The sequence below is a fragment of the Acinonyx jubatus genome, chromosome B4 (genome assembly GCF_027475565.1).
Source record: "Acinonyx jubatus isolate Ajub_Pintada_27869175 chromosome B4, VMU_Ajub_asm_v1.0, whole genome shotgun sequence".
Taxonomy (NCBI): domain Eukaryota; kingdom Metazoa; phylum Chordata; class Mammalia; order Carnivora; family Felidae; genus Acinonyx; species Acinonyx jubatus.
Genome location: NC_069387.1, coordinates 64,125,390 through 64,269,568, shown reverse-complemented (window position 1 = coordinate 64,269,568; position 144,179 = coordinate 64,125,390). Strand labels below are relative to the sequence as shown.

The window sequence follows — 144,179 nt, the reverse complement described above, 5'->3', positions numbered from 1 at the left end:
AAGGGAAATAAATTAGCAAAGAAGAAAGGAAGGGAGAGAGAGACTGTGTGGGGTCTGGCTCACACAGGCTCTCAAATGATCATGTCCCTGATATGTGCACTAAAAGAAATCCTTTCATCCAAGGAATTATATGAACTCTGAACTTTCTCACAGGGCTTTAAAAATGTGAAATACTTCGGGGCGCCTGGGTGGCTCAGTCGGTTGGGCGTCCGAGTTCGGCTCAGGTCATGATCTCGCAGTCCGTGAGTTCGAGCCCCGCGTCGGGCTCTGTGCTGACAGCTCAGAGCCTGGAGCCTGCTTCCGATTCTGTGTTTCCCTCTCTCTCTGACCTTCCCCCATTCATGCTCTCTCTCTGTCTCAAAAATGAATAAACGTTAAAAAAAAATTTTTTTAAAAAATGTGAAATACTTCATGGAGCCTGAGGGGCTCAGTCAGCTAAGGTCATGATCTCATGGTTTGTGGGTTCAAGCCTCCTATCAGGGATCCTGTCCCTCTTTCTCTGCCCCCTCCCACTTCTCATTCTCTTTCTCTCTCACACACACAAAATAAATAAATAAACTTAAAAAAATAAAAATAAAAACGTGAAATACTTCTAAATCATAAACAGTGAAAAATTTAAAACAATGTTTTTTCTACAATTAGTGTCCACATCATGTTTGCATTTCCCTTTCTGTGTCAGTCTATTTAGTCAGCTTCCCATGACAGTTTCATCTCTAGGAAGAAAAGAGACACTAGGAAGCAACTATTACACAAAGGATGAAGAAAACTCATTCAGAAAATACCTGAAGTTAAGGTATTTAACAGGCCGTAAGATCAGAGCCTGACCCACCTTATACAGACGGAAAAAAATAAGTTCTCTGTATCAGGCCATATTCATATCTCTTACCTCCCCCCAGCCTACATACATCAATATTAGACCAATTTCAGTCCTTGGACATTTGATAGAATTGAGGATGGGCATTAGCCATGGTCTAATACAGGGCCAACCCCTAACATAGAAATAAGAAATTAATGCAGTGTAATATGATAGCATCAAATGAGCATATTGGGGGGCTCTTGCTTCATGATTCTGAATCCTCTAATATTTTTCTTAGAAATATGGCAATGAGGGAGTAAAGTTGAAACATATTTTTCATTGAATAAACAATCATTCTTTTTCATAAGAATAAGAATTTGATCCTGAATTCAATAAATTATATTAATTCTGACCTTTTCTGCCTTCTTAAACACACGCAACTAATTTGACTAAAAGCTCACTTGGCAATCTTCTTTTGACTTCTGGAGGTTGAATTCCCTCAGTTAGCTCTGGTGAAGACACCAAAACTATAGTTCTTTAGTTCATTTAGGGTCCGTTATACAGTTGTTCTCACTTATCCACAGGGATATCGATATGTTCCAAGACTTCCAGTGGACACCTAAACTATGAATCGTACCAGACCCTGTGTATATTATGTGTTTTTCCTATACACACATAGCTAATGATGAAGTTTAATTTACAAATTAGGCACAGTAAGAGATTAGCAACAACAGCTAATAATAAAACGGAACATTTAGAACAATATACTATAATAAAAGTTATGTGAATGTGGTTTCTCTCTCAGAATATCACCCTTTTTGTGATGATGTGAGTTGATAAAATGTCTCAGTGATGAGATTAAGTGAGGTGAATGATAGAGTGTTAGGCTACTATTGACTTTCTGATGTGTCCTCAGAAGGAGGATCACCTGCTTCCAGACACCAGTGGACCACCAGTAACTGAAGCTGGGGAAAGGGAAACCTTGGATCGGGGGCGGGTCGGTGGGTGGGGATGTCTAGTGTACTTGCTATTCTCACACCTGTGTGTCCTGAAAAGTTTACCCCTTTCCAGACTTTCATTTGTAACCCTGACAAGGCTGAGAGAAGCCTTCTGGAAGTGTTGGCCATTCTGACTAATTATAGAGACCCATATTCCCACTTGACATTGCTCATGGGGATGCCTACTAGGACTAAGTTCTTTGTGTACCTTACAAAATAGTGATTTACCTCCCTCTTGTTAGAGAATGTTTGCCAAGCACGTTTCTGTAAGGTTACTGACCTTTTGGCTCATTCATTCAAAAATTATGCATGTGCACGAAGTTTAGTTCTGAGAAGAGGACCCTCACGCAGCCCACTAGGTTCTTAGAAACCATACTGCACAATGGCCAGTATCTGCAAGGCATGCCCTTACCTCTGTCTGAGCTCTTAACAAAGGGTTTTATAATCACACTCATAAGACTTTGGGGTTCATCTTTATGTGGATAGCATGCTCTCCTGATAGCACTCAATTAATCATTGTCCTGATGCCTTTCTTACTTTTAGAATTTTCTGTTAGAAGAGACTGGGAATAAAACATAATTTTATTTTCTAACCCAGCAAGTCCTGGCTCCTTTAAATTATCTTTAAATTCCTTGTAATGAGTAAACAATTACTTTGTTACATCATCTCTCTCCATCTGTATTATATGATTATCAACTAAAAGAAACCAGTTGACATGTTTGACATTATGTCTGGAATTTTTTTTAGCCAGATCCATTAATTGAGCAGGTGAACTTCCTATTTTTCATGTTACTTCAGGTGAGAGGTTTCCTATATTTTCTACCACAATGTAATAAAGAATGTCTAAGATATCTCCTTTGCTCACATATTAGGCACCTGGGCCAGGGTGTAGGGAACAGCAGAGGCTAGATGAACATCTGGTCCTCTCTTCATATCTTTTCCACATGGAAGTCTGGGCTTCCCCATAGCACAGTAGTCTCAGATAGACTTATTGTGTGGTAGCTGTCTTCCCCAGAGAGACTATTCCAAGAGATGGTAATTGGAAGCTACCATTTTCTTAAGGCTTGGGTCTAGAAACTACCATGGAATCATTTCCAGATATTCTACTTGTCAAAATAGAGAGCCTGTCCAGACTAAATAGGAGAGAAAATAGATCTCTCAAAGGTACAAGTGTCAAAGAATTTTTAGCTATCTATAATCTACAATATTTAATCTATGACCTCCCCTCTCCATTTCACTGAGTTTTAGAGGTCTGTATCCATCCATGTAATTGGCAGCTCCCCATGGACATTTCAAAAGCATCTGACCATATCAAAAACCAAAACGTCTGATGTTTCCAAAAGCAGTAAAGGGCTCTGTCACTTACCAAAACCCTGAAGGTCACCTTTGACACTTCTCCCACAAACTTTATGTAATGCATCACCAAGTCCTGATGATTTTACCTCATAAATATCACTATTTGCTATTTTAATCTATTAAGCATATATTTTACAGTTCAAATTTCTTGAGAATAATTTATCATTCAGCTATAAAAAGAACAGTAAAAAATTAAAATCACCCCTCTCAGAACTGCCTATTTCTTGTTTACAAATCTTAAGCCAGCAAGGACCTACACATCTCTTCCCCTCCACTTTAATTAAAAGCTGCATAATTTTAATTAATGTCTTACAAACCATATGAATAAAAAAATTGTGGGAGGAAGAAAAGATGGTGTTTTTCTATAAAAGAATAAATTACCACTTGTCATCTTTGGGACAATGAAAGCATACTCTGTAATACAGTTTACAGAAATCTTTAAGATATAGGACTGCCAATTTCAGAAAGCTGAAATTGTACCACTGAACTTATGTAATTTTAAGGCATGACCTCAATTTTAGTCTTCATTTAGATGATTTTGTTTTTCTATTATACTGTTATGCAGCTCAATGTTTTTTTCATTGGTCTTGGGAATGCACTGAATTAGACTTACTTCTGGCACTGGAGAGGACATTAACCATCCAACAGTTCAACATTAATCTCCCTTCCTTCTGCCAATATATTTCTTACCAGGTTGAGGTCTAGTTTTTGATCCCTGGCCTACACTTTTCTTCTACGATGGATATACTGCCTTCTAACTCTTAGGGAGCAAGGGTATCTCAACTCCTATTAGGTTTGTCAAATCCCTAATATACCTGTCCACAAAATGGAATTTTCTTAGTTTAAAGGAAATTAATATTAAACGTGTGTGTGTGTATTTAGCTTATTACATAACAAAATCTCTTTATTTCTTTAAACTTATTTAAATTTATCTTTATATTTAAACTTATGTTTAAATTTTATTTTTTTAATTTATAAGTTTATTAAACATTATACCTTCAGTTTAATTTTTTCATTTTGTTTAAATTTATGAAATATTATGCTTTCATCACAAAAATAACAATAACTGCTATTAAATGATTACTTTGTGTCTAGAACTCACAGAATATTGCAATATCTTCATTATGCTATCATTTTTACAAATGGAAATACTTAGTCTTTAAACAACTTTCACAAGTCACATAGTAAATGGTGATCTTGGAATGGCCATTACAAGGAGTGCTTTTCATCATAAAACACAGAGTCCCACAAAATTACAGGGCATTGTGTGTCTGTCCTAGCAAATCTCACCATCTGCCATGTACTTAAATTATTAGAACACATGCTTTTCTTTCCAATGTATTTTGGATTTTGGAGTCGAGGACTCCCTACTGTATACATTTTTCACATTGGGAAGTGATTAGCCTCCCTATTCCTCATTTCTCATGTATGTAAAATGAGGGGGTTGAGCTAGAAGTTCTCTGTGGTCTCTTTAGGTGCTAGTATTCTGTTATTTCTGTGACTGTGAGCTCCTTGAAAGGAAGTATTTACTAATCTTATATTATCTACGATACATAGTTGAGTGCATTGCACCTAGTAGCTACTCCACAAATGTCTACTGAGTGCAATGAGTAGATTTTAGAATGTCTAAATAATTAGCATTTAAAGTTAGAAATCCACTTATAAATACATGCATTCATCTTTTTCATTCCTTACTTACTTGAACAATGCAGTCTATTAGGCACATTATTATAAAAAGATAAAGCATTACCTCTACCCTCAAAGAGTTTCCACTTAAAATAATAGGCTTTGATCCTTTTTACAAATAACTGATATGGAGTTCATAAAAGAATCAGAAGCTAGTCTTAATGAGAATGAGTCAGCAGACCTAAAAAGAAATTTTAAAATGCTTCTTGTTGTCTTTTCCATCTCATGTTGGCTTGATTTTCTTCTGTGTTGCTCAATGCTTTGAAGACAACTCAGAGTTTATCAGCTCTAGGCAAATTTTCAGCTGTGTATTGAATTGGGGAACAAGAAGGAAATGCTAGAAATGAGAAGACATGAATTTTTCTTTTCCTAGGCACATTTTCTTTTAAAGATATTGACACGGCTATCTGTGTAGGGAAAATTATAAAAATGGTAAAGATTTATTTTCTATAAGCCTGGGATATAGCCTCACTGTAGGAATAACCTTGGTTTATTTCTAATATAACTCAACTTACAGACCAGGTTAAAAATTTTAAAGCAACAACAGCAATTGCTGAGTTGAATGTTACTGTACTTCAATTACTTCTACAATTTTTTTTATCACCAAGTTTAGTAAACAAAGGACCTAACTAGTGCTATTATTGACTTATCACTGATTTTTGTTCTGATACTTAAGATTTTCATGCCTTAGTTTTGTTACTTATAAAGTGAAAAAATAGATGTCATTTTATTGCACAAGGATATAGCAAAAGCACTTAAACTATCCTGTACTAAATAAAATATCTGAGCAAACAGGAAAGTGTACATAAATAACTGGTAAAAATTATTCAGACCTAATGTTACTTGAAAATATGACTTATTTGAGGGAGGAAAATTGTAACTCCACTCAGCTAATTCTAGAAGGGCCAAAAGTGCCAGGATATCATTTTGTCTGACCCAAGAATTTCCGATGCAATTGAATTTTAAGAATAGCTTTCATTCCATGAGGCCAGCATTACCCTAAGATCAAAACCAGAGAAAGTTATTATAATAAAAGAAAGTACAGATCAATATCTCATGAATATAGATGCAAAAATCTTCAACAAGTTATTAGCAGAATGAATCCAACAATGTATAAAAAGAATTATATACCACAACTAAGTGGGATTTATACTAGGTGTACAAGACTGGTTCAACATTCAAAAGTCAATAACTGTTGTTCATCACATTAACAGACTAAAAAAAAAAAATTACACATTATCATATCAACAGATGCACAAAAAGTACTTGACAAATTCCAACACCTATTCATGATAAAAACTCATAGGAAACTAGCAATAAAGACAAACTTTCTCAATTTGATAAAGACTATCCACAAAAAAATCCTACAGCTAACTGGTGAGAAATCATACTGGTGAGAAATGTAGTTTTCCTACTAACATCAGAGACAAAAAAAAAAGATGTCCCCTCTCATCACTGGCTTTCAACATTGTACTGGAAGTCCTTGTTAATTGCCATAAAGCCAGAAAAGGAAATAAAAGGCATGTAGATTGAGAAGAAAAACATAAAACTGCCTTTGTTTACAAGTGACATGATTACCTATGTAACAAATCTCAAAGAATCAACCAAAAAACTCCTGGAATTAATAAGCAATTAGAACAAGCTTGCAAGATACAAGTTTTATTTACAAGAATAAACTGTTTTCCTATATACTAATAATGAATAAGCAGACTTAGAAATTAAGAACACAATACCCTTTACATTAGCATGCGAAAAAATGAAATACTATGGAATAAATCTAAAAACACGTATACTAAACTATATATATATGTACAAAACTCAAATGAATTAAAGAACTAAATAAATGGAGAAAAGTCCATGGCCATTGATAGAAAAGCTCAATATTGTCAACACATCAATTCTTCCTCACTTGATTTATAGATCCAATGCAATCACAATCAAAATCCCAGCAAGTTCTTTTGTGGATATCAACAAACTGATTCTAAAGTTTATATGAAGAGGCAAAAGATCTAGAACAGCTAGCACAATATTGAAGGAGAAAAAAAAAACTTGGCATTACTTCTTTACTTTAAGACTTAAAATGAATCTACAGTAATAGAGACAAAAGAGACCAAGAGCCCAGATATTTTTATATGTATATATATAATATATAATTATATATAACATATGTATACATACATACATATAAAATAGAAAATAGATATTATATATAGTCAACTAATACATATTACATAATACATATGTATATATATACAACTAATATACATTACATAATATATATATATATATATATATATATATATATACACACACACACACACACACACACATATAGTCAACTAATCTTTGAGAAAGGAGCAAAGTCAATACAATGGAGCAAAGGCAATCTCTTCAACAAATGGTGCTGAATTAACTGGACATCCACAGGCAAAAAAATAAATCTGGACACAGACCTCACACCTATTACAAAAATTAACTCAAAATGGATCATAGAGTGTAAAATACACTATAAAACTCCTAGAATATAACATAAAAGAAAACCTACATGACTTTGGATTCAGTGATGTCCTTTTAGGTACAACAACAAAAACATAATCCATGAAAGAAATAATTAATAAGATGAACTTCTTTAAAATTAAAAACTTCTGCTCTGTGGAAGAGAGTATCAAGAGAATTATAAAACAAGCCATAGGCTGAAAGAAAATATTTTCAAATGATATATCTGATAAAGGCTATTACCCAAAATATATAGCTCTTAAAACTCAACAATAAGAAAACAAACAACCCAATTTAAAAAATGGGCCAAAGGCCTTACAAGACATCTCACCAAAGAAGATACACAGATGGAAAATAAGCAAATGAAACGATACTCCACATCACATGTTATCAGAAAAATGAAATGATGAGATACCTGTTAGACACCTATTAGAATGGCCAAAATCCAGAACACTAACAACATCAAATGCTGGTGAGGATGTGGACCAGCAGGAAATCTCATACATCGCAGGTGAAAATGCAAAATCCTACAGCTATTTTTGAAGACAGTATGGTGGTTTCTTATAAAACTAAACATATTCTAACCAGTCTAGCAGTTGCTCTCCTTGGAATTTACCCAAAGAAGCTGAAATTTTACATCCACTCAAAAACTTGCACACAGATGTTTTATCAGTTATATTCTTAATTGCCCAAACTTGGTAGCAATTCAAATGTTCTTTAATAGGTGAAAGGATTAACAAACTGGGGTGCATCCAAACAACAGAACTAAAAATAAATGAGCTATCAAACCATGAAAAGACATGAGGAACATTCAAGAAAGAAGCCCTACATACTGTATGATTACTCTCATATGACATTCTGGAGAAGACAAATAAAAGATCAGTGGTTGGGAGGGCAGTGAATAGGCAGAGCACAGAGGACTTTTAGAGCAATGAAATCTATTTGTTCAAACCCACAGATTATACAAAGTCAAGAGTGAATCTTAAGGTAAACTAAAGACTCTGAGTGATGATGACGTACAAATGTAGGTGCATTCTTGGCAAAAAAAGGTGCCATTCTGGTGAGTGATGTTAGTAGTAATAGTGAAGACTATGCATGTGTGGGGGCAGGGGACATATGGGAAATCTCTGAATCTCTTAATTTTGTTGTAGACCTAAAATTACTCTAAATAAGTAAAATCATTTTTAAAAAAAGAACATCTTTGACTCTTTATTTCCATGGTATCTCAATGTGCCAAAAAAAAAAAATCCAGTCTTATCAGATTATGATTGTAATTTTTTTTTCTATTCTGTAATTGTTATTTATTTGGGGCTGGTATTGGCTAGTATCTTTAAAACTGTTTTTAAGTCTCTGCTCTGGCTATTCTATTTGCTCTCCAGAGAGCAATTTGTTCCCATGGAGTAAAGTAAGAACTGTGTGAGCAGCTTGGCTTAATATTATGTTTTGCTCTATTTTGATCATAGTACATCCATTAAGCAAAGCAAAAATGACATTTAAAACTTGTTGCCATATACATTTTCCTGCTGTACAATTTGCATAAATTAGATTTTTTTAATACAGAAGTTTCTCTGCTTGAGTTTTAAATATGTAAAGAACTTTGATTTAATTAAATGTGTGACTCATCATTCTGAATTTATAAATGCCCACTTTTTCAAACAACAAGAACATTAAAGATGTTCTTTCTCCACTGAAGGACAATAAACTATAAAATGCACACTGATGTTACAACATAAATAAAAATTCATTTCATCAGTGGAATCCGGAGAATGGATAGAAAATTATACTGAAATTTCTATTATAAATTATTGTTTTTCAAGATCACTAATTCTTACCTCCCCTGCAGACCAATACAAAAATTAAATAAAATAATGATAGTTTTCTTTCACTTAAAATATGTTCATTATAAAGAGAAGAAATTTACAGTAATTATTCAGTATTCTTTAGTTGTCTTTTTTTATAATCACCCACTTTGTCTTAATCTGAAGCTGAAGTCTTCAAAATAACTTTAGTCTCAAATTTATAATACTACACAACCATTACAACTGCCTTACTAAAAACAAAAAGACTAGTTTCTTTATTGAATACTCATAAAAGCTTGTTATTTGAGCCATTAGAAGTCTTGCTATCTCTACTAAGTGAGATGAAATAAAGGAGCTTTATCTTTATCATCTGGCTTATGGCAGAAACAAAGCTAGAACACTCCCATATCATACATATTTTAATGAACTTGTACAGAACAAAAAAGAGCGTCAATTTCTGAGCCCTGACAAATCCATTTATTATGTGTAGAGACAGAAAGATTTAGTTTATTAAAGAGCTGTTAAATTTTTTATCATAGCTGGATACCTAATCCATATAAATGAGCAAGCTACATTGTCACCAAATTATAATAGGTTACTTGCATTGTGTTTTGAAAGAACAAAGTAGTCATTTTGAAAATTGTAATAGAAACAGAAGTTTCCACAAATTCATTATAGTGTAAAATACTGTCTTAAAAAATGTTGATAAGTTTATCAATTACTCATGTCTAATCATCTTATGTAAAACACAGGACATGTTTAAAGCTGTTTTCCATGCCTTGAGTACTTCTTTGCATTAGAATTTTGGTTGTTTTTCCATGATGTGCTCCAGTGCCCTCTTCTGAAAGCTAAGATGAAGTTGCTATTTATTTAATAGATGATGGTAAAATTTACTCAAAACATTATAAATTATAACTTTTATATGAAGTTGATTATTCCAAGGTGTTGTTGTATGGGTAATAACACAAATAATGCTGGTGATTTAAGGAATTTTATTAGGAAGGAAGTAGATGGGGTGCCTAATGGCTCAGTGGGTTAAGCAACTGACTCTTGATTTCAGCTCAGGTCATGATCTCACAGTTTGTGAGTTTGAGCCGCGTGTGGGGCTCTGCACTAATGGTGCAGAGCCTGCTTGAGATTCTCTCTCTCTCCCTCTCTCTCTGCCCCTCCTCTGCACTCTCTCTCTTTCTCTCTCTCTCTCTCCTTCTCTCTCTCAAAATTAATAAATAAATAATTTTTTTAAAAAAAGGAGTGGCATTCATCATATAAGAAGCAACTGTAACTATTTAATACAGATGTCTTAATTATTTTATTATCTTTCTCTCCATAGGAATTTGGTCTCTTGTGATTCTATGTTTTGTTACTTATTTGCACAAACTTCTCAACTATATACATTCATCATAAAATGCAAAACTAGAAATTACCTTTAAATTATCTTGCTTACAGAGAGGTGTCCTCTCAAGCTGTTATAGTTTTAGAGCTTATTCTGTGAATCCATTAGTTTATTTCTTTTGTACTTATTTTAATTTTTCTAGCTTTTTTTAAACTTTGGAGTATTTTTATGCATAATTTTCAGGTGTACAACATTACAATTTGCTACCTGTATACACTACAAAGTGATCACACCCAAACATCTATTACCATCTATCACCCTACAACTGATGCCCTTTTTTCTCACCTCCCAATCCTTTTCCCATCTGGTGGCCACTAATCTGTTCTCGGTATCTGTGAATTAATTTTGTTTTGTTTTTGTTTTTGTTTCTTTGCTTTTGTAGAGATAAGTGAAATCATATGTTATTGGTCTTTATCTTTATGAATTATTTCATTTAACATAGTACCCTCAAAGTCCATCCATGCTGTTGAAAAGGTCAACATTTCATTCCTTTTTATGGCCAAGTAATATTGTATTGTATACAATAATAAGTATACCAGAACTTCTTTATCTATGCATCCATTGATGGATATTTAGGTTATTTCCATATGTTGGCTAGTGTAACTAATGCAATAAACATAAGGGTGAATGTATCCTTTCAAATTAGTGTTTTTGTTTTCTTTAGATAAATACTCAGAAGTGGAACTGCTGAATCATATAGTAGCTCTTAAATTAAAATTTATGAAGAGTCTCCATACTGTTTCCCACAGTGAGTGCACCAATTTGCAACCCCACCAACAATATACAAAGATTCCCTTTTCTTCACATCCTCATCATCACTTGTTATTTCTTATTTTTTTTAAGGTTTATTTATTTATTATTGAGAGAGGCAGAGACAATGTGAGTGGGGGAGAGGGGCAGAGAGAGAAAGGGAGAGACAGAATCCCAAGCAGGCCCATCGCTGCCAGCCCAGAGCCCACAGCAAGGCTTGAACTCAAGAGACGAGATCATGACCTGAGCTGAAACCAAGAGTTGAACACTCAACTGACTGAGCCACCCTGGCACCCTCATTTCTTGTCTTTTTGATAATAGCCATTCTAATAGGTATGAGATGATATTTTGATTTGCATTTCCGTAAGAGTTAGTGATACTGAACATCTTTTCATGTGCCATTTGGTCCTCTGTATTTCTTCTTTGGAAAAAAATATCTATTCAGATCCTCTGCTCATTTTTTATTAGGTTGTTTGTTTTTTGTTATATAAGTTCTTTACATGTTTTGGATATTACCCCTTAATGGGCACATGATTTGCAAATATCTTCCCGCATTGAGTAGTTTGCCTTTTCATTTTGATGATGGTGCCTTTGTTGTGCAGAAGGTTTTTAGTTTGGTATTGTCCCATTTGTTTATTTTTTGCTTTTGTTTCCCTTGCCTTTGGAATCTGATCCACAAAAATACCACTAAGACTGATGTCGAGGAGCTTACTGCCTATGTTTTCTTTTAGAAATTTTATAGTTTCAGGTATTACATTCAAATCTTTTAATCCACTTTGAGTTAATTTTTGTGTTTGGTGTAACACAGTGGTCTAGTTTCATTCTTTTGCATGTGGCTGATCAGTTTTCCCAAAACTATTTATTAAAGAGGCTGCCCTTTCTTTATTGTATGTTCTTGGCTCCTTTGCCATCCATATATGCGGGGGTTTATTTCTGGGATCTCAATTCTGTTCCGTTGATCTGTGTGTCTTTTTTTGTGCCAGTACCATACTGTGTTGATTACTATAGCTATGTAGTATACTTTGAAGTCAGGAAGTGTGATACCTTCAGCTTTGTTCTTCTTTCTCAAGATGCTTTGGCTATTTGGGATTTTTTGTGGTTCCATACAAATTTTAGAATTATTTCTAGTTTAGTGAAAAACGCTGTTTGTGTTTTGATAGAGGTTTCATTGAATCTGTAGATTGCTTTAGGTAGTATGGGCATTTTAACATTAATTTTCCAATCCATGAGCACTGAATATCCTTTTATTTATTTTTGTCTTCTTCAATTTCTTTCACAAGTGTTGTAGTTTTCAGTGTGCAATTCTTTTACTTCCTTGGTTAAATTTGTTCCTAGGTATTCTATCAGATGAAATTGCAAATAGGATTGTTTTCTTAATTTCTCTTTCTGATAGTTTGTTATTAGTGGATAGAAACACCACAGATTTTGTATTCTGCGGCATTACTAAATTCATTTATTAGCTCTAACAATTTTTTGGTGGAATTTTTAGGATTTTTCTATATTTGGTATCAGGTCGTCTGCAAAAAGTGACAGTGTTATGTGTTATAAATTATTTTTAATCCACTGCTTTTTCAAATAGTTTATACTAAGTATTTTTACTTTAGCACTTATTTAAAACTCTGTTGTCTCAACTAGAAAATAGACATGACATGTGTGTTGTATTTAGTTCTGCACCTAACTTGAAAATGTCTCCAGTATCTTATACTACAAAGCAAAGATAGAGTTCATGAACATACACCACAGAGGACTCTTCAAGGCAAAAGTGAGATAAAAGTTAAATCCTCTCACAAGTTATAACATAATACTACAGTATGATGGATACTATAATCTGCTTCCCTTAAAAGAGGTAATTCTATATTGTTTTGGATAGCTATCACGGACACCAATTGTTGTTTTCAGGAAGATTACATTTGTACTGGACACTTAAAGCAAGGAGAGCAGAAAAATGTACTGATCACATTTGAACAATACAGTTATTTTCTACATGAATCCTAAATAGCCATGCATAGAGAAATGGTAAAATAGTTGTCATTGAAACTTCCCATATAAAAGGTATCAAACTTATTCTGATCTATTTAATATAACATCTGAATGTAATCTCTAAGTTGGAATATTTAAAACATCATCAAATTATTTCCCTGAATGCTAGCATTGAAAACAGTATTCCTAATTGCAGTCCATCTCTTAAACAACCTCTTACTGTTCTTTTTAAAGCAGAATAATAAACAATAATATATTCAATTTTTATTAATAAGGTAAATACCATAGTAAGCAGTACTAAATTTTAGCAGTTACATTCAGGTTTCAAAGCAAAGTTTCCCCTTCTGAATTTCATCTACTTCCACAGACATAGATATAAAGAGGGAGGGAGGGAGGGAGGGGGAGAGAGAGAAAGAGAGAGAGAGAGATGATATAGATATAGATAGGATATAGATGATCAAGATAAGATGGAGATAGAGAAATAGAGATGAGAGAGAATGAGAAAGAGACAGAGGCTGGAAAAAAAATTCCCCATAATTCTAATTTCATAATCCAAGGGCAAATGCTACTACATTCCAATTTCTCATTTAATCTATGACTATTACAGCCATATCATTAAAATAGTTAACAAAAAGTTTAGATGCAGTTGGGTCCAGCCCAGAAAATGGAAAACATCTACATAGTTCCACAAAATAATTTTAATATAGAAAAATGGTTACATAAACTTTGGAGTGTCGAAAGAACACAAGAGGGATGCTTAAATAACTCAGAGATAATAACTGTAGCAATCAGCTCTGACCCTAAAACTGGTGGCATAAAAGAATAGATTGGAGTTCAGAGGTGAGGCTTTGTGAATTAGGTGCTCAGATTTTTGATGGAGAGAAGGGTCTTGGGTGCTATTAGTACCTTAAGAACTTGAAAGAGAGTTCTCAGACTTCTGAAGGAGAGGTAGTGGCACCACTAAGCTTTTGCTGATATCTTTAAGGGGATACAAAAGAGTGATTCTAGAAGTGCCTGAAAGAGGCTGAAAACAGGGGCCAACTGTCCCTGCTGGGAGTGAATGCTGCTCTTCAGGTGTCAGTGAAGGAAGATTAAAGCAGGAGGAAATACCTTCTACCTGACTACTATCCTTTGGCATAATCATTCTTAGTCTTAGCTTCTCATGAGAATCATTTATTCTTTTTTTTTTTTAATGTTTATTTATTTTTGAGAGACAGAGCAAGACAAAGCATGAGCAGGGAGCAGCAGAGAGAAAGGAAAACACAGAATCCGAAGCAGGCTCCAGGCTCTGAGCTGTCAGCACAGAGCCCAATGTGGGGCTTGAACCCACAAACACAAGATCATGCCCAGAGCTGAAGTCAGACACTTAACCAACTGAGCCACCCAGGCATCCCAAGAATCATTTAATCTTAAAAAGCCCGATACCCAGTCCTCACCTGCAAATAAAGAAATCTGAAATTGTGGACATGGAAGTTAGGCACTGATAGTCCTCAAACTTTCCCAGGTGATTCGAATACACAGCCAAGGTTAAGAAGCACTGCCCTAGTGCCTCTTATTGGCAGCAGCCTTCTGGCAAATGAGTCTGGGTAATAGTTTGCAGTCCCTGCTCCAGAACCACAGGAAAGAGAATATAAATGTAAATTTGGAGCAGAGAGACAATAGTTAACCAATCAGTAACAAGGCGACCATTTTTTTCCTGGCAAATAAACACAGATAATTTACATAAATAGTAATAAAGGAAAACTTTCATAATGTGTAGCAACATGTTTAACATATTGTACAGGATCTGTCATAATGACTCAATTTAAAACTCATATAATCCTCAGACTAGAGTATTTGGAAATACATTTTATGACATACTGACTCAAACCTACACTTTTAAATTAGAGAAATCCAGGAAAAGTACTTAAGATGTAATAAACATGACTATAATATCTTAATTATCTTAGTTTCCATCACATATCTCTAAAATTAAATAATCTGTCATACAAGTCAACTTTTAAAAATCTAAAATATTGGCACTTTTCAGAACAGAAGAAGCCATAGATCAATGGCTCAAACAATAATAGTACAGAAATAACCAAAATAATAATTATTATAATATTGATCTTTAAAAGTTTCAAAAATGACATTATCATTTCCCAAAATATTTTGGGGTACTAAACAAGTAACCCCTCCAAGTCCTTGTATATAAATGAATAATATTGCCATTAGGAACACATGCTCCAAATTCCACACACACTGAATTAAAAATAGGCAAAAAGATACAATGACACCCACAAGATTAGTTGAATGTATTGGTAAATCTTAAGAAGTAATGCATCATTCTAAGTGGAGTTTGGTCAACCCGGATTCTAGATAATTAGTCAGCAAAGTACTTAGAGTTGGTACTTGCAAATGTCTTAAATTACTATAAAACTATTTGATCTCACTGACTTCATTGCCTAGACCCCGGAAATTTAGTCTATTAAACATAAACTCTTATTTGTAGCTTCCATTGTTTGGAGCCTATGAGAATCCCCTAAAAGAAAATCCTACCAATAGTTTAGCTTCCCATGTAGTTTTTCTGGTATAAAGAATATACTGCTCAAGATGATTCACTGGGAATTATTTGTGTCATTGTAAATTAAAATAAATAAATTGGCATTCTACATTACACACTAAAAAGTCATGATTTTGGTGATAGTGAATCATTGAGCCGCTCAGGACCAAGATTCTAGGCTTGAAAGACCATCCCTTGGAGATTCCTGAACCTGCTGACAGACTCTGCATTTAAACACCTTTACTGATAAAGTTAATTATTTTTAGCTTTGATTAATAGTTGTTTAAGCTTTATGCAGGTGTCCTAACATAGTATGTCATTTTCTTATCTCCTTAGTATATTATAAATGACAAGAGGTCAGATACTCTCCTGTACAAATCTGTAACATAGATGGAATTACAGAACAAGAAGAGATTTCCCAAGTCAAAGTCTCTCTTTTATGAAGTGGTAATCTCTCTGATGTCATATATTGTGGTAAAACTTGAATGCAGGTGTTTAATTCCACTGGCCATTTATCATAGTGAATATATCTTTTACCAGACGATACATAAATTCTTGTTGAGAAAATGAGAGAAATGATTAAAAGATATCAGTGAAATAATGAATGAATAAGATAAATATTTTAAATTCACACAAATATAGAAATTCAGTTCCCATAGCGATAAAATTTAACAAGCTCCCGCACATTATCATTCATGACCCTGTTAGCAATTATTGTTTAATCATATATCAACTTACTTTATAATACATAGCATAGATTATTCAATCTGAATACCAAGGTAATCTTAACAATTTCAGATAAGACAATATTTCTTGAGCTTGATATAAAATATGAGACTGGAATTCTGTTATCTTTTCAACTGCCTGTCTCCTTGTTAGCCTGAGAAAGTTAAGGACAATAGAAATAATGCTATTTCCATTCAAAATACATTACACACTTATTCTTTGATGCATATTAAAATAATAATGTTATTATTGTAATTTTAAAATTTTGGTATAGGCATAGGTGTTTAAAACTTTAGGTCCTCTTTTGAAGGGGAACCACTATAACAATATTCAGCTAAAAAACATCTTACTGGAACACAATAGAAAATAACAATTCACAAAATTTCAGCCCAAGTTTTACATTTCATTGCAAGATACTTGGCAAGATATGTTACTGAATGAAATATTTTCTGTCCCCTTTTTACATATAATGGGTGCTCAATATACCTTAAATTTAAAAAGATAATGTTAATTCTTCCAGGTTTTTCTTATTAAAAATATGTATTTTATTTTTTATAAAGTAGGTTATATTTTACACAAAAAGATAGTAATTTAATAAGTGCTATTCTAATGGAATGAATAATTTAAAATGGTGAGAGATAATCCATACTTGTTATTAGTGATGAGCTAGTTTTTTTAGATCAATCCTCTCATAAAAAAACAAAATACTTCATAAAATATCATCAAAACTCCTTTAAAAATTAATGAGGAAACAGAAGAATAAAGAACCATCAGATGAACATTAAGAAAAATTAAGACCCTAAGGAAAATTGGTATTGCAGAATACCAAAACTTAGATTGATGAAGATCTTTTTCTCTTTCTTTCAGTGCTATATCATTGGAATAACTAACATGTTGTGAAAATTCAGAGAAAACTGAGATTCATTGCTATGGGTAGAGGGCAGGAAATTGCAAAATATTGTAACAGGTGGCTTTTATGTGGGTCTTCAAGTATAGGCAAATCTTGAAAACTATTATGTTGGGTTTATATAACACATAATCATAGAAAAATTACCAAATGTTGATCAGCAAAGAGACTTAGTCCCATAAAATATTTGCTAATCCTACTACTTAGAAAAAAAACATTTTTTCTAGTTTTATTGAGAAATAATAATGTATAACAGTGTATTAGCTTAAAGCATACACATAATTATTTCATAGATGTACATATGGTGAAATTATCACCATAATAAGTTTAGTTAACGACCACCACACATAGTTACAAATTTTATTTTTTGTGATAAGAACGTTTAAGATTTACTCTCTTAGCAACTTTCAAATATATAATACAGTATTATCAAGGATAGTCATCATACTGTATATTGCATCTTAAGAACTTATTTATCGGGGCGCCTGGGTGGCTCAGTCGGTTAAGCATCCGGCTTCGGCTCAGGTAACCATCTCGCAGTCCGTGAGTTCGAGCCCCGCATCAGGCTCTGGGCTGATGGCTCAGAGCCTGGAGCCTGTTTCTGATTCTGTGTCTCCCTCTCTCTCTGCCCGTTCCCCGTTCATGCTCTGTCTCTCTCTGTCTCAAAAATAAATAAAACGTTAAAAAAAAAAAAAAGAACGTATTTATCTTATAACTGGAAGTTTGCACGCTTTGACCATCTTCAGCCATTTCTTCTACTGACCACCCCCACCCCAAATCTGGCAAAAATCAATTTGTTCTCTGTATTCACGGGTTTGGATTTCTTTTTTTGGTTCAACATATATGTCAGCTGATACAATATTTGACTTCTTCTGTTTGACTATTTTACTTAGCATAATGCTGTCAAGGTTCATCCTTTTGTCACATATGGCAGGATTTCCTTGTTTTTGATGGTTATATATAAAATATTTTTTTTGTCCATTCTTCAATCAGTAGACACTTAGGTTGTTTTCATGTCTTGGCTATTGTAAATAATACTGCAATGAACATGGGGATATCATTTAGAGATAGTGATATTGTTCTTCCAAATATATAACTAGAAGTTAAATTGCTGATTCATATGGTAGTTCTATTTTTAATTTTTGAGGACTCTCCATACTATTTTCCATAGTAACTGCACCAATTTAAATTCCAACCAACAGTGCACAAATATTCCCTACTGACTACATCATCGCCAACACTTGTTATCTGTTATCTTTTTGATAATAGCCATTCTAACAGGTTGAGGTCATATCTCATTGTGCTTTTCACTTGCTTTTCTCTGATAATTAAACGAAGTTGAGCACCTTTTCATGTACCTGTTGTTTATTTGTATGTCTTCTTTGGGAAACTGTCTATTCAGGTCCTCTGCCATTTTCTATTCAGATTGCTTTTTGCTATTGAATGTATGAGTTCTTTATATATTTTAGATACTAGTTACTTACCAAATATATGATTTGAAAATATTTCCTCCCACACATAGGTTGCGTTGTCACTTTGTTGATGGTCTTTGCTGTGCAGGAACTTTTTAGTATAATGTAGTCATACCATTTATTTTTGCTTTCGTTGCTTTTGCTTTGGCCATCAAATCCAAAAAAATTCATTAACAAAACTTATGTCCAGGAGTTTACTCTCTCTGTTTTCTTCTGGGATTTTTATGGTTTCAGGTGTTATGTTAAAGTCTTTAGTCCATTTCGAGTTGATTTTTGCTAGTGGCTTAAGATAAAGATCCAATTTCATTCTTTTGCACGTGGCTGATCAGTTTTCCCAACACTATTTATTGAAGAGACTATCCTTTCCTCATTGTGTATTCTTGGCTCGTTTGTTGTAAATTAGTTGACATAAATGCATGGTCTCATTTCTGGGCTCTTTATTTTGTCCCATTAATGTATGTATCTATTTTTATGTCAATATTATACAGTTTGGTTACTAAGAACTGTAAAAAGCTTTGTAATATCGTTTGAAATCAGAAAGTGTAATATTTCCAGCTTTGCTCTCCTTTCTCAAGGTTACTTTGGTTATTTGGGGACTTTTCTGGTTCCACAAAAATATTAGGATTGTTTTTTTTTCTATTTCTGTGAAAAATGCCATTGAAATTTTAATAGGCATTGTATTGACTCTCTAGATTGTTTTGGGTGGTATGGACATTTTAACATTATTAATTCTTCCAATCATAAACATGGAATGTTTTTCCATTTATGATTATCTTCTTTAATTTATTTCATCAGCGTCATAGTTTTCAGAGTACAGGTCCATCACCTACATGACTAAATCCATTCCTAGGTATTTTATTCTTTTCAATGTGATTGTGAATAGGATTGTTTTCTTAATTTCTCTTTCTTATACTCCATTGTTATAGAAATATATAAAAAAAGAAAGAAATGCAATTGATGTTTGTACATTAATTTTGTATTCTGCAATTTTACTGAATTCATTTTTTAGTTCCAATTTTTTTTTCATTTATGGAGCCTTCAGGGTCATATCATCTGCAAATAGAGATAGTTTTCTTATTCCTTTCTGATTTTGATGGCTTTTCCTTCTTTTTCTTGCCAATTGCTATGGCTAGGATTTCCACTATTATGTTGAATAAAAGTAGTAAGAATGGGCATCCTTGCCTTGTTCCTAATCTTAGAGGAAAAGCTTTCATCATTTTACTTTTGAGAATGATGTTAGTTGTGGATTTATTATAAATGGCTTTTATTATGTTGAGGTACTTTTCCTCTATACTGTTTTGTGAGAGTTTTTATTGTGCATGGATGTTGAATTTTATCAAATGCTTTTTCTGCACCTTAAAATGAACATGTGATTTTTATCCTTCATTTTGTTGATGTGGTGTATCACACTGATTGATTTGTAAGTGATGAATTATTCTTGCATACCTGGAATAAATCTCACAGCATATAATCCTTTTAATGCATTGTTGAATTTGGCTTCCTAATATCTTTTTGAAGATTTTTGCATCTATGCTCATCAGGGATATTGGTCTGCAGATATGTTTTGTTTTGTTTTTTTTATTTTTTTCTTACAATGTCTTTGTCTGGTTTTAGTACCAGTGTAACAGTGGTCTAGTAAAATGAATTTGGAAAAAATCAAAAGACAAATCAAAAATATCTTGAGATGAATGAAAATGAAAATACAAACACCAAAACTTACAAAATGCAGCAAAAGCAGTTCTAACAGGGAAGTTTATAGTGATAAACACTTATACTAAGAAAAAAAAAAGTTCAAATTAAAAAAAACTAACTTTACACATCAAGGAGTTAGAAGAAGAAGAACAAATGAAGATCAAAGCTAGTAGAAAGGGGGAAATAATAAAAATCATAGTGAAAATAAATGAAATAGAGACTAAAAAGACAACAGAAAAAAAACAATGAAACTAAGAGCTAATTTTTTAAAAAGATAAACAAAATTGACAAACCTTTAAAAGCTAGACTTACCAAGAAAAAGAAAAGAGGACTCAAACACATAAATTAGAAATGACAGAGGAGACATTACAACTGAAAACACACAAATAAAAGAAATCATGAGACTACTATGAACAAGTACAGTACCAACAAATTGGACAACCTATAAGAAATAAAAAATTCCTAAAAGCATACAACCTATCAAGACTAAATCATGAAGAAATAGAAAATCTGATCAGATCAATTACCAGTAAGGAGATTGAATTAGTAATCAAAAACCTCATAACAAAGAATGTCCAGGAACAGATGGCTTTACTGGTAAATTCTACCACATCTAGGAAATAATTAACACCAACTAATCTTCAACTCTGAGTAAGATTATCTGATAAGGCAAGATCAAGAATAGATTCTTCAACCTCAAGAAAAGGTGGGCTTTAGTGTTGGTGACCTCATGGAACAAAAGACATAATTCAAAGTCCTTGCCTATGCCAGGAAAGGTGCTATTGCTTCCCAATTGGTTGAGCTTTTACACTCCATATTACGAAGCCAGAGTCCCTCATTGAATAGCCTAGCATACTGCACAACTTTATCAGTTTGCACGGCTCCTGAGTGCAAGAGACAGAAAAAAATCTGCATATTTGCTACCATTCTATTCTCTCTGAGCTTCTGCAAGTGAACACTGTTCTAGGCCTAATACGTGTGCCGCATTGATACTTGTCATATTTAATAAACATGTGACTCTGCTCGAAATTATGCAGTCCTCTCCCAAAATCTCCTGGGGTTGAAGAGAAGAATGTAAATTCTGATTTCAATTCTTATTATAAAGCTACAAATCAAGGTAAAGGGATAGATCAACAAAACACAATTGATATACAACAAAGTTTGAGTACATACAAAACGAAAGATGATATATGGATAGAAAACAAACACATGTAATAATGCTAACATTATTAGACATTAGGGAAAGTCAAATTAAAATCACAATGAGATACCACTACAAATCTATTAAAATAGTTAAAATGATACAGATGGTGAAAACCTGGAACTTTCATAAATTGTGATGATAATGCAAAATGGTATAGTCAAATGGAAGCATTTGGCAATATCCTATAAAGTTAAGCATATCATTACAATATGATCTTACAATACCATACTTAGGTATTTATACAAGTATAATGAAATTTATGTACATGTTAAGAACCGTATATGAATGTTTATAGCTTTTATATTCATAATTGCCAAAAATTATGAACACCTCAAATGTACCTTGACTAGTGAATGGTTAAACAAACTGTGTACCTCATTCAATGTAATACTAATCAGCAATAAAAATGAATAAACCATATACAACATCATGGATGGGTCACAAATGCATTAAGATAGGCAAAAGAGGACAAACTCAAAAGACCTACATACTATCATTCCAGAAAAGACAAAACTATAGGAACAGAAAACAGATTAGTGTTTTCCAGAGGCTGGAACTGAGAAAGGAACTGACTATAAAGTGACAAGAGGGAATTCTTGGGAGTGTTGGCAATGTTTCATATCTTAATATTGGTGGTGGTAACATGGCAGTATATGTTTATGAAAAGTCATAGAATTCCACACAAAAAAGGATGAATTTTACAATATAGTGATTATACCTCAAGAAAAATAAAGCCATAAGAGTTTGCCAACATAACCAATTTTCCACTGAAGGACTGACCAAAAGAAATTCTTAAAGGTTTACTTTAGGCAGAAACAAAGGGCTGATAGAAGAATCTGAGCTGCAAAAAAAAAACTGATGTAGAAAGTTATATAACTACAATTAAATGAACATTGACTGTATAAAACAATATATTTTGTGGGATTAAAGATATCTAATGAAGATGTATCCCAACAATAATAAAACATTTGAGAGGAGTTAGTGGAATAGTCAACATGATCTTCTCAGGGGAGGGTAAGGGAGAAAGTTTAGATTTTAACAAGTATTATGTTTTAATTTCTATTATACTTAAGAATAACAAGAAAACATGTAACTTGAAAACTTATTAAAGGATTAAAATGACAAGAAAAAAATTATACAATCTGTTCAAAAGGGGAAAAAAATAAAAAACAATCCATAGAAGTAGAGGTTTTACTTTTAGCAAAATATACGATAACACAAACCATTGTTCCTACTGTAGCAAAAAAACTAAAGAAATGGCGGGGCGTGGGGGGGGGGGCAGGTAAGAAAAAAACAAAACTTAATGACTAGAATTTAGTAGCTATACCCTTCACTGTAGAGCAGAGAACTGATGTTCCTGCAAGCTGAATTACTCCACTGAATCAAGGAATTACTAGCCAGAGTTTTTAATGACAGTGTGAGTCGATGGGATGAACTGGAACTTGTAGAAACTGAAAATACACAGCCAATTCCACCATCCCACTGATTCTCCCCAATAGTACTTTTACTAAGAGTGTGGGAAAAGTTGAGTGGAAACAAAGCATTAAATGGTTATAACAAGTAAATATTAATTTCCTGATTTTATATGGATGCATTGTGTTTATAGGGGAATATCCTTTTATAGAAAATACATACTAAAGTATTGGGGCATGGTAGGGCATCATGTGGGCAACATATTCTATAATGTCTTTCTGAAGTTCATCATTTTGTTCTTACCATTTTTTTAAGCTTTATATTGTATCAAAATAAAATTTAATATTTTTAATTCATTGGATGAGTTAAGAGCTGAATGACAACCAGAAAGCTGTAAGGTAGCTCAATAGAAATTATGCAAAAGGAAATACAAAGAGGAAAAAAGAATGAAAACTCAGAACACCAGAGATCAATAGAACAATATAGAATAGTGTGATAGAGAGACCCAGAAGGAAAAAAAAAATGACAGAGAATAAAATAGAAGAAATATCAGAAGAAATAATGACTGAATATTTTCCAAAATTAATGAAAGATATCAAGCTCCAAACCTTCAAGAAATTCAGCAAATCTGCTACGGGATTAAAAAACACACATGTAGTCATCATCATAAAACTGCTGCTAAGCCAAAGATAAAGTGAAACAAGAAAAGACCTTACATTAAGAAAAGCAAAATTAAGATTAACAGTAAAAATAGTGGAAGGCAAAAGACAAGATAACAGCATCATGAAAGTACTTGGGGGGGGGGGTGCGGGGAATGCCCAAGCCTAAATTCAATATCCAATTAAAAATATAATTTAGAAATAAAGTGAAAAAACATAATGATGGTGATATGTCAAAGGGACATAGGAACCAAATGAAATAGTACCCTTTGGCCAAAGCTAGAATAATTTTAGCAAAAAAAAAAATGTTTGGGTTATAACCAGAGTATAAAATAAGTCCCCATGATCCAGACTGATATAAATAAAAGATTAAATAGGCAAACAGAAGAGAAAAGACAAATCTTCCATATGGAAGCATTCTCCCATAAAGAAGATTCCAAATAATTCGGAAAATAGAAAATACTGTGACTTTGGTGAGGTAAGATAAAACTCCCTAATCCTTCATGTTCCTATGCAGCTTTCACCCTAATAGAAAACTTACAAGAGGGAGGTTTTAAGAATGAACTTTGATTATTGGAGTTATTTCTGGAGATATAGTTCACACACACCCTCTCCCCCACTGCCATTCTAAATCTTCCTCCCCTTAATTATTATGTTAGCGGTTTTAGTTGACTTATCCGGAAGTATAAAGCAAGCCTTCATTCCTGCAGGGTCTGAACCCTTGTAATCACATGCTTCTCTGGTCTAGTTGTTACATGTGTTTGGTCACAATATCAGTGGGCCAAGATAGTACCAAAAGGCACTCAAGTAGATCATGCAAGTAAATGCACATGGATTCCTCCCTGCCCACATTGTATAAAAACAATCCTACCAACCTCTGTTGATCAATTACTCAAATCAGAATGGTGCCTCTTCTTGTCTGCTGCTCAATAGATATTAAAAGTACAAAGTTCCCTGGGAAGCCATAGCTTGTGGCTAAATGGTTACTTGCTCTTTCTGGGCAGTGTCCTCTTTAGGAACCAGTACGTTCAACCCTCAAGAGCCCAGAGTTGCAAGGATGAAAAACAAAAGGGGTCTGACCACTCTTATCTTTGAGAGTGTTGTTAAGTGGGGCCAGTCTTCCACCCCTTGTTTTATAGCCCTATTTATTGACACCATAGGATCATATTAGAAGCCTCTGATTCAATTCATGTACCACCTTCTAAAGGATAGCATCCCATTCTCTAAGAGTGTTGCCTTCAGGTGGTCCTTTAAGTGTGCCTTTAAAAGGCTTTTCCAGAATTCTATGAGGTCTGCTACTTCTGAATAGTATGGTATGCGATAATGACCAATGGAGCCCATGGTCATGGATCCACTCTTATACCTCCTTCAGTATGAAGTGGGTCCCCTGGTGTACTCTATGGGATTACATACTCATAGATTAAGCATTCCATACACCCTGGCTAACAGTGTTGGCTAAGTGTTGTGTAAGAAGAGGAAAAGTCATACCTGGCCTATGCATCTATCTGCTCACTGCTATGCAAACTGCTCACCTTTCTAAGATAGAAGGGTTCCATATAGCCAATTTGCTCCAAGTGCTTGGTTCAACTTCTCAAGGTATAGTGCTCTATCAAAGGCAGCCCTCAGGTTGAACATTTAGGGGTTGATTGGCCTTGGCAAATGAGAACCTATGCTGTTGAATTCATACATAATCCCTACCTTTTCCACTGTGGCCCCTATGTTCATGTGCCCATAATGCCAGATACAGGGTAACTTGCAGTAAATAATAGCTAAATTCAACAAACTCCATCATTCTGTCTACTGGTTCATTAAGTATCTCTCCTAGAAGATGTATACCTTATTAGAACGATATTCAGAAAATTAATTTATAAGTTAGATTTAGCTTATAAAAGAAATATCATAATTTTTGAATAGAGAAGTTACTTAAGTGTACATTAAATTTAATAACCTTACAGACAGAATTTTATATTATTTTTATTTTTTACAGTATCATAATCTTGTAAAAACAGGCAATACATGTATGATTCACAGGTTCATTATAGCTACATTCTGGAAAAAAGCATATTCTCTAAACTTACCTAAGATTTGCAAAATGTTTTGGGTTATTCAGTTAGTCTTATGCAGGGTATTAAAAGCAAAGATGAATGTGATAGTTATAGGCAGTATTCAATACTGATGAGATACAGACACATGCCTCATCTTGGCTAGCTTTGCTACTTATCCTGTGGTCACTCACTTTAATACCAGTATTGTTCTATTTAATAAGTGATTTTGGAATCTGCTAAGAAGATTAAAGCAAAAGTGGCTAAGGATATGGTCTTATATCCAAATATTTATTTTGTTTATTAAAAAATTATACCTATCTGGCCAATTAATACACACAGATACATAAATCAAAGTGTGGCCAAATGCTTTTGGGAATGCTACCATTCAGAGTTTTTTCATTAAGAAACAGTATCTATAAAAGGTGATCACTTTGTTTTTGTTTGAATTGTGATTAAAACATATTGTATACAAACACACACACACATATATATATAACTTGAAATTTATCATTTTAACCATTTTAAGTAGATAACTTTATTTTTCATTAACACTCTTTGTGTGATTTTTAAAATATGCAAAGAAATATATGAAATAATGTAATAAATTACATGAACTCATTAAATTATCTTAAAATAAAAAGGATTACAAAAAAATTGAAGGCTTGTATATTCTACTCTGATCTCATATTTTCTCCTCAATATATATGGAACTTAATTTTTCTCATAACCTTATATTACTTTATGATTTTACTACAATGCAAATATACTTAAGAATTTATTGTAATGTTTGACTGAATGTTACTATTACATAAATTATATCATTGTATGTCATCTTCAACTTGCTTTTTTTTTTTACTCTCTATATATTAGTGATACGGTTCATTCCTCTGCAGTGTATTTTAATATTCAGTTAACCATATTGCAACATATTTGTTTTGCTCATCTGGTAGGTATTTATTTTATTTCCATTTGTTGAGATTACAAACACTGATGCTTTAAACATTCTTAAAAATATCGATTTGAATAGTACAAGAGTCTGTGGTATATGTCAAAGACAGTTCTTCCCATGTCAAAGGGTATGTGAGCCTTCAAATTTATTAGTCTTTTCCAAATTTAGAGTTCAAATTTATACCAGGAGTGTATAAAAATTTTTTGTTGCTCCACGTTTTCACTAACACTTATATTGACAGACTTTTTAAACTACAGCTAACCTAATGAGTCTGAAATGTGAATTATTGTGGTTTAAATTTGCACTTCTCTGATTAGGATGGTGTAGGTCATTTTTTCATATTTTATGGCAATTTATGTATTTTCTTTAGTGACATATCTGTTTAATAGTTATATTTTAATATTTTAATATTGTAATATTATATATAATGTATGAAAATATTTGTCATATTTTTGTGTTGAAAACAATTTGCTTTCCAGTATAGTTATTTGTCTACTTCTTAACAATGTCTTTTGATGAATGTGGGGGTTTTTAATTTTTATTTTAGCGATACCGAGAGAGCATGAGTGGGTGAGAGGGGCAGAGAGAGAGAGAGAGTGAGAGAGAGAGAGAGAGAGAGAGAGAGAGAGAGAGAGAGAGAGAATCTTAAGCAGGCTCCATACTCAGCACAGAGACCAACACGGGGCTCAGTCCCATGACCCTGAAATCATGACCTGAGCCAAAATCAAGAGTATGACACCCAAATGACTGAGCCATCCAGGTACCCCAATGAATCTGTTTTTTAATCTAATAAAATTTATCAAATATTTATTTAAGGTTTTGTGCCTTTGTGTGATGTCCTTTCCCCATTCCAAGGCCAGGAAGATAATTTCTTATATTTTCTTACACAAGTCAAAAAGCTCTGTCACATTTAAACTTTAATCCATTAAGCACTGACTTATTTAATGTTTATTTATTTTTGAGAGAGAGAGAAAGAATGGGAATGGGGAGGGGGGAACAGAGGATCTGCAGTGGGCTCTGTTCTGACAGCAGAGAGCCCAATGCAGGGCTCAGACTCACAATGAGGTCATGACCTGAGATGAAGTCAGATGCTTAACCAACTGAGCCATCCAGGCATCCCAAGCACTGATTTTTTTTCACAAATAGTATCCCAGTGCTATTTATAGTAATATTCAACTTTTTTGTACCATGTGCAATGCTACCTCTGTTACATATTACATTTCCACATCTTCATAGGTCTTTTTCCAAGCTATCCTGTGTTATTGGATCATCTGTAACTGTATGAATAACACTCCTATATGTTTAAAACAAGTCTGAAATCTGTGGAACAAACACACACACACTTGAATGAATTTTACATGAAATTGGTTAAATTTTTAGTTCCTTTCGGGCAAATTTGATATTTTAATGGGCTCCAAGTCCACAAACATGGTATGTTCTTACATTTAATTAAGTCTCCTTGATTATCTTCATTTTAAGATTAACTCATTAAATGTTTTACAAATTTTGGGGGCGCCTGGGTGGCTCAGTTGGTTAAGCGTCTGACTTCGGCTCAGGTCATGATCTCATGGTCTGTGAGTTCGAGCCCCGCGTTGGGCTCTGTGCTGACAGCTCAGAGCCTGGAGCCTGCTTCGGATTCTGTGTCTCCCTCTCTCTCTCTGCCCCTTCCCTGCTCATGGTCTGTCTCTCTCTGTCTCAAAAATAAATAAAAACATAAAAAAAAATAAAAAATAAATGTTTTACAAATTTTGTTAGGGTTATTCCTAAATATATTTTCCATTCTTATTATTAATGGTATACTTAAAATTATACATTTTTGGTTCTTTACCTGTTTTATGTAGCAATGCCATGAATCTTTTACACTGTTTCTATAATAATAAAAATAGCTAACATTTATATAAAACCAACCACATGAAGGCACAATTTTAGATTCTTTACTCAAATTAAATCATTTAAGTCTTAGTAACATTTATATAATTATTATCTACCTTTTTTAAAAAGTAAGCTCTATGCCCAACATGAAGCTTGAACTCATGACCCCAAAATCAAGAATTGCATGCACTACTGACTGAGCCAGCCAGGTGCCCTTATCTACTTTTTTTTTTTATTATTACAAAACTAACACGGAGAATTTAAATAATCTTCCCAAAACCACGATTACACTTGTGTTCTTTCACTCAGAATAAGTAATTTCAGTGAACTCCTTATTGACTCTAATAATTTGTTAGTCTCTTCTGGGTTTTCTTCCAGACAATTATATTATATATTCATAACATATTTTTCTTTTGCTCTTCATACCTTCTGTTTGTATTTTCTTATCTTACGATATTGCCTAGCACCTCTACTACAAGGTTAAATAAAAGTGGGGAGTGCAGACTTCTTTGTCTCATTTTAAATGTAAGTTTTAATTTTTCCATGAAAATTCATTTCTATTCCTAGTTTGCTAAAATTCTGTTTTTAATCATTACGTTTTATTGATTTTTTTTGTTTATTCAAAAAGTATTTTTAGAGACAAATTAAAATGGAAATATGTTTCAAACTACATAGAATGCAGCAAAAGTGATTTTAAGAAGGAAGTTCATAACATTCCAGGTGTACCTCAAGAAACAAGAAAAATATCAAATAAACTATTCAACTACACACCTAAATGAAGTAGGAAAAACAACAATAAACAAAGCCCAGAGTTAGCAGAAAGAGTAAGATCAGAACAGAACTAAACAAAATAGAGATGAAAAATAGAAAGGATCAATGAAACTAAGGGTGGGTTCTTTGAAAAAATAAACAAAATTGACAAATTTTTAGCTAGACTCACCAAGAAAAGGAAGGGGAAGGGCTGAAATAAATAAAATTAAAAATGAAGGAGATGTTACAACTGATATCACAGATATACAAAGGATCATAAGAGACTACTAGGAACAATTACACACCAACAAACTGGACAAGCAAGAAATGGACAAATTCCCAGAAAAAGAAACCTTCCAAGATTAAATCCCGAAAAAATAAGAAATTTGAATAGATCGATCAATTAATAGTAAGGAGACTGAATCCTCCAAAATCTTCCAACAAAGAAATTTCAGGATCAAATGGCTTCACTGGTGAATTCTACATATATAGAAATTCACATATATAGAATTCAAACATATAAAGAAAAATTAATTCCTATCCTTCTCAAACTCTTCCAAAAAACTGAAGAGAAGGAAATGCTTCCAAACTCATTTTACAAGGCCAGCATTACCCTGATACCAAAACCAGGCAAGAAATACCTAGAAATAAATTTTACCAAGGAGGTGAAAGACCTGTACATTGAAAACCGTAAGACACTGACAAAAGAAATTGAAGAAGAAACAAATAAATCAAACAATATTCCATGCTTATGAAGTGGAGGAATTAATAATTCTGTAATTTCCATATTACTCAAAACAATATACAGATTCAATGCAATCCCTATCAAAATGTCAATGGCATTTTTCACAGAAAAAGATTGAACAATCCTAAAATGTGTATGAAATCACAAAAGACCCTGAATAGCCAAAGCAATCTTAAGAAAGAAAAAAATCCTAAGACACCATGATCCCTTATTTCTAACTATATTACAAAGCTCTAGTAATCAAAATAGTATACTACTGGCACAGAAACAGCCACATAGATCAATAGAACAGAGAGCCCATAAAGAAACCCATACATATATATTCAATTAATTTGTGACAAAGGAGGCAAGAGTGTACACTGAGGAAAGGTTATTCTCTTCCTTGGGAAAAATTGGTAGTATTTGGAAAACTGGAAAGCCACATGCTATATCACTATCTTACACCATAAACAAAAACTAACTCAAAATGAATTAGATTGAATCTAAGACCATAAAATTCCTAGAATAAAACAGGGGGTCAGGTCCTTGACATCAGCCTCGGCAATGATTTTTTTTATTCCAAAAGCAAAAGCAACCAAAATAAAAACAAACAAGTAGGAACACATCTAATTGACAAACTTCTATACAGAAAAGGAAACCATCAACAAAATGAAAAAGTCACCTACTGAATGAGAAAAAAATATGGCAAATCACATATAAGTGGCTAATGTCCAAAATACATTTAAAAAACTCACACAACTCAATAGCAAAAGAAAAAATCTGATTAAAAACTGAAAAGAAGCTGAATAAACATTTTTGCAAAGAAAATATACAGAAAGTCAATCAGGCACATGAAAAATGGCTCAACATCACTTATCATGAGATGATGCCTTTCTCTCCTGTCCTGCAACTCTCATTGTGCACATGTTGGCATGTTAATGGTATCCCACAGTCTCTTATGCTCTGTTCAATTTTTCTTAATTCTTTTCTTTTTCTACAAGCAGATTGGATAATTTCATTTGACCTATCTTCAAATTCACTTCTTCTACCTTTCTTCTATCTGTTCTTATCTGTTATTGACCCCACTAGTGAATTTTTATTTCAGCTATTGTATTTTTTCAACTCCAGAATTTCTGATTCTTTTTTTAATATAATTTCTATGTCTTTATTGATATTCTTTATTGGTGAGACATCATTATCCTGATTTCATTTAGTTCTTTTCCCATGTTTTTCAGCTTTCTTAGCAAATTTAAGACAGTTGGTTTAAAGTATTTGTCTAATAAATGCAATGTCCATGCTTCCTCTGGGACGATTTCTGTTATTTTTTTCTGATGATGTGCCATATGTTCTTTTTTCTTTGCAAACTTAAAAAAAAGCACGTTTGGTTGAAAAAAATGGGCATTTAAATATTATCATGTACAAAGAACGAATTTAATTTAAAAAGATAATCCATAGGTCATTGCAGATTGGCTCTGGGTTGGGGGCACTCTTTTAACACTTGGCCAAGCATTTGCAACTCTGTCGTAGGCTTCACTTCCCACATGTGCTGAAACTAAAAAGAAGCCAGCAGTCAGTCTGTGGTCTTTTTAAAGCATGCATCCTACCCTGGACATATGTATGGCTTTCTAATTTCCCTGGTATATTGAGCAAAACCCTTAGTCCTTAAAGATTCTCACTCCCCAAATTTTTCTATAGCTTTCCGTGTTCCTTATTTTTTGCCCACATGACAGCAGCTTATTCATTTGACTTCCAACTTTTCCAGGGAGCATCTGTGTAGTCATTCTATCTATTTGCCCCTGAAAAAGTTCCAAGTTAGTAAAAACAAAGGAGGGTTATGCAGGTCCTTCAGGGAACCCACAGACAGGACAAAACAGACAAACATAATCCTTTGGGTATAATGTTTGCTCTGCTTCTTCAAGGATGAAATACCTACACTGAGAATGTGAACTGCCATTTTTTCCAATGTTTATTTATTTTGAAAGAAAGAAAGAGATCACGCAAGTAGAGGAGGGACAGAGAGAGAATCCCACATAGGCTCTGCTTTGTCAGCACAGAGCCCACTGCTGGGCTCAAACTCAAAAACTGCAAGTTCATGACTGAGCCAAAATCAAGAGTCAGATGTTTAACCAACTGAGCCACCCAGGCATCCTGCTGCCATTTTGAAGACTGCCACTGCTGTAGGGAGGAAAGTAAGTTAAAATACAAAAATTTATCCCACCTTAAGTGTCCCTTCTGGTTAAGCATTAACTGGATTGCTATAAATCTTTGTCTTCCAGAATTCTGATAGGGTTAAATCTCTACCAAAGTTTTTCAAATAGCATTTCTTCCTTTACTAGTAAAAATTACACTGCTTTTTTTCTTTAATCTATTAATGTGGGAATTACATTGCTATATTGTTTTTCCTAACGTTAAACCATTCTTGAATTACTAAGATACATTCAATTTGGACCTGTCGAGTTTCCATTTTTACTTACTGCTGATTTGCTTATATATTCTTTTGCATAATGGGACCTATGTGAATGATTAATTGTGGACTACAATTCTTAATTCTCATGCTCTTTGTATAATAGTTGTGTAGTAAGGTAATACTGGGCTTGTAAAATAAATATGAGAGAGCTTCTACTTTTTAAATTCTGTGGAATTTATAGAAATTTTTGGATTACATGGTGTATTTTGAGTTTCTGGATTTTTAGATCTTCCTTTAACAATATTAAACTTTCTTAATCAGGCCGTTAATGAAAAGGCAATCTACTAAGAAGGAGAAGGTGTTTTAAGTTAAGTGTGATCCTTTCAAGATTCGTTTTTTAGCATTGCTAGGAAGGGTGAAAATAGCTGCCTTTAGTGCTGGGCCAGTTTATCACTACTATAAAAATTTGACCCTATGAAGGCCAAGGTTCAAAATGCACCTTCAGACAGAAACATAGGGTATTTTGCAGGGCCCATCTCTTGTTTCCCTTCTTTCAGGAAGAATGGTCTTTTGATGCCTATTGCCCAATATCTGAAAACAGTTATTTCATATATTTTGTGTGATTTTCTAGTTTTTCCTTTTTTTCCAATAGGAAGACAAATCTAGTAGCAGTTACTCCAACATGCCAGAAGTAGAAATTCTCTGTTTCACTGCATTTTTATTCTTCTATTTTCTTCTTTCTTCTATTCACTGTATTTGTTGTGCTTTCTGTTTTTCTTTTGGTAGATACCCATCTTATAGGTTTTGAGTAATTTTTCCTATTTTTCATATGCATTTGAGATTAAGTATTTCCTTTGTTGTACTATTTTGGCTACATACAAGCATTTCAATAAGTGGTATTTTCAATATACTTTTTGTTTTGCCAATACACAACAGAAACTATTTTTTAAGTATTTTTTTTTAATTTCCAGTTAGTTAACATACAGTATAATATTAGCTTCAGGTGTACAATATTAAATGGTTTGACACTTCCATACAATACCTGGTGTTCATCACAAGTGCACTCCTTAATCCCCTTCACCTATTTAACCCATCCCCCAACCACCACCCCTCTGGTAACCATAAGTTTGTTCCCTATAGTTAAGAGACTGTTTCTTGGCTTGCCTCTCTCTTCCCCCCACCCCATGTTCTCTTGTTGTTTTTTAAATTCCACATATGAGTGAAATCATATGATATTTGTCTTTCTCTGACTTATTTCACTTATTTAGCATTGTTGCAAATGGCAAGATTTCCTTCTTTTTGAGGCTGAGTAATATTCCATTGTATATGTACACCACATCTTTATCCATTCATCAACCAATGGACAAATCCAATAATCCATTTAAAAAATCATTCACCATGATGAAGTGGGATTTATTCCTGGGTTTCAGGTGTGGTTCAATATCTGCAAATCAATCAATGTGATACACCACATTAATAAAAGAAAGGGAAAGAACCATATGATCATTTCAATATTCTTCTGAATATGTTATCATGTGCATTAGAAATTCTTCTTTGCAATGTAAGGCATTTGGATATATATTATCTTTAACATCGGAAGTTTCAATTAACTGAATTATAGTTGAATTACATCTGTATGGTTACCAGTTTTTGAAAATTTGAGGCTTCATTTATGGCATATTAATCATTCAATTTGGTAAATATTTCATGAATACTTAAGAAGCATATGAGCTGTTCAGATTTTAATTACATTATATCTACTTTATCAAGCTTATTAATTTTGTTCCATATCCTTATTAATGTGTGCTTGTTTCATCAATTAGGTATGTTGAAATCTCACATGATGATGGTTAATTAGCACACCAATGTTCATAGTCATTTGAATTTTTTCTCATATAACCTGAGATTATGCTATTATAATCTTAATGTTCAGAAGTAAATTATATTCAGGGAGGCCTGAACCTGTTGAAATTATAGTTTGACCTTTCCTTAACAGTCTTTGCTATAAAACATATTTTATATTGGCATAGCGATACAAATATAATTTTAGTGTTTAAAAACACCAAATATTAAGTAGTACTAACTTATTCTCACCTATTCACCAGTTCAAGCCTTGTATAAAGCCTGATTAGGGGAGACTATGACTATGTTTTATTTAAGAGTAGAAAAGAGATTATTTTCCCACTATAAATATTATATCCTCAAATGCCAGACTCTTGTATCCTCCATCTTGGTACTGAACCAAAGAATATTTATCAGGCACTGACACAAATGTATACACATAGAGTAAGACACGCATAAAAACACCATTAAAAATATCTCAAAAAAGCAAAAAAGGATCTATTTGTATTTCAGTTAAATATCAGAAAATATGTCACATTTGTGGTCAAATATTCAGTAGATTTGTATGTATTTGGTTATATTCAATAGTACCCATGATCTGTTGATTACCTGCCATACATCAGACATTAAACTATGCATTATACACAGATGACCTCAGTAAGTGTGTACACTTCGGTAGGTTATTTGGTTTTATCTCTGCCCCAATTTCCTCATCTTTAAAAGAACACAGTAATATCAATTTGTTTTCTGAGTTGCTTTTTGGTATTATAAATTTATTAGAAATACCCTTTTCAGTGAGTTTCCCTGAGGAGAAGAGAAGCCTGTGTAAGTTAAAACAAACAAACCCTAATCCTGTAATACTATACTAAAGGCATGTGAATGGATAGGGGAAAAAGCAAGCCTTCAATAGGTAGCTTTTCTTCTTTAAAAAAAAAAAAAAACAGTGCACACACGTACACAAACATACACACACACACACAGAACTAACAATTTTATCTTTAAAAGTGTTTCCAAGTAATGAGCACACTGATAAAAGGGCAATTTAATAACAACAGTAACTGATGGGCTTCTAGCCAGAATTTTATTGATCTACTTGCCTACAAAAGTAAATCTCCCTTCACACTACTCATCTGTTTATGTTTTATTACAGTACTTATAAAATTTTTCTCTTTTCTAAATGTTTTTATATATCGATAATTAAATGTTCTTTACTTGGTTTTCAGATTTAAAATATCCATGCAACTCATAAGAGCACTTTATATTAGAAATAGAACATAGCCCCTATTAAATAAAAAATTATTACACTTACTGTTTTTCATTTTCTGTATCTTATGATTGTGCAAAGTATAGCCTTTGTCTGAGTTTCACTTTTAATTAGCTTTGTATATTTTTCAGACTCATCAATGAAGAAAGAAAGAGCAATCATACCACTGGTAAGAGCCAGCATATATAGCACACCAGGCTTGAAATTAGTGGTGACAAAGATAATTAACAGATAATGTCAATGCAATGAAGTGTTGTCACAAGATAATGGCCTCCTGCTGCTATATAAATGTTGAAGTGGAACCAATTTTTCAAAAACAAATGTCAAAGTTGAGACAGGAATTTTTATCTCATAAAATAATAACCTTTAAACAATGTTGTATTGCAATAATTTATTTTGGATACATTATACCTTGCTCTAAAAATGCTAGAAAAAGTAATTATTTTATAATAGGGATGCTATAATTGTGTCCTGACAGTTATTTGTTATTATATTCAATGTTATGGTTTTTCAAAATCTGGCATTTTGATTTTTAACAATTTAGAAGTGTTTATTTCAGTGTATTTCCCAGCACAACTAGTTACTTCTTACACAGTTAGCCTATATAAGCTTTACTTGAAAAAAATGATTTACACCTGAGGGTCTAAGTAAAAAAATAATGTACTAATTTATTATCAATAAGCATGTTGTACTGATAATGTTTTTAAATTCACTGTTACATTTTTATTTAATACCTTCAGTTGAATATTATAGTTTAATATGCCTATTTTTTAACTAACCTACATTTTTTTCTAAGGAATATATCTTTCCAGTTCTCATATGATTGGAAGTAATATCCAACGTCAAATGACAACTAAGTAATCATGTATGAATTATTATATGACTCATGAATTAATATCGGAAGCTATTGCCAAACTCAGAGAACTCTGTGTAAATTATTTGATCTAAACTTATTTTGTTAAAATAATTTTGTGCCAATTAACAATTTATTTTTTCTCAGCTGAAAACCCTTTTTAATAACTTCCTCTCATGCAATAGTGAAAACAATAATGTAACCTTGTAAACCCTTTTTTTTGCCAGTTGGCACATGTTAGGCTTTGTTGGTGCAGAGTGCTGCAGGGACCCAGCAGGAGTAAGGGTCTTTTCTTGGTTTCAGAATGCTCCTCTTGGTAAACTCCTGCAGTGCACAACCGCCAACAGCACTTCTTGGGCAGTGTCCCCCAGCAGGCAGTTTTCCAATTCACATCCTTGCAGGAGGATTACCACTAAGTTCCATGGCCCAGGACCCTCAGAGAACATTTTCACCATTGTATGAGCTACTGCTACACCCTCTCCAACAAAGTAAAGGGCTCAGCCTTGGGAAGAAGGTTCTTCCATATTTGTTCCTTCTTTCAGGGCTGTCTCGGCCAAAAAGGTAGGGGCTCCTCCTTATGTCTGCTCTTCTATTCTTCAGAGTTCTCCTTTCCTATTAGTAGGTAGTCCATTATAATTCTTTATATTAAACCTTGCTAAAATTACTATATAGTTTCTATCTTTTTGACTGGACCCTAACTAGCACAACTTTCAGTTTTATCCCATCATTTAAAAAAAAAAAAAGAATGTACCAGAATGTAGTGGATTTTTTATTTTCTTATTGAGGTACAATTTATTTAATACAAAATCAACCATTTAAAAATATGTCATTCAGTGCATTTAATACATTCTCAATGTTGCTCAAACACCACATACCTCTTATCTAGTTCCAAGATATTTTTATCACCCCAAAAGAAAACCTTTTCTCATTAAGTGGTCACTCTCCATTTTCCCTTTGCCTCCTTCCTAGAAATCACCAATCTGCTTTCTGTTGTTATGTAAGTTTACCTATGTTGATTATTTCATATAAAGGGAATATACGTGACCTTTTGTGTCTAGCTTCATTCACATAATGTTTTCAAGCTTCAGCCACATAGAGACATGTATCAGTCCTTCATTCCTTTTCAAGGTAACATTTCATTCTATGTATACACATTTGCTTATCCATACATTTATTGAAAGACATTTGAGTTAGTTGTACCTTTTAGTTATTATAAATAGTGCTGCTATGAATGTTAATATGCAAGAATTGGTATGAGTCTGTTTTTAATTCTTTGCGATATATACCTACAAGTATAAATATTAACCATACAGTAATCCTCTATTTAAACTTTTTGACGAATCACCAAACTGTTTTCCATTGTGGCTGCACCATTTTATATTCCCACCAGCAATGTACAATGGTTTCAGTTTCTCCACATTTTTGCCATTTGCTATTTTTCATTTATTTTTAAATTTTTTCATGTTTATTTATTTTTGAGAGAGAGAGACAGAGACAGAGCATGAGCGGGGGAGGGGTAGAGAGTGAAGGAGACAAAGAATCCAAAGTAGGCCAGGCTCTGAGTTATCAGCACAGAGTCCAACACAGGACTCAGACTCAGGAACCTTGACATAATGACCTGAACTGAAGTCAGACCCAGGCACCAAGTTTTTTTATTTTTATTTTTTTAAGTTATAGCCACCTTAATGGGTGTAAAAGAGTATCTTGTGGCTCCAATTTGGATTTCTCTAATGATGTTGATCATCTTTTGTGTTTCTTGGCCATTATATATCTGCTCTGGAGAAATCTCTATTCAAGTCTTTTGCTCATTTTTAAGTTGGTTGGAAGATTTCTTTTTATATTCTGGATAATAGACTTTTATCAGATAAATGATTTACAAATATTTTCTCCTATTATGTAGGTTTTCTTCTTACTTTCTTGATAATGTCCTTTGATGCACACAAGTTTTAAATTTTTATGTAGTCCAGTTTATCTAGTTTTTCTTGTGCTGCTCATGCTTCAGTGTCATATTAAAGAATACATTGTCATATCCAATGTCATGATTTTTCCTTATGTTTTCTTGTAAGAGTCTTATAGCTTTAGCTTTTATATTTACATAACTGACCCAGTTTGAGTTAACTTTTTGTGCACTGTGTGAAGTCAGCATTAACTTCATTCTTTTGTATGTGGATAACCAGTTGTGCCAGCACCATTTGTTGAAAAGACTACTTCCTCATTGAATGGATTTGCCATCCTTGTCAAAAATCAGTTGCACACAGGGGAGCCTGGTTAGCTCAGTTGGTACAGTCTGCAACTGTTGATATCAGGCACATGAGTTCAAGCCTCACGTTGGGCATAGAGCTTACTTTAAAAAATCAATTGCACACAAATGTATGGGTTTAATTCAGGACTTCCAATTGTATTCCATCTATCTGTCTATTCTAATACTGGTACCACACTGTTTTGATTAACTGCAGCTGTATACTAAGTTTTGAAATCAGAAAGTGTGAGCTCCAATTTTTTTCCTTTTTCATTATTGTTTGGGCTAGTCAGAACTCTTTGCAATTCCAGATGAATTTGAGAACTGGCATTTCTAAATTCTGCAAAAAAAGATGTCAGAGTTTTTCTAGGGATTGCCTTCAATCTGTAGATCACTTTGGGTAATACTTCATAATACTTCATAATAACGTCTTCCAACCCGTGAACCCAGAGTGCCTTTCCTTTTATTTAGGTGTTCCATAATTTCTTTCAGCAACATTTTATAATTGTTGTTATATAAGTCTCTTACCTCATTGGTTAACTTTTTGTGTAGATATTTTATTCTTTGGGTAATAATTAAAAATAGGATCATTTTCATAAATTTCTTTTCAGATTAATTGCTCTTGTATGGAAACACAACTGATTTTGTGTGTTGGTATGTTCCCCTGCAATTTTGCTAAATTCATTTGCCAATTCTATTAGTTATGGGGGATTTTCTATATATAGGATTATGTCATCTATAAATAGAGATAGTTTTACCTCTTTTCTAATTTGGATTCCTTTTATTTATTTTTGACTATTTGTCCTGACATGAACATCCGGTACAATGTTGAGTTGCAGTATTGAAAGCAGACATACTGGTCTTATTTCTGATCTTAGGGGGAAAGCTTTCAGACTGTCACCACTGAATATGATGTCAGTTATAGGCTTTTCACAAATGCCTTTTATTATGTTCAGGAAGTTACCTTCTAATCTTAGTTTACTGAGTGTTTTTACTATAGAAGGGTGTTGAATTTTGTCATATGCTTTCTCTGAACCAACTGAGATAATCATGTTTTTTTTTTTTCTTTTTGTTCTATTAATGTGGTTTTTCATTTTGATTTTCTCATGTTGAACCACCCTTGCATTCCTGGGATTAACTCCACTTGGTCATAATGTATTGTCCTTTTTCACGTGCTTTTGGATTTGCTTTACTAGTATTCTGTTGGTGTTTTTGTATATTTATTCATAAGGGATATTAATCTGTGGTTTTCTCTTCTTGTGGTGTCTTTGGCTTTGATAATAAGGTAATGCTGGCCACATAGGGTATGAAATATTCCTCTCTCTTCTAGTTTTTGGAAGCAGTTGAGAAGGGTTGGTATTAACTCCTCTTTAAACGTTTGGCAGAATTCACCAGTAAAGGCATCTGGTCCTGGCAAATTTTTTTTTTTTTTTTTTTTTTTTTTTTTTTGCAGGGAGGTTTTGACTATTGATTGAATCACTTGATATTTGTCCTGGATCTGTTCAGATTTGTTACTGCCTTCTCAGTCAGCTTTGATAATTTGTATGTTTCTGGGAATTTGTCAATTTCATCTTGTCTAATTTGTTGATGTACAGTTGTTTATAGTATTCTTATAATCCTTTTAATTTCTGTAAGGTCAGTAGTAATGTCCACTCTTTCATTTTTGATTTTAGTTACTTGCAGCTTCTCTGTTGTTTTTTTTCCCCTGTAATCGATCTAGCTAAAGTTTTGTCAACCTTGTTAATCTTTTTCAAAGAACTTATTTTGTGTTTCATTGATTCTATTGTTTTTTTTTTCTGTTTTGTTGACTTCAACTTTAATTTTTGTCCTTTCCATTTAATTTGCTCTTCTTTTTCTAATTCCTTATGGTGTAAAATTGGGTTAAAGATTTGAGATTTTTATTCTTTTTCAATGTACTTATTTAAATGTATAAATTTTCTACAGAACACAGCTTTCACTGAATGCTATAAGCTTTTGTATACTGTGTTTTTGCTTTCATTCATCTTTAATTATTTTCTAGTTTTTCTCATGATTTTTTCTTTGACTAATAGTGAAGAGTGTGTTTCCAGATATTTACAAATTTTCTAGTTTTTCTTCTATTATTGGTTTCTAGTTTCATTCCACATGGTCAGAGAAGATACTTTACATGATTTCAATCTTTTAAATGTATTAAAACTTGTTTGGTAGCCTTTTATATCATGTTTCCTAGACAATGTTCTTCTACATTTGAGAAGAATGTGTATTCTGATGTTTTTAGATAAAGTGTTCTATATATGTCTGTTAAGGCTAGTTGTTTTATAGTGCTGTTTAAGTCCTCAACTTTCTTATTATTCTCCCATCCAACTGTTCTATCCATTACTAAAACAGGGATTTTGAAATTTCCAATAATTATTGTACAACTCTCTATCTATTTTTCCCTTCAATTCTGCCAGTGTTTGCTGCATATATTTTAAGGCTCTGTTGTTTGGATATGTTTATAAATTTTATATCGTCTTTATTGATGTTGATGTAAACTTTCCTTTTCATAATAGCTACCTCGGCTCTCTTGTTCCCATTTGCATCCTTTTTTCCCATCCCTTCACTGTGAACTTATTTGTATCTTTGAAGCTAAAGTGAGTTTCCTGCATCGTGTGTTCGTATTTATTTATTTAGAGATTGTTTTCATTTATTTTTTTAATTTTATTTTTTTAATTTATATCCAAATTAGTTAGCATATAGTGCAACAATGATTTCAGGAATAGATTCCTTAATGACCCTTACCCATTTAGCCCATCCGCCCTCCCACAACCCCTCCAGTAACCCTCTGTTTGTTCTCCATATTTATGAGTCTCTTATGCTTTGTCCCCCTCCCTATTTTTATATTATTTTGTTTCCCTTATCTTATGTTCATCTGTTTTGTCTCTTAAAGTCCTCATATGAGTGAAGTCATATGATATTTGTGTTTCTCTGACTGACTGATTTCACTTAGCCTAATACCCTCCAGTTCCATCGGTGTAGTTGCAAATGGCAAGATTTCATTCTTTTTGATTGCTGAGTAATACTCCATTGTGTGTGTGTGTGTGTGTGTGTGTGTGTGTGTGTGTGTATATATACCACATTTTCTTTATCCATTCATCCATCAATGGACATTTGGGCTCTTTCCATACTTTGGCTATTGTTGATAGTGCTGCTATAAACATTGGGGTGCATGTGTCCCTTCGAAACAGTACACCTGTATCCCTTGGATAAGTACCTAGTAGTGCAATTTCTGGGTCATAGGGTAGTTCTATTTTTAGTGTATTGAGGAACCTCCATACTGTTTTCCAGAATGGCTGCACCAGCTTGCATTCCCACCAGCAATGCAAAAGAAATCCTCTTTCTCCGCATCCTCGCCAACATCTGTTTTTGCCTGAGTTGTTAAGGTGAGCCATTCTGACAGGGGTGAGGTGGTATCTCATTGTGGTTTTGATTTGCGTTTCCCTGATGATGAGTGATGTTGAGCATTTTTTCATGTGTCGGTTGGCCATCTGGATGTCTTCTTTGGAGAAATGTCTATTCATGTCTTCTGCCCATTTCTTCACTGGATTATTTGTTTTTTGGGTGTTGAGTTTGATAAGTTCTTTATAGATTTTGGATACTAACCCTTTATCTGATATGTCGTTTGCAAATATCTTCTCCCATTCTGTCGGTTGCCTTTTAGTTTTTTTAGATCTATTCTGTCAATGTCTATCTTGAATTGGTGAGTTTAATCCATTTAAAGTGATTACTGATTAGAACTTCTCTATTTTGAAATATGTTTTCTGTATGTCTTAACTTTTATTGTTTTACAATTTATCTAATACTGTTTTTTTCTGTTTGATGATTTCTGGTGTATCATTTTGATTTCGTCCTCATTTTCTTTTCTGTATACTTTTAGTAATTTTCTTAATGTTTTCCTTGGGAATTACTATTAGCAACATAAATTAGAAGAGTCTACTCTGAATTGATACTAACTTAGCTTCAATAGCATTCACAAACTCTGTTTCTTAGTTCCACGCCCCCTTTATGTTATTACTGTCAAAAGTTACATCTTTGTACATTGTGTGTCTCTGCTAATGATTATAATGATTGTTTTATGCATTTACCTTTCAAATCATATATGAAAGAAAGAGGTGTTACAAACTAAGAATACCATAATACCTACTTTATATTAACCTGTGTACTTACTTTTACTGGAGCACTTTATTTCTGTGTATGCCTTTAAGTTATTTTCTACTATCTTTTCATTTCACCATAAAGGACTCCCTTTGACATTACTTGTAGGGCAAGTCTACAGCTTTTGTTCCTCTATTAATACTTTTTTTTTCCTTTTAGTAACTTAGATATGTCATCCACTATCTGCTGGTCTGTATGATTTCTAATGGTAATTCAGTTATTAATCTTATTCAGGATCACTTGTAGATGATGAGTCATGTCTCTCTTGCTGCTTACAAGATTCTTTGTTTTTGATTTTTTATAGTTTTATTTTAATTTGTCTCACTGTTAACCTCTGAGTTCATTCTATTGAAGTTTGATGAACTTGTTGGATTTGTAGATTCACTTCTTTCATCAAATTTGTGAGGTTTTCAGCCATTGTTTCTTTATACATTCTAACTCTCTCTTTTCCTGGGGCTCCCAAAATGCTGTGCCAATACACTTGATAGTGCCCAAAAGATTCCTTAGGCCCTGTTCATTTTACTTTTTTTTTCTCTTTTATTCCTCAGAGTGGATAATTTCAATTGTCCTATATTTGAGTTTAATGATTTTTTCTTCTGCCTACTGAAATATATTATTTTTTCCCTTTAGTGAATCTTTTATTTCAGATATTGTAATTTCTTCAGCTCCAAAATTTCTATCTGATCTCTTTCTTATAATTTGTATGTCCTTATTGATATTATCTATATCATGAGACATCAGCCTCCGGGGTTCATTTAATTCTTTAATGGCTTCTTTTAGCTCTTTGAGAAAATTAAGACAGTTGACTTAAAGTACTGTCTTATAAGTCCAATGTCTAGGCTTGTTCAGTTATGGTTTTTGTCCCCCCCTCCCCTTTATTCCAGGAAGGCCATACTCTCCTATTTCTTTGTTTGCTTTTAATTTTGTTTGCTGAAAAGTTGACATTTTGCATATTCTAATGTGTGAACTCCAGAAATCAGATTTTTCTCCTTTCTGCCTCCCCCCGCCCCAAAGGTTTGCTGTTGTTGCTTGTTGGGGGCTACACCTATCCATTCACTTAATGACTTTTCCAAACTATTTTAACAAAAATTGTTTTCTTTGTTGTATGTAGCCACTCATTCTCTGTTCCATTATCTCAAGACTTAGCCAGTGACCTGACAGAGATTTCTTTAAATGCTTAAATTTAGCATCATTTTTCTTCATCAAGCACTTCCCCTGGTTGCTGTAAATTTTTCATAAGTTTCTAGATTTCTAAAAAGTTTATTCTGTTTTTGCCAACTTAATGAGTTTCAGTGGAGTGAGCTCCCTACTCTTTTCCATACTGTCACTTTTATTAAAGCATATTTTTAAATGTTTTACCCAAAAAATGACAAACTATTAAGATAGAATTCATGAATTACAAATGGAAATGACTATCATACTTGAATTTATAACTTATTTATGAACATATTCCCTAGAGGACCTAGATAATTGACAAGCTTTGTTAAATCTTTGAATTCTATAATGTAAATCAAGTTATTTTTCTATGCTTACCCTATTAACAGTAGCCATTATGTTTCTGAAGATCTTTTTAGTAGAATTTAAAAGTAGTAACATTTCTTGAGCAGGTGTATTTTAAAGAGATCTTATTCCAAGTATTGTTGTACATATTATCAGAATTCAAGGATACAGTATTACATAACATTTAAAAAATTATAACTATATAAAAATTGCAAAAAATTGCAAGAATATTTTAAAGGAGGTTACCATTTTCTATGATTTTAATATAATGATGAATATAAAATTTTACCTGGTATGATCAAGACCAAATATCTTAAAATTGGGGGCTGTAAGTGATTGTAAACACCTAAATTCTACCCTAAAGAATCATACTGCATCCCAGATATGAGAAATCCACCTAAGGAATAATAATGTCACACTGCTAAGACTAATATACAGATTTTTTTTCCCTCTACACTTCATTTGACTTCAAATGAGAAATAAGCTCAAGAAGAGAACTCATTTTATAATAAATTTTTAACATCTTAATTCCATTTTAGTTTATACCGCTATTCAATTATTAATTAGAAAATTGCACATATATAGCAAACACAATTTTGTCCATTTACCAACATTCACATCACAAATTTAAAAAAAGAGAGACATGTTTGAATGTATTATACACAAAAAAATAAAAAGGCAATGCAAAAATAATTATATACATGTATAAAATGAGAATATTAGAATGGGTGTATTCTTGAATTTTATTCTGCACAGCTGATTTGTCAATGCCCTTCCAAAATTCAGCTAATGAAAAATAAGCCACTTGTATTTGTTCTCAAACACTGTTTGCTTGTTTTTTCCCCTCCAAGAAAGCAAGTAAACAAATTAACTCAAGGAAAAAAAATCTAGATACTAACACATTTGTGTGTGTGTGTGTGTGTGTGTGTGTGTGTGTGTGTATAATGAAAAGTCAATTTAAAAAATAAAAATATATCACCAAACCAGAACTGATATATGCCAGGGCTTTACAAAGTCCTGAAGCAAAGCAATCCTTTAAGAATCAAAGAAAATATTCCTGTCAGCCTGGAAGAGTAGAGTTATATAGAAAGTCCAAAATTAAATTGTTGGCAAAGTGAACCTAATAAAACTGAATAGGAATGTATGTGTAGGGACACTTGAGGGTGACTTAACTGGTTAAGCCTCCAACTTCAGTTTAGGTCATAATCTCACAGTTTGTGGGTTTGAGTCATGCATCAGGCTTTCTGCTGTCAGCACGGGAGTCCACTTCAGATCCTCTGTCCCCCCTTTCTCTTTGCCCCTCGCTGCTCCCATGTGCTCGCTCTCTCTTAAAAATAAATAAACATTAAGAAAAAAGGAATGTGTGTGTAGAATGAGAAGTTGGGCACATAAAGTGGGAGCAGGGTAGAAAATCAGTTGACTTAGTTAAAAGATGCAAATTTTAAAGCTTCTCTTTTGTGACTTCTATATTTTTCAACACTGGCCATGGATCAAAGCCACCTGTAGCACTTTGTAAAAATTCAGGTTTCTGGAATCCCCCTCTGAGAATTTTATTCATGAGTCTGTGGTATAATCAAGGCATAAGTATTTTAGGAAGCCCTGCAGGGAACTCTGATGAATACCCAGAGGTGCATATTGCTAATTCATCCTCTATATGTTTAATGAAAAAATATATATTTAATAGCTTTACTTTTATATATCTGTGCCCATTTTATTAGGCAAAATTCTAGTCTCTATTCTTTGAGACTCCATAATGGTAATATATGCATGAATTTAAATAAATTTATTTTGTGGGCTACTTAAATTTTATTCAATGATCAAATAAAAACTAGGAACTGGTAGATATTTTATAGCCCTACAGAAGAGTAATTGCATCCCTTCAAGCCCTAAAATTCAGTAACTACTCAATGTAAACTACCAAGTTTGCCCTAACCTCAGAGTCTTTGCCTAGAAAGTCAAATAAAACCTAATGTATATTTAATTCATTTCCTATTGTGTCTGACATGTAAGCAGAAATGTCTGTGTCCTGGGGTGCCCAGGTGGCTCAGTTGGTTGGGTGTCCGACTTCAGCTTAGCTCATGATCTCGTGGTTCTTGAGTTTGAGCCCTGCCTCAGGCTCTGTGCTGAGGGCTCAGAGCCTGGAGCCTGCTTTGGATTCTGTATTTGTCTCTCTCTGTCTCTGTCTGTCTGTCTCTCTCTGTCTCAAAAATAAATAAACATTAAAAAAAAAACTAAAAAAACGAAATGTCTATGTCCCCTCTCATGGCCTGTTATGACCACTTAGTACAATGTCATCACAAGCACCAGGATTTTTGCTTCTTCTTATAACAAATAAGATTATAAATGTGATGGAAAAATTGAGTTTTGATTCTGTTAACAGCTTGAGTGTAGCCACTGTGGATAGTATAGGGCGACCTTAATTCTAGGTCTGAAAGGATAGTAGGGTGATAGTGAAGCCAGTCTCTCTTAGTACATTGTGACAGTAAGTCTTAGGCTTTCCCACCCAAGAACAGATTTCCAAGGAGATGTTACAAGTATCTATCGCTCTTAGAAGACTGAACTTTTGTTCATGGAGTGGCAACTTCACAGATTTTAGCATCTGAATAAACTACATTTAAATTCTAGCCCCACTAGGTCCTAGCTGGGTAAGCATTTGGAGTATTCAATGGCAATATTTTGCATTTCTACAGCCACTGAGTGCCAAGGGCTATCAGGGTTCCCTTTACTTCTCAAGACACAGTCATTAATGCCTTCAAATCTAATGAGATTACAGAATCAATTCCAGAACACCCAGAACCAATTTTAAAAATTCACCCTAAAATTCTCTTTTTCTAGAACCACTCTTGGTACCAAAATCTGTATTAATCAGGATTCCAACAGACAAATCGTACTTGTAAGATAGATAGGTAGGTAGATAGATAGATGATGATAGATAGATAGATAAATTAAGAAGGGGGAAGACAAAAAGATTTGTTTCAAAGAATTAGCTTACATAATTGTGGGGACTAGCAAGTCTAAATTAATTAATTAAATTAAATACAAAATAAATAATTTAATTTAAACCTGAGTACTACAGCCTAGTCATGTTGACATGTAAAACTAACCATAAGAGAATCCTCTCCTTGGAAATGACAATAGCAACTTCTGGGTAAACCATAAATCAACCCGAATGTCTTCATGAAGCTCATATCTTCCTTACAACGTAATATTATGTAATTTGTTGCACATAATTATCATTCTGTTGAAATCATCTTTTATGTTACATCTATGTGTAATTAATATTTGTATCTTTGTTTCCATAGTTATATTTTATAAAAAAAAAAAAAACCTTGGGAAAATGTCATCAGCAGGCATATCGAAATTTCAATAAGGATAGGCACAGAGTCATAGTAATTTTTGTCACTTTCCAAAATACTCTTCAATGAAATTCTGATGTAAAATTATAGGAAAATATGCTTCTACAAGTTCTTACATTATGTTAAGATTCATCCTAAATGTGCGGCGCCTGGGTGGCGCAGTCGGTTGAGCCCCCGACTTCAGCCAGGTCACGATCTCGCGGTCCATGAGTTCGAGCCCCGCGTCAGGCTCTGGGCTGATGGTTCAGAGCCTGGAGCCTGTTTCCGATTCTGTGTCTCCCTCTCTCTCTGCCCCTCCCCCGTTCATGCTCTGTCTCTCTCTGTCCCAAAAATAAATAAACGTTGAAAAAAAATTTTTTTAAAGATTCATCCTAAATATAAGAAGTATATTCCATCTCTTTAGTGACACCTTGTGCCATGCTACAATTCTTCACATAGAATCCTACTTCTACATAATAATACACTAACTATAACATCCAGTAGTAATTTCATTTAAACATTTTCAAACATAGAGCATGGTCTTCAATTTCAATAAGCATGTATTAAAAAAATGGTTAACTCTGTGAATGCAGATTTATTCTTTTTGATACCTACAGTATCACCAGATCCTGAGATATTACCTGGCATAGAGAAGATTCACAATTAATTTTTCAGTTTTTTAAATATAACAGCTGTATGAGAAATAATTCATACACCATAATATTCACCCTTTTAAAGGTGATAATTCAGTGTTTTTGAGTATAATCACATAGTTGTGCAAATGTCACCACTAAATAATTTTAGAACATTTTTAATCACACCAAAAAGAAACCCCATATCCATTAACAATCCTTTCCCATTCCCTCATTTTTGTCTCTTACAAGATTCTGAGAGTTAGTAATCTACCTTCTGTCTCTATGGATTTGTGTACTCTGAACCTTTCATATAAATGGAATCATACAATATGTGGCTTTTTGTGACTAGCTTCTTTCACTTAGCGTAATATTACAAAGTTCATCCATAGTGTGTTATGTTCCAATAATTCATTCATTTTTATTGCCCAATATATTCCAGTAAAAGGATATACCACATGAGTTTATCCATTTATGAGTTGATAGATGTTACCAGTTTTTGGCTATTAGGAATAATGATGCTATGAATATTAACGTACAAATTTTTGTGGGTGAACATGTTTTCAGTTGTTTTGGGTTGATTCCTAGGAGTGGAATTTCTGGTCATATTGGTAAACCCTATGTTGAACATTTTGAGAAACTTCCAAACTGTTTTCCAAAATTGCTGTACCATTTACATTCCTTACTTATTTTGTTCATTGCTGTATCTCCAGCACTTAAGATTGCCTAGCAGGTCTCATACCTATATATATTGAATGAACGAATGAACATAGTTTTCCTACTTATTCACAAGTTCTCACTATAACAAATTAGTGCCAATCACTTATTTAAAAGAAGTTGTAAAGAGGCATTCCTAATCTCATTGTTATTAGTTAAAGCAGAAGGGAATCTCAGGTAGTTACCTACAACTCAGGAGCATATTGTCTCAAGGATTAATCCTCCTGAACATTATTTTTCTCAAGAATAAAGGAATTACACATTCAAAGTAATTTATAGATATATAACATGATGTATTCATAATTAAAACAGCAAATCAGCTCAGTTGGTTGGTATATATGCCAATAAAACCAAGTTGATAAGTTTGAACCCCATAAACGGTGGTTTTCTATTTGTTTAGGTACTGGCCACATATTGCATTCCTTTCCCTTGACAACTTAACATTGCCAAAGAATAAGTTGAATGCAACTACATCAGCAGAAAACATTAGCTTTATTAAAAAGGTGCTTTCAGTTTGTTGACAGTTTTAAGAGACCTATCTGTAATCACACAAGAGTCAGGTGTAAGTATTCAATATTCAAGGATAATATATACCCTGTGTACTGTGGATACTTAAGTTGAAACAAATCAGAAGTATGTTCTTATTTTAAATTCCTAGTAAGTTCATTGTGTGCCCTCATTTTGCTATTAACTGTACAAGGAGTTATGCATGTAGATCCATGAAGCATAGACTCCTTAATTATTAGACATTGATGTGTTGCTGTATTTTGAACACCAGGCTGGCACTTGTTTCAATTTGAAACAATCAGCATACTTAAATATTAAAATCACTTAAATATAAAGTACAATTTATTTTCTTAAGTAATGTCAAGTAATGTACAAGCTCACATGAAGAAATAAGTTTCATTTAATATTTTCATGATGTTACTTTCATCTAATTTAAATATGATTAGGACATTTATCTAAATTTATCTTGAGGTAGTGTAATGAATATAGTGAAATGCAGTTCAAAGCAAAGCATTTAAGGAAGATACGCATGGATGTTCTTATGATCAAGATGGAAAATGTGGACTCTATGAAAGTTTACAGGAGACTACAGGCTACCATTTATCGAATTCCTATAAAATACTCAGCATTGGGATCTCAGCTTTACATACATTATCTTATTTAATCTTTACACCATAAATAAAGTGTTCTAATCCTCAGTTTATAGAGAATAATTCTGAGGTCTTAGAAGTGTTATTGCTTAAGAATGCTAAAGGAAGAAGCTGGGATTTAAGCCTATGATGTCTCCAGAGCCCAAACTCTTAACTACTAAACTATATACTTTCTTCCAAAAACTGTAATCTTAAGCCCCTTTGTACAAAACTTCAGATTTATCCTAAATAATAATATTATTGTTATATAAATCTTTTTTACATTACAATAGTAATATATAGTTGTTAAAAATTTACATAATACATATAAGCTAAAGAATGAAAATAAGGGGCACTCAGTTGGTTGAGCATTCAACTATTGATTTCACCTCAGTCACAATCTTGTGGTCATGAGATAGAGCCCCATGTCGGGCTCCATGCTAAGTGAGGAGCTTACTTAAGATTCATTTTCTCTCTCCCTCCCTCTCTCCCTCTCTCTCTCTCTCTCTCTCTCTCTCTCTCTCTCTCTCTCCCTCCTTCCCCCAGAGCCCCCTCTCTTTCAAAAAAAAAATGCATGAAAATAATCCAATTGTATCTGTGTTCAAAGTCCAACTATAGAGAACAGAATCCTTTGTGCCAGTGTAAACCAAAAGAAATTTTACTCTTAAATGGATTACAGAATTATTGTAAAGTGTGCAGAAACAAATTCTAGGTTGTGCTTTCAGAAATGAATCCTACTGCCATACCGTAGGTAACTATGGTCACTACTAATTCTTCAAGAGTAGTAGTCATTATGCAAAATCATGGTGTCCCTGCCAGGACTAGGTACTGCTCCACAATCTTGGTACCTGCTGTACTACACAACAGCAAAATAGATGTCCCAAGAAAAGCTTCTTAGCAATCACATTACAAGTAGCCCAACAGTGGGACCCTTGATGATGCTGCAGCAAAAAAATCAAATGCTTCTCTGACTCTACTTAGAAAATGCCAAGAGTAGTAGAACTATAACTTCTGCCTCACCTACAACTTTGAGATATCCTGCAATGACATGGTCTTCATGGACATTAATAAGATACAGAACCCAAGCTACATTGGAGTTTAAGAAATGGAATTTCTAACTTTCTTGTCTTTACAAAGAAAGCCTCTGAGGCTTGGAAGGTTGGAAGAGATGTTGGGTGCCAGCCATCATAACCACTAAGCCTAACACTGGATGTAACCACTGTGAGCATTTTGTTACTTTTTCTTACTATTTATAAATCAATAAATTTGTACCTACTTCTCTATAATCTGATTTTTTTTAATTGAATACCTGAATGGTGTTCAATTTTATGGATATACACAGTTAATCTAATAAAAGCTCCATTTTGAAAATGTAGATTGTTATAACAATGTAACGTGTTTTAATATTACAATGTTACAGTGTTTCAGTAAGTATTTTTGTGGCTACCAGCGCCTGAGTGGCTTAGTTGGTTAAGAATCTGACTTGAGGGGCGCCTGGGTGGCTCAGTCGGTTGAGTGTCCGACTTCAGCTCAGGTCACGATCTCACCGACCGTGAGTTCCAGCCCCGCGTCGGGCTTTGGGCTGATGGCTCAGAGCCTGGAGCCTGCTTCCGGTTCTGTGTCTCCCTCTCTCTCTGCCCCTCCCCCGTTCATGCTCTGTCTCTCTCTGTCTCAAAAATAAATAAACGTTAAAAAAAAATTAAAAAAAAAAGAATCTGACTCTTGATTTCACCTCAGGTCATGATCTCATGGTTGGTGAGATTGAGCCCCGCATCAGGCTCTGAACTGATGGCACGGAGCCTGTTTGGGATTCTCTTTCTCTCTCCTCTCTCTCTGCTTCTTCCCTCCACTTGTGCTTTCTCTCTCTGTCTCAAATAAATATTCAGAAATATTTTTGTGGCTGACTCAACACATTTATGATATCTTCCTTAAGATACACTGTTAGAAGGGAATTTCTAAATAAAGTATACAAAACATTGTAATGCTGTTAAATAATTTAGAGAAATATAGTATCAATTTGTTTTCTTACCAGCAATGTACACAATTACCCAGTTTCCTCCAAAATCTTGCCTACACTGGACCTTATAATTTTTTATAAAGATTGTCATATTGTTAAGCTTTGCAGTTATTTGACTATTAATAAAGTTATTTTACATGTTAATTTGTCATATGTGTAGTTTTTTAAATTCATATTTCCTACTTCATTAAAATTAAACTTTTGTTTTAACTGATTTATAAGAGATCTTTTTCTATTGAGATGTCATTATTATGGTTATTAGCCTTTTTCTTGCATATATACCACACACAATTTCCTCAGTTCAATTTTTATGGTGTTTTCTCAGTATACTTTTGCCCTGTATGTTATGGTCTCAATTTTTATAGTTCAATTTTGAATTATAAAATTCTCTAACAGAAATTTTCATTTTTCATTGTTTTTTGAATTTTAAATATTTAAAATCAAATTAGGTCCATTGTGACAAATCAGCATTTTTACAAAATATAACAGCTTTGGTGTTATATGGAGATCTAATTCCCATACCAGAATAGTCATACTTTAAAGAATAGAATTCAGTGGGTTTTAGTGTATTCATAGAATCATGCAAACACTACCACTATATAATTTTTAAACAATTTCAAGTGAAAATGGAGAAATCCCATCTCTGTTAGCAGCCACTCTCCATTCTCTAGTTGTCTCCACCCACCCACACCCTAGAAACCACTAATCTACTTTTTATTCTATGTCTACATTGAAATATTGAATATTGAAAGTCTATATTCTAGACTTTCATGTGAGTGGTTATCATATATGTTCTCTTTCATGACAGGGTTCTTTAGCACAATCTTTTTAGGGCTCATACATGCTATAGAATGTATCAATAATGCATTCCTTTCTACTGCCAAATAATATTCCACTGTATAGATATACCACCTTTATCAATTAATGGACATTACCATTTTCTGGCTACTAGAAATAATGCTGCTTAAACAGCAGAGTACAAGTTTTTGTGTGAACATTTGTTTTTAATTCTCTTGAGTAGATACTGAGTAGTGAATTAGTAGATACTTAATAGGAAGTTCCAAACTGTTTTCCCAAGTGACTGCACACATTATATTCCTACCAGAAATGTATGAGAGTTCTTATTACTCCATTCTCTCCAATGCACATTTGTCTTTTTGGTAATAATTATCTTACTTAATTTGAAGTGGTATATTATTGTGCTTTTAATTTTCATTTCCCTAATGGCTAATGATGCTGTGCATCTTTTCATAGGCTTATTGACAATTTGTATATCTTCTCTGGAGAAATATTTATTCAAATCCTTTGCCTATTTTTTAATTGGGTTCTCTTTTTATTGTTGACTTGTAAGAGTTCTTTATATTCTCTGGATAAAAATCCCTTTATATACGTTGTACAATATTTTCAAACATGTCGGCTGCCTTTCACTCTGATAATTTCCTTTGAAGCACAAGTTTTAATTTTCATTAAGTTCACTTTACCTATTTTTTTTTTCATTTGTTGATTGAGCTTTTGGTGTCATTTAAAAAAAAATCATTGTCAGGGCGCCTGGGTGGCTCAGTTGGTTAAGCGTCCAACTTCAGCTCAGGTCATGATCTCATGGTTTGTGGGTTCAAGCCTCATGTTGGGTTCTGTGTTGACAGCTCAGAGCCTGGAGCCTGCTTCAGATTCTGTGTCTCCCTCTCTCTCTGCCTCTACCCGGCTCACACTCAGTCTCTCTTTCTCTCTCTCAAAACAAACAAACAAACAAACAAAAAACCATTGTCTAACCTAAGGACACAAAAATTTACTCCTACATTTTCTTCTAAAAAGAAGAATATATATTTAGGCCTATGATCCACTATGAGTTAATTATTGTGTATGATGTGTGAAAGAGGTCCAACTTCATTCTTTCATATGTGGATACCACTTATCCCAGCCCATTTATGGAAAAGACTATTCTTTCCTTTTTGGGGCTTTCAGTTCTATTCCATTAATCTATACAAGCATCTCATTGTCTGAATTGCTATAGAGCTTTTAGTTAATTTTGAAAATTGGAAGTGTGGGTCCCCTAATTTTCTTCTTTTTCAAGATTCTTGTGGTTATTCTGAGTGTATTACATTTCTATATAAATTTGAAGATCACTCCATCAATTTTGCAAAAAAAGCAGCTGCGATTTTTATATGGATAACGTTAAATCTGTAGGTCAAATCTTGTGACTCATAAACACAGGATATTTTTCATTTATTAAAGTCTTTAAATTCTTGAATAGCAATGTTTTGTAATTTTCAGGGGTCAAGGTTTATACTTCTTTTGTTAACTTTATTCTTAAATATTTTATTTTCTTGATGCTATTATAAATGAAACTGTTTATTTAGAGTGTTCATTGCTAGTGGATAGCAACACAATCTTTTAAGCTATTGGTCTTGTATCCTGCAACTGTGAAGAATTCATTTATTAGCTGTGATAGTTTTGATATGGGTTCCTTGCGATTTTCTATATTTAAGATCATGCCCTCTGCAAATAGATATGGTTTTATTTCTCCCTTTTCAATCTGGATGACTTTTACTTCATTTTCTTGCCTAATTCCCCTGGCTAGAACCTCTAGTACAATACTGAATAACATATGTCAAGAGTGGATATCCTTATCATTTCCTGATCTCAGGAGGAAAGCATTCAGACTTTCACCCTTAGCTGGGGTTTTTCATAGAGCTTTTTATCACCTTTTGGCAGTCCTCTTCTATCCCTAGTTTGTTGAATGTTTTTATCATGGAAGAATCTTGGATCTAATGTTTTTAAGTCGACATTAAACAGCCGGCATTCAACATTGATAAATAAAACATTTAATCAAATTACACAACTACAATTTAGGTTTAAAAAATGGCATTATCCTAAAGTTTTCTGGTTTTCCTGGTAGCATGTGAATTGATTTTGAAGTCAGTTCAAAAAAAGAAGTAATCCCAAAATATTGTGAGTAAATGTAACATTATGAAAATTAGTGATAATCCTATAAAAACAACTATTCAGAAAAACAGTATACTCCTTATTTTGTAAGCAGATTCCATGTTCTAGGACTTATTCTTTAATGTTTACAGCCAAGAATGGTACAAATGCTTCTGCAGAAAACTTATTCCACAAGTTAAAATTGAAATATTATGAGAATAATCATCATCAGAAAGTTGTTTCTAATATTCAGCCAAAGTTGTCTTCCTGGAATTTACCCCATTTACCCTAGTTCTGCTTCCAAGAGTAGACCTACAATAACTTTATCATTTCTTCAGCTGGGAAAAGTGTATTTAACATTAGGACAATTGGTTCTAGTGTACCAGATTAGAATTGCTTTTTTTCTGGGTAAGCTTTCTTCCAAGAATATGTCTTGGAATAAAAAAAAATTGCTAAAAACTTACAAACCATTAATTTTATCATTTATAAATTGCATGAGTATTTGTTCAATGAATGAATAAATTGTCGTCATGGTGATTTACAAAACATTGAATCACTATATTCTCCCTCTGGAATTTCCCCAATAACAAATAATGTTTCAACTTTCTGGAGCTTAGGAATTGGCAGAGCACATTCTAAGTGACTATTTCAAACTCATCAGTCACATAAACCTACTTATAGGCTTTTGTACAGTTTCATTCAGTCCCTAAAAACTAAATTATTTCATTGATATTCTGCCCATCATTGTGCTCAGTTCTGGGGATGTAGTGGTTGAAAAAGTCAGAGAGATCTAGTTCTCATGGAGTGTGTACTCTACTGAGTGGAAGATAGATTATGAAAAAATAAGCAAGATAATTTCAGAGAGGGGCTATTGCTACAGAGATGATAGAAAAATATGATTTGTAACAACTGGAACCTCCTCAATGCATAGAAATTGGAGGAGAATATTGTCTAAGGAGGACTTTTAGGGGGTTAATGATGTGCTTGTGAGGTAAAACATCACTTATCTCTTAAGAAAGGTGCACTTCTTAAGGCTTTTGTGGGTCTCCTTGTTTTACTTATGAATGAGATGTCAAATTAAGAAAAGCCTTGACAAGGCTTGTTTACATATCAAATAATACGAATCCAAAGGATGATGATGATAACCTGTATTTGCATAGTGTTAGATGGCTTTTCTAGTATTTTCACTTTCCTTGCCTCTATTGTGCCTCAGGACAAACCTTTGATGAAAGTAAAACACAGTATTATTCTAAGGTTTAAAAAGAAAAACTAAGTTCAAAGAGATTGAGTAAACTATATATCACACAGCTGGCAAATGATGGAATTTAGACTAGAACTAAGGTTTTCTACCTAATGGAACTAATACTCTGAATTTTTGTTATTTTAGATTGGTTATTTTGAATTGATCAGGTATAATTATTGGGGAAATTACTTCTGGTGTAAATTTTTAGGAATACTTCTTGATTTCAAACAGGCCACCAGAACAATGATTCCCAGTATGTGATCCTGGGGACAAGCAGCATTGTTGCATGGGAACTTATGGAAATGCAAATTCTCAGACTCCCATCTCAAACCTCAAATTGGAAACTCTGAGAGTGGGGCCCAACTATTTGTGGTTTAGCAAACCTCCCAGGTGATTCCGATACATGCTATGGTTTGAGATTACTAAATTAAAAGGTAAGAAATGGTTATCCCCAAGGCACCTGGGTAGGCTCAGTTGGTTGAGTGTCCGACTTCCACTCAGGTCATGATCTCACAGTTGGTGGGTTCAAGCCAGGCAGTTGGGCTCTGTGCTGACAGCTGAGAGTCTGGAGCCTGTTTCACATTCTGTGTCTCCCTCTCTCTCTGCCCCTCCCCAACTTGTGTTCTGTCTGTCTCAAAAACAATTTAGCAAACAAAAAACAGTCTATCCCCATATTCTTGTGGTTTTTGTTTTTTTTAATTGACAATACAGTAAAACTTTGGTTTGCAGGCATTATTCATTCTGGAAACATGATTGTGATCCAAAGCACTTCCATATCAAAGCAAATTTCCCCATAAGAAATAATGGAACCTCAGATAATTTGTTCCACAACCCAAAAATATTCATACAAAATGATTATAATACTGTAATACAAAATAAAGAAAACACAAAATATAAAGAAATGTAAACAAATTAACTTGCACTTATCTTTGAAAACTTTCATGGCTGGTCAGGAGACAAGAGAAAGGAGGGTTATTGTGTAGGATGACTTTCACTATCACTAACAGAATCACTGCTATCTATTGGCTTAATGAAATCTCTTTCTTTTCATGAAATTTTATCAAGGAACCTATCCAATAACTTAGAATGAAGCAAAGCATTCTTAAGCTTACTCTTGAATGGAAAAGCAAACGACTGTCCATAGGAGCTTTGAAGTGACAAAAAATACACTAGTGCCAGTGTGGGCACCTTCCAAAGTTCTGAAAAATCACTGATTTCTGCCAAACACCACGGCCGAGATGGGGCATCCAAGCATGGGAGACAATCACCCACAATCCCACAGCAAGAGAGACAGAGAGAAAGACAGAGAGAGAGAAGAACCATAGGCTCAGTTGTGATCATGTGATGTTTGGCATCACGTACTACTCGTATTGTAAGGCATCACTCATTTATCAAGTTAAAATTTATTACAAATGTTTGCTTGTCTTGTGGAACATTCATAGAACAAATTACTCGCAATCCAGGGTTTTACTGTAAATATGTTTAAACTTTAACTTCATTTATACACATAGATAAAATTATTGTCTAGATAAAAATATGACGGTTTAATTTCATGATTTTTAGTGAAACCTGAAAAATTTCACACAAAATAGTAGCAAGAATTTGTAACATCTATTTTTGTAAGCAAGAGATCAAAAAATTATATTGTATATATTTCTGGTAGGAATGTGACTTCATACATCAGAATTCTCTTCCTTGGGAATCTAGATCAAATAAATAAAATCCTCGGTATGTAAGTAAATATTACAAGGTTTACTGCAACATGTAGTATATACTACTCTGTACAGAGTACAGGTCTCTGTACAGAGATCCACTGTAGTAAATAACTAGAAGTAAAGTGAATTCCTATCAGTTGGGAAATAGTTGAATAAATTATGGTATATATTGAATAATTTATAGCCATTTAAAATAATTAGTTAAGGCTACCCAAGTGAACTAGAGAGACTGTCATTACAGTTGGGTAAAAACTGCACCTTTTTGGAAAATAGACAATGACAGAATAGCACCTATGTATACACATGTCCATCCATGCGCTTATTTAATTATATGAGAGAGAAGAAGAATATGACAAAATGCATTGTAAGTTCTTAAATGGCATAACTATTGGCACAGGGACTGATTGCTAATGTGAAGTAGATAAAGGTCATAATTTTATAATTATATGCTTTTATCAGTTAGAGAGCTGTCTGGCCAAATAGCCCTTTAATCACATTCTGCCTACCTTACAACCATGTCATGAGGATAGATAAGCAGCAGCATACTACAATAGTGAAGAACCTAAATTCTGCAACCTTAAGGCCTTAGTCCAAATCGGGCTTTACTACCAACAGCTATATAGCCTAAGAAAGGCTACTTAACCTCTCTGTGGCTCTTTTTTTCTTTCAAGTTTATTTATTTATCTTAGAGAGAAAGAGAGAGAGTGCAAGTAGGGGAAGGGCAATGAGAGAGGGAGAGAGAGAATCTCAAGCAGGCTCTGTACTGTGAGCACAGAGCCCAATGCAAAGCTCAAGCCCACAAACCTCGAGATCATGACCTAAGCCGGAATCAAGAGTCGGACACTTAACCAACTGAGACACCCAGGCACCCCTATGGCTCAGTTTTCTTACCTACTAAATGAGAACATAATTGTACCTATCTCATAAGTTTGTTGTAGGATTTAATAAGTTAATGTATCTACAAAGCTTAGTACTATACCTATCACTGTTCTAAATGAATTAACCTAAGAGTTACTGTAACAATCAGCTTACAAAGTATTTAGTTTTATACAAGTTACACATCACACAAAAACTATCACTGTAATTATTAAACCATATATGTAATACATATAACAGACCTGTACAAAGTAGGTATTCAAGAGTTACTGTTTGTCCCTAAGGTACAAATGACCATCTTCTTCCTTCTCAAAGGACTACTACCACTCTTCCTTCTCTTCCCTCTTCTCCCAACTTCCTTGGAAATGGAAATTTATCAGTTTCTACTATACCCTGGTATTTCTTCAACAAGTAAATAAAGGCTTTTATTTCTGTTAACTAGAGAGAAAGAGGGTTAACAAAAGACATACATTAATTTATTCAGCAAATGTTACTGAGTGACTATTACTGCTGACAGAGTGAAGGCTCTTGGAAAGGGCAGTGATGAGGGAGGACAGGTTCTCTACCTACCAATTTATATCAAATTAATTATTTAAATTATGTTATGTGCCACAAAGAAGAAATAGAGAATGAAAAGAAAGCACAAGTCAATGAATTCAGAAATGAACCAAAAAACTAGGCAGAGGCCAGGCCACATAGAGCTTTATAGGTCACATTCAAGGTATTCAATGTATCTAAAGCACAAGGGGAAGGCACTGGAAGGGACACAAATCAGAATTGCCTTTTTATACAGTTACACATGATGGAGACGCCTGGGTAGCTCAGTCAGTTAAGTGTCAGACTCTTGATTGCAGCTCAGGTAATAATCTCACAGTTTGTGGGATTGAATCCCGTGCTGGGCTCTGTGCTGATGGCATGGAACCTGCTTGGGATTCTCTCTGTCCCTCTCTCTCTGCCCTTCCTCTCTCTCTCTTTCTCTCAACATAAAAACAAAAAAGATTGAAGACAAACAGTTACACATGACGGATTGAAAATGTACATGTTTCCTGCCATTCCTGAAAAGACACTGAAATGATAATAAAGCAATAAAAAGCTAGAAGTGTAAAAGGACAGACGGAATAGAAAAGGACACAGGAGATGACGCAAGGACAGAAGATGTCAAACAGTTCACCAGATGGAAGCAGTGAAGGAGTAGTAACTGCCTTACTGAGCAGAGGGAGCTGAGACCTCCAGAGGCAGATAGCAATGAGGAGCTGGCTTCTCACCTCACAGAGTCTCAGAAAAACTCAGAAACGGAGTTATCTTGTACTGATTCCACAGAAGATGGCATTAGGGAGAAAGGCTAAAAAAGGAGGACTGTCACACTTTTTTTTTTTAATGTTTATTTATTTATTTTTGATGGAGAGAGACACAGAGAGAGACAGAGAGAGAGGCAGAGACAGAGAGAGAAAGAGAGAGAACAAGCAGGGGAGGGGCAGAGAGAGAGGGAGACACAGAATCCGAAGCAGGCTCCAGGCTCTGAGCTGTCAGCACAGAGTCCGATGTGGGGCTCAAACCCACGAACCATGAGATCATGACCTGAGCCGAGGTCAGATGCTTAATGAACTGAGCAACCCAGGTACCCTAGGAGTGTCACTCTTAAGATGTCTCAAGGCTCACGTCTCTATCCACACAACTCCTGTGGTCTGGTGATTACCCTTCCCCAAACTTGCAAATAGTTTTCCCCTGGAGATAGCAAAGGAAAGTCTCCAGACCTAAGGCACCAGAAGTATAAGAAGACAGAACCATGAGAGGCCCCAGATTGGAAAATAAAAGCAGGCTGGGGCACCTGGGTGGCTCAGTTAGCTAAGGGTCCAACTTTGGCTCAGGTCATGATCTCACAGTCTGTGAGTTTGAGCCCCACATCAGGCTCTGTGCTGACAGCTGCAGAGCCTGGAGCCTGTTTCGGATTCTGTGTCTCCCTCTCTCTCTACCCTTCCCACATTCACACTCTGTTTCTCTCTCAAAAATAAATAAACATTAAAAATTTTAAAAAAAGAAAAGAAAAGTAGGTAGCCTTTAAATATTGCCCCACATCCCTAGTAAAAGATTAGATAGCCCTCTCTGATATTTGGGGGGTGCTCCAATTCAAAATAACTTGAATCACCCTGCAGTGAACACCCTGTTTTTAAACCTTACTAATATACCTAGAGCTTCAACTCCATATCTTACTGGTATTTATATCTGATTATTTGGATGAGCAAACATCTGAGAAATCTTACAACATGAGAAATGACAACAACAAAACAAGTTATTCAGAGAAAAAAGATACAAGACAGAAGCACAGGTGGGGGAGTTAAAAAAGATATAATACAGTCAGAAAAATAAGAACAGATTATAGTATGCATGAAATAAGAAATAAGAACAACTACTAAGCAAAAACCTATGCATATCTTAAAACTACAACAGTTGAAATTGTGATTTGATAGAAGGCTCAGAAGAGAAAGCCTAGGAAATCTCCCAAAAATTAGAGCACAAGGAGTAGGAGGTGGTAGAGATGCAAAACTGAAGAGAAATGAAAATTAGAGATTCAATCTTGGCGGCCAAAAATTCAACATAAAAGAGTTCCAGAGAGGGACTACACAGAAAAACAGAAGGAAGAAAAGAAATAAATCAATACAATTTCTCAAAATTGCAGGATTCAAAAGTGAGTCTGTTTGAAGTGCTGAGTGAGTATCCATCAGGATGAATGAACAAAAGTGAGCACAGCCGATAGAGAAGACACCAAACCTTCCAGAGAGAGATGAATCAGGCTAATCAAAGGATCTGGAGTCAGAACAGAAATAGACTTCTCAGTAGCAATATGCATCCATGCAAATGAGAAGTTTGGGGTCATCTTTCCAGTTGAGAGTGAGTGGTGATGCCACTCTTCAACTTAAGGAATACAGGAGCAGGCCCAAGTATGTACAGGCGATGAGAATTGGGCTCATAGGAATCTGAGCTGTAGAACACAGAAAAGTAAGGTAGGGGAGCTTTAAGTAAGTTACTCATCTCTCATCGTCATTCAGACTGAGCTCAGCTGTTCTGAGATTTCCTCATTTACCCACCTTCTTAGTGCCTGTCACGGAGATCAAGTAGTATTTGAAATTCTAGTCACAGGAATGATTCCCAGATTCCCCTTACTTTAGGGAGATCTCTACCTGAGAAGATAACTCCCTCCCCTCCATATTTTGAAAGAGCCATAGGGAGGGGGAGAAGAAAGAAATGGAAAAGGATTGAATAAGCAGGGAAATCACAGTATTGACCCTTCAGAATTACCCCTGAAAGAGGATGGCTTAGCTTATACGGATGGGAGCGCTGGGGGCCTGTTCACCTCTACACCAATTCCTCCTTGTCTTAATGCAGGGATCATTCAGAAGGAAGCTGTGTCAGAGACCTGCCTGTATTTTTGGACTATTAATGCCTCATATATCACTTAGTATAGCAACTGGTGCTTAGTAAAATCAATCTCACCTGCTCTCCCCTCCTTTACTGGTTCAGCAACTCCTTCGGAGTGTGGGTGGGGAAGTAAATGCAAATCTCTATTGCTTGGTTTACTTGATGGGTAGGCTCTTGTTAGTTCAAATAGTTGGCAAAAAATTTTTAAAGATTGTGAATTGAAATTCTTGTCATCTCATCCTTCAGCATTGAAAATAATGACCTTGAAAGCAGTTTCTACATTCCCCACACCTCTTACAGGAGCTGTTAATAAGTGACAAGAAAAACTGGTTTGATTCATCTGCTAATGAGCTGTAGAGATGGTCTAAAGATCAAAGAAAAAAAGCAAAACCTTAGGAGATTTAGATGAAAGCAAAAATATTTCAGACAAATAAATTCAGAAAAATGAACATACAGGTGAACTGCTTATTGTGGAAACACGGGGAAGAGTAAGCAAGAGGCCAGGAACAGGATAAACAAATACGGGGAAAGTTATTTTCAGAATCTGTTTACCTAATAATATTGAGCACTGAAATCAAACAGAAGAGGGTCATGAGAGAGATCTGCATTACTCCACTTAAGCAATTAGAATCTAGGTAGTATAGAGCTAAATTACTCATTTGGACGCCCACATAACAGTTTGCTCATACAGTAAATATGAAAGCACAGCATTGCATTGCAGGTTGTTCTACAGGAGGGTGCCTAGACTGTGGAGGACTGGGAGGCAAGGACAGCTGGAAAGGGCCTTATTAAAGTGTGTTTACATTGCTCCAAACATACAGTAGATATTCAATATGTTTTGACAGTGAAATTATTTTGAAATAATCAATTTTATCTAAAAACCATCCAAAGCAATGTGCATAAAAACAAAAAGCAAATGAAACCTTCAGATTTTAGTTTGTCTTGATTCACGATAAAAATACTCCTAGTTACACCAATTGTCCTATGAATCAGGTCAAAATGATTCAACTAATGAATGCTTATCTACTGTGATTCTATGCCGAGTATTTATAGTAAGTTTACCACAGTGTCCTTACACAGGAAATCATTTATCATAAACTGTCTATATAAATATGCCCACAACGTCAGGATATTCCACTTCGAAAATAAAGGATCCTCATCTAATAAAGGTTAAATCAATCTTCAGGTTATAAGCGAGTATCAAACTCTGCCCCAAAACAATTTAAAAACAATGAAACCCATTTATAGTAAATGTGAACCCATTTACTATAACTGTGTGGCCCATACTTATTAACACTATTTTGTAGTTGAAGCTCCATGAGTAAGCCCGTTTGCCTTAGAGAAGTGTTGCAACAGAAGAGTCCCAAGGCTTCATTTTACAGATGGAAAGAAGGATCTAAAAGCAATTTCTTCAAGGTTAAGCACAGGTGTGTGTGACAGATATGAATTTAACCCTTCTCCCCTTTAAACCCAGGTCTTGTTGTTGTTGTTTTCAGTATTCCAGTGCAGAAGTGATAAGACAAGTTGTGCATTCTTAACTGCCAATTACGGATTAATCGACAGTGAATATTAATACAAATAAGATTTCGTTTTGTGAAATACGTAAGAGAATTAGAAAACAAAGTCAAAGGCAATAAATTAAAATCTGCCTACTCATAGTATTTATGCATCAAGAAAAACTGAATTGGATAGATAGGAAATGTATCTTACGGTGAATTTCAGTAATAGCGATAAAAAGAACTCTGGAATTAAATTTTGTCTCTAAACCATCATCGTTAGAAATCATTTTAAACGTGCTTTCCAGGCACACTTCTCTTTCTCTGTAGACGTCTGACTTGATTATTCGCCTATTCATTTTTAAAATTTAACTTTTTCAGTTTATCTTCAGTTGTAACGACTTTTCAGAAAAGTAAAACTAGACAGACCACGGAGAGCCACACACATGCAGTAAAGTTGGAGAGACAGGAAGCTGAGGGGCGGACGGAGGCTGGGAAAAAAGTACGGAGAAAACGAAGATTTCTCTATCCACCGCCCCGCTGCATCGTGCACCTGCAGCCCAAGCTGGGGTCCCGGCAGGGACGAGGAGTCGCGCCTCTTGCAAAGCCACCTCGGGCCCCTGACTGAGCGCGAAGGGGGCGCTGCGGGTGCCTCAACCGGTCGGCCGGCCCGCGCCGGGCTGCGATTGGACGCGCCGCCGCCAGCCACCAGCCCAAACACTAAAGCGCTGGGAGGAGGCGGGGGGAGTTCTAGCGAGTCGAGGGCTTTGGCTTTTTCACGTCTCCCCAACCCCCTACCCTTCCTCTCCGCACTCCATGCCGGGTCTCTCTCTCCAGCTCGCCGCGTCTGGCTGGCTCCCACCGCAGGAGACTTGGCGCAAACCTAACCGCCGCCGCCTCGCGCGCTTCCAGCCCCAGCCTCTCCGCCTTCCCCTGCGCCCCCCTCTCGCGCCATGGGGCCAACCTGCGGCTCCTAAGAGTTGCCGCTGGGAGCAGCGCGCTCTCCCGCCCATTTCCCCACGAGCGGGCGATGGCTTAGGGCGCCAGAGGGGCCAGCCCAGAGGTACCGGGAAGGGGAAATTCGGCCGGCCGACTGGGGAAAAAGAGGCCAACCATGAGTTTCCACAAGGAGGACGGAGTGAGCAGCCTGTGCCAGAAGGCGCTGCACATCGTCACCGAGCTGTGCTTCGCGGGCCAGGTGGAGTGGGAAAAGTGCTCGGGCATCTTCCCCCGGGACAGGGGCAGCCAGGGCGGAAGCAGCACAGGTAACCGGGGAGGGCCCCCTCGTGTCCGCGCGCTCCGCCGGGACCCCGCGCGGCGCCAGGGCGCCTGTGGGACGCCGCGCCTTCCTACCTTGCTCCTCTTTCCGCTCAGCTCCCGGACACCTGGAGCGTGGGTTCTTCGGGTTTTGTCGGCTCGACTCCGCCTGCCCCGCTTCTTCCACCTCCCCGGCGTGCTCCGAGCCCGCCGCGCCGTCCCTCGCTCGCCGCCGCTCTCCCACGCCTGCGGGCTCCCTTCCGGGGTGGCGAGGCGAGGCGAGGCGAGCGAGGGCGGCGGCGCACAGCCTGTTACCCAGCGCTGCCTGCGAGAACCGCTCGCCGGCGGGACCCCAGCTGCCCTCTCTCGTGTCGCGGCTCGCGAGCTTGGGGAAGGGACCGGGCCGGAGAATCCCTGCTTGGACGCGAAAAACCACCTTGCAAATAGGGTTGCCTTGGCCTCCGGGAGCGGAAAGGCCCCGGGGGCGGGGGAGGGGGTGTGTGTGTAACTCGCGGCTACAACCTGTCGAGCCTTTGACAGTGTCCGAACCCCTTATTAAATGTGATTTTGGAGGGTTTCGTGACAGCGTTGGCAAAACAGGGATTCTTTTTTGAGGCGACAACCAAGGCTCGGGTCACATATAAAGTGGAGGAAAGAGAAAAGATAAGAAATTCTTTCTACACACATGCTGTCATGCACACCCCAACGCACGGGCATCCTCCCTCTCCCTTCATGAAACTTGGAAGAAATGGGGTGAGATGGAGAAGGACACCGACCGTCAGAAATCTGGAAGTGGAAAGAAGCCTCAGGTGACAGGTTTTTCTCGGAGGGTTGAGGGGAACCGTATCAGAACTAGTGTTTGGTCACTCCTGGGGAAAGGGTTTTAACCACCTGCGCAGTGCTTGGTTAGTGTAGCCTGTTGTCCGTTCACACGAGCGAGAGGGACTCCAGAGTTGCGGGCCGCGTGATTTCGAGAGTCCCTTGTGACGGTCACTTGTGGCTTTGGGCGACCAACAAGCACTGCTTTCGGGATTTTCGGCAACGGGCTGGAAGATCGCCATCTCTTCTGTAGGTCTTGTTTCTTCCCCTTTGCTTTCTGTCATTTTTGTCCTCGTGGCGGGGCTTCGTGGCTTGAGGGCAGCCGGGGCAACAGGTGAGAGCTGGACCGCTCAACTCAAGCGGAGCGCGACTGCCCACAGCTCTGCGGGCTGGGGAAGGGGGCCAGGAGGGCGCACTGAGTGAATCTCTCCCAGCCACCACCACCACCAAAGAAAAGGGAGAGGAAGGGGAGGTGGGAATAGATGTGGTTTAGCTTTTCCCTACCAGTATTTATCTGCAGGGTTTTCAAATTCTCTGATCGTGGCAACCGGAACCAAGAGAGGCTTCTTTTCTGTCTGCGGTTGGCAGAACCTGAGAGATGCTGCTACTTGAACCCTGGAGCGGAAGGGTACATGATTGGTGCTGTCCCCATGCTGGACACTTAGACGTTTTGTGCATATACAAATAAAACAGTCTTTTTTCACTTATTCAGTAGGTGTTGAATTCCAACGAGTGTATCAAACAACTATTAGTGGAAGGAACTGGGTGAACACAGTGTATATGTGTGTCACGTGTATGGTTGCTAAGCATGAGATAAATACCCAAAATAGTGTGACCTTAAAAGTCCTCTGTGTTGATACTGGATAAACTCTTCTGAAACTTCTTTAGCGATCGACTTTCTAAAGATAAGACTCCAAGAAGAAATTAAAGTATTTAAATTTAAATACCTGTAATTTGGTCATTTAACGGTTGATGCTGTGATCATCTGTTTGTGATCATACACCAAGAAGTGGTCTCCTCGTTCTCAGATTGGCTGGTAATGAGGAAAACTGTGCAGTCGGAAACCAATTACTAGCTTATAAATCTTTCTAAATATACAACCGTATAAATTTAAGGTAAAACACAGTATATGAATTGCAGAAAGGGTGTTGAGTGTGTCCTAAACCCACAAGAGGTAGTCGTAGTTCCTATTCCTTTTGGCCTTTCCCTTGGAAAGAAAAATTGGGGAAAAATGAGTCTAAAACAATTTCATGGATATTTTTCTTCTGTAAAGAGAAAATATATGCTATTCAGATGGAGTATTTGATTTAATATATGAATATATTTTGAGTGGCTACCACTAAAGAAGACATTCTGTAAGGTTGTATGAGATCTAAAGATGCACAAGATTACTTTACATTTTCCATTTGTAAATCTGTACAATTAGAAATAAAATACTTTAATCCACAAATAAACTCCCAATACCAATAGATATCTGCAAAATGGATTCAAATATTACCTACTGAATCTTTATATTAGCCACTCAGCTTCACATTATTCTTTATAGTCGATTTTCTTATAACTTAGCACCTGTGCCCTTTATTCTAGGTCTCTAAATAAAAACACTTCCAGTAGGTGACCCTTCTACTCACTGTTTGTTGAATAGGAAACACATTATTGGTAGGAGGGCATCTACATTGAATGGCACAGTGGTTATTTACTTTGAATGTTAATCAGCACTGCCCATATGGTGTCAGTTATTCAAAGGGTGAAGTGACAATTACAGGCTTCCAGATTGTGTATATTTTTAGATTCCTTCCCATAGGAGTAGAGGGGGAGAAATTCTGGTAATCCCAATTAAAGTCATTCTACATTAAAGAACTTATGAATCACACATATAAATAATATATTCTCCTACCAGTGTTTTAAGTGCCAATAAAGAGCGGGCTCCACCATCCTCTTTACTATAACAGCAGTAGCAGAAGCATCAGCAGTGTTATTGGCATTAAGGATCTACCAATCAAGTTGACTAATCCCATATTTTCATAAGATTTGTGAAGAATTAGACTGCATCTGCCAACACCAATTAATTTACTTTTTTGGAATAGTTTATTAGAGACATTATTGATGTCAGCATTACTAGCACACTGGAAAGTTCATCATGTGTAATTTTTAGAGAATCAAATGTTTGCCCTCTCTTTACCTCTGACCCCCACCCCCACCCCCAATAGACATGTCACCAACTAAATTCATCTTCATGCACAATATGATTTAATACTTAGGGAACATACAAAACAATATATCAGCCAAAAATGTTATTTTTCAGATATACCATGACTAATACACATAATAGTTTTGGAAATGCATTTGGGTTCATTTCTGGTCAGTCTTTAATTGCTGCCCCATATCCAAATGCTTATGAGGTTTTAGGAAAGTATGTTGCTTAAAAGGCAGACCTCATAAACCATAGCTAATCAAACCCCCTGAAGCACATAGTCACATCACAATTGTATAGACCTAACCTTAATTTAAATATTTTCAATAAACATTTAATTCATCATTGTTTTGATTTTGCATTTTAATACTTTTAATTTGGGACTAAAAATTCTAAAATAAAAGTTTAAACAATTTCTTTCTCAATTTCTATGTGTATTCCTGAATTTTGTAGATGTAGGGATCAGTAGGTATATGGCAAAGAATTTCTTTGAAGTTACTTGACTAATAAAGGAGATTGCTAAGTAAGATTTTTAAAATTACACTGTGATTCTCTGAGATTGAGGCATTTTAAGTCTATGATAAGGGCTTAAAATGAGTAAGGGTGTTTTGTAGGTTTTTCTCTACAGACACAAAGCAAATGATTACTTAATCTATAATTCTGGTACAACTACACACTGAGTTTTACACATTCTAATGATTGTATAAAGAGTTACAATTTAGAAATATAGTGGAAATTTTTCCTCAAAACTTGTAAATATGAGACAGAGTAATTGAACCATAATAAATTCAGATACACCCATATATGAAGAAGGATGTAAGAAAGGATTTTTTTCCTTCTCCCACATTGTCACTCCAATGAAGAATGCCACTCCAATCAAGAAAGTCTCATTTTTACATGATCATCAATACATACTATGCTTGGTATCATTTGCTCCAAAGGGAAATGAACAACTGCTTTCAAAGGCCAAGCCAGTGTCCGCAAACACCTACTTTTCTTAATTCTGAGATATCAGTATTTTGACAATATTGACAGGATTTGTTTTGCTTTAATCTTTTTTCTTCTTGAGACAAATTAAGATCTATATTTCTTCTTTTAAAAAAAAAAATTTAAGTTTATTTATTTTGAGAGAGAGAGAGGCAGGGAGGGGCAGAGAGAGAGAGGGAGAGAAAATCCCAAGCAGGTTCAGCGCCACCAGCACAGAGCCCAATGTAGGGCTCAAACTCACCAACCATGAGATCATGACCTGAGCTAAAATCAAGAGTCAGATGCTTAACCACCTGAGCCACCTAGGCACCCTTATATTTCCTCTTTATATGAGCTGTGAATCTCTGAAATCAGATCCTTACAAGAATGATTTTATATATAAGATCTATAGCTGTCCATTTCATTCAAATCCCATTGTCTTTAAAACTTAATCATCATTTTGTTTTATGGAAAAAATTAGTCATTATTTGGATACATCTACATTCATTTACAAGAGTTTTTTACAAGATTCTGGCAGAAGATAAACATTGTCACAAATGTTTATTGGAATCTCTAATGCCAATTAAAATTATCTATATTTTGAAAATACAATTGTGTTCTTCCTGATGTATACATTAAATCAGTAGAACATAAGCTCTTTGAGAGCAGTGGTTTGTCTACTGTCTTATTCTCAGTGCCTAGAAAAACCTATGGCTCCTCTTAGTCTCAATAAATATTTGTTGGATTAATGAAAGAATGAATGAATTAATAAATTCATCCTCAAGAAGCCACAGAACAAAAGGCTTGAAATATCAATGAACTAAATTATGAGTTTTGATTAATTACAAGAAATCGTATTTTGTTTATGATAATAGCAGAAATTAGAGCATTTGAGGTATTTAAAACCTAGAATACGAGCAAAATACTCACAAAAAAGCAACTGAACATCATATGGGTATCTGTTGACTTCCCACAGAGTGTGTTCAGGTAGAGCTATGATCCAGTGGCTAAATTTGTAAGTGTTGTGTAATAAATGTATTAAGTTTATGCAAGTTCTAGAAAAGTGAGAATATCTACTTAAAATATCAATTTATAATAGTAAAAGAAAGCCTGTTTGCTTAAGTAGAAATTAGCATGGGGAAGATAATCATCTTTTTTCAAATGCCTATTAGTCATACCAGTTAGAACTAGAAGTCATTATTTTGCAGTGTTGAAAACGAAGGCAGGGAAAGTTAGCAACTTCCCCTCAAATCAAGCTAGTTAATGAAGCAGCAAGGATAAAAACCCAGGGTTCCTTAGGTTCCACAAAAAGTAAGCATAGGAAGATTTCCTAGGGGCATCCTTGGTGCCACAGGGCACTGGAACAAATGTTTGTAAAAAATAGGCTCTTAACTATCATTATACCGTTGGCTATAATTAGTGATGTATTAAGATTTCTCAGTGTGTAATTATGACCCAAATTCCAAAATTTCCTTTTGTTAGATATACTGTCATACAAGCGTAAGACACAACATTCTTTATTTTTTTTACTTGAGTACATGCATGCATATAATTAAGTGTACATGAGTGTTAATTCATGAATGCTTAGCTAAATATAATTGATTCATTTGAACAGTAAAATCATGTAAAAGATTTTAGTGTGTTTGAAATGCACAACTTTGAATGCATATAATTATAAATATAGCTCCTTCTGTATGTCCATAAATAAGCCTATAATGAAAACAGATATTAAATTTCTGGTTAAATTATTTTTGTTACTTTGTAATTAGAAAAATAATACATTACAATCAATTTTTGCTTTATTTTCCTACCATTTTTTGGGTATGTAAGTTTAGTAGTCAACCGTCTATATATGTCATTATTAAAATTCAGTGCTATAATATCAAAGAAAACTAGGCCTCCTAATAGGAAGTGTTATTATTAAAGCTCAATAAATTATGTTGTTTATTTCTAATTTGTACAATACTGATTTTCTCTGTTGGTGGAATATCCAGCACTGGCCAAGTTTAGAAACAGTCCCTGACTGAAGCAATGGCTTCTTGTTATTGTATAATAGTTTTCTTTTTCCTTATTTTATTTTATTTTTATTTTATTTTATTTTATTTTATTTTATTTTATTTTATTTTTTAATGTTTATTTTTGAGAGAGAGAGAGAGAGAGAGAGAGAGAGACAGAGTGCAAATGGGGGAGGGGCGGAGAGGGAGAGGGAGACCCGGTATCTGAAACAGGCCCCAGCCTCTGAGCTGTCAGCACAGAGCCCACCACGGAGCTCGGACTCGGGACTGGTGAGATCATGACCTAGGCTGCAGTCGGACACTCAACTGACTGAGCCACCCAGGTGCCCCTTTCTTTATCATTTTAAATATCCTAAATGACTACTGAAACTGTAAAAGCTGACATCATCATGACTTAGGTAGACTGTCTGAAAATAAAGCTGTATACATATACATATATATACATATACATATATGTATATGTATATATATGTATATATACACACACACACACACACACACAAATACTGTATATGTATATGTATACATAAAATCATAAAATTGTTCTGTGATGCCTCAGAGCTAGAAGGGTAGAATGATGAAGGTGGGAGGGACTGATACTACCTTTTTTTCATCCGGGTGGATCCTGAAGTGTGTTACGATCTGCTATTTAACATTCTGTTATGGAATAGAGAACATTACAGCCAATTTAAAAAACCTTGTAAATGTCAATTTGTTCATACTGCAGAATTATTTTAATCAAACAGTGAGGACTATAGTTTACAGTCTTTATTATTCCCTTAATTCTGTTTCAATAGTCATAGATTTATAGGAATAATGGATAAAACAATATTAAGCTTATTATCATTTCTAACATGTTACAATATGAGTTGTTACTATATCTGAGAGGTGGTTTTAGCATTATGCTTTTATTCAACAAATATTTATTGAACACTTAGGTAAAAGCCACTGTGCCAGACATAAAATGTACTCGTACTAGGCAGCCTGGGTGGCTCAGTCAGTAAAGTGTCTCACCCTTGATTTCAGCTCAGGTCATGATCTCACGAACCATGATTCCTCCATCAGGGGTTGCATTGGTAGGGCAGAGCCTGTTTGGGATCCTCTCTCTCTGCCTCTCCCCTGCTGGGTGCATGTGCACACATGTGCCCTCTCTCTTTCAAAATAAATAAATAAACTTAAAAAAATAAAATGTACTTGTACCATTAATTAAATGCTATACATAGTTCAAGTTATTGTAAATGTAGAATTAATAGATAATCACAGATTATAAATTATTTACTCAATTATGAACATGTGTAAAGATTTTTTTATAAGTTAGGATACTTTTATATCATATTGAATACCATATTTGATTGAATCTAAGATGCTATTGATTATAAGATGCACCATTATTTTATATGGTACCAAAAAGAAAAAGAAATGTCAGTAAATAAATTATAACTTGATACTTTGTTATCACAGAGTTTTTATTTCACACTTATGTAGAGACTTCTTTTAAAACAGACATAAATTGTTGAAATCATATATCACTCTTGTACAAACATAAAAAGTAAACTAAAAGACATAAATGGGTTAAAATAAGTTTAAAGTTGACCATGATTCTTCTGAATGGCTTTTTGATTTCAGAATTGGTGACACCATTGTTTTTCCACTCATTATTAGGCTCTGTGCCATCAAGAGTGCTGTCAAGAGTGGTAATGGTGCATTTTTTTCCTTAAAAGAATTCATAAAAGATATAAAGGCCATTTGGTGTTGTGCTCTAAGCTACCTGTACAGTTATGTGCAATGTTGGCAAACTCACTGACTCACTGCCTTCTCCACCTATCCCCCAAAAGTTTGTCTTGTAAGGTTTAGTGCTAGGCTTTACTGTTTTCTCCACTGTGTTGGGTTTTTTTTGCTTTTTGTTGTTTTTTAAGCCACTTGGACTCATTCTATGGCTTTTTATATTGATGCCTTTGTTTTGCACATACACAGAGAAAATTATGACATACTTCCTGGCTATTAGTGATTGTAATAAGCCATTGATACTAAAATATATTCAGATTTCAGAAAATGTAAATGTTTTAAAATATGCATATTATAATCAACTCAATATAGTATTAATACAAAGTTTTTATCATTTATTGAAATTCAAGAAAAAGGCAAATCAGTACTGTTAAAATGGAAATTATAAGAGGCATTGTTGCAAGGATAATATGTTGATTGATTATGTATTGGATATATAGATGAAAAAGAGACTGCTAGTTATTTCCAAGTATTCATTTCCCCCCTTTTATTTCACAGTATCAGAATCCTTTATTTTTATTTAGATATGTAGCAACATTAAAATAACTTATTTTTTTTAATTTATAAATGACAACTTTTCTCAGCTTTCTTTCTGTTTTGCTGCAGCCACATGACTACATCTGACCATCAGAATGTTAGTGGCAGTGATGTGTACTACTTCCAGGCTGTGCCCTTAGAATTAAAGGACAGACTCTCACCTTCCCTTTCCCCATGGTATTCTACCACCTAACTGCCTGGAACATGGGCATGGTAGCTTGCCATCTTGGACATTAAGGAGAAGGCAAAAACCTTTGAATAGCAAAGCACAAATATAAAAAAAAAAAAAATTAGGACTCTAGACACCTTGAACCTGATGTGTATGCCCTGGCCTGCTTATGCTGGAATAGTTAATTACATGAGAGAGAAATAAACTTCTTCTACCTTGTTTAAGTCACTGCTAGTTTAGCCTCTTGTTATAGAAATCAGAATTATGCCCTATTATAATATTAGAGTTGACCCTTGAACGACACAGGATCCAACTGTGTGGATCTACTTACATGCAGATTTTTTCTAGTACAGTACTCTAAATGTATTTTCTCTTTTTTATAATTTACTTAAGAACATTTTATTTTTTCTAACTTTATTGTAAGAATACAGTATATAATATAACATATAAAATATATGTTAATCAAGTGTTTATGTTATTGGCAAGGCTTCTGGTCAACAGTAGGCTATCAATAGTTTTAGGGGAGTCAAAACTTAATATGGCAGTTTTCAACTGTGTGGGACTTGGTGCCTCTAACCCCCTCATTGTTTAAGGGTCAACCACAACATCATCTGAATAGGATAAATAGGTTAACTTCAAAGATAATTCCAAATTTTTATCTTAGAAACAGTTTCCCTCAGCTTTCTTTGAGTAATGTTGATTTGGGGCACGTGGGTGGCTTAGTCAGTTAAGCATCCGACTTCAGCTCAGGTCATGGTCTCATGGTTCATGGGTTCGAGCCCTGGATTGGGCTCTGTGCTGTGTGGAGCCTGCTTGGGATTCATTCTCTCCCACCCCCACCCCCCCCACTCTGTTCCTCCTCTACTCATGCTTTCTCTCTCTCTCAAATAAAAAAAAAAAAAAAAAAAAGAGTTGCTGATTTGGGTTTTATTCCCCTTCTTTCTCTATGGAATGATGCCATAAATATGGTCTATGTTCAGGCAATAATGGGAAGAAACCAAAGAACAAAAGGCTTGAAATATCAATGAACTAAATTATAAGTTTTGATTAATTACAAGAAATCATATTTTTGTACATTTTGAAAATTAAAGAACTAGAACTTTAAAATTTAAAAAAATGATACAGAAACCACAGATAAGAATATCAACGCAGTGGTGATGGGAATGGAGAGCACACCAATTGGTCTGTGCTTTTCTGTGTGATCATATCCATCTGTGTAGGTAGTAGACAATTAGATCTAACACTTTTTACAAGCCTCAGTGAATAGGACCATGCAAATGTTATGGTCTGGTTACATAGACTTTAGCAAAGTTCTGCTTTACAAAAGTTTCTGAGGAATTAGCATTTTTTGGCTTACTCTTCTCTCTCTCTCTTTTTTTTTTCCTTTAACATTTATTTATTTATGAGAGACAGAGCATGATCAGGGGAGGGGCAGAGAGAGAGGGAGACACAGAATCCGAAGCAGGCTCCAGGCTCCAAGCTATCAGCACAGAGCCCGACACGGGGCTCAAACTCACAAACTGTGAGATCACAGTCTGAGCCGAAGTCGGATGCTTAACAAACTGAGCCACCCAGGTGCCCCATGGCTTACTCTTCTCTTATGAGAGTTGTGTTTTCTCAGTTTTTCAGAACTGGGTCACTTTATTTTGAATTATTAAGACACAATGAAAGAATAAAATCTTTATACCAAAAGTGAGTCAGAGACATCTCGACAGATAAGTAGACAGTGGTAAAGCAATGGTTATGCATATTTATGTAATCAAGCCAGAGTTTGAGCAATTTTAAACCTGATTATCTGGGCACCTAATCTAATATCTGTAAATTTAATTAACTCTTAATCTTCCCAAAATATAATAAGATGAATGTCATATAATGGATTCTTTTTAACTATTCAGAGACATTGAAAATTTGAGATAGGGTCTACTCATCAAGTTTGCCTATTGCAAGGGTAACTTCAAAGGCCCTGCAGAGAAGGCAAGCAAAGCCATTTATATTCATCACCCTGGCCTCCCCATGGCTGACCTTTTTCCTCCAGTGTTCTTTTCTCTACCTAACCTCCCCAGTCCCCAACCACAAGTTCCTATGCCTTCACCTTTCTCACTTGGAAACTCTGGTCCTTTCACCTTTCTACTTCTCTGTGAATTCTCTGTCAATAGATATGGCACCATACTTAATGATGCATCATTTCATCATTGCAATCACTTTCTCCTTTGAAATATATTACATCTTCCAGTGCTGTGGGGAAGGGAGACCTCATTCATGAATAAATTCATCTGCTTCTCTATCCCTACACCAGAGCAATCAACTATTTAGGAGGTTTTAAAACCAGGCAAGCTAGTATCCAATTTCAAAAGAACCCTCAATTCTGAACGGAAATCCTGTGTTTTCCTATTCAATTTTCTCCTGTTCTCTACAATTCCTATTTTCAAACTTCCCCCACTATATCTAAATAATCTAAGCTATTCCCAAATATCCCAAAGTAACTGGCAGTTGACCCCAACTCCTACTTTGGAGAGAAAATACTACTTATAAATAAGAATTCACTTGACTTTCTACCCAAGACCTAAAAACTTCCCTGATTGCAGAACCATCCTCTTTTACTTGTAAAGGAAAAAGTGAGGCAATCCTTTCATCTTTGCTTCAGACCCCATCCATCCATTTTCACCATTTATGGGACTTCATTTAATTATTCATTTGCTTAACTTTCTATGTCTTCTTGTCTGCTGATTCCTTCCCTTAAGTTTTAAAACATGCTTGAGTATTGCACATCCTAATAAAACACCTCCGTCACCTCCACGTGCTACTCTTTCCTCCTTTCTCTTTCCTCCTTTCCAACATCCAGTTTCCTGAAGGAATGGTCTACTCTCATAGAATCCACTTCCTCACTCCTATTCATTTATTTAACCACATTAATGTACTTAATATAGCCTCTCCTTCACTAATCTCATTGAATTCACTAAAACCTACTTGTTAATGTTAATAGTTACTTATTCTAATTGAACTTACTTTAACGTTTTTATGTTGATTACTTCTTAGGATATTCTCCTCCAGGGATGTCTTGGTAGCTGAGTCAGTTAAGTGTCTGACTCTTGATTTTGGCTCAAGTCAAGATCTGACAGTTGTAAGATGGTGCCCCCAGTCAGGCTCCTTGCTGAGCGTAGAGCCTGCTTAAGATTCTCTGTCCCTTTGTCCCTCCCCCCTTCTTATGCTTTCTCTTGCTCGCTCCTTCTCTCTCAAATATATATATGAAAACACATTGACCTGAGTTTGTTTTTCGTACTTTCTCAGGTTTCTATGCACACAGGCTCTTTGTTCCTTTAAGTTCTTTTTCTTTAAATATTGATGTACTCAGGTTTCTATCAAATTTTGTCTTCTCTTTCATGGATTCAGATTCCACTATTAAAGGAAGTCCTTCAATTTCATCTTTAGTTGCAGTCAGGCATTACCAATAACTTCCTCAAAATTTCTACTTGCATGAGCACAAGTACTTCAGACTTAGTATGACCAAAGCTGAAGGCATGGTCTTCCTTACTTCATCATCCTGTTTGTCTCCCACTAACTCACATTCTTATCCTTCAGTCTTCACACTCCTTCACTGGAACTTTAACTTCCAGTTATCTCCTGAATCTGCTTTTCTCCTCATTTCAGCAGCCCTCATTCAGAACCACTATAATCCTTCAATGAATGACTATTATCATATGTTAACTAGTTTCTCTTCTTCTAGTCTGACCTCCACTCTTATCTTCTCCTTAGCCAGAGTGTTATTTCTGAAATGCATTTCTGACCATTTCAATATCTTTATTTAAAAATGTTTCTGAGGTTACTTATTTTTCTTTGAACTAAGTCCAGACTCATAACATTTTTCATACCATGGTTAAATGTGAGTCACAGTCATAAAAAAAAAAACATTTAAAACATTTTGATGACTTTATAAATTCTCCCAGATTCTTCCTTATTCTTTTGATAGTCAGATACTTTTATTTTGCTAAACAAATTTTGTTGAAAAAATTTATGTCATAAAGACCTAAGTATTAAACAGTTCATTTTGTTTTTAATACCTTTACTGGTTAGCCATAATTACAATAGCAAGCAATGCAAAATATATAAAATACAATAAGCTTATTTTTATAAATTTAGTTTCATTGTTTCAGGATAAATTCTAATTATCCCAACTTCTTTCACTTTTTGCTGTTGAGAAGAAGGAAATCTCTTTTTCCCTTTGCTGTATGTTTTTGAATGAAAGGAGCTGCAAGATAGGAATCTTGGCCCACCCTCATCTCTGAGAAATGACTTATCAGTTTCCCCCTTCTTTGATGTATGAGCTTCATATCCTCAGGAAACAAATATTCTCTACTCCTCCATGTAGTAAATTTTATGGGGTCCAGTCCTCATGGGGAATACCAGTGGTGGTGCAGCCAGGCTTGTGACTGTATGGTCAAGTCTAATTCAATTCAAGGTGGCATATTAGCAAGTCCACTTTCTGACAGACCTAAGCTGATAGCTGCCTGTATTTTAATTGCTGCCTGTTTGAACATGTGTTTGCCTCTCAGTTGTTTTGAGCACATATGGACAGGAAAATGAAATGTTACTTGTTAGCTTCCTGAAACATTAATATTTACTTAGAAATGCTGGTGTTCATTTTAAACAAATTCACTCCTTTCAGTACCAGTTGTCATCAGATGAGTCTCTCCTCTTGTTACTAATCTGTGAATCACCATTCAGTCTATACTCAATCCATAACTATGCCTCTTTTCTCCTCAGTACTCTTGTTTAAAGAAAAATAAAGAGTTGATAATGACAGCAAACCATCACTGCACTTACTATCCAAATTAACTTTATATACCTTTATATACTTTATATACCTTTATTTAAATCTCACAACATCCTATGAAATAAATATAAATACTTCTATTTTTACGAGACTCTTAAAACCTAAACAACTTGCCCAAAGTCCCTGTGGTGGAGCTGACATTTGAACCCAGATCTAAACTGTGCCAGGGTACAAGCTATATTATATTATCTTCCTGGTAGAAGGATTTCTGTATATTCCTTCTAAATCACTCAGTTTTTAGTCATCTAGCCACCTCAAAACCTACAGCCTTTTAAGTTCTTTTTCAGGTAATTCCCAAAATGTGGATTCAATAGCTCCATAAACATTTTTTGACCATTTGATAAATACCAGACACTACAATAGGTGAATAAATTTGATTTCTGCTCTGAAGGATCAAGGAATGAGTTTATGTGTAGGATGGGAACATTTGGAGAAGCAAAATAAGTACAGATGTGCAATCTCTTATCCACAATCACAAAACCTCAAAATCCCGAAAACTGACAATTATTTTGTAAATTGTAGCATTTTGGTATCAACATCCTATCTGAATTGGCATTAAGCTACTTATAATCTTCAGTGATCCCACTCAGTGTGACTAATTCATACATTTCATTTTAGATGTATCGATGTGTTTGGTTACTCAGTGTTATCCCACATAATGTGTACTATATTGCCTTTCTAATATTCAAAAGAAAATAATAATTTTTGAAACACATTGTGTCCCAGGAGTTTTGGGTAAGAGAGTGTCAAAAAAGGTACTATTTGGATCTGATTGTTGAATACAAATTTGCCAGGAAGCCAAATGGAGGAAGATAAATGCAGTGGAACTACACGCAACAGCCTGAACAAAATCACGAGAGAGTAATGCGTGGTCAGGGGAAGGAGTGCAGGTAGGAAAGTGACAGAAGAATAAAGCTGACGAGTTCCCAGGGGTCAAATCACAAAGGTGCTGTGGAATGCCTTACAAAGTTTGGATTTGTCCCAGATGGCTAAGAGGTGATATAGAAGAATGTTAGGCTAAGAGAGGTAAGGTGACCATACATCTCAGTTGCCAGGACATGACTCGGTTTCCTCCTGCTACCCAAGCATTATTGATAACACAATTTTTCACTTTCACAAGTAATTTAGTTTGGCTGAAATAGTTTATGGGCCCCTAAATGGTAGAACCAGATACTGATTTTAGAAAGAAAATTGTCAGTAGTAGGGAAAATGGAATTAGGGTCAGAGATTTCCACAGGACTTCTTTCTAAAATGAGAATAACCTCATGAATGCCAAAACCTAGCATGTAGGAAAAATGGCATAAAAGAATGTCATCACATTTTTGTGGGTGAGTAAAAGTTTTCTAATGCCTATAAGTAAGAAGGGAGGCATTTTCAGTTATGGACTGAAAACGAACTCCATCCTTTCTTCTACCTCACGTTGTCCTGCGGTTTCCTTATATCTTGGCTTTTGGCTCCAGCTGAGTTGAAGAAGTTAACTGCGTTAAAATACCCAGAAAAATATAACGTAAGTGGAGCTGAAAATACATAAATATTATGAATCCATAATTGTAGTATTTATGCCTCCATTTAAAATAATTAGGAAGCAAGGGGCACCTGGGTGGCTCAGTCGGTGAAGCATCTGACTGGCTCAGGTCATGATCAGTTCATGGGTTTGGGCTCCACGTCATCAGGCTCTGTGCTGACAGCTCAGAGCCCGGACCCTGCTTTGGATTCTGTGTCTCCCTCTCTCTTTCTGCCCTTCCCCCACTTGTGCACATGCACATGTTTTCTCTCTCTCTCTCAAAAATAAACATTAAAAAAAGTAGGAAGTATATTGATGTGTTTTTCTTTTTTTCCTCAAGTTACGGGGCTAATGAACAAATTAATAAGTAAAAGTAAATTACAAAATATAAAATATGATCACACATTCTTCACCAATTGAATATAAATGGGAAATATATTTAATGGTTGCTTTAATAAGCAAGTAGAAAATGAAGGAAAATATTAATATCTATGTATCACAGTATGTCAAATTAATTTTTATCTTATAATTAGGTAGCATTAAAAATTTGGAATTATTTCAATTTCTGAATAGATTTCCATTAGCTACAAATTGGGAGTTTCAACAGAACCATTTTATTTTACTAATCAGGAAAATGTAAATTAAAACAAGGTATCATTTTCCCATCATATCAGTGAAAATTAAAGTATAACAGCTTTTCTCTGAGATTACAGGAACTAGTATACTCTTAGGATGTTTTTGTTATAGACACTCTGGGATTCTTTTGGAAATAGCTAATAAAATTAAATATGTGCATAACCTATGACCTTGCAATTCTATTTCTAGACATTTACCTTAGAGAAACACTCACAAATATGTACAAGAAGAAGGGGCAAAGGTGCTCATTATAGCTATGTGGTAATAGCAAAACACTGGGTATAATCTATCCCATAATATCCATCATGGGGAAGTATTATGGAATGCTATGTGAGATGAAGTTAGACCCCAAGGATCATTGAATTAAAAAGTAAAGCAAATTGAAGAAATAAATATGCAGTAAGCCATTTAAGGTTTTTTAAAAAAGTTTTGTATGGGTTTTTAAGAAGTGTCTTTATTAGTGCTTGGGCTGGACAGATACACCCCAAACTGGGATCAGTGGTTGCTTCTAGGGAGGGGAAGGAAATCTTGAATTTCCAGTAGTGGTTAAAGGAAATTAGGTTTATTCTTTATTAGTTTTTTAGGCCTTTCATAGCAAAGTACCACAGACTGGTAGCTTAAACAACAGAAACTTATTTCCTCACAGTTGTGAAAACTTGATGTCTGAGATCAAGGAAGGTATCAGGAGGGTTGATTTTTTTTCCGAGGCCTCTCCCCTTGGCTTATAGGTGGCCACCTTCTCCCTGTGTTTTCACATGGTCTTTCCTCTGTGAGCACCTTTGTCCTAAATCTCCTCTTCTTACAAGGACACCAGTCATACTGGAATAGTGCCTATTCATAATGACCTCATTTTGCCTTTATGACTAATTTAAAGGCCCTATCTCCAAATACAGTCACATTCTGAGGCACTAGGGGGTGAGGATTTCAACATAAGAAAATGGTAAGGATTAAGGGGCAGACACAATTCAGACTATAACATATTCCTAACATTTTTATTTTAAACAAAAGAAATTGGATTCATATTTATATTGAGGCTAAGCAAAGTTGTAAAAGAAAATGACAAGATTATTTACATCTAGACAAATTTTCCTTTACAGGAAATCTGTTTAGTTTTTAAGGGTGCTGTAACACCAGATTGCCAATATTGGTTATCTTAGGAAGGTGAAAATGGAAGTAGGTAGGGGGATATCCTTAACTTTTTAAAAAACAGACTTGACTGTTTAGAGCAGCTTTAGATTTACATAAAAATTGGGAAGATAGTACAGAGTTCCCATATACCCCACACCCAGTTTTTCCTGTTAATTAATATTTTACATTAATATGGGTTATTTGTTGTAATTAATGAAGCAGTATTGATACACCGTTACTTCAAGTCCATACTTTATTCACATTTCCTTAGTTTTTACCTAATATCCTTTCCCTATCTCAGGACTCCATCTAGGATACCACATTACATTTGGTTGTCATTGTCTCCATAATCTCCTCTTGGCTATGATAGTTTTTCAGACTTTTTATTTGACAACCTTGGCAGTGTTGAAGAGTGCTGGTAAGATATTTTGTAGAATGCCCTCCTACTGGAATTTGTCTTACAGATTTCTAATGATTAGTCTTGGGTTATGGGTTTGGGAAAGAAGACCACAAAGGTAGAGTGCCATTTTCATCACATCATATTAAGGGTGTGTACTATCAACATGATTCATTATTGTCAATAGTCACCTTGATCACCTGGTGAGGTCTCTCCAACTATAGTTACCCTTTTTTACCCCTTTCCATACTGTCTTCTCTGGAAGGAAGTCACTATGTGCAGTATGTGCACTATGTCCACACTTGAGGAGTGGGAGCTGTGGTCCACCTTCTTTAGAACAGAGTATCTACGTATATTGCTTGGAATTCTTCTGCACAGGAAGATTTGTTTCTTTTCTCTCATTCATTTATTTACTCAATCTTACTTTTTTTTTTTTTACTATATTTCTTTGGATCATTTTACATAATGAGCATATATTAATTTTGTGGTTATTTTGAAATAAGGATATTTTAGAGATACTTACCTCATTAATTTGGGACATTAGAAAGTAGGAACATGCAAGGTTATCATAAAGGACCTAGGGAGGTTAAAAATATAACTACCAGTGTACCTCTTCTCTGTTAGTAACATATTATTCTTATTTAGACTACAGAAAGTGGTTTATACAAATATTTGATATGATTCCCTGCTTAGAAAGTGAGAAGTTTACATCTTTAGATAAAAGATGAAACAAACAGAAGCCTTCTTATTGTGTGCATTTTCTGAGTTTCTTAAGTTTCATAACTTCATGGCAGGTTATAAGTTGCCACCTTTCATTTTGCAAACCCTTGGACCCCTTGTACTGTTTTTTTGAAATAATGTGCATATATCATGCCTTTTCTATACACAATTGGGATTTTTCATATATCTCCTTTGAGAATTTCCAGGCTTAATTATTAATCTTTCCTCCCTAACTTAAAAGTAAATTTTGAAACTCTAAAAAAGAAATCTGTTGATAATAACCATAATGTAAATTATCTCACTGTTTCTGCTCTTTTATGTACACTATCAGTGGATTAATATTTCTTTACATTGTGATTTTTTTCCAGATATTTCGGTCAGCTTGTTAGCGGTGGTTGTCAGCTTCTGTGGCCTGGCCTTGTTGGTTGTCTCACTTTTTGTCTTCTGGAAGTTGTGCTGGCCTTGTTGGAAAAGCAAACCTGTCACTTCCAACATCAGTACCCTTCCACAGAGCATTTCAAGTGCTCCTACTGAAGTCTTTGAGACCGAAGAGAAAAAAGAAGTTAAAGAAAATGAAAAGCCAGCTCTAAAAGCTGTTGAGCCTGCTATAAAAATCAGCCACACTTCCCCTGATATCCCAGCAGAAGTCCAAAATGCTTTAAAAGAACATTTAATTAAACATGCACGTGTGCAAAGACAAATTACTGAACCTACATCCTCATCCCGGTAAGAAAAGATCAAATATATAAAACTGTGCGTGCATGTATGTGTGTGCCTGTGTGTGTGTGTGTGTGTGTGTGTGTGTGTGTGTGTGTGTGACCTTGTAAGGGGAGAAAAATGGAGATGAGAAAGGACCAAAGAAAAACAGGAGAAATGAGAATGACATAAGAAACAGATCATTGAATAAAGAGGAAAAGGGCAAGACAGTTAAGCATCCAACTCTTGATTTCAACTCAGGTCATAATCTCGCGGTTCATGAGTTCGAGGCCTACATCAGGCTCTGAGCTGACAACATGGAGCTTGCTTGGGATTCTCTGTCTCTGTCTCTCTCTCTGCCCCTCCTCTTCTCATGCTAGCTCTCTGGCTGTCTCTGGCTCTCAAAAATAAATAAATAGGGGCACCTGGGTGGTTCAGTCGGGTAAGGTCCAACTCAATTTCTGCTCAGGTCATGATCCCACATGATCCCACATGATCCCACAGTTCTTGAGATCAAGCCCTGAGTCGGGCTTCATGCTGACAGCACAGAGTCTGCTTGAGATTCCTCTCTGCCTCTCCCCCATTCACTCATGCACACATGTTGTCTCTTTCAAAATGAAGAAGCATTACAAAATTAAATAAATAAATAAATAAACCTTAAAAAAGAGGAAAAGGGTAGGACAGAGGAAGTAAGGATGAGAGAAACTGAGGACAAAGGAGCCAGACAGGGAGCAGTACCATGAAGGGGTTTTAGTAGAATTTAAGGTCTCAGTAAGATAACATAACTACTGACTATTATTTGTTAACTCTTTCCCTTGAAAGATCATTGCTTGATAGTTGCTACTTGCAGTCTCAGTGTAGTTTAAGTCAACCAATAAATATCAAGAAAACAGCTACTTGCAATGTCTGTCATGAAATCATCTGGAAGTTCACAATCAAAATTGAGTAACAGAGATTAATATTGAGTCTCCAGTTGTTTAGTAACTGCATTGTCCACATGGAACCACTGGAAAATGCTATTTGAACACATACAGGCCAAGCCATATTGGGCAGAGTGTGGTAAATGCCACAGGAGTTTTGGTGAATATCCTGAGCACACTAAAGAGTATATACAAAAGGAGGGAAATGAGAGCCTCTTCATGGAGATATATTTTAACTCTGCTTGGAAAAATCAGTAAAAGATTGCTTGAATGAAAATAATTTGCTGTAATGTATTTCAAATTGTGTTAACTGTAAAGGAAACATAGATTCCTTTTTTTTTTTAATTTTTTAATGTTTATTTATTTCTGAGACAGAGACAGAGCATGAACAGGGAGGGGCAGAGAGAGAAGGAGACACAGAATCCCAAACGGGCTCCAGGCTCTGAGCTGTCAGCACAGAGCCCGACGCGGGGCTCGAACCCGGGAACTGCGAGATCATGACCTGAGCCAAAGTCAGATGCCCAACCAACTGAGCCACCCAGGCGTCCCAAGGAAAAACACATTCTTGTGAAGGGTCGTTTTTTTTCTATTAAGGATGGTCTTCAGTCCTTAAAATGAATGACAAAGTAGTGGTACTGGTTTTTCTCTGGTTCTCAGAAGTAACAACTAGTTTTACCCGAGGGCAGAGGAAAATCAGTGGTTTGGGAAGGCAAGTGTGGTTTCCTGCTAAGTAACTGACTTCCTAATCTTCCCTTTCTACCTCTCTAAATCTAAGTAACATCTATGCTTTCTGACATGACATGCTTTTGTAGGTTTAAAAATCTGTGAAATTGAAACACTGTGCATGGATCATGTTTGCCACTAGGATTGAAAGAATATTCAGTATATCTTTTGTGAAATAGAAAAGAATTGTATCAGAGTCGCCTGGGTGGCTCCGTCCATTAAGTGTCTGACTTTGGCTCAGGTCATGATCTCACACTCCGTGGGTCTGAGCCCTGCATCGGGCTCTATGCTTACAGCTCAGAGCCTGGAACCTGCTTCGGATTCTGTGTCTCCCTCGCTCTCTGCCCCTCCCCTGCTCGTGCTCTGTCTCTCTCTGTCTCAAAAATAAATAAAAGCATTAAAAAAGTTTTTTTAAAAAGAAAAGAAGAGAATTGTATCAATAAATAAATCCACCTCTTTCTGAAATACATTCCAGACAAACAAGTAAGAATAACTGTTACTTTGGGGATAAGGAACTTTGGAATAAGGAGGATGGATGGAGGTATCTTTTCCACGTTATGCTTTTCTGTGCTCTTTAAAATTTATAACCAATGTATGTCTCATAGTTTTTCTGAGCAGTGGCATTTAGGGTCATTTTTAATTTTTATGATTTCTATGTAATATGAATATATGTTAACTTAAACTTATCTATTATGGTTATTTAACTGAAATAATTATCCCCTATGCCACTTTTAAAAACATTTATAAGAGGGGCACCTGGGTGGCTCAGTGAGTTAAGCATCCGACTTTGGCTCAGGTCATGATCTCATGGTTTGTGAATTCAAGCCCCACATCAGGCTCTGTGCTGACAGCTCGGAGCCTGGTACCTGCTTCAGATTCTATGTCTCCCCCTCTCTCTGCCCCTCCCATGCTCATGCTCTATCTGTATCTCTCAATAATAAATACATGTTAAGAAAAATTAAAAATAAAAAATATTTTTAAGAAAAACTGCTTTAAAACTATCTGATTACTTGATTATCATTACTCTTATCACTGGCAACAGTGGCCAAATACAGTATTTAGTAAAGCCTTAAAGACACTCAGAAGTTTTAGAGTAAAAATGTTCAATTAATTTACAAAACATTTTTATTTATTTTTTATAAAACACTTTAAATATTGACAGCAGTATGTACATCAATCAGCTTAGCACTCAGAATCATTAAGCTCTTTTAGTTGATAAGTGCACTTTGTCCCCCAATCTTAAAAAAACATAAAGATTAAATTACACATATCTTGTATTTTCTAAGAGAAAAAGTAGAATACAAATTCATAGTTTTGCTAGAACTTTGATATTTCATCTACCTCTTTGAATTTCCTTGTTTATATGAGTGGCTGGGAAGGAAGAAAGATTTATTTTTGAGCACTTGCAATTTGGTTACTATGCCAGGCACCCTTCCTGCTAATCCTGCCGACCTGCATGAAGTAAGTGTTATTAATTATTCCCATTACTTGTGAGTTAACTCAAGGCCCAGGGAAATTTACAATTTTGCCTAAAGTCATGCAGCTGGTGAAAGTGAGAATTCAAATTTATCCAGATTGATGGTTTCACATTTTAAGCATTAAAGCCAAGGGGATATATAGTTTTTTACAATCAAAGATATTGGTTACAGTCTGCTGAGGACAGAGTTTGGAGGTTGAAGAATGAGGGCATCTTCCTGCTCATTCTACTCAGAAATCTAAGATTGTACGTGGTTATTGTGAATGACTACAGTCACGATTTTAATCTCTTTGGCCTTGAGATGAATTTCTTGCATAAAACTTGATTATACTTAGTTCTCAAAACCCCTCATCTACATTAATTCCTTCATCATACTAGAAATTACCTTTATATGGAAGGAGGAGGAAATTGCTGAGTTCATTATGCAGCCCACTTGGACACAGATTGAGGGCACATTATCATAAATCAGATTATTCTGCTCAAATCTTAACTTTTCACTGAAATGTAGCAAAATCAAACCACACACATACACACACATGCACATGCACACAATGAATTGGTTTTGTCACCTTATTAGGCTATGCCAGTTCCAGTCTGCCATTGGGACTCCCTTTTACTCGGCTCAGACAGTAGCTGACAAACATCTTACCCTTTCAAGTCTTATTTGTCTCTATAACTTAATAACATTTTGATTGGTTCAGAAATTAACAGCATTGCTGGAAGCTGGAACATTTTCCAAGTTCTTATCTTCCTTTTTAAGTGCCTAGACACTTGGCCACATCAGCTTGCCAGCAGCCAAATGACTCAGGAGGCATCTCTGTATTTCTTAGTTATTAACATTATTCTAGTATGTATCTTGATTGATTGTTCATTCATTCAATAGTCTTATTCAGTAGATATTTACTAATGGGTATCATCAGTGTCTTAAACACACCCTGTCCACTCTGCAAACTTAAGGGAGCAGGAAAAAAATTTACAACATAATGCAAAGATAAGACATGAAAGACCAACTTCAATATCAGGAATTACAAGTATAGACTGTGGTGGAGAATGTAGAATTCTGAGAACAGAAAAATTATTCCTAGTATGAGGCTTAGAAAAGGGCCAATAGGCAAAGGCTGAAGGAAATGAAGAATTCACATAAATGGAAATTGGGAGAAAGTTTGCATCCCAGATGGAAACATTTTATGTGAAAAGACCTAGAATTGGAAATGTTGCCATGAAAGTGGAAGTTACTTGATCAGAAAACAGAGTTCAGTGGAGGAGTAAAAAAGAAGAGAAAGTTGGCTGGACTCAAACTATATAAGGAGGCCTTGAAACCATGGGCAGGATACTCAAGGTCTGCCCTGTCAAAAATATTTGCAGCAGAAGCGTCCCATGGATAAAGAGCTGTGTTCTAGGAAAATTAATTTGGCAACAGTTTATAGGACAGACTAAAGAAAAAGACATCTATTTGGAAACTAATATAGTAGTTCAGGCATGATAAAATCAAGAAATAGCAAACAATAACCAAAAGACAAAAACCTGAGGGAAGTTGTAAAGAAATAATCTAAGATCCCTTATAAAAAACACTGTGACATTTTAGTCATTGTGAGTGTAGCCTATACCTTTTAAAAGCCTGCCATTCAGGGGCGCCTAGGTGGCTCAGTCGGTTGAGCTTCCGACTTTGGCTCAGGTCATGATCTTGCCATTCGTGGGTTTGAGCCCCGCATCAGGCTCTGTGCTGACTGCTTGCTCAGAGCCTGGAGCCTGCTTCGGATTCTGTGTCTCCCTTTCTCTCTGCCCCTCCCCCACTCGCACTCTGTGTGTGTCTCTCTCTCTCTCTCAAAAATAAACAAACATTTAAAAAATAAATAAATAAATAAAAGCCTGCCATTCAAACAATTACAATTTGATGATACCAAGCTACCATTCAAGCATTATGGTTCCATACTCCCCCACACATAGAGCTCTATGCTGCTTTCTTAGGCAGAAAATGCCGAATTCACTTGTGTATTGCTCTTGACACCTAGACAAAGTACTGTAGGAACTCAGGTTATATTTGTTGGTCTAAAAAAAAAAAATCAATAAATGAATTTGATGACCTCATCCTATTGATCCAAATGGATACTTCATGATTGTCCACTAGAGGAGTGCTTGGTCTTTTGACTATCCCCACCTCTCTGCATCTGCATTTTTGCTTTTGTGCTTCCTTCATCTGGGATGGTGACCTCTTTTTTATCTACTGTAAGATGTTTAAGGAAAATGCATTCCAGAGTCTACCTTCTCTGCCCAATTATGAGCTATTACCCTTTATCATTTGAAGCCATAGTTACAATCTAGCAATTATCTATTGTCCTAATATTTAGCTCTAGCTATTTGCCAAACTCGATGCTAAGTTCTCAGGAGAACAAGGCTGTGTAGCCTACTTTTATGCGCTCCTAATTTCTATCACTGTGTAGATACAGAATAAGTGTCAAGTGATGCTTCTAACTGATTGGGGTCGTCTCCATTTCTCTGTGCTCTTTTAACAACAGCATCAGGTGGTGAGATAAACTGCCTGTATTAGAAAGAGGTTAATGATGGTATACTCCCAGGGATGAGTTTGAGGGCCAATTTTGTGTGCATTCATTAATGGTATAGAGAAGAGGTGAATAGTAAGCGGAAAGTAATTTGTTGAGGATGAGGAATTATATAGGTTAGCCACTGTTAGGATTCTAAATACCTACTGAAAAATAATTGGGAAACCTAATGGCAGAGCCAACTGAACATTAACAAAAGCAGGAAAATGTGCATAGGAAGAAATTGTCTTATATGTGCTCATGGACTTACAATCAGCTATGTATGGTTGCTTACAAAAGTAATTTTTAAAATCATTATATAAGAGAAATGAAGGAATTATATAAAAATACATAAAACTGGATTGTATAGTTTTCTTTAAGAGATTTTTTTCAATTAAATTCCTCCTAAAAGTAGAAATTGCAATTATCCATTCCAGGGTACTGTAAGTAATGGAAAGCAAGATGTTATACAAAGGGAGAGTATAAAAGATATAAACCTAGCTAGGATGTCAAGAAGCAGTATTTACCCAAAACTGAGAGAACTGAGAACTATCTCTTTGAAATAAAATTTCATGAAACATGCTGTACAGGTGCTTGAAATGGTTAAATAACCCTTTTCATGAAACATGTATTTGATAAATACACGAACTTCTTTTCTGAAGTGGGATGGCTCTTTGAACCAAGGTCAAAGACAAAACCTTATAAAATAAATTCAAACTTGGAGAGTTTGTTTTCTGGCACTGACAAATACCATCTCCTCTTTATAAGCACTAATTATGAATTGATTGGACTCTTCTTTATAATACAGAATATTCTTGGGAAGTTTGATTTCATGAGTCACAGGAATATTAGGGTAAATTGTTTTAAAATTTTTTTAACGTTTATTTATTATTGAGAGACAGAGACAGAGCATGAGCAGGGGAGGGGAAGAGAGGGGAGGAGACACAGAATCCAAAGCAGGCTCCAGGCTCTGAGCTGTCAACACAGAGCCTGATGCAGGACTCGAACTCACAAACTGTGAGATCATGACCTGAGCCGAAGTTGGATGCTTAACTGACTGAGCCACCTAGGCGCCCCTAGGGTAAATTGTTTTAATACAAACTCCAATTAACATTTCCTGAATCTCAGCATATGTTATTATGAAATTCATGAAAAGGTGAATAATACTTAGTCTCTGCTGTTATGAAGACTACAGTCTAGCACATGGGTTGAGGAATGGAAGACAGATGTGGAAACAAATAATTTCAATACACTGTTTGCAGACATCAGGAAGAGCATAACAGACTGAGAAATGGAGACTTGTAAAGCAGGAGAAAAGCCAAGAGGTAAAACTTGGAAGCCAAGTGAACAGAGTATGTAAATAACCAGGAATGATTAATTGTTAAGTGACCCTAATAAGGTCAGCTGGGATGAAGACCGTGAATTGCCCTGGGAGCTTAGCAAAGTGGGGAAGACATTGTTCACATTTCTAAGAGTGGTTATGGTGGAGTTGGGCATATGTAAAGCTAATTAGAATATGTTTAAATAGAAGGAAATCAATTAGACAGTAAACAGACTGTCCTCAACTCTTTCAAGGAGTTTTGCTACACATGTGACAGAGAAACAGTGTAGTACAGAGAGAGGAAGTGGTATAAAGAAGTTTCCTTTAAGTTGGGAGAAACAATAGTGTGCTTTTATACTGATAGGCAGTGATTCAACAGAGAGGGAGGATTAATGCATTAAGCAGAGGGAATATTCTTCAAGGTAACATGAGAAAAAATGGGATTTAGTATATAAGTGGAGGGACTGGCTTCAAGGCAAAACATATAGGTACAAATGCTGATAAGAGGGTTGATGATAGTGGGAGTCTGCGGAAGGTTTCTGCTCTTTGCTTCAATTTTTTCTGAGTGCAATGGAAAGTTTGGTCCTTAATGTAGACTAAGAATGAAGAAGGTGGTGATGGAGGTTTGTAGAAAAATGAGAAGGTATGAAATAGTCATCTTGTGAATCCAGGAGGTTGAGAGGGAGAAGGGATTGCTATGCTACATTAGAGTTTGCATGAGGAATGTGGTCACAAATTTAAAGTGGAGCAGTGAGGGGCACCTGGGTGGCTCAGGTGGTTAAGCATCCAACTCTTGATCTCTCGTGAGATCAAGCCCCATGACAGGCTCCATGCTGGCAGCATGGAGCCTGTTGGGGATTCTCTCTTCCCCTCTCTCTCTGCCCCTCCTCCACTCAAGTGCATGCATGCACACATGTGTGCTCTCTTTCTCTCTCTCTCTAAATAAAATATAAAGTAGACCAGTGAGAGTTGTTTTATGTATTTCTCCAATTGCATTCACTTGCACTTGTGCAGGTGTAGAAATAATGGAGACTTGAATTCAACCAGAGCCACAGTTTTGTCCTGCTACTAAGAAGGTAGGGAGCAACAGGGAATAGGGGATGTGTTAATGAAAGTGACTACTGATTAGCCATGAAATTAAAACTGGGTAAAGAGAGGGAAATAGGGATTATGAAATGGTGGTATAGACAATGGATTGGAGGTTCTGGTGAATTGGAAAGGTTGTCTTGAGTTGGAGTGTAAGAGGGTCTGAGCTAGAAGAATAATGGATGTTGATCAGAGAGAGGCATGCATGACACTGGGATTCTGGAGAGTTTGCAGCTAATGATGACAAAATCTATGTACATGGTAGTAGCTTGAGTAAGTAAAGAGCATCATGGTAGAAGGGGAGTTCAGGGAACCTAGAGGCCACAAGGTGGGAAGAGACATGTGCATTGCTAGCAGTTAGAACAAAAACATTGTCAAAGGCAGTGTTTTAGTGGAGCAGGAAATGAAATAATGACGACTTAAATGAGAGTGATGTAGTAATCAACAGACTACTAACAATAAGTAGTAATGGGGATATGACTTGCTGACTTGAGCTCCAGCACTGGGAGAGGCGGATGAAGGGAGAATGGTGTCAAAGCAGCAATGGAGAACAAGAGGAATGTACGACTGCCTGGCCTCCAGGCCAGTGGAACAGGATTGCAGGGAAAACATCAGCCACCACATGAGAGGGGCACACAGGAAACATGTCATTGGAGAAAAGTCATGTTTCTACTGAGCAATAATGTGAGAACATTCAAAGAAGAGATTAAGGATATAGAGGATTTTGCTGATGTCCAATTTTTATTTATTTACTTAAGTTTTATTCATTTATTTTGAGAGACAGTATGTGAGCAGGGGAGGGGCAGAGAGAGCGGGGGAGAGAGAGAATCCCAAGCAGGCTCCAAACTGTCAGTGCAGAGCCCAACGCAGGGCTCGCAGGGCTCGAAGTCACAAACCACAAGATCATGACCTGAGGCGAAATCAAAACTTAGATGCTGGTGGACTGAGCCACCCAGGCTCCCTTCCAATTTTTATTTTAAAAATTCATTGTGACATATTATACAACTTAGTCTGCCTTCATGTATGTGGTGCTCTGCCTGTTATTTTTGTGCTTGTATTGAGTGAATCCTTGTTTCGAATTGAATAGAATAGGAAACAAATAAAGATGAAAACTTACTTTACCAGAAACTTGATTTAGTCTTACTATTCAAGACTTCTTAACTATGAAATGGGCTATAACCTTTAATATATGCTGATAGTCTCTGATACAAACTTCGATACCAACAAAAAACAAGGAAAGATGAATTCCATATAAACATATTAAAATAAATCAATAAAGTGCTGCTAAATATATTTTTGTTGTTCCTCTCTGATTTCTCAAGCAATATCTAAGGTAAACTGAACAGATGGTAAAGGCACTACAGTTAAGAGTAGGAGGATAAAGGTTTCCCACTTAAGGAGAAGAGAACTGGTAGGTGCTGAGAAGTGAGTTAATCAGAGAGTCTGTGTTGTCCAGGGCGGTGGCTGCAGGACATACTCCCACAGGAGTGACTCTGTGCCATCTGTGCACCCCCAAATAGCAACCCTAGACTTCAGGCTGTCAGAACCAGAGAGTTCAGTATGGCATTTGCACCTTAGCTCCTTGTATCCTGAATTGTAATGATATTATCAGATGAGAAATTACAGTTTTCAGTCATCTAATATCTCACTGGGTCTTCACAATGTGAAAGGACTGTTTTATAGGTAAGGAGCAGAAAGCCCAAACAAGTTAAGGGACTTGCCCAAAGTTGCTCTTATTATATAGGGAAGCTGGGAGCAAACTGTCTGATTCTAGTCCAGCACTTTGCCTACCTCATCTCAGTGTTAGGATCTTCAAGCAGCACTTTCTTCTGGGTAGTAGGGAAAAGTTGGCTTGGTTTCCAGTGAGATTCCAGGACTCTACCCACATGTCAACCACAGCAGTGCTGTCTTTACATATTCAACTTCTGGCTTCTGATTTCGTTGAAGGAAGGGATCTGTTGGTAATAAATATTTGAAAATCACCATGGTAATGCATGCTATTCCTATGGCATTAAGTTAAGTTTGATCTATCTAGCTGCTGTCAGATATTCTAGGCAAGGTAGGGAAAGTTTTTCCTTCTCTATTGGAGAAATAGTTGGGTGGTGCCATCCTAGGGTTTGAAGGGTAAGAATGGGATCAGTAATAGTAAAATGTCCTATACTTTGATTGGCTGGATATTTGTGAGACTAGCCACTTATCATATCATTCCAAAAGAGAAAAAGGAAAGGGGGGGGAGGGGAAGCAAAAAGAAAAAGGTCTGTTTTGTCATGGCAATAGTTTAACATTGTAATAATTAAAGCTTCTCTTAACTGACTAGCTAAACTATGACTTAGAATATGCACTATTTACCCTATAATTAGGGCACTGGCTTACTAGAACAAAAACATTACTAATCTTTGATTCTTGCCAGAGGGGCTTTACAGCTGTACAATTATATTCACAGACATAAAGAAAGTGCTGATTTTTAGGGAGAGGTTAGAAGATTAAAATTTTGTTATATCAAAAAGTATGAGGGTAAAATTATGGAATCAATTTATAAGAAATAAGGAATTAACTTTTGGGGGAATTTTGCTTACAAAAATTTTCTTTAAATATCAATACAGGGGCTCCTAGGTGGCTCAGTTGATTGAGCCTCTGGCTCTTGATTTTGGTGAAGGTCATGATCTCATGGTTCATGAGATGGAGCCCTGCATCAGGCTCCATGCGAGCAGCACAGGGCCTATTGAGAATTTTCTCTCTCCCTCTGCTCCTCCCCCTGTTCATGCACATGCTCTATAAATAAATAAGTAAATAGATAAATATTTTAAAAATGAAAATCATTACATAAGGGAAAGTGATTTAGGCAGAAATATTTATTCAACAATATATTCTAAATTGCTTAAGAACACTGAATATATAACTAAATTATATTAGACCCCTTTAATAATTCAGAACATATACTACTTGTATTCTTTTTAAAATTATTCTTATTTTCACAAATACTCTCCAATGGTGGCCTGACCCCAATTTAAGCCCCTGATTCTATATAAGGAATAGATATAGAAGCTTAAGGAAAAAATGATATTCCAATACCAGATTAGCACTAAAGAATATCAAGAATTAGAATGGGATTAGCTGTACCATTTTTATGGTATTTAAATAGTTGTTTAATATTTCTGTCCTGAGAATAGAAAATAAGCTAATTAAACATAAAAGAGTAAATTTGGAACACCTCAGATTATAATGCTGATTTTACATAAGTTACATAATAAAATTCCATTTTATTAATATACATAATGATATCATGAATAAAATTATTAAAGAATCATAGAATGATAGAGAATCGTAGAAATTAAGTGTTAGAAAACAGAAGTCTAACATCTCAACCTGAGGCATAAACCTTTTTCTTCAACATCTAACTTTGGTTTCTATACTTCATGTACACCATTTTGGACAGCTGTAGATATTTTTTTATTTTTTTTATTTAAAAAAATTTTTTTTAACGTTTATTCATTTTTGAGACAGAGAGAGACAGAGCATGAACGGGGGAGGGGCAGAGAGAGAGGGAGACACAGAATCGGAAGCAGGCTCCAGGGTCTGAGCCATCAGCCCAGAGCCCGACGCAGGGCTGGAACTCACGGACCGCGAGATCGTGACCTGAGCTGAAGTCGGATGCTCAACCGACTGAGCCACCCAGGCGCCCCTGGACAACTGTAGATATTTTTAAATGCTCCCTTATATTAAGCCAAAGTCCATCTTTACCTGTAACTTCCATAGATTCTTATTAATTCTGCCATGACAGTGCTTTAGAAATTAGAAGACAGATTCCTCTCCTTTCTAGGTTCAACATCCTCAGCTCCTCAAATTACTGCTCAAATGGTAACATGGCTAGGTATCTTCTGGATATTCACTCATTTTTTTTTTATCCCTCTTAAATCACTCCTTATGTGTGCATCAGTGAATCAAATATTAGTTAAACCAATGTCCTCAGTATTACTTAGTGTTTACTGTAAAAAATGTAGATCTGATGTAACAGACAACAGAAGTGAATACAGGATTTTAAAGTAAGTGCTAGATAGATATTAAGTGTAAGAGAGCTGAAAGGAGAGTCAGGCAAAGACTAGTATAGAAAGCAAAACAGAAGTTGATGAGGATCTGGACTGAGTAGCAATAGAAATGGAACAGAATGGACAAGTATATGGAATGTTTCAAAGCAAACATCAACTGGATTTCGAAAATTGAGTAAATCTCATGAATGAAGGAAATGTGATTCAGAGCATACTGCAGATTCCCAAGCACAAGTGGCTGATAAATATGTTAGAGCTATTGTCTGAGATTGTGGAAGGGAGAACTAGTTTGAGAGCAAAAGGCAGAAAATGATTTTGCTTGAGTTTGGGGAAAAATTAAGATATCCACTTAGAAATCTCCCTTAGAGATGTGTAAATATGGGACTAGAAGTTTACATATCTGAGATATATGCAGGGAACCACCAGATTTAAGATGACAGTTATAGTTCAAGAACTGATGATTAGTCTACTGGAGAGACTAAGGAGAATAAAGAACTAAAGACCTGGGACTAAGCCTTGAGGAGACACATAAGCTGACACGGCTCATACCAGAAATCACAGATGAAGTAGAAGAGAAGCAGATTTTAATGCAAGTCACATTTACAAGACAATGGTAAGTTGATATAGCTAATGTTCCAGAAATGTTGACTAGATGAATAGTAACAGTGATAAAGGAAAGTCAGTTTGAATTCTAAAAAACTCTATTAGGTTGGACCCAAATTCTAAAAGTGTATATTTTTAATCCTTAGAATTTCTGAAGCCCACTCCATGTTGAAAAAAGGAAAATGTACTAATTTTGGCTGTCACCACTATATATTCTTTTCACAAGTAAATATTCATTTAGTTATCTTAAGTATTAGGAATAATTCCTTAAGTATTAGGAATAATTAAATAGTATTAGAATAGGTGGACTTATGTTTTTTATTGTAATGGGGCAGTCACTAAAAACACGAAATTCATGAGATGCAAAAAATCCAGATATAAAGAAACCAGTCATCAACATGATTTGTCTACACAAAAATTACAAGATATAACCAGATGATTTATGATTTGTGGTATTTTGTGGAATACTAAACTTTGTAACTGTGTTTCTTCACAATTGTTTTTAATTATGTCCTTATGATTGAGAGTAAAAAATTCCAAAAGTTCATAAAAATGTACATTTGAGTGTTTCAGATGTTTCTATAATTTTAGAAGTCTTTTCCTTTGAATATTGCATTTCTGGTTTTTCGAAAGTAGCTCTGTGTGTGTGTGTGTGTGTGTGTGTGTGTGTGCATGCGTGTGTGTACATCCGTTTTTATATTTATACAAATGCAATGCTTTCATTATCCTGGGGTGGGGGAGAGTTTATATGCCACTGTATAATGTTGTCATCAAAATGATCTACCTAAATTATCTTGTGTGTACGTGTGTGTATATACAGCCACAATTCCTTCAGGAGACACCTACCAAGGCAAATGCAGGTTTCCAGTGTTGATTTTAGCATGGGCACAGAACCAGTTTTACAAAGAGGAGAAACAACAACCAGCATTGGGAGGATAAAACCAGAGCTCTACAAACAGAAATCTGTTGACTCTGAGGGCAACAGGGAAGAAGATGTCAAAACCTGTGGGAAACTTAACTTCACCCTCCAGTATGACTATGAAAATGAACTTCTGATTGTTAAAATTATCAAAGCCTTAGATCTCCCTGCTAAAGACTTCACAGGCACTTCTGACCCTTATGTGAAGATGTATCTTCTTCCAGATAGGAAAAAGAAATTTCAGACCCGTGTGCACAGAAAGACTTTAAATCCTCTATTTGATGAAACTTTTCAGTTTCCTGTAGCATATGATCAACTAAGCAACCGAAAACTACATTTCAGCGTATATGATTTTGACAGATTTTCTAGACATGACATGATTGGGGAAGTGATTCTTGATAATTTGTTTGAAGTCTCTGATCTCTCCAGGGAAGCCACAGTGTGGAAAGATATTCATTGTGCTACCACAGTAAGTAATAATTCCACCAAACTATTTTTTTCACCTGTAGTAGTATATAAAACTAATTATCATTCAACTTATTGGAATGAGTTTACAAAGTTACGGAATTTATGTATTAAGAACATGCAAAGGTAGGATTTGATTACGTATGTAATAATAATTTAGGCACTTACACGATATTAGTGACTATGTAAATAAAAAAAACCCAGCTCTTGTAAGTTAACAAAAATAGTAGTTCTTTTCTTTTGTAAAATGTTTATTTTATAACCTATTCCCAGCACTCAGTTTCCTCATAGTTAATATTGAGTGACTTTCATTATTTCAGATATTGTTCCTCAGATCAAACCTAAAATGTACTTTGATGATATTTGAAAAAGCCCTTGGTTTAGTCTAAAACAGCCCATTTCTTCAGAAGGTTTCATGGAATAGACACAATTACAGAATTTGAAATGTTGAATGAGAAGTGATTGTTTATATTAGAATTTTTGTTTTACATTACAAAACTCTTTCTCTTAATATAAAATAATAACTTTAAAATTGAAAATTTGGAAAACAGTAAAAAACATAATACAAAATAAAATACTCCATAATGCTACCAATTACATATAATATCATGGCATATTGCTTTGTAAATTTTTTCCATACATGTTTTGAAATTATTGTTCAAACTAAGTTTCAGGGTACCTGGGTGGCCCACTTGGTTAAGCATCCAACTCTTGATTTAGGCTCAGGTCATGATCTCATGGTTTGTGGATTCGAGCCATGTGTTGGGTTCTGTGCTGATGGCACTGAACCTATTTGGGATTCTCTCTCTCTCTCTCTGTCCCTCCACTCTCTCTCTAAATAAATAAATAAGTAAATAAGTAAATAAATAAATAAATAAATAGTTCAAACCACGTTTAAATTTTTTCCCACTGATTTTCTTTTATGTTACATTTGTTTTATTGTATAATGTTTAAATATATGATCTATTGGGGCGCCTGGGTGGCGCAGTCGGTTAAGCGTCCGACTTCAGTCAGGTCACGATCTCGCGGTCCGGGAGTTCGAGCCCCGCGTCAGGCTCTGGGCTGATGGCTCAGAGCCTGGAGCCTGTTTCCGATTCTGTGTCTCCCTCTCTCTCTGCCCCTCCCCCATTCATGCTCTGTCTCTCTCTGTCCCAAAAATAAATAAACGTTGAAAAAATAAATAAATAAATATATGATCTATTTACCTAACCATTCTCTTACTGTTGGACATTTGAGTTAGGCATAAATTTTGGTATACTAAAAATTGTTATGTTCTTATTTACACAAATCTGTTTTATTTAAGATTATGTATCTAGGATAGAATTATGGAATTGGAATTAGAAAACTGGTCACTTAGGTTAGATTGCAGAATTGTATTGATTTGTTGGTTTTTAAATGGGTACATTTAATTTTTTACCCCCAGGTTGTCTTTAAGTATTTACCATCTTTTGTCGAAATTTTACCAAAATTTATAAGCTTAAAATGTAGAAGTCCTTACTAGAGATAAGGGGATAATTTTAAAAATAAGATAATTTTTTAAAAAATATATTAAAAAATAAAAATAGGAAATTATATTTTAATACAGAGTAGCTGCTGTTTTTTAATTTTTTAGAGAGAGTATGTCAACAGGGGAAAGGGCAAAGGGAGAGAAAGAGAAGGAAAGAAACTTAAGCATGCTCCGTGCTCAGTGCGAGGCCCAACTCGGGGCTCAATCCTACTACCCTGGAATCATGACCTGAGCCGAAATCCAGAGTCGGATGCTCAACTGACTGAGCCACTTAGGTGCCCCAAGAGTACTCCTTTTACTTTTTCCCCCATCAATGTTTTACTAATGAAAACCAGAATTTGGGGTCATTATATTTTCACTAAGAATGATATAGATAAGATCATTTAAAATTTTATACTTCCAGTTTGTTGAATTGCATCATCATAACATTCTCACTTGTTGGGTCTTTATTTCTTGGTTTCCACTGTGAAATTTATTAGGGAACAAAGAAGAAATTTTGAAACCGGATCATATTTCAAAGATACATTGGAGCTCTTTTAATTTCATGTTGTTTTTTACTTTATTACTTATATTCCTATAGTGGAAAATCTGCAAATGCAGATAATAGTTAATTGTTAGGTTATTTCTTTCTTGATGCCCCAATCTTAAACTATCCCTTCTTTTTTATTCATTCAATAAATATTTGCTAAGTGCCTAGTATGGGTTTAGCATGTTCTAAATATTTAAGGATGCAAAAAATTGTTTTAAAGCATGTTCTTGGGCCCATATGGAAAATCTAGGATAATTTCCCCATCTCAAGATTCATAATCTTAATCATATCTGCAAAGTCCTTTTGCCATGTAGGCAACATATTCATAGGTCCCAGAAATTAGGATGTGGCCATCTTTGGGGGTACCTTTATTCTGATTACCACATCTATACACATTTTCGCTTCGATATTCCGGATACAAAAATAAGTGGGTAATAATAAAATATATTATTAAATTATTCTAGCCAAATGACATTTCTTTGTAACTGGAACATTGAGGTACATATTGTTCTAGATACTATTTACGGGTTTTCTTTTAGGAAGATCGTAATGAAACCTACATTTCTTGACTATGGGACCCAAGTTCACAATATATGATAGTATCATCTTTATGCGTAGCATAGTGTTTAATTAAAGCTTCTCATCAGCTTTTGAAAAATCATTAAGCAATTTTATATTTCAGATTAATGAAAACAATATGGGTTGAAATTGCTTAAGTGACTATCTTTTCTTACACACTTTTAACTTCAAGTAATTTCATACAGAAATACAGAGCTTCCTACAAAGAAGAAGAAAAAAGGAAAGAGATAGAAAGAAATGTAGTCATATGCCCTCACTCACCCAAGTTTTGTAGAAACCTGTAAAGGTGATCCAACTATGTGAACAGAGATATAAAATAATTTAAGTAACAGATAAAACATATATTTGAATTAAAATATTAGCTATCTTTATATTATGAGACACTAATGATAAATATAGATAAATACCTAGTTAAGTAAACACAGATCTAGAAAAACCATTCTTATAATTTAAGGTTCTCATACTGAGATAATCATGTGTATTTTGTTTTCTATTTATTATTTTTTTTGAAAGAGACAGAGTGTGAGCACGGGAGGGGCAGAGAAAGAGAGAAAGACACAGAATCTGAAGAAGCTCTAGGCTCTGAGCTGTCAGCAGATAGCCCAACACAGGGCTCAAACTCACAAGCCGTGAGATCATGACCTGAGCCAAAGTCGGACACTTAGCCGACTGAGCCACCCAGGTGCCCCAATCATGTGTATTTTAGAGTAGTGCCTTTATATACTACAAACGTCCAAGTTAAAAATTCTAAAATTTAGTAAAAAAAATTTTTGTCACCAACTTGAAATAGTTGATATATCTTTAATGTTTAATGAATCTCCTGCTTTACTAATATCAATTGATGTAAATGCCATGGACCTCTTTTTTCTTCTTCAGGCCAATGACATAATTATTAATATAGAACTCTATGGAAATAAGAGTTGCTGCTTTTTTGTGATTGTTGTTTTTAATTATTTTATGTGTCTTATTCCAAAAAATTTTCATCTTATTAGAGTATCTGTCACAATTTTTTTTCCATATATCCAGATGCCTGTCCAAGGCCCTGTTCAAAAAAATCTTCCTAGGCCGGTTCATTAAATGAAATTGACTTTTTTCCTATGGCATTAGATTCAAACAACTTCAATTTGATTACATAAGAATTTACTGAGAATCACCTATGTACAAAGTTTATACTTTAGTAAAATACAAGTTTAATAAAATTTAATAAATTTGTATTTGATCAAGAACTTTAATAGAAGAAACAAAGAAATAAAGTATATGTTAATGTATAAATAATACTATATAACATTTTCCTGAAAACCTCCACAAATACGGTCTTGTTCACACATACATTCTCTCTCTCTCTCTCTCTCTCTCTCTCTCTCTCTCTCTCTCTCCTCTCATGCAGACTATGTCTAATATGAAAATGGTTTATAAGACCACCATATGAGGATGATAGAATTCTGAATAAAGGAAAGGGATGTTCCTTGACAAGGAAACAGCATGAGGAAAAGGAAATAAACAAGACTAGCACGTTTTCAGGGGGAAAATAGTAGACTTGTGTGGAATATGAGATGAAGGAGGGACTAAAGGGAACCAAAAGTAGAATGTTCTATTTAAACTACAATCAGTAAGCCCTTTAATGCTGTGGGAATTTATATTTGTTTTTATCAGGAGAATAAAACTAGTGGAGCTATCATCCTATATGGCTTCAGTGTGTACAGTGGGTAGGAGTAAAGGATCATGAAATGTAGGGGTCCAGGTAGGAGTCTAGATTAAATGAAATAGAGACTGGAGTAGGCTGGTAGCCATGGAAATGGAAAGAAGCTAATATCTGCCTATGGAAGTGCTGTCTGTAGCACATATTTATACCTTGTCTGAGTAGATGTCTCATGTCTTCCCCTTCCCTCTGAGCTGGAAGACAGAAATCACCTTGTGGACCTCTTATATTCTTCTCAGCATATATGAGCGAGCACTTAGTGATTAGTCAATAAATACGTGTTGAATAAATTAACATAGCAAATTTTCACACAAGGTCAAGTGTGAGAATGTTTGTAAGTATAAATCTGTCACTACCAGAGGGAAAAAACAATGCAGTATTGTACCCTATTGATTACAAATTAATAAATATTTTCTTAGTTCTATTTGTTAACATCAACTACATTCTGTAAGAAAAAATGAAAAACTTTGTGGCATAAATTCTTATGTAAAATAAAGCAGGAATATTTTATTGTCAAAACTCCATCAGGTTGTGGGGCGCCTGGGTGGCTCAGTCAGTTAAGCGGCCGACTTCGGCTCAGGTCATGATCTCACGGTCCGTGAGTTCGGGCCCCGCGTCGGGCTCTGTGCTGCCAGCTCAGAGCCTGGAGCCTGTTTCCGATTCTGTGTCTCCCTCTCTCTGCCCCTCCACCGTTCATGCTCTGTCTCTCTCTGTCTCAAAAATAAATAAACGTTAAAAAAAATTAAAAAAAAGAAAACTCCATCAGGCTGAAACATATTTTGTACTCACAATTACTAATTATGTCTATACAAGAATTAACATTTTTATTAGGAATCAGGGTTTTTTAAAATTTAAGATTGAATGGCAAAGGATATAAAAAAAAGGTATGCCTTAATTCTTTACAAAAAATTAATTTTCACTTTAGGAATCATCCTACTACATATCAGAAATATGGCAAGCCAGTCATCTCTTGCACTAATATAGAAAGTTGGCAAAAATGGTAGAACACGTTTGCAATGTATGCTTTATACACATTTACTTTTTAAGCTATGTAAAAGTGTATTTGTCAAATTTTTAATTCACTTATTTTCAAAAAGTCAATCAGTATAAAGACTAATGTATTTTGTTTTTTTGTTTTCAACGTTTGTTTATTTTTGGGACAGAGAGAGACAGAGCATGAACGGGGGAGGGGCAGAGAGAGAGGGAGACACAGAATCGGAAACAGGCTCCAGGCTCTGAGCCATCAGCCCAGAGCCTGACGCGGGGCTCGAACTCCCGGACCGCGAGATCGTGACCTGGCTGAAGTCGGACGCTTAACCGACTGCACCACCCAGGCGCCCCAAGACTAATGTATTTTGAATATTTAAATATAGTGATCTCATGCACACTCAAGAAGCCACTGAAAGTATAGCTAGATAAAGAAAAGCTTGTCTTTATTTTTTTACTAGAACTTTATCTTACATATTTATTTACTCATCTATTCAATGAACATTTTTTTTCAGCACCAACGATGTTCTAGACAAGAATTCTCATAGGAAAAAAGGGTATATGCACATAACCACACTGTCCTAGTTTACAGCTATAAAGTACTTGAATCTATTATCTTTTAACTAAGGATCTGTCAAGTTTGAAAGAAAGAAACTGTTATGTTCATTGTACCAACCAGAGTACTAAATGTACTAGCTGAGCTTGAGTTTGAAGTAATGTATTTTAACGTCCGTGACTAAAATTTCTTTAAATGTTTAAAAAATTGTTTTTAATTTGTTTTCTTATTTCTAGTGATATATTTTTAATTTTTCTGAGCATCCTGGGTCTATCCCAGGATCAAAATAATGCTGGTTTTTGTTTTGTTTTGCTTTGTTTGCATTTAGCTATCAATTCACTTTTAAAGTTTGCTAATTATGGAATAATGGGTTAGCCAGTAACATTTTAAAGAATGGCAGAATTCCAACCTTCTTCTAAAGAAAAAAGTGTGGTGAAAGGCAAGGTGGGAGAGAGAAGACCTTTTTGGTCAGGGGCTGTCCCGCTACATCTCCGGAGTGCAGCAGGCAGGATTATAGTCATAGGCCTGCAGACTGGGACAGTGAACCCATATCTGCTCCTCCTTAAGCATTCCTAATTTTCTATTTCATCTCTGGAGTGTCACAGATACCACATCTGCTAATGGGCCACCATTAATTTATTATTAACTTACGTGATGCAAATAAATCCTATAAACCTATCAGATCTTTTAGTCTGATATCAGATCATTTTGCAAGAATTTATAGGAAGTATCTTTGTTGCAATATAAAATCAAATTAAAATTAAATTCAAAATAACAGAGTCTATCATAGACTACTAAAAGATTATGTGAGTTCCCAAACCTTGGCTCTTCTTGGCCTTAACATCAACTCCAAAAGATTGTTAAAGGACTCTAACGCAATCAAGGAAACAAACAAAGCAGGAACAGACCCATAAAAACACAACAAACTGGTGGTTGCCACAGGGGAAGAGAGTGGAGAGATGGGCCAAATGGAGGAAAAGGAAATAAAAATAAGGAAATTTGTCTCATGAATATTTGGAATTCAATAAATCACCATAGTTGTTTATATTATTTTGACAGTTAAGTCACATCTGTGTACATTTAGAGAGCAAGGCTTTAGTGTTTGGTCTGTTTTGACTACCTTTGCATTTTACATAAAATACCTCAGGCAAATTGGCTTTAAAATAGCTCATAACAATTATATTAGCCTTTTATTATCAGTTTAAGCAGTAGATTCCTGTAATATTGATTATAATATTTTGTTTCACACAACAAAAAAAGTTAATGCATATCCAATACTTAAATTTATGCCACCAGTTTTAGTCTTAATTCAAAACTGAACCCACACTTTCTAAATAAATACAGCATTGTTGGGTGAGCACAGTAAGACATTTTGAGTCATTAAAAGAATATCACAGATTGGTAGCCAAAGCTGACCATATTTTAGTCATAACATTTGGGGTTGCTCAAAAGGCAAGATAATTTTTTTTTGCCTAAGTTCTTTGCATCCACATAATTTCCAATTTAAATTCCTACCTTGCTCAACTTGTAAAGATTATAATGCTATCTAACTTCTCTATCATCCTTGGCTCTCTTCCTCTCCCTCTCCCCCATTCCCCTCCTCTTCCCCTTTTCCTGGTCCCCCCTTTCCACCCCACCCCCTTCTTTCCCTCTCTCTCTCTGGCTATTATTGGAAGGAGAGTAGCCCAATCACTGAAGAATTTAGGCTCTGGGACAAACTAACAACCTTTGCATCCCTGCTGTGTCACTTATGACTTTGAATGAATCTATGGCTTTGAGCAAGTTACAAAGTCTCACTAAGCCTTAATTACCTTATTTATAAAATGGGAATTATGAGAAGGCAAACCACAGTTTGTTGAATAGAGGAAATAAAATAAGTGCTTAGCAGAGTCAGGCATTTGTAAATGCTCCCTGTATGTTAGCTGCCAAAAAGTTATTACAGAATGATACAGGATATGGTTTTGGTTGTTGATGTCACTTACATATTAAATAGGAATAGAGATCTTGGTGCAAAAAATGGTTATGTCTTAATATTATGGTAGGAGATAGTTTTAGGTGGTACGCTTTTCTATTTAGGGTGGAAAGTTTTGTGTAAGAGTTAATTTAAATCTTTTTAGTTACTATATGGTGTGATTCAGTGAGCATATGATTTTTAAATGAAGTATACACTTATAATGTTGCATCACACGCCTCTCATCTGCACCCTGTCTTGACTCTTCCTTTTACACTGGGCACTTCTCCTCTTTGTTCCTTCACCAACCTGTACATGTGCTTATTAAAAAGTGCGTCTTGTAAAACTTCAGGAGCTAAAGATGTTAGATGTAGTCCATGTGTCCCTTTAGGTTCGCTCTCTACTATTCTCCACCCTGTCTGGTACCTCAGGGGGCTGGCCTATTAGGTCTACCGACACTGTTGACACTGTTCTTGGAGTTCTGGCAAGAGACATTAGGGCAGGAGGAAAATGTCATTTGGATGTGTATTCTCTCATCTTTCTCTTGAGAGATTGCCTCAGGCTGGCCGTGTCCTCCTGAGGGCACAATTTCTCTCAAAGCAGCCTTTGCTTTTCACCATTTTTCCCTTCCAAGTCCAGGTAATGGTTCTCCCACCCTTGTCCTTTCAGACTTAGAAGTAGGGCATCATGGCCTCCCCTCTTCCCAGCAGCCGGGTGCAGTACCATCTCTGGTGGTTTTCTACCCGGCTCACATCTCTGTAGATAGTCTATTCAGTAAGCCCTCTGGAAATAGTCTAATTTGTGTGTGCCACCTGTTTCCTCCTGGATCCCTGACTGATAACCTAAAGAAAAAAAAAAAAAGATTCCTGATTACAAACAGGTTAATTCCTTGTAACCTTGGACTTTGCCTTGTGTCTGAGCTATTCTGTGTGTTCATTGCCTTTAGTCCTTTACAAGCTTGATAGTAAGACAAGGCCTTCAACTGCAGAAAGTGAGAAAGAACCATGGCCATGCTAACATCCTCTCATCTTTATACACAGAGAATTGCAAAGGAACTCCTTAAAATGGAATTTCACATTTCATCACAATTGAGAAAGTCAGAATTTCTGCTTCTTAAAAATCAAGATTTCAGACAAATAACACATTATTTATTAAGAATAGTCTGAAAAAAACTCTATGTTAATAAGTTTCAAAACATATTTATGTGCCTAATTTCCTGCTTAAAAATTTTTAAATAGAAACACTTATCAAATATTATGCATGTCCCTGGTTTTTTAAGTAAAATCTACTGAATAATTTAACCTTTTCTTAATAGTGGTGACCTTTATGACCATCAGTTGTTATAATAAATTTAAAAAGCAAATTTTTATTTCTGTCCATTACTCTTCCATTATAAGTACACATGCTTCCTGCATTCCTTACCTTTCCAATTTGTTGCTTTTAGGTTTCTAAACGAATATTTACACTGAGAGAATTGTGTACAAATAAAATCAATGTCTTAAATAATGACCTGAGATCTTTTTCTCAGAGTAAAATGCTTGAAACTTACAATAGGTCAGAAGACTTTTCATATTAACTTAAAAATTCTGGTGTGTGTTTGGAGTAGAATTTTGAGAACACTCATGTCTAGATCATTTGATCATATTTTAGAATTGCTAGAAAGTTCAATTTAATCCTTTAATTTTATCATCTAGAAAATGAAGGCCAAGGAATGTTAAAAAAAAATCACTTATGTCCATCCAGCTGGTTAATAGGAGATCCAGAACTATATTTTAAATCTTTAATCAACTCTTAGTCCAGTGTTCCTTGTCTTGAATTATGTTCGAGTGTTCCTGTTCTTGGAATATACTAAAAAGAAATAAAGAGAATTTCTTTTTAATATGGGAGTTCAACTTTTGGCTTACAGAGTTGAAATCTCAAAATATTTACGTAGTTGAATTAAAGAAATTTTTAATATGATACTTATGACAAAAATATGCTTAAGGCTTTTAAAATTTATAATCTTGTCAAATCTGTCTTGTTAACAACTTTTATTAAAATGCATGGAGAGCTAAACAATGACTCTCTTGGCCTTATTCAAAAGGAACAGTTGCAATCAATGTTATTTCAGGAAATTTCTAGGCCATTTTTCTCCTCTTAGATGGAACGAGTGAAAAAAATCCATATTTTGGGTATAATTGAATTTTACCACTTGTGTCTTACTGTATTTTAATGTTTGGAAGTTGCGAAAGATAAGGAGAAACTTTTCAGGGAGCTTCTGGGTGGCTTGGTCAGTTGAGCTTCCAACTCTCGATTTCAGTTCAGGTCATAATCTCATAGTTCCTGAGTTTAAGCCCCGCATTGGGCTCTGTGCTGACAGTTCAGAGCCTAGAGCCTGCTCAGGATTCTCTTTCTCCCTCTCTCTGCCCCTCCCCTCAAAAAAAATTTTTTTAAATGAATAAAAAAGGAGAAGGTTTTCAGCCCCATGACATTCTAGCAATATACCTGCATCTGTTGTAAATTTTAGGAATTCACTATAGTTCTAAAGGTACCATTGAGTTAAATGTGTTTCTTTTTGCACTTTACTAATTTAATTATTATTAACATGCTCTTATATAGTGAAGAGAATATGCAGTTGACTTTTAAATGTGAATGTTTAAAATATTCTCCTCCTTCCCTATAGTAGACTGCATTAAAGTTTCCTATAAATCAGGTAACTGATTTCCTAATTTCTAAAAAATTTTTTCAAGGATATATAGTTACTCATCTCTTGGCTTTGAAATCTAAGGCCATGAAAACAATTTAAAGTTTTTTGTCCTGGCTAGTAAAATTTGAAGCATTGTTTCTGCTGGGGAAGGTTAAGAGGGAAAGAAAAGTCTACAGGAACTTAAGTGAGTGTAGTTTCATTAGAAGCCTGGCTGTGCTGCCTTCTGGCTCCATTACTTTGGGTAAGTTTCTTAACATTTCTGACCTCGTTTCTTTGTCCATATAAAAAAAGGTGTATAATAATATCAACCCAACAGGGATATTTTGAAAATAAAATGAGATAATAAATGTGAACTTCTTGTACAATTTAAAGTTGCCAAGTGTCATTTATCCCAGCATGCTGTAATCTTGCACACAAACAGCTGTTTGTTATCCGCTTGATTGCTAAGAAACCAGTTTCTTCCATGTTTTAAATTTCTTACCCTAATAATTAAATTTCCTAAGTGAATCACCTTCATGTTTTTTTTAAAAAAATGAATGAGATAGTTTTCCTTTACTCTTTTCTTCAATCTTGAACTTGAATAAAATAGGATAGTATTATAAAAGACTATACCATGGCATATATCAAATTCAGTCTTTCTATAAATTTAATTCACTAAACCAGAGATTTTACTGAGTATCAGTTTTACTCATGTCTTTAGAGTGCCTTTAAATTTTTAAATACTCTATGCACAGTCCCACACCCCATGGTAAGTAAAGGATGCTTTACAAGTACAGGCACTTATCAAATACCAATCTACAAAAGAGTCTATAACCAGAAGCAGAAAATTATGCCCAGTCAGGCTTTTGTCAGAGCAGGTCAGATGTTTAACTTATAGTCTCTCTAGCTACAGAGTAGCAGGTATGTATGATATATTGCACATCCAGAGAAAAGTAATGAATAAAAGAACATTTTGTGATGGAAGTCGTTACCTACCCCATCCACTCATAGAACAGGAATCTTAAATCCACCATTTCATCCAACTCTATTGAATTCTCCTTTTTACCAGGCACTCTTCTGGATGTTTTAGAGCATAATCTGTCCCCACCATATAGGGCTAATTTGTAGAAAAGGGAGGCAGGTAATAATGGAAATATGTAATATGTCCAATGAATGAAATGCTTTATGAAACAGAGGCAGAGTAAAGGACAGTAAGTGGCAGTGGGGCAGAGTTGCTGTACAACTCTGTACAAGGGTGGTCAGAAAGGGCCTCTCCGATGAGAGTGTTAGAAGATGAGGGTCGGATCTTCTAGAGCCCTCAAGCCATGGAAAGAGCTTTTAGTTTTACTCGGATTGACTTCTGAAACCATTGATGGCTTTTGATCAGAAGTGAGCTATGGTGTCACTTAGCCTCAGTAAGATTTCTGTCTACTATATGAAGAACAGACATGGGGGAGCTAAGGTTGTTTTGTTTATAGCGAATTATGCTGAGAGACTAAGATTGTCTTTGCCAGTAATTTGCTTAACATAGGTTCACTGTGGGAATTATAATTTACAATAATAGTTCACAAACCAATAGCATACCAGATAACATCTTTTAATATGCCAATAAAGAGATACCAAGTCAATGATAGAATAATTACAATATTGCTCCAGGCAAAGAGGAGATGAATGAAATAAAATCCACATTTAGCTGAGGTATTCCTTTCTACGAGTTTGTTCTTGGTAGTCAACCCTTCCAACTAAAATCTGGGTATCAGTTGCTGGCCTAGTAGGAGCTAGGACCATGTAGCTAGCAGAAGGCAGCACCAATATTACAGACAACATGGGCTTCTACGAAGGTTATTACTCAGGGGACACAGCTTACACCACTGCCTATGACAAGTAGCCTTGCCAAGTCAGAAACACCTGTCCCTTCCTGACACTGCTGTACAGTTTAATGGCACTGCCAACCAAGAGTAGCCTGGCCATGGCAGGAGGAGGTGTCTCAAAATCTACAGACAGCTATTTAGATTAGCCAAGAGTAGCCCAAACCAAACACTCTCGAGTTACTGGTCAAACCTTGGTTTTTAAAGTTTAAAAGTCCATCACGTGAAGGACACCCCTGCCATTACTCCACTATCAGTGATATAATGGTTCTCTACTCCATGTGCAATAGTTTGGCAAGAAAGTCTTAATATCTAACTGTAGAACAATTTCGTTGAAATAAGTTATTCAAAACAAATCCAAACTGCAAACAGTGATGTCCAAAACAAGCTTTCAGGGGTGCCTGGGTGGTTTGGTTGAATGTCCAACTCTTGATCTCAACTCAGGTCTTGACCTCAGGCTGGTGATTTCAAACCCCACATTGGGCTCCACACTGGGCATGTAGCCTACTTAAAACAAAACAAAAACAAGCTTTCAAAACATTGGTTTGAAATCACAACAAGTCAATACACAATGGGGGGTGAAACCATGTAAAGTAAGGTACTTTCTTAAATAGTGAAGCCAAGTTCCTCCAGTCCAAGTGTCTATGTACAACGATACTGAGAGGGATGTGTTTATTTTTTTTTTAATTTTTTTTCAACGTTTATTTATTTTTGGGACAGAGAGAGACACAGCATGAACGGGGGAGAGGCAGAGAGAGAGGGAGACACAGAATCGGAAACAGGCTCCAGGCTCTGAGCCATCAGCCCAGAGCCTGACGCAGGGCTCGAACTCACAGACCGCGAGATCGTGACCTGGTTGAAGTCGGACGCTTAACCGACTGCGCCACCCAGGCGCCCCGAGAGGGATGTCTTTAATTAGGAATTTTAGGAAGGTATTTAAAAGCTTCAAACACTCTAAGGAGAGCTGCATAGTTTATTACACAAGTTTCTATGCCACTATCTATAAACAGTCATCAAGGTTTGAGAATAAGTCACCAGTTCCTCTCAGCAAAAAGTTTAAGGTGTCTCTTAACCAGTATTATAAAGGGAAGAGTTCTTATTAGATTTGTATTCTCTTCTTATGCCCCAGGTTGCTCTTGTCCCAGTGTCTACAACGGACTATCCCCTCTTTGTTTCAGGCAGCTTATTATACCAGTAGATATGAAATTTGATTTGTTAAATCCAGGAAAGGCTGTTTTAAGGTCTCAGCTCTTTTCTACAACCTGAGCACTTTGTGGCTTCTAGTAGCTAAATCCAAGGTTGTGTTGGATAGGATAAAAGCTAAACCATTTTGGCAGGCAGAGTTACTTCCCACCCAGATTGAGAGCTGACAGTGGTTCCCCACTGAGTAGAAACATGGCACTATTAAATTGCATCCCTGGCAATAGTAGCTCTGCGTGGTGACTATTGATCACTAATGCTCATTGGGGTTTATAATCATTCCATCTCTAACACTGCCATGTTCTCTGCCCCTTTCTGCCCTGACTTCAGCAAAGTTTCACCTGGACTTTGTGCTATGGCCAAGCACAATGCTTAATATGATAATGTATTACTGAAAATATATTATTGAAAAGTGTATTCCTTCCTTCCTGCAGAAATATGAGCAGGTCCTGCTAAAGGGCACCTGGTAAGCATTTTCTCTGTCTTCCAGTGGAGATGGTGGAAAATAATCAATAATGAAAATGTATGTAAAAATCCAGGCGTTCAATCAGGTGCTGTGGCAGAACCTTCCTATGCCTGTTCCTTCCTCCACCCTCATTCAACATGGTGAAATTTGGTTTAATCACATCACTGGGAAAAGGAGGCAGGGCAGGAAGGACGTGTGTGAAAATTGTGGTTCTTTGAAAGAAAAGGAGAGAAGTGGAATAGAAACTGGAGAAGATTTACAATGTTAATTACATTTCCTAATTGTATTCTATCAAACAGCTTCCTCCTCCTCCTTTGCCTCCCAGCGTCACAAGACTGCTTGTGCTGGCAGGTTGGAGGAGATGGCCAGATGTGCAAGGAAAAAACACAATTTATACACCTTAAAGATACATTTGATTCTCAAATTCCAATGCATGGTAGAATTATAGCAAACATAATCCCAGATCATTCCAGAGTAGAAGGATCTTCGAAGAAATAAAGTTCTTTTTTGAAAATGTTTTTATTTATTTTAAAGAGAGAGAGTGCAAGCAGGGGAGGGGCAGAGAGGGATGGGGGATAGAGGATCTGAAGCAGGCTCGGCTGACAGCAGAGAGCCCAATGCAGGGCTCAGACTCACAAACCATGAGATCATGCCCTGAGCCAAAGTCAGATGCTTAACCAACTAAACCACTCAAGCGCCCCAGGAAATAAAGTTCAATAAAACCAATAGATAAGTATCCTCTAGCTTTAGCTCCCCAAGCCCTTAGTGTATCTTTAGATGGCTCAAAACTATTAGGACTATTTATTGTACCTCCAGGGCCACCGTATGAACATACCCTACAGTTCCTGGGGGCCCCACGCACAGAGTCCACAACACCCATAAACTGTGTCTTTGCTCACTTGTTCTCTGGTTATGGAGTAGCCTTCACTCCTTCAAATGGTAGGTGTCCCTACTATCACTGAAGTCATGACCCAGCCTGATGCTCTTATGATTTATTCATTCAGTAAGTTTTTTTACTGAGCATCAACCTTATTCCAGTCACTGACCCCAGAAACATTGTTATAAACAAGAAAAGAAATGGTATTTTTTCCAACATCTACTATGTATCAGAATACAAACTGGACCCATAATATATCCCTTTAAAATTTGAATGCAACCCTTCCAGGTAATTGTTATTAGCCATGACAATGGATTTCATCCTGACTGCAGAAAAAAATCAGGGTTGATATAAGTATTCCTGAGGAGAGGTCATTTAGAATAAGGCCAGTGTGTTGCCATTTAAATTATCCTGTGGCCTTGCCAGAGCCAGTGGTCTCTGTTCACCTTTGGTCATGGCTGGACACTTCACTTCTCACCTCATGGCCTCTTTTTGTGCTGCTCCCTCTGTTTTTAATTCTCTTTACCTTTGGTCATTCTTCAAAATTCAGATCAAAAGTCACCTACCTCTGAAGTTCTCCTAAGTCTCATGAGAAGAGTCAGATACATTCATTATCCAGTATGGTCTTTCCTCATGAATCCCCAACCAGATCAGCCCTGATCTTGTTCTTGAGCTTGAAATGGAGCTGGTAGCACTAGTTGATCCTTTGTGGTCTTTCTAATGAGGTTCTGTTGGGTCTGTAGCACACAAGGGCTAAAAGGGCCTATTCATACATTCCTCAACATGCTTGAATTATGTATTCTATTTAGTCCTCATTTTACCAGTGCTTAAAATTACAAAATTTTAGAGCTGGAAAATAAACTAGTTTATCTATTGGAACACCCTCATGCTATACCGAAGAAACTGAGGTTAAGTGAGCTTAAGTGGATTGCCCAAGGTTGGATTCCATGATTTTCTCAGGTGCATGGATTGTGTGGGTCAGAAAGAAATAAAGATTTTATAGTAGTTTGAATGCAACAGACCCACTCTGGGTCTGCACTGCACCATAGCTTCATTTTGTGAGCAGGTGGATGAAACACTGGTAATTGAATGAAGAAGCTCATTTTGATCTAGTAACACATCGTTTAACAGTGTGAGGAAAACCATCCGTTTTCTTACCAACCAGGAAATGTGAAAGGCAGGCTGCATTTAGGGTGTTAAGTGGATGTGAGGATTGCTGTCACCATGGCAACCAACTGTTTGTTTAAAATTTTCTTTTCAATAAGTACTAATGATTCTTACTTCCTAACAGATCTCTGAATCCAGACCTTTCTTCAGCCAACACCTTCACACACCTGTTTACTTCAATGGCCCCTCTCTTTTTTTCATCCTAACCTAGCCTACTCACAACAAAGAAATGTTTTTCAAATATTATTTACATTACTGTCCTTATTTTTTGAGTGTCTGTTTATGCCAGGCACTTTACATGCATGATACCTACCTTGTGAGGCAGATGTTATTATCCCCATGTTGTGATTGAACCGAAGTTCAAGGAGGTCATGTATTTTTGACATGTAGGAATTAGTACATGGAAGATGTAGGATTTTAACTCTGGTTTTTCTGATCTGGAAACTTATACGCCCTTTTCATTCCGCCAAGCTCCCATTCTTTCTTGTTACCGGTACCATAGGAGCCACAGAATAAGCTACCTATAGCCTTACATGACCTCCAGCATGTTACCAAATTCCTTATTTCTCAACATAAGCTGCTCATTCTTATTTGTAAATATCAATCATAGTACTCACATACAACACTATTCCTCTTGTTCTCTGTCAAATCCCACCTCTTTAGACTCTCAAACCCCAACATGATGTTCACCTCCCTCCAGGAGTGCTTCCCTTGGTTATGGCATACTGTAGTTACCAAGCCTTGAATCTGCCTCCTGTCCATGTCTGTACTCAGTTGCTATAGTTTGACCTTACTATTAGCTCAGTCCTCGAATAGGATTGCCAATGACTTTTATTTTTATCTTGGAGAGTGGTACGTGGAAAGAAACTTTATAACTGTGACTATGTTTATGAGGTTAACTATAGCCAATTATTAGAAAATGATCTTTATCTACCCAGCCCTATGTCTGGAACCAGGATAAAGAAATCAAACATACAGTCCCTGACTCAGCCTCAGTGTCGGACTTTTTCATAAGCCCTTCTCCCAAGTATACAGTTAAAAGATTGTCACTGTGAAATGTTCCACCAAATACTTTAGTGTGTATGAGAATGGTCTTCTTACCTGTAAGAAATTTTATGGAACACTATCCTAGACTTAAAGCAGGTTTTCAAATGATTATTTGCCCAAAGATACAATAGTTTCTCAAAGATTAATATGGGAAGTTTATGCTTATGTAGAATTGGAATAAATGAGGTTACCCATAAATAAAATTTTCAGAAACTCAAAGCCTTTCTCATTTTAAGAAACTAAACCCCCAAATTACCACTTCAAACATTTTAAGGAATTTCAATAAAAATAACTCTAAAAATTAGTATATACTTCTCTACCTTCTTAAACAGAACATATGGAATATTTTTTTCTTAGCTTAATGACTCGAGTCATCATTTTGAATACTAATTACTGTTGAAGTTTAGAATAAAATGCTGTTTTTAAGTTTCTAAGACATTATTAGTGTTAGTTCCCCTTGATACAAGATGATTCCAGATTGTTATCGTTTTTAGAATGTTTCCTTCTTTCTTGTATGAATATTGTCTCTCTAGCCATCATTTATTGCTGCCTTCACCAGATCAACTCTGTTACCCCATCTCCACATTTCACGTGTGAGTTTTGACCTGCTATTGATTGATATGACAAGTAAACATTGTTAGAATTTTGTCTAAAATAATAGTAAATGGGTGTTGAATAAAAAATGAAGTAGAATCCTTATTTAAGAGAATTTCATCAGATAACTGTGTTATATTTATGCCATATGTTCAGAGACCTTTCAACTTATTTCCTGATTCTTTGCTGGACACTGGAGGGTTCAGATTGTTGGGGCTGAGTGTGGCCTTATAAACTGCAGTGATCTGGGGCAGAGAAGAGGCAGGAATTAAAATACACTCAGCTCCCTGGAGTGAGGCCATCAACACAGGGACAAACTCTGTCAGGGTACTGAGCATTAGTGCATGCTAGTTCACAGGACTATAGCCAAAGTCTGGAGTTCTGCTGTTACATTTGTTAGAGGACCTTTTTAAAGGTTATATGGCCATTTACCTTCATTAAGTTCATTTTTCATACTTATCTCTTAGATCACTTCCAGATGTAAAAAGTTCTAGAATATTGGTATTTACCTTAGAGAGTATTCTGCCCTTTTCAGTACGTGAGCAGTTTCAGTTCTTTTACATTCATACTTCCTGAAGGAAAAATCTAGTCTAATGAAGACTAACTTTTGTGCACTTGTTATGCATGAACATTATACATTAAGCATTATCACCCAGTCCATTCCAGTTTCCTTAGAACCCCTGACCTCATGGAGTTTAAATGCTTCAGGAGATTTATTACTACTACAGTAGGCAAAAAGCCTGCTAGCTTGTCATACAGAGCTGCCTGGAGATGTTCTTTAATCATGCTCTTTGCTTTCAGTTGCTTTAGGCTAGTACTTTGGTCAACTCCTCAGTTTAACCTCTATGTTTACCAATACCCGTTAATAACAGATAGTCAAAATTATGTTGCAGCTGGATCCATAGAAAGGACCTTTGAGAGATGGGACCAAATATGGTAAAACTTTCTTTGTTCCAACCAGTAAGCATGTGATATATCTAGAAAAGTAGACAAATTACTTCCACAGATTGTTTAATGTGTAAAAGGAAAACCATATCAATCACCACACATGAAAGTGTTTCATTAATCCCTTTGATTTCTCTGTTTGTGGTACACTCCCTATTGGACTCTAAGCATTTCATCTATGAGACCATGTCTCCTGTTACCTTCCAGCTTCTCCATCACCATCCCCAACTGATAATTCCTGGAAGGAGAAATACACAGTGAGAGAGAGGGGGATGGCTGCCAGGTAGAAAACTTTAGAGAAAACTCTACCAACTCAGGCAGGTGGGGGGGGGGGGGAGCGCGGTGCACCTTGGTGGCTCAGTCAGTTAAGCTCCTGACTCTTGATCTCAGCTCACTCAGGTCTTGATCTCAGGGTTGTGAGTTCAGACCCACGTTGGGCTACATTAGCTGGGCATGAAGCCTACTTAAGAAAGGAAAGAGAAAAGAAAGAAAGAAAGAAAGAAAGAAAGAAAGAAAGAAAGAAAGAAAGAAAGAAAGAAAGAAAGAAAGAAAGAAAGAAAGAAAGAGAGAAGAGAGAGAGAGAGAGAGAGAGAGAGGAGAAGAGAGAGAGAGAGAGAGAGAAAGAAAGAAAGAAAGAAAGAAAGAAAGAAAGAAAGAAAGAAAGAAAGAAAGAAGAAAGAAAGAAAAAGAAATACTTGGAAAAAGAGACAGAAAGAGAAACAGGAAGAAAATAATCAGATAAAATAGGATCAGACTTAATTTCTCAGCCTTTCAGAGCCTACTGTTTTCCTTCTCAACTGACATCTCCAAGGACAGAATCATGCCACATCTACTTGGCATCTACGGCACCTACCAGTGCACCCAGCAAATAATATTCATTAACTGCTTGATGGTGAAAAGAATGAATCCTTTGTAAGAGATTATATTCTTCCTGTTTTTCATCAGGCCTCTCCTATTGGATCTTACTCACTATTTGGGGTCTGTAGCAATTCAGCAGCCCAGAGGAGACCCAGTTGGATATATCTTTGTTTTAAAACACATATTTTTTACTAATGTTCTTAAAAAATAATAGCTGCTTTCCTTCAGTAATTTTTTTTCATTTATCTAGTACTTACTGAGCTTCTCATATGTGTAAGGCACTGCTCCATGTGATAGCAATACAGCCATGAACAAAACAGCATCTTTTATCATATGCCAGACACTATGTTGAATGCTCCGGACTCTATTTACATTATCTCATTTAATGATTAACACCACTGTTGAGTGGGTATTTTTCCCAATTTAAAAATGAAGCTTCAGAGATTCAAAGTTGAATTAAATTTCCTGGATCTCACAGCTAGGAAGTAGAAAACAGGAGTGAAACACAAGGTTAACTGGCTGTAAAGTTTATGCTCTTAATTACCAAGCTCCACTACTTCTAGAGCCTGGATAAAGAAATCAGAATTATAGAAGTCGGAACCTAAGCTGGAAGAATAAGTCCAGTAAATGTGAATAGTTTGTCATGAAGAATTTTTTGGAACCTGTTTCTATGGGCCTGGGTACATAAGCAACTTATTTCCCACCAAATTAAATCCACCATATATTGTCTCGCCAGGGATGATTTGATCAAATCCTGTAAACAGCTCTTTTGGAAGCATCTTAAATGTGCATTGTTCACACTCATTTTCATTTGTCCACCATCTACGCAGCCATGGAGAGGAAATATATCTATATCAGGGCACTGGACACAGTTCAAATTCATATTTGATACAAAGCAGATCAATTTTTGTCCATATTAACTAATAATCTTTTCATTCCTTCCAAAAAATGCACTGAGAGCCAGCTATTTACCATGTACTTCAGAAGGAAGTAGCAATAAGACAGACAAGAACTCTGCTGTCCTAACCTTAAATATGGGAATCAGAGAAACAAAAAATGAATTTAAAAGATAATTTCTGATGATAAGTGCTGTGAAAAAATGTAAAGGGTCTGTGAATAGTTGAGCATAGGATAAGAAGATGGAAGGAGATGTTATTTGAGCCGAGTCCTGCATGGTGAGAAGGAGTCATCCACAAAAAAGACATAAGAGAAAAAAAGAAAATGCAATTGGCAAAAGCAGGAACAAACTTCATTTGTTTGAATAACAGAAAAGAAAAAAGGCTTGTGAGTCTGCATCAGAGTAAGCTGAGAAGAGAGTCAAGAAATAAAATTAGAAAGATAGGATCCCTATCACCCAGGGCCTTGTATGTGTCACCTTGTAATGCATTGTCCAAACCAAAGACATATTTAGTAATTGAAAGGGATGAAAGGGGCTCCTGGGTGGCTCAGTCAGGTAAGCGGACTCTTGATCTCAGCTCAGGTCATGATCTCACAGTTTGGGAGTTCAAGCCCCGTGTCAGGCTCTGCTCTGGTGGCGCAGAGCCTGCCTGTGATTCTGTCTCTCCCTCTCTCTGCCCCTTCCCCATTTCATGTGCGTATGCGTGCTCTCTCTGAAATTAAAAAAGGGGAAAAAAATAATTAAAGGGGATGTTCTTTTTTTTATTTTTTAATGTTTTTATTTATTTTCGAGACAGAGAGAGACAGAGCATGAGCAGAGGATGGGCAGAGAGAGGGAGACACAGAATCTGAAGCAGGCTCCAGGCTCTGAGCTGCCAGCACAGAGCCCAACGCTGGGCTTGAACTCACAGACTGTGAGATCACGACCTGAGCTGAGGTCGGACACATAACCGACTGAGCCACCCAGGCTCCCCGAAAGGGATATTCTTAATAATTACACCAGGAAAGTAGGTACAAACCCAGAATTTCCCAGATATACCAAGATTTATAGTTACCCCACTTATATACCAGAGGTTTGAAGTTTCCAGTATAGTTGTGAACCCTTAGATGGTTTTAATCAGGAGAGTAAAATAATTTGATTTGCATTTCATAAGTGATCACTTTGGCTCCTCCTCAGATTGATCAATTTTAGAGACTGATAAAGTAATCCTGATATTTGCCTGATACTCCTAGAACTAAAAAGAAAGTCACTAATTTGGATAGACTTTGTAGACTTTGTAGACAAGACATGGATTGGATGTGTAAGGGCAAGGGAAAGAAGGAAGAAAAGTGACTGCTGGGCTTTTGGCTCCAGCCTCTGGTTGAATTATGACATCATGTGCTGATTTGGGGAAGACTGACAGAGGAATTGGTTTCAGAAAGTGAATGGCAATGAATGGAATCAGCAGTCTGGTTTTGACTATAGTAAGTTTGAGATTCCTGTTAAAAACACAAGTGGAGATGTCAAAGGAGCGACTGGACTATACTCCCTTTTTTTACTCTGTTTAGAACAGCTTCTGGCAATGTCATATGTATCCTTAATAAAAACAATTTAGAATGACATTCAGATATTCTATTAAAAGTGATTTTTTTACTCAACATCTTCAATTATATTTGGTTTTCACTATCTGGTGCTTGAAATTACTAACATTACCAATTGCCTTTCTAGGAAAGTATAGATCTGGGTGAAATCATGTTCTCCCTTTGTTATTTGCCAACTGCTGGACGTATGACATTGACAGTCATCAAGTGCAGAAATCTGAAGGCTATGGATATCACTGGGTCATCAGGTATGTACACAATTGGCCTGATGGGTCAAGGGTACATTCTCAAATTCCAAATAAAATATTTCATATATACAGAACTATATGGCTGTTGAATTGTTGAGTTCATTTGTCTATAGTTCATTTGGACAAAGTACTCCAAATCACCTGTTTTATTTACATTATCATTTCACAATTTTTAAAAGATGTTATCAAATAGATTGACTATGAACTTGGATTTTTATTTTTTCTTTCTCTGCTGATCTAGTTCTTTCTCAAAAATTCATAATTTACCAATCACTGCCCCACTTCTAACCAGTCAGTTGGCTTATAAAAGAAGATTCTTGGACTTCAAGCTTGCATTACCTACAAGTATGAAAACACATTTAGACTTAATTTATCTCCCTTACCTGATCTATAGAGAAATCACAAGTTTCCAAGACCATCATGTGCATTTATTCTTACCACCTTTCTAAATAAGAATTGGGGCAACAGTAGGGACTGAAAGAAATAATAAAGTAAAGAAATGCTTCTTGAAGTTTCTTAAAGATGTTCTTGGAGGAAATTTCTCTTATGCTAATTTTGATAATTATGATAAATTTGACACCATTCTCTTTTATCCCTTTATTTATATTCTTTTATTTTTTTTTAAGTTTTTTTTATTTTTGAGAGAGAGAGAGAGAGACAGAGCACGAGCGGGGGAGGAGCAGAGAGAGACGGAGACACAGAATCTGAAACAGGCTCCAGGCTCTGAGCTGTCAGCACAGAGCCCAACGCAGGGCTCGAACTCACAAACCATGAGATCATGACCTGAGCCGAAGCCAGACGCTCAACCGACTGACCCACCCAAGCACCCCTATCCCTTTGTTTAAATCACAACAGTCTGGAGGGTTATATGTTAACTAAATATGTGAACTCTGGCACAGGTCTATGAAGGGAAAAATGCTAAGGACAGAAGAGGGAGGTCAGTAAGCATGTGTTGAATTAAACAAATAAAAAATGGTAGCGGAGATACAGGAAAGGATGACCTAAGGAAACGAATCTATAACTTTATGGTTCTACAGAACAAAAAAATAAACTAAATTTGCAAAAAGCTTAAGGGATAGAGCTCCAGGATATACTAAGTGAATAATAATAATAATAATAATAATAATAATAATAATAAGTGAGGTGCAAAAATAAATACAAAAATCATGCTCCTTTCTGTGTAAGAATAGGGAACATTACAATATATATTTATGTTGTTAATATTTGCAAAAGAAATACCAAAGCGATACACAAAAACTAAACGGTGGAGAGAGAGGTATGGGAACAGATGGGAGGGAGACTTCCAATTGTAAATTTTTCTCTATCATCTTCACTTTTAAACTATTTTGTGAATTATGTTTTCATCTTTTTTAATTTGCAACACATAATTGATATATAAAGGTAGAAATAAAGTAAGTAAATTTCACATTTATTTTGGTGAAAAAGTCTTGGGACAGTAAATGTTGAAGAACTCTGCAAATTATTGTTTATTCTACTCTTTCCACCATGTATCAAAAGAGATCAAATTTTGAGACAAGCAGACAGCATCAAAGTTATAATTAACTACAAGAGTACTTTTTGTTTATATGAAGCTTTTCATCAGAGGAGTGCATGCTCAGAGAACACCACCTCATTAATTCTCACAGGAAGCTTGTGAATCAACTAAGGAGCCAGTAAATTATCCTTGTCACTAGTAGAGAAATGTGGTCAGAGACATGATGGGGGTGGTGGAGGATAAATCATGCCTTGTTCCCATTGTTAATGAGAGGCCTAGGCCTGGGGGCTCATAGACCAAAGAGTATCAGAGAAGTGAGTTTCTTCCTTAGAACATACTTCCTATTAAAAAACTGAAAAATAAATGGGAAGCAGTCACTGAACATTACCATTTTACTTTGTTTTCCTTTGCATACTCTATTTCTAGTCAGAAAATATATTTTGCCCCTTGATGGAAATGCTTATGAAATATACAGATACATTTTTCTAGCGCTTAAAAGGTGTTCATTTGCTCAAATAACTTTATACTGCCATGATTTTGGCTTATTCTAAGGAAATGAGATGTATTACTCCATAGGTGGAAAGGAGAAAAAACAAGAATGAATGTAGAGCAGTCACGGATTTTCACCAGATAGCGTTCTCACCCCAATGCCAACACCCCCTCCCAAAACCACACCTGCTTCTCATAAAAAAGTACAAACATAAGGCTTTTACAGAAACTTTCGTATGATTCTGCATAATTTTCTATAATACTGGACCAGTTTTTCTACTTAAGGTGGCAGAAGTAAGACTGGAGATGAGTCAGTGGGGGCAGAACTTGTTAACATTTATTTGACCCCTTTGGCCTATAAAAATGTACTCCAACTAAATTTTTCTCTTCCAAGTCGGCATCATATAGGCAATGTCATATCAATAGGTTTCCTTAAGAACATCTTTAAACCAAGTATCGCCTTTTTTTTATTGTATAGTATTGTATAATACCAAATACAATGTAAATAAATATAAATACAATGTATTTAATATATTTGTAGTGACCTCTTCTTCAATCAGAGCTCCTTAATCAAGCACCAACATGCTGACTGTAAAATTAAACTTCTAATTTTAGTACCTTTCCAACAATTGAGGAAATTCTAACTAATGTAGCTTTTGCTTTCTAATTTCTACGTATTGTATCATATATATACATATATATATATATACACACACATATATGATACAATATTGCTCTTCACAAATTTTACTCTTATCCTAAATCATTTGAAGGAAATTAACTTTAATGCAATTATTCTTACTTGTTAGGATTATATTCCCTAGAAATCACTTTTAACAAAATATGTCCTCAAATAGCTGTGACTAAAAGACACATTATAGTTCTGGACTGGCTCTTGATAAACTAGTAGGTTTTCTCTGTTGTATTAAAAATGAAATTAATTCTTTTCTGATTCTTTCAGGATAAATTCTTACATTTAAAGTAAGAAGTCATGGGGCGCCTGGGTGGCTCAGTCAGTTGAGCGTCCGACTTCAGCTCAGGTCATGATCTTGCGGTCTGTGAGTTCGAGCCCCGCATCGGGCTCTATGCTGACAGCTCAGAGCCTGGAGCCTGCTCCGGATTCTGTGTCTCCCTCTCTCTCTGCCCCTCCCCTGCTTATGCTCTGTCTCTGTCTCAGAAATAAATAAAACATAAAAAAAATTTTTTTAAGTAAGAAGTCTTAGTCTATTGCCCAAAATAAGTCATTCGAATTTAAAACATAATACTACAAGGCTTAATATACTACTTTCCTTATTTAGTTACAGTTACCTACAGTTTGATTTATGTCTTGTACTATTACTTTCATTTTAATGAAATTACCTCACTACTCCTAGATCCTTATGTCAAAGTGTCTCTGATGTGTGAAGGTCGGAGATTAAAAAAGAGGAAAACAACGACGAAGAAAAACACTCTAAACCCTGTGTACAATGAGGCTATTATTTTCGATATCCCTCCAGAGAATGTGGACCAGGTCAGCCTCTCCATTGCAGTCATGGATTATGATAGGTATGTGTATTTCTCTCACTGAAGAACAGCCCTGTGTGGTCATATGTAGAGCAAATACAGTTTTTCTGGTTATTTACTGCTACAGCAACGGTTTTAATTTAAACTGGAAGAGGGAAAATTTATTCATTCAAAATTTATTTTTCCCATGTTATAACATTTCTTTTTTCTTTTCCAAAAGAAGTCATTCTTAAGTTGAAAGACAGGACACCTGGGGCTGGTGTAAGGGTGGTGCAGAAGTAATATGGAACCCATTACACAAAGCACTATTGTGATGTCCTTTTACAGTAACAACAGAAATTACAACCAATCAAGTTTGTTTTCCCAATGGGGCTGGAATATGAATATAGTAATTCTTAACCAGGCTCAATCATTAACTGGCTGTGTGAAAGGGCAAATTATGTAATCTCTTTGGGATTCACTTTTCCCATTTGAAAGACATTAGCATATTATAGGACCATTAACAGTGAGTATTAAGAGTGGAAGGTGAATAACGGCCATAGGAAGACAGCCTTGATACCTTCATGTCAATCTTAAAACATGCTTTGTGGATAATTCTTCCAGCTCACACACTTTGAGTCACTTCTTTCACAAAATCAATGGCAAACTCCCAAGTGCACATCTGAAGTTTCTTCCTGCTTTAGCTCCTACTTTATTCTCCCATTCTTGCCTGGTCTGAAATGTTACCTAGCTCTATGTACCCCATCCCACCCATGCTTCACAGCTTCACAGCTTCACAGCTTCACACACACACACACACACACACACACACACACACACACACACCTTTTAGAAAAGAATACTGTATGTTTAACCTACAAAATTATCAGCACACAGACAGTGTCTTACTACATTTATTTTGTTCTAATATATTCAAAAAGAGTGTTCCATTTTATGGTATGATGAAAACAGTAGTAACCAGAACCCTGTAACCTAGAGAAATTGATATGCTATCCTCTGGCTCAGAGGAAATGAAGCACTAAAAAAATAAAATGTTTTATACCATCTATTTGCAATTAGTTTATATCACAGCTTATGGGAAAAAATTTTACTATTTATAGAGAGAGAAATCTTGAATTGGTTAAAATTTCAAACTCTAAAAATGTTGCAATGTTTTCATCAGAAGCCCTTGTTCTGTTTCACCAAAAAATTACTCCTATTGATTTAGCACAGCAGTGACTGCAGGTAGATACAAGTGAGTGTTTGTCATGCAGACAGTTTTAGGGAAATGGATGCTAACAATATATAAAACAGAAAGATTTGAAAAATTATTCCTAAAAATATGCTTGTTTGTGAAATTTTATATGGAAGAACCACAATACTAAGCATTCATATCTACATCAATGACAGGAAGAAAGTAATGAAAAGATCTTAAAAGTCTCCTTAGAGATGTCTGTCAAAATAACCCTATAGAAATGCCCTTAAATTACATTCCATTCTAGGAGCACCTGGGTGGCTCAGTCGGTTAAGCATCTGACTCTTGATTTTGGCTCAGGTCATGATCTCACAGTTAGTGGGTTTGAGCCCTGCATCGGGGTCTGTGCTGACAGTGCAGAACCTGGTTGGGATCCTCTGTCCCATCCTCTCTGCCCACCCCCTCAAATAAGTGAGCGCGTAAATAAATAAATAAATAATAAATAGCATTTCATTCTTACGCAACTTAGCACATGCACACTTCAGTCAACTGTCTTGATTCATACCCTGCCTCTGCCTCTTACTAAGTGAGTAGGGGTGGGTCCCTTAACGTCTCTGGGTGTTTACTTTCTTTATCTGTAAAATGAGATGATGATAATGATACTCATGGTCATGGTGTGAGAATTAAGTGAGTTAGTACATTTAAATTACTTACAACAGTGTCTGGCACATAATAAGCTCTCAGACATATTAACTATCATTGTTATTTTGATTTGTTGCTGTGAAAACAGGACAGGAATAGAAAATAGGAATGTTGTGCAGTATGCTCTGGTGCCATGCAATAATAAATCAAATGCTGTAGTAGCCCTGCCCTGTTTAATTGTAGTATAAGCAGTAACATACGCTGACATATCACTTAGAGTCAATTAAATATGGTCATTTATACAAGAAAGTGGGTACTGACCTTTTGATAAGAAATCTAAGCATCATTATAAAACATTAAGCCTTGTGGAGAAAAAATGAGAGCTGATTTATATCACTTAAAGTTGATAGTACTGCTTCCAAATTCAACAGTACAGGTAAGGAGCAGTGTTTCTCATTCTAGTTTATTGTAACATGTGCTCAAGTTACAGAGAACTAAAATGGTTTATGTGTGCTCCTTTTACAAATTCATATTTGAATGATCTTGTGTAGTAAATTTTGTTTACTTAATATTTTTAATTTGACCTAAAGTAGTTTAATCTGCAGAATCATTTAGAGCCCATCACAAAATCCAGTGTTTAAATCATATGCTTGAAATTCTGCTAAGATGTATGAAACTCCATTTATCTTTGAATGTTGGAATGAAAGTGTGATATCCTCCGAATCGTAGGGTAGGACACAATGAGGTCATAGGAGTGTGTAGAACAGGACTGGACGCTGAGGGTCTTGGGCGAGACCACTGGAATGAAATGCTGGCCTATCACCGAAAACCAATAACACATTGGCACCCCTTGCTGGAGGTATGCTGTGATTCCCTGACATCTACTCACTCACTCTCTCTCTCTCTCTCTCTCTCTCTCTCTCTCTCTCTCTTTTAATCTCTTTTGCTTAAATATTATTTATCTGCCAACATTTGTCTGTAATTTTATATATTCATCTATTTTTTTAAACAGAGACTGCTCTTACTTCTGTCCCACATATTCTATCATCCAGTATTCAGAGTTCTGTGTGCCTTGTTGTATTTTAGAAACCGCTAAACTTTCTGCGTTTGATATTCCTTTGGACAGTAAGCTCATGAAAATTGCAAGACTGTCATTATCTTTATGTAGCCTGGAAACTTCTATCAATGAGTAATAGAGCAAGCAAGTAAATTTATTACTAACTGGAAACAGAATTTTGCTGCTTCTCTTTTGTGAAAACAGCCACCTCACCTAAACATCCCAAGAATCCTTAAATAGAAGTACTATCTTCTAATACATCTGTGTAAAGGGACAGGTATATCTCCCAATACTCTGGTCAGGGGGTGAAAGTGCTCACAAATATTTAGAATGTTGAGACATCAGCATGCCTGAGTTTGAAGCCTGGCTCTGCTTTGTGACTGTCTATTAGAGAACTTTGGACATGTTACTGTAACCTCTCTACATTTCTGCTGTTACTCTGTAATAGTAGTAAACTCAAAGAGTAAAACTAAATAAAATGCCAAATAGTAAGTGCTTAGCAGTCTGACATAATGTTAGCTCTAATTACAACTAACATTAATAGTTATATTAACCAGAAGTATCAATACCAGTTTCTATCAGGATTTTTAGGCTTTAAGTTACTTGTCAGTACTTGATACACTGAATGTTGCTAGATGAAATGACTTTCTTTCTCAAAGATGATTGCTGGAGCCTCTTGAAGAGTCACAAAGTAAGTCTTCTATGTGACCTGAGAGATAATGCAGGTTGACAAAACATTGTGTGGTAGATGATGGAATTTATGCAATTCGATAAAAATAGTTATGATAGCCACATAGTAAATTAAAAATACTCTGCCCTATGTTCACCAGTAAGATTCTGCTTCTTATCTGTCACTAAGCCCTGGGTTGAATGAGAAAGGCAGCACAGTGTAATTAACTAAATGTCAGAGGGTCCAGGTTCCTTTCATCTTAGTCACAAAACTGTGACCTTGGCTGTTAGTCAGGACATTATAGGGAAAATCTGATGAACCCTATATGAACAGTGCATGTTCAGGCAACAGAGGTGAACTGTTATCATAGATATGTGCTTATATATATTAATGCTCTTAATCTTTACCTCATTTCATTTCATATAAATCATAAAAGATACACATATACAAACACAAATGCACATTCATGCAGTACTTTCCCTCAAAGTACAGACATGTGCATTCTCTAATTCAGCAAGTCTTGGGAAAGTTGTGTTTCATGCCAACAGTGTGTACTGTCTAAAGTATACTGTACTTTTTATTATTCGATCACTATCCATTTTCCTGCTTCTCGTCTTGTTTTTACTTAAAATTTGAAAAGCGAATATTAATTCTAAGAATCTAGACATGAAAGTAGAGTTTGCTGGGCAGAGAACCACACTGGAAAGTGATGTGGGTTCTAATCCTTGCTTCTCTGGCTGTCTAATCCTGAGCAAATCACTTATTCTATCTACAGCCGCATTCCTGCATATTTAATGAAAATAGAAATGCATGCCCCTCCAGACTTCACAAGAATTATGTAAGGAGAAAAGAGATAATATGAGCAAAAACTTTTCACTAATAACAGGACAGGGTTTGTGTGACCCAAGGTATATTATAATTACTTGTAAGTGTTTAATAAGCAGCTCTACATTTATCTGGTGAAGGGGAGCTATGGAATAGGCATCTGTTTGTGTCTCAGGACATGTGAACACTTTTCAGTCATTGTAGGACATACAGGAAGAACAAGCTACAATCTGGGCATCAGAAGAAGATCCCTGATATTTTTATAGCAGCTGAGTATCAGAGGACAAATGGGACTAAAGACTATGTAAATATACTTTCTCCAGCAAGTAGCTCCTTTTTTCCAACTCCTGCACCTACATTCATTGGTCAAACAGAACATATGGACTAGAGACCTAAGAACTGGCTGGATTTTGCATTTTGGGAAAGTGGTGAGTGTATAACTATGTCTTTTGTTGCCAGAGGAGGGATTAAAATAATAAAGGAACAATTACTCGAAAACAGGGTAAGTTGGTGGGACAGAGACTAAAGCATCATTTAGAAAATCTGGCTACTTCTACCTAAATAATCAAAAGTTTATCCTGTTGTAATTGAACTTTTTAAATACATGTAATATTTAAGAACCATGAGAAATTATTCTTCAACCCCCATGGCTCCCATTTGCCAAAGTCAGTCCCTGTTGTTTCGTTAATGACCCTGATAAAAATCACCTCCTGCCTTAGAACAAGTGCAATGTGGTCTCTTGTGCCTTGAGCCTTCTTGCGCTTACCTAGCAACTGTCCTCCACTATCACAAACCATTAATTATTTTGCAGTGAGAACATTCATAGAATGTGAAATGAATCTCTAGTCATGAATAATTGTGTGTACAGTGTTGGTCTGCATGCCATTTTGTACCATGCTGTGTCTACATCTCCGTGAGATGTCTGTGCCCCATCGTGCTGCCTGAGAAGGTGAGTTCTGGAGGGTGGGGGTATTTATGTATATCTTCTCCTCAGAGACTGCATATCATGGGTGAATATTCACTAGTAAAAGGTAACAACAGGGGCACCCTGGTGGCTCAGTTGGTTGAGCATCTGATTCTTGGTTTCAGCTCAGGTCATGATCCCACAGTTCGTGGGTTTGAGCCTTGCATCAGGTTCTGTGCTGACAGTGCAGAGCCTGTTTGGGATTCTGTGTCTCCCTCTCTCTCTCTGGCCCCTCCCTGCTCATGCTCTCTCTCACTCAAAACATAAATATACTTTTTTTAAAGAGACAGCAACAACTACCCACTCTGTTATTTTTTTGCATTAGATCATGCATTATGAAATTATTGTCTTTCAGTTACCTGGCCGGGCAACCAGTTTTGATAGTCAAGGATCCTGTCCATCTCCCAAACCACCTTCCACACCATAATGCCTCCAGAATAAAGACCATTTTAATAAGGACACAGGACCATGTGCTCATCAGATCAGAAAAAGAGTGGAAGGTTTGATTTCCTCATTTAAAATATATCCTGATAATGAACAAACTTGATATACAATTTTTCATTTGCTTTTTTTTTTTTTGTCCCTTCTTTAACTTTGGACATCTTGATATATTTTACTTGAATACAAATAGTCCTTACTTTCATAAGGCATTGTATTCTTCATTTCATATACCTATTAGCACAAAGGTGTTTTAATAAGTTGCAATTCTTTGCATAAGAAATACATTCTTTTAAAAGAATCCATACTTATCTAAAATTAAATATAGTTTATGCTGCTATTGTATAAAGTAGCACATGTCACTTATGTATGGTTTTGATTTTGTTACAATGTTCATCTCTAGTCGCACAGATGGTTCCATATAGACTTTAATGTAAATTTTGAACTTAAACAGCATTAAATCCTTAAACAATCAAATTAATGTTACTTATCTGATCATATATTCTTTCATTCTCAGAAAATTAGGTCCTTAGTGAGGTTTGGCTCTGCTAAACTCAAAACTTTGTCTCTCAAGCTCATTCTTTGAAGCATACACGTAAAGCTGTAATTTAAAGAACAATTTTGAATTAAACTTAAGGAGTAATATTTAGTAGCTGGAAAATGGAGGTTGAGCCATTTGGGCTACCATTTTATACTGTCTTAATGTTACAGTGGTTCAAACATCTGTTGAACTGTTTAACTGATATTTTCAAAATTCTAATAATCTTTATCTCAAATGTAGCGTTAGTATTCCTAAGTCAATAGAATGAGACGTCATTTATTTTTTGTTTGTAAAGTTCTCAAGTACTGTGACCTGTATATTTTATGACATAAAGGTATTACATAGATCCTGTATTTCTGATAGAACATACTACACCAAAGGTACAATAAAATGTCTGTGCTTATTGTCAATTAGATTGTACATAGTAATGGTGACTTTTAAACCCAATCAGAAACTAATCACTAGAACTGGGTATTTTCCTAAAGAATGGATGACTTATTTTTCAGAAAATTCTATACATATATCATAAATAACATAACTTCCACATTTAATAGAAATCAAAATAATTCTAAAGGCCCAGACCCACAGTCCTTTCATGAAAGGTATTTGCCTTCATAAGGATCAAGGATCAGGCCAGGAGTTGTAAAAACTATGCAAATGTTTTTACATGACAGAACTTTCTTTTAAATCAGGTCAACTTTTTATTGTCTCATTTCTGGACCCTATCTGAAGGTATCCATATTGAATGACCTCAACCATATTTTTAAGATATATGCAATGGATAGTGCATATTTCAAAGCTATCTCAAGATAGGAGGTTAAAAGAACAAAAAAGGCAAGAAAAATCTGTATTTAGAATGTAAAAACACATTATCAGAATGAGAAAATTTTATCAGTAGTTATAAAATTTTGATTTTAGTAGAATCCCTTATTTCTACATGTTAAAAAAAAATTTAAGCTGTGAAATTTTGATCATGGCATCTCTCATCTGATGGCATTACTGTTAATTAAGATGTAAATATTTTACACATTAACATTTTAAAGGCAAACACAATTCCCTAAAACTTTTCAAAAATGACTGTATCTTCCTAACAAAAGAAATTATTTCTAGCTAATATTAGCTGATAAAAAATAACAGAAGGAACTTGTTTGAAAATAATTGTCTACCTTATGAAGTTTAGAAGAACCATTTGCTATACACAGAATGACTGAAGATGATCCTTCAATTTTGGAAATCTTTGTTTCACGAGGAAATAAAAATTGTCAAATGGGAAGACACGTGATACTCAATAAAATAACATTTTTGCTGACAGATGTTTTGTTAGTAGATATAGCTGCAGCCTATAACTAATTAGTGACTGTATTTCCTTATATCTCCTATAATAATTATTTTCATCTGAAAACATATTTTAAAGGACTTTTTATGCATTCTTAGGAGCTCCTGCTTTTCTTTGCCTCCTATGGAGAAAAAGCCAATGCTTGTGATGAAAACAACACAAACAACCAGCCAAACAGGAGACTTTACTATGGGGATTATAGATAAAATCTGTTTTTAGGGTAGTTTTTAAAAATTGTTTCCTAGGGATTAGAATAAACCCATCATGCCAAGTATTTGTTAATCCTGTGAGACAGATGAAAACAAACTTTACCACAGCTCATCTTTCATGCAACGCATGAGGGACGTTTACCCTCCTATTCATAAAGCGTGATCACTTAAAATAATACTTCTTGTTGCAAAAACATAATCCTACCACTTTCAACACAACACACCCTCATTCTACACAGCCACACACCGATTCAAACTGATCCTCCTTCTGCTTGTAATTGAAGATGGAATGTTTTGAATTTCAGTATTTAAAATTAACATTTTAATGACAACACTGACCCATTATGAAGTTGCAATTTGGGTATATAATGAACACCTAATTTCAGGGACTTATTCAGGGACTTGTCCAACATAAGTCTAGGAAAAGGGAGCAAGTGTTGATTCATTTTGTAACACTGATTTTCTTTTTGGTTTTTAATTTAATTTAATTTATTTTATTTACTTGTGTATTTTACCTGATTCTCTAAATAATCAGGGGAATGAGGAAACTGAATATGAAAGAACATTAATGTTTGTGGAGTCTACAGTCTTCTCACCAAAATCTGAACAGACAATGCTTTTTACACTAGTTTCTTAATATTTTTCTTGACAATTTTAATCTTCTTTGTAGGCTAGCCCTGTTTCTGATACTTTGTTTTACATGTAAAAACTCATGATATGAATGCATTCACAGTTCAGTAAAAACTATCATTACGACTATGTCAGGGAACTAGAGACGGAACGCAGAGCCAAGCATCCACTTTCTCATGCAGTTTTGGCGAATGTGCGTGTGTTCTAGTTACTGCAGGGAGATCACAATTGATCAAAACTGACTCAGGTTTTAGACAAAAGCAAATATATTTGAACCTATTTGGTTATGATACTTGTCATTTCCACCTTGTTTATTCTCCTATAATTTTTATTATTTTAAGATTTTGCAGACTCAATAAAGAACAATCTCATAAGACTTTTAATGATGAATTCCTTTAAAAATGAAAAAAGCTAAACTTTCACTCCCTTCTCAACTTCTGCTGTCCATAAAACAAAATATAACTTATTTCAGAATGGGTTATCCAAAGAGCTGAAGGCTATTGCAAACAAAGGGATACAAAATCTTAACTTTGAACACATAGTCATTTCTTTACCTCTTTAAGGAGTACTTGATGTCATCTAAGTGCAGTACATATAGTTTCATGGAATGGCATTTCATTTTTGCCACCTTAATTGTGATTATTACCAGGTAACTTGACTACCTGATAATTAAGACAAAAAACAAAATAGACTTGATAAGGATTTCAGAAAGTCATTCAGCCTCCAGTAAATCTAAAGACAATGTGGAGATCTGTTTTAGTCACAACTTGTTCTTGCAGCAGCTCTGGTTATTCTGATGTACTTCAGTTGATCTAAACTTTCATAGATTTTAGGCTAAGAATTTATTGCTGCCAATAAGAGATGATGCAGAAGTATGCAAAGTAAAGTAATTTAAAGTTAAAATCTACATGGGGCACCTGGGTGGCTCAGTCAGTTAAGCATCTGACTTCAGCTCAGGTCATGATCTCGTGGTTTGTGGGTTCAAGCCCTGTGTCGGGCTCTGTGCTGACAGCTCAGAGCCTGGTGCCTGCTTCGGATTCTTTGTCTCCCTCTCTTTCTGCCCTTCTCCCACTCTTCTGTCTCTCAAAAATAAATAAATGCTAAAAAAAGTTTTAAGTTAAAATCTATGTTACTAAATGGTAGTTAAACACAGATGTTAAAGCACATGGAAATAAAGATTTTGAATGCAAAATCAAAATCTTCTTTGTACTTTTAACTTTTGGTGGAATACAAATCTTCTAATACTGTCCAAAAAAATTCATGACACAGAATTTTAATAGTTCCTCAGTGACATGGCTCAGGATATGATTCATCTGAACCTACTAAGACCCATTCTTCAAAAGAAAATAGTGAGTTTATATTTTACATAGGAAACAGAGCTGATTAAACTAAATTCTGTTTCCAATGTATTACTTAGTGATGCTCTTTAACGTAAGAATTTTCTATTTCATTAAAATAATTTTCCTATATTAACTCAATTTTATGTTAGTTACAGTGAATAATAATTTACTAAAAGACGCATTGATAATACTTGTCATCCGCCATTAACAGTTAACCAAAAAGATGTGTATTTGAACAGTGGCAGTAAAGTAATATTCAGCTCAAGTGTTTTCTCATCAGAGTAAAAAGGTGTTTTTTCATTTTCACCCTGCTCATCATGAAGGTGGGTAACTAGGGTTTGATTTGATGGCATGACAATACCATGGTATAGAAACTTCAAAAAGAAAGAACTAAATTAAGGACTGCAATGAGGCTTAAGTTATCGCATGCAAACATTTTGAATACCAGAAATGGTGTTTGAAAAAATAAGTAGGTGTTTAAGAGAAATGATAGGCTTCTTTATGCCTGAGATGATTTAAATACACTCCTACAAGGAGGAATTGATTAGAGTAATTCTATTTTTATCCATATTGAAATACTGGAAATGACTAACTATTGATAGATCTAGAGATACAGATGGCACTTAATGTGGAATTGTTTTCATCTCCAACTGACAATAATTTCTTCTAAGCTCACCTGGGTATAAGAACTCTCTCCGAAGAACAAACTATGCCTGATCTTATGAAAGCGTAAAAAAATGTGTCATTTTCTTTAGCGATTTTGTTGTGATTTACATCAACTGTGCACAGAATCCCTATTTACTGTACAGGGTGGTGGATTTCAATTATTCAATTTCATATTTTTGTTCCCTCAAAAACCATTTAATGGATAATGAGGCATATTATAAAAATGAATGAAAAATTCTTAGAGAAGTCTCAATGTTGGAAGGTTAATACAGACTTTTGTTTTTGTTATATATTTCAAAAAAATTTTTTTTATTTTTTTTATTTTCCCAGTCCAAACATCAATACAGAGTTTGGCTATGATTTTGCTATAGAATAAAATTTGTGAACCAAAAACAACAGAACACTATAATCACTAAGGAGCTAAAGAATCGTTCTTTATAAAAATTGAATGATTTATTCTATTTGTATCTATATAGATCATTTTGTGGGTTTATTCTTTTCCTTAAAAAGACATTTTAAGCCTTCGCTTATTTTTTTAGATTTATATTCAAGTTAGTTAACATACAGTGTAATCTTAGCTTCAGGAGTAGAACCCAGTGGGGCACCTGGGTGGTTCAGTGGGTTAAGCATCCAACTTTGGCTCAGGTCATGATCTCGCAGTCTGGTCCGTGAGTTCAAGCCCTGCGTCAGGCTCTCTGCTGACAGCTCGGAGCCTGAAACCTGCTTTGGATTTTGTGTCTCCCTCTCTCTCTACCCCTCCCTCCCCCTCTCTCTCTCCCAAAAATAAATAAACATTTAAAAAAAAGGTATTTTAAAAAAGGAGTAAAACTCAGCGATTCATCTCTTACCTCACACCCAATGGCTCATCCCGAAAAGTACCATCCTTAAGGCCCGTCGCCCATTTAACCCACCCTCCCCACCCACCCCTTAAGCTGCCCATTTAAAAGACACAGTAATCTCCATTAGGAATAGCTTCATTAATTCTATCCCTATATAAGAAAGAAGCAGATAAACCAACTTTAATATACAACACATTTGCATTTATAGTTTTTTTATAAACAAAAAGTCCAACACAGTTCATGTCATTTGCATCAACTTTTTACTGACCCTTCCACCTGAGAGAAGTGATGGGGTTCATCTGCAAAATATGGGTAAGTTACGGAACACAGTGAGTGAGACTGTCAGAATGAAGAATTGAGAGGTCAAAATAGAAAAGAACCAACTCACATTTTAAATGTGATGATTCCACTAATGAATAGTCCAAGATATTTGCCAATTATTCTCAACTGCCAGAAAACATAATTTTTTTTCAATGCACACATGATATTGAATAATTTAGATCCATCATATTTGATCTTTTTTCGGTATCCTTCAGTCATTGTTCATAAGGTGACTTTTTAACTGAAGTTTGTGATGTAATACGTAGCCATTGTTCAAATCAATATCTTTGACTTCTGCATTATAGAACAGAAATTTTAAAATCTTTTGAAATTCGTGTTTCGGGGTTTTGTACATGGTAACCAGCCAATTGTGAAACTTGACTGCATATAATTATATTACTTAGAACAAATGTTTTGCAACCACCTTTAAAAGATGTTACACATTTCAGTATTTTTACAATGTCTTCTTTAGAATGTGTGAATATTTGTCAGGTTCAGATGAATTATGTAACAATGAAACCTCAAGCTGTTATGAAGTGTACAGTTTATGATTACTTTTGTAAAAGAAAATGGAAAAGCACTTGAAATATAATTTTACTGTTTCCTATGTATTTTGAAAAATAAATAAAGTGATTATAAATTATTTTTGTTTGTCCTCGAAGAAAATACCTTTTTCAGATTTCATTTTGAGACCTTTCCTTTGATAAAATTTTTTTAGCAGTCATTATTTTTGGCACTCCAAAGAAAGCAGTGTAATTTATTGATCAATAATTCACTAACTCAAGCAACTGAATACACCTTAAAAATCTCAATACACACCAATTTTTTCTTTCACAAAACTATTAATGTACGGTCCTAGATTATTTCCATTGAGGAGTAAGGAAATAATCATTACCTGAGTGTTAAAGAGGTAAATACTAACACATATTAGCTACGTTTGTTTCATATGCAAAAAAAAAAATCCCCATAAATAGAAAGTGATCTAGCTGCTGGAGTATACCCATTATTTTGTTCATTTGTTCATTTTGTTTTTCCTCAGATTTTCAGAAATATTTTCATAAGGAACAACATAGGTGTTGCATCTAGTTTTAGGTGGTCAACAGAACACTTGACTCAAAAGGAAATCATGATCAATGATAAACTGGATGTTCTATACTAGAATCATTGTTCAAAAAAAAAAGAACCAGCTCATAAGAAGCAGCAAGCAAATCAATCTATGCCTCTGGATAGAATGTAGGATAAAGAGTTAGTGATGTGACCTGTCTGGCCTTGCTTAAGTTTCTACACCCAAAAGTGTGTGGAGCCCAAATGAAATCTAAGTTGCTTCTGAAAAGAACAAATGGCTTTTTCTTTGTTAGTATTTCAAAATATCTCCCCAACAAATGTTTAGATTTCTATTCACATTGATTTAAAATTTAATTTCCACTAACAATATACGATAGTTTCTAAGTACTCTAGTCAGTACTTGTGGTGTTATTAGAATCTTTGCCAATTTTTTTAAATCTTTGCCAATTTGAACATGACAAAAATATCTCTTCAATGTTTTCTTATTTCTTTTTTTTCTAGTGGTATTGATCACTTTTCATAGGTATTACTTGAAAATCTGGATTTCATTAAGATTTTCCCCATACTCTTCCTTATTGATTTTCAGATATTGTTATCCCATTTTTAAAAATTTTATTTATTTGTGAGAGAGAGAGAGGGTGTGAGTGAGCAAGAGGAAGAGAGAGAGGGAGAGAGAATCCCACGCAGGCTCTGCACTGTCAGTGTGGAGCCAGAAGAGGGGCTGGAGCTCACCCAATGCAAGGCTCAAACTCATGAACCATGACATCATGACCCGAGCCGAAGTCGGACACTCAACTGACTGAGCCACCCAGATGCCCCTATTATCCCATTTTTTTAAATGCAGACAAATTTTTCATTTGATCACATCTTAAACATACCTCCATTCTACTAACCACAAGGTATAATAATTAGGTTATAATCAGAAAAGCAATTTATATAATATATATGATTAAAAATAATATACATTTAAAAATATATGTGAGAAACATAAAGCAAAGTGCAATCAAAAGCTATCCTCTCTGAAAAGCATGAGTTGTTATTTGACAATTTGGGCTGTCACCACCTGTGTATCTGAAAGAATTTAAAAGCATTCAATTCATTAATAAGCAATTAAAAATTCATTTATGTGCTATATTTGAACAGTTTTGATTCTATCCACTCTCATAAAATATACAACAGGACTATATACCCATCAATATCTACAGAGAATAAAGCCAAAAATCTGAACAGTAACCACAAATAGGACACCTGACAGTTTCTGGTTTTTTAACCCACTTTTCCTCCAAATGGAAAAATCACCAAAAGTTCCAAATAGGAGTATAAATTATGTGAACAGAATCAGTTCCCACTGTGAATGCACTTAGTGAATCTAATTGTTAGCTTGTATGCACTTTCGTGAGCAATTTTTTTTTTTAAATTTCAGGACAAATATGACAGAAAATTTTATCCTAAATGGGAAGCTATGCCTGAGTGAGCGGCAGGAAATCAAACCAGAAAGTAAAGGACTAATACATAAAAATCATACTGAGAACACAAAACACAAACAAGCCACCCAATTGCACAGCTCCTAAGGGCATTGATCATACTGTAGTCTATGGAAGTGGTGCCTCTAGGAGTACAAAAATCTAATCAACTCAGTGAACAACAATGGAGAAGCAGTGCTAAAAGCTATAGAGTTACTTCAACCAGAAACTGTAATTGAAAGCGAGGGTCAAGGATTAAGAGAGAGTTTTTTGGTTTTGTCTTGTTTTAAATTGGGCATATTGCCTAAAACATACAGCTCATGTATGATGCACCAAGCAGTGTGCTCTATCTTAGCCCTAATCTACACAAAATCCCTATGAAGTATTACTGTGACCATTTTTGAATGGAGAAATTGAGATTCACATCAATTATGTAGACATACATACATTGAATGCTAGAGCTACAGCTATGAACACATGGTTAAATCACTCCAAAGTCTGGGCTTTTATTCTCTATGTGTCATGAAATATAAAAACTAATATTTATGCAAATTAAAAAATGTTTAACATACGCTGTTTCTTTTCTTTCTTTTTTTTTTTTCACTTATGCTATTTCTTGATCATTACCACAAGGCGTGTGGGTTTTATCACTCCCATTTTACAGAGATGGTGACTGATTGAGAGAGGTTAAATGAAAGCTCAAGTTCACATAGTAGGTGGTGGGACTTGGTCACAAATCTAGGTCTTTGGCCCTCAAACTTCATGCACAATTTATTACCTGATGCTTTTTCAGCAGAACATAACACTAAACACGCTATGAAACAAGAGAGTACTTACTGGTTTTTTGCCTCTGTAGATAACTCACCAAGATGAAAGATGTATAAACTTCACTGACTTTTACTTTACTCATCTATAAACTGAGATAAGTTGTGTCTGTCCGATCTACCAATTAGTTAATGTATGTGTCATTTTTATTATATGTAAACCACTATGCAAACAGTAGGTACTAGTTTTTGTCACCAGTACCATTCCTAACATTAATGCCTAATACCTATGGATGGGACAAGTATTTCTAAGAGCCATAAGCTGGGTGTATGTGCAGATCAAGTTGCTAAAAAGGAGGGAGTAGATACCAAATTGACCCTGACCTTGCAAAAAAGGGCAAAGAAGGTAAGGGAGGGAGCATGATACATAGGCTCATGTCCTAGAGTCTTGCTATTCTTATCTCATTTCTAAATTATTTTTCCATTGCCACTATTTTAGTTCAGGCCATGAAACCTGTTATTTGAATTCTTCAAATCTTGCTAATTGGTTTAAAAACTTTCAGATTCTCACCAAACCATTCTCTACTACCCACTGCTATTAGGTCCACCTCTAGAAAACGCAACTCTGTACATCCCATATCCTTACACAAAAACCTTAAATGAATCTTAAAGGGGAAAAGAATGGTACTGGAACAACTAGAAATTCATTTTAAAAAGAATAATTTGAAAACCTACTTCATATCCTACATAAAAAGTAATTTCAGACATGTCACACCTAATTGTAAACCTTAAGCCTATACAGCTTCTGAAAGACCAAGCAGGATATCTTTATGACCTTGGGGTAGGCACCCCTGGCTAAGACTTTCCAGTTTCTTAGAAATAGTCCAAGGCAATTATAGAAAATCTTAAAATGGAAAGATTTAAATTTCCTCCAAATTGATCTAAAGCAACTCAAAGTTTCAAAGCCAGTCTAATCAGAACCCAAATGAGTTTTTTTTTTTATTTTGTTTTAATAGAACATGATGAGGTGATTCCTAAATGTGTATAGAAAAGTAAAGGTCTATGAACAGCCAGACTGCTGAAATAGAAGAAGGAAGAGGAAGAGGTGAGACTTACTCTGAAAATATCATAGCTTATTCTGAAGCTATAGTGACTAAAACAGTGTGACACTAGTGCAAGGTTAGACAAACAAAACAAATGGAGCAAAAACTTGTCAAACAGATATAGAAATGAGATGTGTGACAGAGAGGACATACTAGATCGTGGAAAAATGGAACTATTTATTAATAATTGCACTTGGAAGAATGGTTATTCATAGGGAAAAAAACAGTCCACATACTAAATTCAACTTCCAGTAGCATTAAATGTCAAAAACTTTCAAAATTCTATTGTAGAGTATAAATTTTTTAGAGACAGAGAATGACAGAGCATAAAATATGCTTGGTATTTTTTAAAAGACCAATGAATTGTATTACATCAAATAATTTAGCACCAAAAACAAAAGCAACAAAAGACTAAACAAGTAGGACTACACTAACTAAAAGCTTCTGCACAGCAAGAGAAGCCATCAACAAAATGAAAAGGCAACCTACTGAATGGGAGAAAATATTTGCAGATCATAAATCTAATAAGGGGTTAATACCCAAAATATATAAAGAATTCATCTGACTCAATAGCAGTAAAGCCAGTCAACCCAATTAATTGGTAAACAACCCAATTAAAAAATGGGCAGATGAACTGAACAGACATTTTTCCAAAGAGGACATCAAAATAACCAATAGGTACCTGAAAAATGGTCAACATCACTAATCATCAGGGAATTGCAAATCAAAACCATAATGAGATATCACCTCACATTGTTAGAATGGCTATTATAAAAAGATAAGAATTAACAGGTATTGGTAAGCATGTGGAGAAAAGGGAACTCTCCAGCACCATTGGTGGGAATGTAAATTGGCACAGCAACTATGGAAAACAGTGTGGGGTTTCCTTAAATATTAAAAATAGAATTACCATATGATCCAACATTTGCATTTCTGGGAGTTTATCCAAACAAAAGGAAAACACTAACTTGCAAAGGTATCTGTACCCACTTCCTGCCATGTTCATTTCAGCATTATTTACAATAGCCAAGATATGAAAACAACCTAAATGTCTGTCATCAACAGATGAATGGATAAAGAACATGTAAAATATATATGCAATGGAATAGTACTCAGTCATTAAAAAAATGAAAACTTCCCATTTATAACAACATGAATGGACCTTGAGGGCATTATGTGAAGTAAGTCAGACAGAGCAAGACAAATACCATATGATCTCATTATATGTGGAATCTTATATATATACATATATATCATTAAGCATATTGTATCATTATACACATACACACACACACACACACACACACACACACTAAGTTCATAGATACAGAGAAGAGATGGGTGGCTGCCAGAGGCGATGGGATGAGGGTAGGGAAGGTGAAATTGTTGAAGAAAGGCAAAAGGTACAAACTTCTAGTTATAAAATAAATAAATCATGAGAATGTAATGTACAACATAGCAACTATAATTAATAATATTGTATTGAGTATTTGAAAGTTCTTAAGAGAGTAGATCTTAAAGTTCTCATCACAAGAACAAAACATGCTGTAACAATGTATGGTGAAAGATGTTAACCAGACATAGTGTGATGATTATCTTACAAATATCAAGTCATTATGTTGCACACCTAAAACTAATATAATGTATGTCAATTATACCTCAAAACTTAAATAACTTGTCATCATCAAAAAAAAGAACAAAAAAACAAAAAAAAAACTTCCAGAAGTGAAAAGGAAGCTCAAATTGGGGATAAGATATTTATAACACATATGACTAGCAAACAGTTAGCAGCAAGTTATATTTTTAAAAATCTTGGGGCGCCTGGGTGGCTCAGTCGGTTAAGCAGCCGACTTCGGCTCAGGTCATGATCTCGCGGTTTGTGAGTTCGAAACCCGTGTCGGGCTCTGTGCTGACAGCTCAGAGCCTGGAGCCTGTTTCTGATTCTGTGTCTCCCTCTCTCTGACCTTCCCCCGTTCATGCTCTGTCTCTCTCTGTCTCAAAAATAAATAAACGTTAAAAAAATTTTTTTTATAAAAAAAATCTTAAATCAATAAGAGCTTAAATAATCTAATTTAAATGGGCAGAAACATGAAAACCATGAAAGGTGTTTTAATGAGGAATAAATGCATATGGGCAATGAACGTATAAAAAGATCCTCCACCTTATTAGTCAAGGAAATACAAATCAATCCTGTAATGAGATAGTGATATATTATATAGTATTAATTGACAAACTCACAAAGTCTAACAACACCAACTGTGAAGAGGTGGTGACTAATGGGATTCCTAATATATTTCTGATAGGAGACTAATAGTAAGAAAACTGTTTGGAAATATCTATGAAACACCTACCTACCGAGGATGGAGCAATCCCACCCTTGAGAATACACCCAGAGAAACCTTCATTCATGTGCATTTAGTAAATAGGACAAGAATCTTTATAGAAACACTGTACAAAACAGGGGTGATAAAAGCAGGAAATGACCCACATGCCTATAGAAAGGGTGCTAGATAAAGAAAGTATGGCATATTCAACAACAAATTATGACATATCAGTGAAATAACTGAATTATTTGTACCTACAACATGGATAAATTTTAGTAATAAAACACTGACTAAAAACACTAAGCCTCTGAAGAATTTACATATACAATATTATATATATTTTTAATCTCTAAAGTATATTGTATCATTACAAACAGAAACTATGCACAAAGAGCAATAGAATAAAAACTGGTAATTGAATAAGAATATACTATATACCAATGGCATAGAATTTAGAGTTTAGAAATGAGCCCTCATATTTATGATCAGCCAATTTTTGACAATTTTGCCAAAACAATTCAAAGAGAAAAACAACAGTTTTCTTAACAAATAGTGCTGGGACAATTTGATATCCACATCCAAACAAAGTTGGGCCCCTCCCTCATGCAATATACAAAAACTAAATCAAAGTGGACAAAATACCTTCATGTAAGAGCAAAAATGATAAAATTCTTAAGAGAAAACATAGACATAAATTTCCATGACCTTGGAATTAGCAACAGTTTCTCAAGTGTGAAAACAAAAGCACTAGCAATTAAAGAAATAAGTAAATTGAACTTCATCAAGATTAAAAACTTTTATGCTTCAAAGGATACCATCAAGCAAGTGAAAAGACAGACTACTAAATGGGAGAAAATATATGCAACTTATATATCTTATAAAAGCCTTGTGTGTCTAGATATATAAAGAACTCTTATAACTCAATAATAAAAAGATAAAGAACTCAATTTTAAAATGGGCAAGGGACCTTAAAAGAATTTCTCCAAAAAGATATACATATGGCTAATAAGCACTGAAAAAGAGGTTCAGCATCATCAGTTATCAGGGAAATGGAAATCAAAACCACAATGAGAGACCACTGCACACCCATTAAAATGCCTCTAGCTTAAAGTTTATTTATTTATTTTGAGAGAAAAAGAGTGTGAACAGAGAGAGAGAGAGAGCATGTGCGAGTGGGGGGAGGGGCAGAGAGAGAGGGAGAGAGAGAATCTCATAAACTGTGAGATCCTGACCGGAGTCAAAATCAAGAGTCAAACACTTAACCAACTGAACCACCCAGGTGCCCCTAAAATGCCTATAATTTAAAAGATAGACAATAACTGGGGCACCTGGGTGGCTCAGTCAGTTGAGCGTCCGACTTCAGCTCAGGTCATGATCTCACAGTTCGTAATTTCAGGCCCCACATCAGGCTCTGTGCTGACAGCTCGGAGCCTGGAGCCTGCTTCAGATTATGTGTCTCCCTCTCTCTCTGCCCCTCCCCCCACTCGCGCATGCTCATGCTCTCTCTCTCTCTCTCTCTCTCTCTCTCTCTCTCTCTCTGAAAAATAAATAGAAAAACATTAAAAAATTAAAAACAAGATAAATACTAACAAGTATTGCAAAAATTATAAAAAATTAAATGGAACCCTAACTGATGATTAACAGAAATACAAAATGGTGCAGCCACTTTGGAAAACTGTCTGGCAGTTCCTCAAACTTGTACACAAAAAGTTATCACGTGACCCAGAAATTCTACTCCTAAATATATCTCTAAGAAATATAAAAACATATGTCTGCAAAAAAAACCCTGCACATGGATGTTCAGAGCAATATCACTCATATTAGCACAAAAAACAGGAAAAAATCCAGATGCCCACCAACTGATGAACAGAAAGATAAAATGTGGTGTATCCACCTCATGAATATTATTTGGCAATAAATAAGAATGAAACACCAGTACACACTACAACATGGTGAACCTTGGAACGTTATGCTAAGCGAAAGAAGCCAGTCACGAAAGATACCAATCGGTACGATGATTCCATTTAAATGAAATGTCTAGCATAGGCAAATACATAGAGGCAGAAATTAGATTAATGGATCCATGAGGCTGCAGTGGATGTGGAGGCAGGGAAGACAGCAAAAGGGAGCAGGGTTACTTTGACAAAGATGAAAATGTTCTAAAATTGACTGTACTGATGAACGTGCCACTAGGTGAATACACTAAAAAAATGAATTATACACTTTAAATGATGGATTTGGTATACGAATTATATCCCAATAGAGCTGTTGCTATAAAAAGAAAGAAAGGGAGAGTGAATGACAAAAAAATCCAGGATAGTGTTTATTTGGAAGTGGGAGCTAGAGGAATAGA

At 35.4% G+C, this 144,179-nt stretch overlaps 1 protein-coding gene across 4 annotated transcripts; it reads left to right on the top strand.

Moving 5' to 3' along the window:
• The first annotated feature begins 64,720 nt into the window (after window positions 1-64,720).
• On the top strand, window positions 64,721-134,248 carry SYT10 (synaptotagmin 10). 4 transcript variants are annotated; one of them, XR_008300205.1, is made up of 8 exons: window positions 64,721-65,258; window positions 83,320-83,677; window positions 97,184-97,751; window positions 119,848-119,968; window positions 123,326-123,497; window positions 126,001-126,130; window positions 129,143-129,287; window positions 131,201-134,248. XR_008300205.1 is itself a non-coding variant. In XM_053226115.1 (7 exons), the coding sequence occupies exons 1-7, from the start codon at window positions 65,108-65,110 to the stop codon at window positions 131,306-131,308; spliced, it is 1,623 nt and encodes a 540-aa protein (XP_053082090.1). In that variant the 5' UTR covers window positions 64,721-65,107; the 3' UTR covers window positions 131,309-134,248. The 4 variants fall into 4 exon arrangements, 2 of the variants coding, with proteins under 2 accessions (XP_053082090.1, XP_014930418.1); XR_008300204.1 differs by lacking the exon at window positions 131,201-134,248 and having other exon boundaries at window positions 126,001-128,772; window positions 129,143-129,273; XM_053226115.1 differs by lacking the exon at window positions 126,001-126,130.
• The last annotated feature ends 9,931 nt before the right edge of the window (window positions 134,249-144,179 follow it).

What these genes read in the sequence shown, in the direction of transcription:
- SYT10 (XM_053226115.1), top strand. Translation starts at nt 65,108, where the DNA reads ATGAGTTTCCACAAGGAGGACGGAGTGAGCAGCCTGTGCCAGAAGGCG. An exon ending in GAACCTACATCCTCATCCCG is followed by an intron (nt 83,678 to 97,183) that starts GTAAGAAAAGAT and finishes GTGTATATACAG; the next exon opens with CCACAATTCCTTCAGGAGAC. An exon ending in GCAGTCATGGATTATGATAG is followed by an intron (nt 123,498 to 129,142) that starts GTATGTGTATTT and finishes ATTGTCTTTCAG; the next exon opens with TTACCTGGCCGGGCAACCAG.